Source organism: Lissotriton helveticus, chromosome 1_1, assembly GCF_964261635.1.
Source record: "Lissotriton helveticus chromosome 1_1, aLisHel1.1, whole genome shotgun sequence".
Taxonomy (NCBI): Eukaryota; Metazoa; Chordata; class Amphibia; order Caudata; family Salamandridae; genus Lissotriton; species Lissotriton helveticus.
In genome coordinates, this window is record NC_136057.1 from 60,368,781 (window position 1) to 60,512,959 (window position 144,179).

The following is a 144,179-nucleotide window of genomic DNA, read 5'->3' on the forward strand; positions in this document are numbered from 1 at the left end:
CTTCTACTGTGTGCTTATTTAATGGTACAGTATTTTCAGTGGTTTTAGGTTGCAGTGGTAGGGGCGTGAAAGCAACATCCAGATGTGCACTGAGCAAAGTCCTTTGCAAAATCTCCCCAGGATTTGAAGCAGAGGATTCAGAACGAGCTTCCAAGGGAGAATTGAGGACCAAACAAAGGCGGACCCAATGATTTTCCATGTTATTCAAGGGTATAAAACAATAAACAGAGGCCAATTGTTTTGTATAGTGTGCTCACACAAGCCAAAAGCTCCCAGGCCCTTCTATGGAATGTCTTCTTCCAGCTTCGATTTCAGACATTTTTGAAACATACAGAAGATACTTTTCACCATTTGCCCAACAAGAGGGTTTTAGACGTTACATAGCCTCATTTGCACCTACCCCTTAACACCATACTGCCTCGATCTCATACATAGATACTAAGCCCCCACAACAACCAAAGCCTTTGTCTCTCTTATAAGAATTGAGATCCCTGGAAATTACGCTTCAGTCACTAAATACACATGCGTCTACGCCTTACTGACTAGTACAGGTTCCCTTACAAATTCCAGGGTCTCAAATTATCAGTCAGAACTGGGATGCCTGGATATACTGCAACCTCAATCTCATGTATATGAATCAAAATTCCTGGACATTCCGCTGCATAATTGGACTCGGGACATTCCACCGGCTTAATCTCAACTGCTAGGAATCGAGCCCCCCCCCCATGGACGTTCCAGGCCCTAAATCCAACCTGTAAGAATTTGGGTAAAGCCTGTGATGTTTACCTGTGGGTAATCCCCTCTTAACACTTTAGAAAGGCCAATTTGTAGGGTTTTGGACGTCAAGGCTGGTTTGATAAGTACACAAGTTACAGAAATAATCACCCCTTGGGGCCTTACTGCATTAAAGGGAAGACCAGTCGTCTGGGGCTTTGTTCTTCATGGTGTTACATAATCAGAGCGTGCCATGTCGAATCCTGATGACGACACAACTAAGGAGAGTTGGATGTGGTATTATTCCCTGGCTGAGGATAATGATCAATAGTTTTGATCTGTACAGTAGTGCAGCTGCCATGCCAGTGCGTCCCCCAAGCCTACAAAGCTAAGGTCTGATTCAAATATTGGTGAAAAAAATGCCTTTACCATTTCGTTTAGGAGGATTACATTTTACTACCATTATCTCTACCAAGGCCCAGTACTGTAGCAAAACCGTTACCTAATTTCCTGGGTGCAAGCCTGTGACAAAATGTTGAGAAAGTCATCTCATCTTAGAGGAAATGCCCATGTAACTCGAATCAGACTCGACCTTCAGTATCAAAGCCTCACTCCCACCCCCCTACCTTCCCATCGATGACAGAATAGAAATAAATATGACGCCTTTAAAAAGTGCTATTATAAATATCTCATTTACATGACAATGAGACCATTTCTCATTTACATATTTCTTGAAATCATCCTCATTGAACTATGATTTCTGACATTTTTGCCTGAACCGGTTTCCCAAAGTAACTTCCCAGGCTTGGATTTTGAGAGTACTGGCAATGCCTGGAGACTTTCTAACACCTACGTAAAGCAAATATCAAAATCCACAGGAGGATTTGGGAACGGTTTTCAAAAGTATAGTTTTTTGCATAAATAAAAAATATGAACGAAAAGAAAACCGTAATGGCTCCACCTGCTTCTCTGGAGGCATGCACGTGGCATCCTCCTGGGAGGACAATCCCACAGCCATAACTGTGCAAACACTTCATCATACATATCTAGGAAATAGCAAATGTACACAGCACATACACAGGCTGCGTTAGAGGCCAACACCAGAGTCCCTGAAACCCGAGCAGACCAGGCCCTCCAGGGATGGCGACGGTTAACCACCGAAGCAGGTGCTGGGCCAAATCCGGGTTGTAATTGTATTCAAATTTGCAACTGGCGCTGGAATTCCTTTGTTCGCTTCGATTTTTGTCAATTAAGTTCACTAACCCTAAACATGGCGCACACTCCACTGAGAACAGCAATGGACAGCGAGGCATGGCACGCAAATATAACCCGAAACAGAGGCCTGGCACGCAAAACTAACACTCAAACATGCCACACACGCCACCTAGAACAGCAATGCACGGCGAGAGCGAGGCCTGGCACGCAAAACGGATTTCCGGGCGGGAGAAAGGAGAGGCGTGAAACGCACCAACTGTCTAGAAGGGACGGCGAAGCAAACAACAGAGCGGGCTGCGGAGTCTGAACACAGGGAGGAAAGACGAGAGCTGGAGCCGGAGGTGAGAGGGACGGAGGGGACACAGGGAGAGCTTGAGCCGGAGGTGGAGGGACGGAGGGGACACAGGGAGGAAAGAGGAGAGCTGGAGCCGGAGGTGAGAGGGACGGAGGGGACACAGGGAGGAAAGACGAGAGCTGGAGCCGGAGGTGAGAGGGAGGAAAGAGGAGAGCTGGAGCCGGAGGTGAGAGGGACGGAGGGGGACACAGGGAGGAAAGACGAGAGCTTGAGCCGGAGGTGAGAGGGACGGAGGGGACACAGGGAGAGCTGGAGCCGGAGGTGAGAGCGACGGAGGGGGATACAGGGAGGAAAGACGAGAGCCGGAGGTGAGAGGGATGGAGGGGGATACAGGGAGGAAAGACGAGAGCTTGAGCCCGAGGTGAGAGGGACGGAGAGGGACACAGGGAGGAAAGACGGAGAGCTGGAGCCGGAGGTGAGAGGGACGGAGGGGGACACAGGGAGGAAAGACGAGAGCTGGAGCCGGAGGTGAGAGGGATGGAGGGGGATACAGGGGGGAAAGACGAGAGCTTGAGCCGGAGGAGAGAGGGACGGAGGGGGACACAGGGAGGAAAGACGAGCGCTGGAGCCGGAGGAGAGAGGGACGGAGGGGGACACAGGGAGGAAAGACGAGCGCTGGAGCCGGAGGTGAGAGGGACGGAGGGGGATACAGGGAGGAAAGACGAGAGCTGGAGCCGGAGGTGAGAGGGACGGAGGGGGATACAGGGAGGAAAGACGAGAGCTGGAGCCGGAGGTGAGAGGGACGGAGGGGATACAGGGAGGAAAGACGAGAGCTGGAGCCGGAGGTGAGAGGGACGGAGGGGATACAGGGAGGAAAGACGAGAGCTGGAGCCGGAGGTGAGAGGGACGGAGGGGATACAGGGAGGAAAGACGAGAGCTTGAGCCAGAGGTGAGAGGGACGGAGGGGATACAGGGAGGAAAGACGAGAGCTGGAGCCAGAGGTGAGAGGGATGGAGGGGGGGGGGGATACAGGGAGGAAAGACGAGAGCTGGAGCCGGAGGTGAGAGGGACGGAGGGGGATACAGGGAGGAAAGACGAGAGCCGGAGGAGAGAGGGACGGAGGGGGACACAGGGAGGAAAGATGAGAGCTGGAGCCGGAGGTGAGAGGGACGGAGGGGGATACAGGGAGGAAAGACGAGAGCTGGAGCCGGAGGAGAGAGGGACGGAGGGGGATACAGGGAGGAAAGACGAGAGCTGGAGCCGGAGGTGAGAGGGACGGAGGGGGATACAGGGAGGAAAGACGAGAGCTGGAGCCGGAGGAGAGAGGGACGGAGGGGGATACAGGGAGGAAAGACGAGAGCTGGAGCCGGAGGTGAGAGGGACGGAGGGGACACAGGGAGGAAAGACGAGAGCTGGAGCCGGAGGTGAGAGGGACGGAGGGGACACAGGGAGGAAAGACGAGAGCTTGAGCCAGAGGTGAGAGGGACGGAGGGGACACAGGGAGGAAAGACGAGAGCTTGAGCCAGAGGTGAGAGGGACGGAGGGGACACAGGGAGGAAAGACGAGAGCTGGAGCCGGTGGTGAGAGGGATGGAGGGGGATACAGGGAGGAAAGACGAGAGCTGGAGCCAGAGGTGAGAAGGACGGAGGGGACACAGGGAGGAAAGACGAGAGCTGGAGCCGGAGGTGAGAGGGACGGAGGGGACACAGGGAGGAAAGACGAGAGCTTGAGCCAGAGGTGAGAGGGACGGAGGGGACACAGGGAGGAAAGACGAGAGCTTGAGCCGGTGGTGAGAGGGATGGAGGGGGATACAGGGAGGAAAGACGAGAGCTGGAGCCGGAGGGATGGAGGGGGACACAGGGAGGAAAGACGAGAGCTGGAGCCAGAGGTGAGAAGGACGGAGGGGACACAGGGAGGAAAGACGAGAGCTGGAGCCGGAGGTGAGAGGGACGGAGGGGACACAGGGAGAGCTGGAGCCGGAGGTGAGAGGGATGGAGGGGGACACAGGGAGGAAAGACGAGAGCCGGAGGTGAGAGGGATGGAGGGGGACACAGGGAGGAAAGACGGAGAGCTGGAGCCGGAGGTGAGAGGGACGGAGGGGGACACAGGGAGGAAAGACGAGAGCTGGAGCCGGAGGTGAGAGGGATGGAGGGGGATACAGGGAGGAAAGACGAGAGCTTGAGCCGGAGGAGAGAGGGACGGAGGGGGACACAGGGAGGAAAGACGAGCGCTGGAGCCGGAGGTGAGAGGGACGGAGGGGGATACAGGGAGGAAAGACGAGAGCTGGAGCCGGAGGTGAGAGGGACGGAGGGGGATACAGGGAGGAAAGACGAGAGCTGGAGCCGGAGGTGAGAGGGACGGAGGGGATACAGGGAGGAAAGACGAGAGCTGGAGCCGGAGGTGAGAGGGACGGAGGGGATACAGGGAGGAAAGACGAGAGCTGGAGCCGGAGGTGAGAGGGACGGAGGGGATACAGGGAGGAAAGACGAGAGCTTGAGCCAGAGGTGAGAGGGACGGAGGGGATACAGGGAGGAAAGACGAGAGCTGGAGCCGGAGGTGAGAGGGACGGAGGGGGATACAGGGAGGAAAGACGAGAGCCGGAGGAGAGAGGGACGGAGGGGGACACAGGGAGGAAAGATGAGAGCTGGAGCCGGAGGTGAGAGGGACGGAGGGGGATACAGGGAGGAAAGACGAGAGCTGGAGCCGGAGGAGAGAGGGACGGAGGGGGATACAGGGAGGAAAGACGAGAGCTGGAGCCGGAGGTGAGAGGGACGGAGGGGGATACAGGGAGGAAAGACGAGAGCTGGAGCCGGAGGAGAGAGGGACGGAGGGGGATACAGGGAGGAAAGACGAGAGCTGGAGCCGGAGGTGAGAGGGACGGAGGGGGATACAGGGGGGAAAGACGAGAGCTGGAGCCGAAGATGAAAGGGACGGAGGGGATACAGGGAGGAAAGACGAGAGCTTGAGCCAGAGGTGAGAGGGATGGAGGGGGGGGGGGATACAGGGAGGAAAGACGAGAGCTGGAGCCGGAGGTGAGAGTGATGGAGGGGACACAGGGAGGAAAGACGAGAGCTGGAGCCAGAGGAGAGAGGGATGGAGGGGGACACAGGGAGGAAAGACGAGAGCTGGAGCCAGAGGTGAGAGGGACGGAGGGGGACACAGGGAGGAAAGACGAGAGCTGGAGCCAGAGGAGAGAGGGATGGAGGGGGACACAGGGAGGAAAGACGAGAGCTTGAGCCGGAGGTGAGAGGGACGGAGGGGATACAGGGAGGAAAGACGAGAGCTTGAGCCGGAGGTGAGAGGGATGGAGGGGGACACAGGGAGGAAAGACGAGAGCTGGAGCCGGAGGTGAGAGGGATGGAGGGGGATACAGGGAGGAAAGAGGAGAGCTGGAGCCGGAGGTGAGAGGGATGGAGGGGGATACAGGGAGGAAAGATGGAGAGCTGCAGCCAGAGGTGAGAGGGACGGAGGGGGATACAGGGAGGAAAGACGAGAGCTGGGGCTGGAGGTGAGAGGGACGGAGGGGGACACAGGGAGGAAAGACGAGAGCTGGAGCCGGAGGTGAGAGGGATGGAGGGGGACACAGGGAGGAAAGACGAGAGCTGGAGCCGGAGGTGAGAGGGATGGAGGGGGAAACAGGGAGGAAAGACGAGAGCTGGAGCCAGAGGTGAGAGGGATGGAGGGGGAAACAGGGAGGAAAGACGAGAGCTGGAGCCGGAGGTGAGAGGGACGGAGGGGACACAGGGAGGAAAGACGAGCGCTTGAGCCAGAGGTGAGAGGGACGGAGGGGGATACAGGGAGGAAAGACGAGAGCTGGAGCCGGAGGAGAGAGGGACGGAGGGGGGCACAGGGAGGAAAGACGAGAGCTGGAGCCGGAGGGGAGAGGGACGGAGGGGGACACAGGGAGGAAAGACGAGAGCTGGAGCCGGAGGAGAGAGGGACGGAGGGGGGCACAGGGAGGAAAGACGAGAGCTGGAGCCGGAGGTGAGAGGGAGGAAAGAGGAGAGCTGGAGCCGGAGGTGAGAGGGACGGAGGGGGATACAGGGAGGAAAGACGAGAGCTGGAGCCGGAGGTGAGAGGGACGGAGGGGACACAGGGAGGAAAGACGAGAGCTTGAGCCGGAGGTGAGAGGGATGGGATGGAGGGGGACACAGGGAGGAAAGACGAGAGCTGGAGCCGGAGGTGAGAGGGACGGAGGGGACACAGGGAGGAAAGACGAGAGCTGGAGCCGGAGGTGAGAGGGATGGAGGGGGACACAGGGAGGAAAGACGAGAGCTTGAGCCGGAGGTGAGAGGGACGGAGGGGGATACAGGGAGGAAAGACGAGAGCTTGAGCCGGTGGTGAGAGGGATGGAGGGGGACACAGGGAGGAAAGACGAGAGCTGGAGCCGGAGGTGAGAGGGATGGAGGGGGATACAGGGAGGAAAGACGAGAGCTGGAGCCGGAGGGATGGAGGGGGACACAGGGAGGAAAGACGAGAGCTGGAGCCAGAGGTGAGAAGGACGGAGGGGGACACAGGGAGGAAAGACGAGAGCTGGAGCCGGAGGTGAGAGGGACGGAGGGGACACAGGGAGGAAAGACGAGAGCTTGAGCCAGAGGTGAGAGGGACGGAGGGGATACAGGGAGGAAAGACGAGAGCTGGAGCCGGAGGTGAGAGGGATGGAGGGGGACACAGGGAGGAAAGACGAGAGCTGGAGCCGGAGGTGAGAGGGACGGAGGGGACACAGGGAGGAAAGACGAGAGCTTGAGCCAGAGGTGAGAGGGACGGAGGGGACACAGGGAGGAAAGACGAGAGCTGGAGCCGGAGGTGAGAGGGACGGAGGGGACACAGGGAGGAAAGACGAGAGCTTGAGCCAGAGGTGAGAGGGACGGAGGGGACACAGGGAGGAAAGACGAGAGCTTGAGCCGGTGGTGAGAGGGATGGAGGGGGATACAGGGAGGAAAGACGAGAGCTGGAGCCGGAGGGATGGAGGGGGACACAGGGAGGAAAGACGAGAGCTGGAGCCAGAGGTGAGAAGGACGGAGGGGACACAGGGAGGAAAGACGAGAGCTGGAGCCGGAGGTGAGAGGGACGGAGGGGACACAGGGAGGAAAGACGAGAGCTTGAGCCAGAGGTGAGAGGGACGGAGGGGACACAGGGAGGAAAGACGAGAGCTTGAGCCGGTGGTGAGAGGGATGGAGGGGGATACAGGGAGGAAAGACGAGAGCTGGAGCCGGAGGGATGGAGGGGGACACAGGGAGGAAAGACGAGAGCTGGAGCCAGAGGTGAGAAGGACGGAGGGGACACAGGGAGGAAAGACGAGAGCTGGAGCCGGAGGTGAGAGGGACGGAGGGGACACAGGGAGGAAAGACGAGAGCTGGAGCCGGAGGTGAGAGGGACGGAGGGGGATACAGGGAGGAAAGACGAGAGCTTGAGCCGGAGGTGAGAGGGATGGGATGGAGGGGGACACAGGGAGGAAAGACGAGAGCTGGAGCCGGAGGTGAGAGGGACGGAGGGGACACAGGGAGGAAAGACGAGAGCTGGAGCCGGAGGTGAGAGGGACGGAGGGGGATACAGGGAGGAAAGACGAGAGCTGGAGCCGGAGGTGAGAGGGACGGAGGGGGATACAGGGAGGAAAGACGAGAGCTTGAGCCGGAGGTGAGAGGGATGGGATGGAGGGGGACACAGGGAGGAAAGACGAGAGCTGGAGCCGGAGGTGAGAGGGACGGAGGGGACACAGGGAGGAAAGACGAGAGCTGGAGCCGGAGGTGAGAGGGATGGAGGGGGACACAGGGAGGAAAGACGAGAGCTTGAGCCGGAGGTGAGAGGGACGGAGGGGGATACAGGGAGGAAAGACGAGAGCTTGAGCCGGTGGTGAGAGGGATGGAGGGGGACACAGGGAGGAAAGACGAGAGCTTGAGCCGGAGGTGAGAGGGATGGAGGGGGATACAGGGAGGAAAGACGAGAGCTGGAGCCGGAGGGATGGAGGGGGACACAGGGAGGAAAGACGAGAGCTGGAGCCAGAGGTGAGAAGGACGGAGGGGACACAGGGAGGAAAGACGAGAGCTGGAGCCGGAGGTGAGAGGGACGGAGGGGACACAGGGAGGAAAGACGAGAGCTTGAGCCAGAGGTGAGAGGGACGGAGGGGACACAGGGAGGAAAGACGAGAGCTTGAGCCGGTGGTGAGAGGGATGGAGGGGGATACAGGGAGGAAAGACGAGAGCTGGAGCCGGAGGGATGGAGGGGGACACAGGGAGGAAAGACGAGAGCTGGAGCCAGAGGTGAGAAGGACGGAGGGGACACAGGGAGGAAAGACGAGAGCTGGAGCCGGAGGTGAGAGGGACGGAGGGGACACTGGGAGGAAAGACGAGAGCTTGAGCTGGAGGTGAGAGGGACGGAGGGGGACACAGGGAGGAAAGACGAGAGCTTGAGCCGGAGGAGAGAGGGAGGAAAGAGGAGAGCTGGAGCCGGAGGTGAGAGGGACGGAGGGGGATACAGGGAGGAAAGACGAGAGCTTGAGCCGGAGGAGAGAGGGAAGGAGGGGGACACAGGGAGGAAAGACGAGAGCTGGAGCCGGAGGTGAGAGGGACGGAGGGGGATACAGGGAGGAAAGACGAGAGCTGGAGCCGGAGGTGAGAGGGACGGAGGGGGATACAGGGAGGAAAGACGAGAGCTGGAGCCGGAGGTGAGAGGGAGGGAGGGGGACACAGGGAGGAAAGACGGGAGCTGGAGCCGGAGGTGAGAGGGACGGAGGGGGACACAGGGGGGAAAGACGAGAGCTGGAGGTGAGAGGGACGGAGGGGACACAGGGAGGAAAGACGGAGAGCTTGAGCCAGAGGTGAGAGGGATGGAGGGGGATACAGGGAGGAAAGACGAGAGCTGGAGCCGGAGGTGAGAGGGACGGAGGGGGACACAGGGAGGAAAGACGAGCGCTTGAGCCAGAGGTGAGAGGGACGGAGGGGACACAGGGAGGAAAGACGAGAGCTGGAGCCGGAGGTGAGAGGGGTGGAGGGGGACACAGGGAGGAAAGACGGGAGCTGGAGCCGGAGGTGAGAGGGACGGAGGGGACTACAGGGAGGAAAGACGAGAGCTTGAGCCGGAGGTGAGAGGGACGGAAGGGGATACAGGGAGGAAAGACGAGAGCTGGAGCCGGAGGTGAGAGGGACGGAGGGGACACAGGGAGGAAAGACGAGAGCTTGAGCCAGAGGAGAGAGGGATGGAGGGGGATACAGAGAGGAAAGACGAGAGCTGGAGCCGGAGGTGAGAGGGACGGAGGGGGACACAGGGAGGAAAGATGAGCGCTTGAGCCAGAGGAGAGAGGGATGGAGGGGGATACAGAGAGGAAAGACGAGAGCTGGAGCCGGAGGTGAGAGGGACGAGGGGGACACAGGGAGGAAAGAGGAGAGCTGGAGCCGGAGGTGAGAGGGATGGAGGGGGACACAGGGAGGAAAGACGAGAGCTGGAGCCAGAGGAGAGAGGGATGGAGGGGGATACAGGGAGGAAAGACGAGAGCTGGAGCCGGAGGTGAGAGGGACGGAGGGGGACACAGGGAGGAAAGACGAGAGCTGGAGCCGGAGGTGAGAGGGACGAGGGGGACACAGGGAGGAAAGACGAGAGCTAGAGCCGGAGGTGAGAGGGACGGAGGGGGATACAGGGAGGAAAGACGAGAGCTGGAGCCGGAGGTGAGAGGGGTGGAGGGGACACAGGGAGGAAAGACGAGCGCTTGAGCCAGAGGTGAGAGGGATGGAGGGGGACACAGGGAGGAAAGACGAGAGCTGGAGCCGGAGGTGAGAGGGACGGAGGGGGACACAGGGAGGAAAGACGAGCGCTTGAGCCAGAGGAGAGAGGGATGGAGGGGGATACAGAGAGGAAAGACGAGAGCTGGAGCCGGAGGTGAGAGGGACGAGGGGGACACAGGGAGGAAAGAGGAGAGCTGGAGCCGGAGGTGAGAGGGATGGAGGGGGACACAGGGAGGAAAGACGAGAGCTGGAGCCAGAGGTGAGAGGGACGGAGGGGACACAGGGAGGATAGACGAGCGCTTGAGCCAGAGGTGAGAGGGATGGAGGGGGACACAGGGAGGAAAGACGAGAGCTGGAGCCGGAGGTGAGAGGGACGGAGGGGGACACAGGGAGGAAAGACGAGAGCTGGAGCCGGAGGTGAGAGGGACGGAGGGGGACACAGGGAGGAAAGACGAGCGCTTGAGCCAGAGGAGAGAGGGATGGAGGGGGATACAGAGAGGAAAGACGAGAGCTGGAGCCGGAGGTGAGAGGGACGAGGGGGACACAGGGAGGAAAGAGGAGAGCTGGAGCCGGAGGTGAGAGGGATGGAGGGGGACACAGGGAGGAAAGACGAGAGCTGGAGCCAGAGGAGAGAGGGATGGAGGGGGATACAGGGAGGAAAGACGAGAGCTGGAGCCGGAGGTGAGAGGGACGAGGGGGACACAGGGAGGAAAGAGGAGAGCTGGAGCCGGAGGTGAGAGGGATGGAGGGGGACACAGGGAGGAAAGACGAGAGCTGGAGCCGGAGGTGAGAGGGGCGGAGGGGGACACAGGGAGGAAAGACGAAAGCTGGAGCCGGAGGTGAGAGGGACGGAGGGGACACAGGGAGGAAAGACGAGCGCTTGAGCCAGAGGTGAGAGGGATGGAGGGGGACACAGGGAGGAAAGACGAGAGCTGGAGCCGGAGGTGAGAGGGACGGAGGGGGATACAGGGAGGAAAGACGAGAGCTGGAGCCAGAGGTGAGAGGGACGGAGGGGGATACAGGGAGGAAAGACGAGAGCTGGAGCCAGAGGTGAGAGGGATGGAGGGGGATACAGGGAGGAAAGATGAGAGCTTGAGCTGGAGGTGAGAGGGACGGAGGGGACACAGGGAGGAAAGACTAGAGCTTGAGCCAGAGGTGAGAGGGACGGAGGGGGATACAGGGAGGAAAGACGAGAGCTTGAACCACAGGTGAGAGGGATGGAGGGGGATACAGGGAGGAAAGACGAGAGCTTGAGCCGGAGGTGAGAGGGACGGAGGGGACACAGGGAGGAAAGACGAGAGCTGGAGCCGGAGGTGAGAGGGATGGAGGGGGACACAGGGAGGAAAGATGAGAGCTTGAGCTGGAGGTGAGAGGGACGGAGGGGACACAGGGAGGAAAGACTAGAGCTTGAGCCAGAGGTGAGAGGGACGGAGGGGGATACAGGGAGGAAAGACGAGAGCTTGAACCACAGGTGAGAGGGATGGAGGGGGATACAGGGAGGAAAGACGAGAGCTTGAGCCGGAGGTGAGAGGGATGGAGGGGGACACAGGGAGGAAAGACGAGAGCTTGAGCCGGAGAAGAGAGGGATGGAGGGGGACACAGGGAGGAAAGACGAGAGCTTGAGCCGGTGAGAGGGATGGAGGGGGACACAGGGAGGAAAGACGAGAGCTGGAGCCGGAGGTGAGAGGGACGGAGGGGGATACAGGGGGGAAAGACGAGAGCTGGAGCCAGAGGTGAGAGGGTCGGAGGGGGATACAGGGAGGAAAGACGAGAGCTTGAGCCGGAGGTGAGAGGGATGGAGGGGACACAGGGAGGAAAGACGAGAGCTTGAGCCGGAGGAGAGAGGGATGGAGGGGGACACAGGGAGGAAAGACGAGAGCTTGAGCCGGAGGAGAGAGGGATGGAGGGGGATACAGAGAGGAAAGACAAGAGCTGGAGCCGGAGGTGAGAGGGATGGAGGGGGATACAGGGAGGAAAGAAGAGAGCTTGAGCCGGAGGTGAGAGGGACGGAGGGGGATACAGGGAGGAAAGAGGAGAGCTGGAGCCGGAGGTGAGAGGGATGGAGGGGGATACAGGGAGGAAAGACGAGAGCTGGAGCCGGAGGTGAGAGGGATGGAGGGTGACACAGGGAGGAAAGACGAGAGCTGGAGCCGGAGGTGAGAGGGACGGAGGGGGATACAGGGAGGAAAGACGAGAGCTGGAGCCGGAGGTGAGAGGGACGGAGGGGGATACAGGGAGGAAAGACGAGAGCCGGAGGTGAGAGGGACGGAGGGGACACAGAGGGTAAAGACGAGAGCTGGAGCCAGAGGTGAGAGGGAAGGAGGGGGACGCAGGGGGTAAAGACGAGAGCTGGAGCCGGAGGTGAGAGGGACGGAGGGGGACACAGGGAGGAAAGACGAGAGCTTGAGCCGGAGGTGAGAGGGACGGAGGAGGATACAGGGAGGAAAGACGGAGAGCTTGAGCCGGAGGTGAGAGGGACGGAGGGGACACAGGGAGGAAAGACGAGAGCTTGAGCCGGAGGTGAGAGGGACGGAGGGGGACACAAGGAGGAAAGACGAGAGCTGGAGCCGGAGGTGAGAGGGACGGAGGGGGACACAGGGAGGAAAGACGAGAGCTGGTGCCGGAGGTGAGAGGGACGGAGGGGGATACAGGGAGGAAAGAGGAGAGCTTGACCTGGAGGTGAGAGGGACGGAGGGGGATACAGGGAGGAAAGACTGAGAACTTGACCTGGAGGTGAGAGGGACGGAGGGGGATACAGGGAGGAAAGACGAGAGCTGGAGCCGGAGGTGAGAGGGATGGAGGGGGACACAGGGGGGAAAGACGAGAGCTGGAGCCGGAGGTGAGGGGGACACAGGGAGGAAAGACGAGAGCTGGAGCCGGAGGTGAGAGGGAAGGCGGGGGATACAGGGAGGAAAGACGACAGCTTGAGCCGGAGGTGAGAGGGACGGAGGGGGACACAGGGAGGAAAGACGAGAGCTGGAGCCGGGGGTGAGAGGGATGGAGGGGGGGATACAGGGAGGAAAGACGGAGAGCTTGACCTGGAGGTGAGAGGGACGGAGAGGGATACAGGGAGGAAAGACGAGAGCCGGAGGTGAGAGGGACGGAGGGGGATACAGGGAGGAAAGACTGAGAACTTGACCTGGAGGTGAGAGGGACGGAGGGGGATACAGGGAGGAAAGACGAGAGCTGGAGCCGGAGGTGAGAGGGATGGAGGGGGACACAGGGAGGAAAGACGAGAGCTTGAGCCGGAGGTGAGAGGGACGGAGGGGACACAGGGAGGAAAGACGAGAGCTGGAGCCGGAGGTGAGAGGGATGGAGGGGGATACAGGGAGGAAAGACGAGAGCTGGAGCCGGAGGTGAGAGGGACGGAGGGGGATACAGGGAGGAAAGAGGAGAGCTGGAGCCGGAGGTGAGAGGGACGGAGGGGACACAGGGAGGAAAGACGAGAGCTGGAGCCAGAGGTGAGAGGGACGGAGGGGGATACAGGGAGGAAAGACGAGAGCTGGAGCCGGAGGTGAGAGGGACGGAGGGGGATACAGGGAGGAAAGACGAGAGCTGGAGCCGGAGGTGAGATATGAATAGATCATGTAAAGGAGAGAAAGGTCAAGATTAGCCGAGCTGTGGGCGACTGGTGAAACAAGGGTGGGGCTGCTGGGAGGGGAGGTTGAAGTGCATACATGCCATGAATAGACGTCTCAAATAGCATTTTCTACAATGGAAGTCAATGGGGAATTTTTATTCTCCCGATTTTTTTATTTTAAATCTCCCACGTCCCTGTCCTAAAATGTTGACCGGTTTGGAAGTGTGTGACGAGAAAAGTAGGGATGGAGGAGAGAATGGAGCCTGAAGGGGTTTGGGACACAGGCATAAATCCAACATTCATTCATTCATTAAAATGCACAGTGAGAGAGGCGGTGCTTTTCAGCACAAAGTGTCCGATAAAGACAATACTCCACAAAGTATTTATTTTATTTTATGCGTTTTTATACAGCGCGAACTTTACCCGAAGGTGTCAGAACGCTTCACAATAGGAGCAGAACTGATACATGAGGAGAAGATTACAAGTGAACAAATTACAAAAGCAAACGTTAAGTTACATGAGGCAAAAGTGACCATTGTGAGCAACAAAATACAAGAGGAGCAAATGGTACGTTACAAGAAGAAAAAAAGTGACGTGTGTATGTTTCAAAAGCGTACAAAGTACAAGTAGAGGTATAATACTGCAATAAATGGCAGATACTCAAAACCCTAGAACAAACGTTATGTTACGTTACATGAGGCAATGGTGGCACTTTTGCAAGTATTCAAAAGCAAACAAAATAAAATACAAGAGGTAGCAACGATACATTGCACGAGGAAAAGTGACATGGGCATGTTACAAAAGAGTAGACAATACAAGTAGAAGTATAATACTGCAAAAAATGGCAGGCAGTCAAACCACAAGAACACACTGGGAAGACACTTCTATAGTCCTGTAGAACAGAATTTCCTATAATGGAAGGTCTTCCTTCAGATAATAGAGAGGGCGTGAATTACATTTGGAAGTGTCTTTGAAGGAGGAGAGCTTTGGAGGTCAGATTTGAAGGCCTGGGAAGAGGTGGTAGTCCGGAGGCGGAAGTGAGTTCCAGATTCTCACCGCGTTTCCAGAAAAGGATTGGGCCATCGACCTTTCCTTCTTGAAAGTGGGAGGTACAAGCAATAGATTTTCCTTATTACGTGATGTTCTAGAGACTCCAGAGAGTTTCAGTTTATTCACCAGGTAGCGAGGAGAGGAGGAGTGCAAGGCTTTGTGGGTGATACAGGCAGTCTTGTAGATAGATCTTGCCTCGATGGAAAGCCAACAGAGGGTGGATAAAATGGGTGTGATGTGGTCGCTTCTTTTGGCCCCATATATGAAACGACCTGCAGAATGGAGAACACATTTCAGGGGGGACAGGTGGGATTTGAGGAGGCCAGTAAGAAGAGTTGCAGTAGTCCAGTCTGGAGAGGACCAGCGATTGGACCAGGGTTTTAAGATCATGCTCCGGGAAGAAGCGACATATCCCCCAAAGAAGGCATAGTTGGTATCAAGCAGACTTTGCAATGGAATTTATGTGGGAGAGTATATTGACTTTTGTGTCGAGTATAACACCAAGGGATTTTGCGATGTCGACAATGATGGGTTTATTGTTAAGTAGATTCATCTGACCCATCCATGATTGAACCGGGGGAGGAGAAAGTGAGAAAGGGAGGAGGTGGAATTCAGTTTTAGAGGGATTCAGAATCAGTTGATGAGTTAACATCCAGTTTTGAATGGAGTCGAGAGTAGAGCTTAGGATGGAGAGGTCGTGAATGGAGGCAACCTTGACGTACATTTGTGTCTTCCGCATAGAGATGATAGTGGATCCTGGATTTGCTTAGGAGATTTCCCAATGGTCCTAAATAGAGATTGAGCAATGTGGGTGCAAGTATAGAGCCTTGAGGAATATCTTTACCTACCGCCAAAGAGATGAAAGACTATTCGCTATTTTGATCATTTGGGATCTATCGGATAAGAAGGAAGCAAACCATTTAAGCACAGTGCCCTCCATGCCCATTCTCTGTTGAAGAGTGTTAAGGAGAGTGTTGTGATTGACAGTGTCAAAGGCTGCAGAAAGGTCAAGGAGAATAAGAAGACAAGACTCCCCAGAATCGAGTATCCTCAGCGCGTCATCACTCACTTGCAGGAGGACTGTTTCAGCGCTGCAGTTTTGAATGAAGCTGGACTGGAACATGTCAAGAATATCATTGTCTTGATATGACGAGAGAGTTGTTTCGCTACACATCTTTATGTGATTTTTGCTCGAAAAGGTAGGTGAGTGATGGGGCGGAAGTTGAGGTCGTTCGCATCAGCAGTGGGTTTGTTAAGCAGAGGGGTGACCTGCCCAGTTTTGAAGGAAACAGGAAGGGACCCTTGACAGAGGGAGATGTTAACCAAAGTGGTCTAATAGGACAGAGAATGCGTATAGAAGTCAATGGCACTAGGGACGGGGTCAAGGGAATGGTTAGAGGGCCTTGTTTCGAGGATGCATTTGAGGAGGGCATCTTCGGAGATGGGGTCAAAGTTCTGCCAAATGGCTAAGGATTTACGCTCCTCTGGAGGGGTAGGATGACTGACCTGATCCACAAGTGATTTCACTTTTTCGTCAAAGAATATAGCGAATTCCGCTGCTTTCTTTGTAGAATCCTCCAACTTGGAGGTTGGGGGTGAGCAGTTTGGATTCTTAATGAGATCGAATAGTTTTTTGGGTCTATTTTTGGCTGAGTTGAAGAGGGTTCTGAAGTGCGTCGCTTTTCCAAGGAAGATGTGCTTGCGGTACTCGGATCTTGCTGAACGAAGCGTGGCCAAATTATAGGTGGAGGGCGCTTGTCTCCATTGTTTCTCCAGGAATCTTAGGTACTTCCTTTCTTCATAGAGGGATTTGTTGAACCAAGGTGCTGAGGGAGTGGGCCTTTTCTTTTTGCTTTGGAGAGGAGCGACGTTATTGATTTCGACTGCAAGGACTGTGAGGCTTTGGGAGGCGAGTTTGTTAACATCTAGGTTCGGGTCTAGCCTTGGAAGTGATAGCAAAGCTAATTCACAGAGGGTAGCAAGGTCAATATTTTTAGTGTCACGGAACCAGGAGGTAGCCCTTTTAGGTTGGCCGACAGTTATAGAGTGTGATAGGTGAAGGGAGAATGGGGTGAGGAGGTGGTCAGACAAGTCTACATGAATAGGGGTAGCGGTAGTAAGCATGCCTGTTTATTAAATTACCCTAGTCCAGGATTGAGCCCTTAGAGTGTGTTGTTTCTGTGCAGTGTTGAATAAGATCGTTTGCAGAGAGGACGGTGGCCAGCAAATTCGCAGAAGAGTCTTGAGACGAGCCCCAGTGGAGATTGAAGTCACCCACGAAGATCTGATTGTCACTTTGCGAGTATTGGTCGCTAATGAAGTCAGTGAGTTCCCCCATAAACGAGGGGCTGCTACAAGGCGGGCGGTAAATGGCATGGAATCTGAGGGGTGAGCGGTGGTGCACTTGAAGTTCAAGGGATAGGCATTCAAAAGTGAGGAAGGAGCTGTTAGGAAAAGCCTTAAGTTGAAGGGATTTTCTAAAGATGACTGCAACACCTCCCCCAACGTTGTCAATTCTGTCATTTCTAAATATAGAATAGCGTGTGGGTACTAGGAGATCAAACATAGAGTGAGCTGTATCGTTGAACCAGGTCTCTGTGAGGAAGAGCATGTCAATATTGTGAAGTATGATGGTGTCGGAAATTTCAAGTTTGTGTTTTATTGCAGATCTGCAGTTGTGGAGTTGACAGCGCAGCTCTGTTTAGACTGTTTTGGTGACGGGGGCACTTGGGCTATGAGGGGGGATAGGGATATTGTACTTATACGAGGGTGCTCGGGAGGGTTTAGGTGGATGAGTGTTTCTGACCGAGGAGATGGTCGGAATAGTGTAGATAGTAGGACTACTTGGAGACAAAAGTGGAAGAAGGGTGGCGTTTGAGGGCTTGTGTGAGTTAGCAGTGTTTGCAGGCGACAGGTTATGCTTGGCTATTATGGGGGCGAGGTGCATCTTGTGGGAAGGAGAGTGTTTTCCAAAGGAATTGAGGTGTACGGAAAAGTGGAAATCTTGGAGCTTAGAAGTGAAATGGTAGCTTCAAGTTGGGAGATGGGGGTGATGAGAGAGCCTAGCTTATTTTCCAGAGAGAGTAGGGCAGAACACGGCATGTTGGGTGGCTCGATGGAAACAGGAGGGGGTGCAATTGGCAGTGGAAGGCAGTGGGAAGTCAGGGGACTGGAGGGGAGTTGGGGTATAGGGTTCAGAGGTGGGGAAAGGTGGTAGTTGAGAGTGGGCATTGGTGCATCAGAGTTGAAAGGAGAGTTGTCTTTGTTGGTGTTGCAGGAAGGATAGGAATTAAGGACATAATTAGGGGAAGGTAGGTGAGGAGCGAGGCGGTGGGGTGGAGGAAGAGGGGAAGAATGTGTGGAGACATAGGAATGAAGGAAGTTTGGGAGGAAGCGAGGGGAGGGGGTTGGAGAGGTCCTGTATGCTAGGTGAGGTGGCTGTGAGGGAACGGGCATCTGGCGGTGTGAGGGGGTTGGGCGATAGGGAAGTTGAAGAAAGTAAGTGGTTCTGCTAGGCCCGAGGGAGGGAAAGGGTTACCATGGGGGGAAAGGGGGTAGCACAGTATGGGGGAAAAAGAGAGATTCAATGGGTTTGTCGAGAAATCGGGGTACATAGCGAAGGGAGGAAGGGGAAGAGAAGAGGAGGGAATAATGGAGACATAAGGAAAGTTAACTAGTGGGGAAGGTTGGAGGAGAGGTAGACTAAAAAGGGGGATGGTAGGTAGGGAAAGGGGGGAGGAGATGAGGTTGGATGGTGCAGATTGGCCGAGGAGCAGATTAGCTAGAGGTCCGGCTGAGGTGATGAAAGGGCAGGGGTGGGGGGGCATGCTGTGAGAGGGGAAGAATGGGAGAGGAGGGCACAGGGGAGGGGGAGGGAAGAGGGTCGACCTGTGCTTCCCAATGGTGCAGCCTATTGGAGTGTAGGGGGGTCAGGGGCGGAGAGAGGGAGTAATGGGTGGAGCTAGATGAAGAGTCATGGGACAACCCGGTCACAGGGGAGGGGAGTAGGCAAGAGGTGGTCAAAGAAAGAGAGACGGGGGTCTTTGGCTTGAATCATGACTGTACCGTTGTTAAGAGTGAGATAGTGAGGGAGCTGTTGAAACACGCAGAGGGGGAGATTTTTAGCTGTTTCCCTTGAGGGATCGAGGAGGAGGAGGTGACGTTAAGGAAGTTATGTAAGCTGGTGGACCAAGAGGGGATGTCATGAGTGAAGAAAATGAAACAGATTTTGAGCCTCCCATAACGACCATTGTAAAATTGATTGACAAAAAGGGAATCCGGGAAACATTCCATGGTGTTATGCTTGAATCGTTTTGCTGCAGCTTTAGTCAGGTAAGGAGTATAAATGATTTTAAAGCCATTAATTCCAGACTTGAGTGGTGGCCATGTTGGGAAAATGAGGAGGAGGAGGGTGGTGGGGATAAGAGAGGGGTGTTATCAGGAAGGCGGTGGTGAGGAGAAGTATAAGGACAGAAAGGGGGCACATATTCCAGACCTCGGGTGAAGATATCTGAACTAATGTGCAGTCTGGGAAGTGAGGCGATTAGGGACAGGTTGTTACTTCCGAGCAGGAGAAGATGGGGGAACAGATTCCAGTAGTTGAGAAAGCTTTACTGCTTGGGAGTCTCTATGGTTCCGTTAGTATTATGATGGACCCTTTACCTAGGTAATCACATAATATACATGGTGCCACCTGGCACTAGATCATATTTTCAAGGGAATTGTTTACACATGACAGGGCCAACTGGACCACTGTCAAAACCATCACAGAGCGAACTTAGTAAGAGTAAAACAGATCATAAACGTACAGCCAGTAACCACTGGTAATCATTGTACCTTGCATCAGCCCGTAAAAAAAACTACATTAGGCGCCAAACGCATTGTATGCCCATAATCTTAGCAGTCTAATATTAGACCCTAATTTCCTAGGTATCACTAACATTAGGGGCATAAAGCACAGGGTGGAACATAATCTCACTACCATAAACCATAATATGCAAGATAATCTCATAATCATAAAAACCACATTTAGAGGTAACTAGGACTGGGTGCATAGATCATACTACATGAAATACATCTCATGGCACCATTTAATCACATTAGGGCCTGGCGCCCATCAAACCTCCCAGTCCCCTTGCCCAACTGGCCATCTCAAATGGGCTCCGTGGATGGTCACTGTCAGTTGAACTTCGCTGGGGGGTAGGGGGAAGCAAAGGAGACAGTAGGAGAGTAGTTACTCACGCACCGCGATGCGCTGGCTCCCCAGTGAGCCATTCCAACGGGGGAAACCTTCGGCAGGCCCACCAAGGTCTCTCCTCCAGGCCTCGTCATTAGGCTTCTGCGCACAGTTCCTCCTGCGCAGCTGTGTGAGTTCACGGGGGGATGTGATGGGAAGATGGCCCCCTTCTCTCTCTCCAGGGCCCCCCTTTCTAATCCCAGGAGTCCCTCTCACCTCAGTCTGTCGCTCCTGGTGTCTATGCTGTCTGCAGGCCTCTGTGCCCCCGCAACGCCCTCTGAAGAGGCTCCAGCGTTTGCAGAGGTCTTAGACGGTGCAGGTTTACTCGGGAGGGGGGCCAAGCCACCTCTCCCAGACCCCGACCGTGGCACTCAGATCTCCATGCCTGCTGCCAGGCACCAATGCAGCCAGGCCCTCACCAGCGGCTGTCGGTCCCGGCGCCGGACGCCTGGCCCTGGGTCGGCAGAGCTCCGCTTCTTGGCACCCAGAGTCACTCGCAGGCCTCAGCACCCATGCAGCGCTTTCCTCAGGATCTTCGCAACTCCCAGGGTTTCAATGGTGGCGCTCTACTTAGGGGGGCCAAACCGCAGTCTGTGTTACAATAGATCACCTGCAGCGCAAGCGCTGTTTAGGCTCGACCTAAAAATTCAAGAGCAGAAAAGTGGTTACAAATGTATCTATCCGATTTTGTTTAAAGCCCTATTTAGTATCATGCCCGGGCCTTTCAGACTCTTAAAACAACAACTACTGGTCGGTATTTTTCTTGTGGGAAAGGGTTATCCCTACCTGAGGTGAGAGCTTGAAAACCACAGCGGAGTAGGGCTCGAGTTGGGGTACGGCTCCCCCCCCCCCCCCCCCCCCTCCCCACACTTATTTTACCAGAGCTCGATTACTGGAGCAAATGGAGCCACACATTCCCTCTTTGGCCTCTCTGTGGCGAGATCGGAGCTCATTCAGAACGCTGCTCATTCGCTGGGTTCTCTCGTGCAATCGCATCTAAGGGGTGAGCGATGGGAGGCAATGAATCTGATGGTGTAAGCGACCTTTCGTGACGTCACTTCCTGTCGTGACGTCCGCATCCCCACCCCCCCCCACTTCTCTTTTTTAGGACTTGTACCCTGCAGCAGAGTCATAGTGGGCTATGCTCAAGCCTGCAGGATGTGGGCAGAGAGGCACCAGAGGCTAGCGCTGAGCTGTCTCCTGCTGCCATAGGCCTGAAAAGTGAGATAAGGAGGCACAGTGGTGAAATGAAAGAAGGGTGCCTTGAGCTGGCTTGAAAACCCCTGGCCTTGTGCACTTGCAGAGACCATCGTCTGCACATATCTAGTCATCAATGAAAAGTGTGTACTGGGATGTAGGCTGCCGGGCTCTGCTTGATTCAAGCAATGTAAAGACAGACACCTTTGTTTAACACGGCACGCTCTGCCCAGCACAGCACCTCTTTAATCGATCAAAGGGCTGTTTCGTGGAGCACGCCTCGTGGTGGTCCGAGGGCGCTAGAAGTGCATGACTAATCCATTTTACTGCAGTGATGCACTCACCAGCACCAAAATGTGGTAGACTTACTTCCGATAGTGGGACTTGGAAGGGCTGTAACAAAACAACAAACACAGTCTTTGGTATCAAAGCTTGGCAGAGGCCGCTATTTCAATATTTTAAAAGGCACTTGTGATCTTAAACCAGAAGCTCAACACCAGCTAATTTGGGCCTAAATTCAATGTTGTTAGAGGATTTAAAACTGTATTAAATATAAGGAACAACCCAAAAACACAGGAAGATTAGAAAAAAATCTGTTCTTTTAATTTCCGCTTTGACATGTGACTTATGCCATACTGTATTTGGTCTGGTGAATAAAATTGCATGGGATCTTTCTTTATTTAATTGCTATGTACCATGATGTGCATTTGAAAAACACGATAAAGGAAGAGTTTGAAAAAATAAAATTAAAAACAAATAAGCCGTCCAGTTTAATTACACACCTAATACATATTTTCATATATTTAATGAAATATAAACCGTCACTTCCAGTTGACCACGTTCTGTAAGTACTCTATAGCCCTCAGTATCAGTGTTTTAGAGATGCTCATGTGAAGTTGCAAATACTTTTTTGCAGCAGCCATCAAGGGTGAGACCCCTGTACGCGGCCTGTGTGTGTCTTAAAACATCCATATCTGTGACATCTAAAAATCCAGGCATTTCCCACCACAAAATGCTTGTTTGCATGTATTCACTCCTTGAGACTGGATGTGAAGGTTCTTCAAGTGGCCAGCAGAGTGCGCACCTCGTCTGCTGAGATAAATCCATTGAGCACATTTATGAATGGATAAGGGTTTCCTGTTCCAGGTCAGCGGTGGCAGAGACCGCACCAGCAACGGATGCTGACATTACTTCCTGCTTCTCCATCTGTGTCCAGTATGCTGCAGAGGAGGAAGGAAGCCATGTCTGTCTGTGCAGTTATCTTCATCTTCAGACCCTCGCAGAGCCCCCCCATCCCCCTAGACTCCAAATCTGCACCTGCCCCACCCCAGCCCTAGGGGGATGAGAGAGCCTGGAAATGTCTGCACAGGCTTCTGACTGTTGGTAGATATAGATTGAATAATCCCGCCAGGAGCCGGGCTCTTCTATCCAGAGACCTGTGGGGGGCTTTCCGTCCAGTCCTGGGGGTGTGTGTGGTGAACATATTTGTTAAAGAAGGGATCTGTACATCTTAACGAACTGTGAGAAAGTGTGCACTCTGCACTGCATTTTACTGCACTATGGAGAAATCTGTGCATGCTGCACTGCATTTTACTGCACTGTGAGAAATCTGTGTGCTGCATCTTACTCCACTATTAGGAATCCGTGCACTCTGCACTGCATCTAATGCACTGTGAGCAATCTGTGCACACTGCACTATGATGAATCTGAATCAATGCAATGCATCTATCTTTACTGAGGAATCTGCTACTGCACTGCATCTTACTGCACTGTAAAAAATCTGTTCACATTGCACTCCATCATAGTGCTGTATGAGAAATCTGTGAGCACTCTTTGCTCGGCTCTCGCTGTTAATTTGTTGACTAACCCACCTGTACCACTATGTCAAAGGCATGTCCCCCAGGCAGTTGAACGTCAAGGCTTCCCTGCTGCCCGTGCCCCTTTTCCCCTTTTTTAGGTCTCGCCTGTCGATGCGCATGCGCATCGAGCAAGCGAGACTATAGGGGCTCATCGACTCTTTATCTAACTTGCAAGGAATCGTGGCGATTCCTTGCAGTGCCCGTGACTTTTAAGCTCAATGCGCATGTGCATTGAGCTTAAAAGCGCGTGCACAGCCGCCCGCATTCCTCCGACACCTTTGAAGTGAAGCTTAGCTTCACTTCAAAGGCCCGGCTTCTTCACACCCACATGCCGCTCTGCCCCGCTCCGCCCCCTCCCCTGAGTCATCCTGCCTGCCCCTTCCCGCCGTGTCGCATTTCTCCTCCCCCCTCCCCTCTCTTCCCTCCGTCTTGTCTTTTAGGCCGGCTCGCACAACTTAATTTGCTCTTCCCCTGTGCTTCTCTTCATATGGGAATGAAGCCAGGGAGGGAGATGGCTCTCACAGTGTGCATTAATGCGTGGCAGTATCACCCAGGCAGTGTGCATTAATGCGTGGCAGTTTCGCCCGGGCAGTGTGCATTAATGCGTGGCAGTTTCACCCGGCATGAAGCAGGCGCCTCCTTTCTTTTGTTTTATACGCCGCGGCGTGCTCCTTCAAGCTCCCCTGCCCTTCGCATTGAATCCCCTCTCTTCCCCCACGCTTGGCACACATGCAATCTTTCCCTTAAGGTTGCAACGCTTCTTTAATACACACTTCCCTCTGCAGCATTTGCTGCTCTGCCCAACTTCCTCCCTCCGCTCGCGGGCGCCTCACCGCTCCACCACGCAATAAAAGTACCGGTAAGCCTGGAACATACAGACACCCGCCGGGCAATAGAAGTTGCACAGTTTGTGCCCGACGTACATGCTCGCCTGTGAAGTGAACAAGTTCCTAGCCCCATCCAGCTCTGGCGCGCCCAACTTCCCTCTCTTCTTTTATATCTTGCGTGCAAACAGCACAACAATCAGCCGCACCAGTGAATTATTCACGTCTTTAATTTGCTCACTTAATGACACCGGCGTTCTGTAATCAGAGTGCAGAGCCTGCTACCAAGCATTATGGATGACGGCCGGATTTAAATGCTGGACAATATAAAGCTCTCAGTGGTTCTGTAGTTAGTTTTTCACAAGGCAGTACTTAGATAAACTGCTGTAACGCATATTTCAAACACACTGTATGATGTAGACTAATCATGTTATCCCGTAGACAGCCCTGTTTCAATGGTTTATTTGCTTTAAAAAAAGACTGGTTAAAACTGTGTTACATGAAATAAATGCACAACTGCACAGTTAACCAGAGGTAAGTTGTTTATTCAAATAATTTTGATCAGCCTGTGTATGTAAAATTAAACAAGATCTAAAGCGCAGTTTCAGGGCAATGTGAACAAGGGCACCATGCTGAGTGAATACCTATAATGTTCTCAGCCACGCAATACCTACAGTGTGCACGGTCGCCGAATACTTTTATTTTATTAACATGATGCCCGCTTTATTCACAGCCCTGCAATACCTATAATATGCATGGCTGCTGAAAACTTTTATTTATTAACATGGCGCCCGCTTTATTAAGAGCCTTGCAATACCTATAATATTCACAGCCACGCAATACCTAGAATGTGCACGGCCGCAAATACTTTTATTTATTAACATAAAGCCCACTTCACTCGCAGCCGCACTTAAAAACTGGCACGCACTATAACAATTTGCATTAACTTGATAAATGTGCTTGTCAGGGTGGAATCTAAACGCAGAACTTTGCTTATGTCAGCTACTTTTGAACCACATGAACAGTGTAACGCGGGGACGCCAGTGGGTGCACAAAACTGCGATTTCTTCGTCGCGGAGCTGTTAGTCAGCTGGTTGGTGCTTGCGTAAAACGAATTTAGAAACGGTCGTTTTCAAGCGTCGTAACGGCAGTATGTGTGCGACTATCTTTAATTAAGTATTTGTGTAATTCCAGCAAGCATGGAGCGGTAAAATCACGGCACAGTTTCTTTCTGTGAGAAAATATGTTAATCTGTTTTTCTTCGCACTGGAAGCGCCTTGCCCTCGGATGACAGGCTGTGCCACTGGTGACTCACGTTTTGCTTTAGGCAACCCGTCTATGTTTTAAAATTCAGCAATCGTTTGCAAAAACATCTATGTATTTTTCCGCAGTGGGACCCCTCACCCCTAAAAAACAAAACAAAAAAAACACACTTTGCAGCTTTCCCCGTACTTCTTCTAATATACAAAGCACACCGCTGAATTGCATTGCTTGCCAAATGTGTTTTTCCTCATACATATCTCGCTGTCATTAATTGATTCTTTTCACCCGGAAACTGGTGCTCAAATGCCTTTAAAATCTCGGGTACGTGCTCTGTTTGACTGATGTGGCGTGCCTGTGGTGATTACCGTGAGCTGGGGATGTCATTTGTGTTGGAGAAGCACTGTTTGAGCATTAATGCACATGGAACGAGCTGTCATACATGTGATCAAGGCTACATTGTAGTTTACGCAATCCTGAGTCCAGAGTTTTACAATGTTTTCCAGCGCCATAAAAATTGTGTGATCCTGGGCAAATCGTGTTTTTGTCTTTATTCTACGAACTTCCAATAGTGCGCAGGTATTGGATAGGAAGTATCCGGCGCTAAAAAAACGCAAGGAGTCCATTCCATAGTGCATTTTTAGATGGATAATTTATTTTATTGATGCATATTTTTTCCCAGCGATTTTGACTTACGATTAATCTGTTAAATATAGCTATATAATTTCTTTTTTTTAAAACTCGATAATTGAAGTGAAAAGCGCAAAACTGAATATACGAAGCATGCGCGCGGATTTTGAGTCCTTTTTCTTTCTCAATTACCTACATCTTGTGTTTTTCCTCTCTCCTCTGGACCGACATGATGGCAGCAGCAACGGGAACCCGAGGTTACCTCACCTTTCGGCCATGAGCCAGCACCTGTACAGCCCGGCCCCTCCTCTCTCTCATTCTGGCTCGTCTGACTTTCAGCCTCCGTACTTCCCGCCCCCCTACCAGCCCCTGTCGTATTCCCAGTCGGCAGACCCCTACTCACACCTCGACCCCTTCTCCATCAACTCCCTCCACCAGTCTCACCAGCCCTCCCCCAGCCAGCAGCAGGGCTGGCCCAACAGGAACAACCCCTCACCCTCACTCACCCTCAACCCCTCACCCACCCTCAACCCCTCACCCTCAACCCCTCACCCTCAACCCCTCACCCACCCTCACTCACCCTCACCCTCAGCCTCACCCTCACTCACCCTCAACCCCTCACCCTCACTCACCCTCAACCTCATGCTAAAGATTTACAAAAAAAACCATTAACAATTCTAAAAGCACTAACTCTAATGCTGCGAGACCTATTGCATTTCTAATGCTTGTTCATATCTTAGTCTAGTTAAAACCTCAGTCATTGCAATAGTTTCCTGTGGCATAGGTTGGCTAATACCTTTTGTGTCACACATACCAATCTTCATAAATTCTGTTGGAGATGGCCATTTTTAGGGTGCTTCCCTTCAACTTTCTTTTGCTTTTGTCCCTCCAGGTTTTCTGTTGATCTATGTACTAGCCTAAGGACTTTGATAGTTTTTAGGTCTCGCCTGAGCCAGCATGCATGCGCTGCTCTGCGAGGCTTCTAGTAAGGACTTTAAACACTGACCACACGCTCCTGCATGTGGTCTCGCCTGAGCCAGCATGCATGCGCTGCTCTGCGAGGCTTCTAGTAAGGACTTTAAACTCTGACCACACGCTCCTGCATGTGGTCTCGCCTGAGCCAGCATGCATGCGCTGCTCTGCGAGGCTTCTAGTAGGGACTTTAAACTCTGACCACACGCTCCTGCATGTGGTCTCGCCTGAGCCAGCATGCATGCGCTGCTCTGCGAGGCTTCTAGTAAGGACTTTTAACTCTGACCACACGCTCCTGCATGTGGTCTCGCCTGAGCCAGCATGCATGCGCTGCTCTGCGAGGCTTCTAGTAAGGACTTTAAACTCTGACCACACGCTCCTGCATGTGGTCGGAGTTTAAAGACACATACTATTGGCCTTTGCGTGCGTCTTTCTAAGACAGAGAGCACGCAATTGGCCAAAGGCGGGTGCATGTTCCGCCTTCTCTCTCCGCTGGCCTAGGGAGCTCGGGAGTGAGCAGCAGCGCAGCCAGGTTCCAGCTGCATACCTTTTGCGTCCGCGCTTGTTTTTTTGTGTCTCCCATTTCCTGCTGGAGTGACAATCGCAAGGCGCAGGAGTGTGGGCTGATGGCAAAAAAATCATCTCTGGAAGGAAGTGAAGTGCTGAAGTCATGCTCTGGTTTCAGAAATTCCAATCAAGCATGAGTAAAACTATTTTTTTTTTTAAACACGGAATAGCGCAGTGGCAACAGCTTCACAACATTAACCAGTTTCATTTTATTCGCTGTTTAGAGGCATTTATCTGTATAATATTCCTACTGGTGGAGTGTAATTTTCCTCAAAGTTAACTCTGACAATGAATATGTTGTTTGCGCAGCAATTCTGGCCAGCTGAGTGCGAGAAAGGCACATTATAAATTGAGATCCTAGCCCGATCCTAGCCCGAAATAGTGTTTATCTAGAAGGATGGGTCTGCACATGCACCGGGCCTGTGATTTAATACAAAGCTATGCAGCACAGCATTGCAAGAGGCTGTAATTGGAGATCATAAAACCTTTTGTATGGACTTTCTTTAAAGCAACTGCCTTCTTTACTCAAAAGATCTCTGTGTAGCTTGTCAGATATAATAATATAGGCCAGATCATATTTACCACAGAAAACTTTGGCATACTGGGTGCAGAGAATGTACTGTATACATGCCCCTCATAGCTGGTTATCTAAGGCAGCAAATGATTCTCTTCCTACTCCAGCAGGAGGACCGATATGGGGTAGAGAGGACTTCCTCTTTACTGCCTCTTGGGCTCTTTGTGGTTTAGCGGCGAGAGAACAAAGATGGAACAGCAATCGCGCCATCTGGCGACCAACACGAAATCAGACGCGAATGCACAAGCACCTTAGTCCCACAATCTGGAAAAAGCCAAATTTACAGGCATGGACAAGCCCCGCGTTTGAGAATTTGGATTTCAAAACGGGTATAGTCCTAGTTATGGTGCAACTTGGCTAATCTTGGTTTACTCCACTACTGTGCAGGGATTAGATTTATCAACAACAACCGGGATAGTGTAACAGCCTGTGCACGGGCCCCATCTTGGTCTTCAGTCAATATAACATTTAGTGACAGCCTGGCGTTGCCTCCCACTAGAATAAGAGCCCTTGGTAGCATCTTTCGTAATTCTGGGGGCTGAGAGGGGGTGACTCCCTGCGACTGGCAAGACCACTGTATTCTTTCAAAAGGGCGTGGCATATGTAATTAGGTCACTTAAAATTGAAAGGTTAAAATCTGTGTTTAGAAAAGTGGCCACATACACTCCCTCTTTATTGCATCCAGATTTACAGCACAACCACTGGCATTACACCTAAAGAAAGCCGGAACTCCTGGTGGTCCACGACTTGTCACTTGGGGCTGGTTTGACCCGGCCTATCCACTCGAGCTGAGTGAGCTGGGACTACCTAAAATTCAAGCTATGATGTACGGGGGCCCATTCAATCCCAACTACCTGATGTGACATGTTCTGTATTACTGGCCTTGCGGGCCTCGCTGCGTCACACTGGCTGGACGCGTAGGTTGACCTTATGTACACCCCTTTGGCATGGGGCTTGGCTCTGGGAGGTTAATGGGCTGCAAGGGTTTCAATCTTGGGACCTCATTGGCATTTCACAGCTAGGGGACGTTTGGGCTAAAGGCCATATGCTTTCCTTCCAGGAGCTTCAAACCCGCTACTCCTTACATACATCCCAATTCTATAAGTACCTGCAGCTGCGTCACACCCTCCAAACGCACATGACACAAGGCCCCCAGAGTATAGCCCTACCAAGGCACAGACAATGCTGGGGGACCTAGGCAAGGGGGGCATCTCCCGTATATACCATTCCTTAGTCAACAAAACCCCCACCTCCCTGGATAAATTGAGGGACCAATGGGTAGAATGGGTAGGCCCCCTCGATGAGGTGGACGGGCGCGACGCCCTCATGGCATCCAGGACTGTCCTCGCCTCCGCCAAACTTAAGCTGATCCAGCTTTATTACTTACATGCAACTTACCTCACCCCCCTGCCCCTTCACTGAGCGGGCTTGTACCCGTACAAGTCATGTACGAGATGTAATCATGCTCCGGCTGATTTTTTTCCATATGGTTTGGTCCTGTCCCAGCCTGGAGCGATTTTGGGGGTGCCATTGAGGAGGAGCTCACGTAGGTTTTGGGATGGGGGTCCCCCATGATCCGCGTCATTCACTACTGGGGATCACGGACGGGCTGGACGGGTCCAGAAATGATGAGATATTTTGTAATACAACTATGATTGTGGCCAAGCGTGACATACGGTGGTATGGAAAAGTCCTGACCCGCCTGACCTTGGGAGGTGGCGAAGGAGGGTGGTTTGGTGCGTACGTGGCGAGAGGCTGTCCCAAAAAATACCGACAGGTGTGGGGGTAATGGTTGGGTACTGTGGAGTGTTCGGATTGACTTGCCTCCTTACTTTTGCCTGTGTATGTCTTATGGGGTTTGAAATTGTGGCATGCTATCTTTTCAAGAGTGTAATTGATCTACGGTCTCCTGTGTTTTTGCTGATTTGTTTTTTGTGTTGTAAAACAATACATTTGGTTATGGAAAAAAACAAGCATTTGCAATGCAATAGGTCTCGCATTAGGAAAGTTTGAGCTATTGGTATTTTAAATGACATTTTTTATTTATGTGTTGGTTTTGACTTGTATTTGCACTTGGCTCACAGTGATTGGTGTGCACTACAACCATATCGCAGACCATTACGTACCACATACTGCTTCTTTTTGGCGTATTTTTGATCTTACCAGTTTGAACTTGATACTTCATGTGGGGAGGAGGAGCGGCTGGAGCACTCCGAAGCAGACGAGGAAGAAAGAAACACCGCTTCCTGGTTGCCAAGAACACAGAAGCAGGAAGCCAACAGCCGCGGTCTAGCAGTTGCACAGCGGAAGGGGGAGGAGTCCCGTCAGCCGGCGGAACCAGAAAGGATAAGAGGGAGAGGCGTGGAACAGACGGTGTGCGAGGTCGGAGAGGAGGCAGAGGAGCACCCGGAGGCAGAGGAGATCCGAAGAGCGGAGAGCGTGAGAGCGGAGGCAGAGGAGATCCGAAGAGCGGAGAGCGTGAGAGCGGAGGCAGAGGAGATCCGGAGAGCGTGAGAGCGGAGGCAGAGGAGATCCGAAGAGCGGAGAGCGTGAGAGCGGAGGCGGCTACGGAACACCCGGAGGCAGAGGAGACTCGGAGAGAAGAGAGTGCACGGCGAGTGCTACTGAGCGACGTTCCCGACACTGCTACCATACCCGGTGGGCTGAAGGGAGAAGACGCCACGGGTCCAGCTGCTGTGGTCCGAGAGTCGGGCCACAGCCCAAGGCAAGTGCTGTTAAAAGGGGCATTCTGGTGGGGTGTTTGGGGAGGTGGGAGGTAGCAAGGTCGGGGAGGCGGGAGGCCCCGCGGTGACCCTTGCACTAAAACACAACCCCTTTTTTCTTTAATTTGGTGAAGGTAGCACTACACTTAATACTGAGAGCAGATCAGTAAAAACCCGTTTGTTTTCTCTTTTCCCTGAGGCCACAAGAACCGGGACATCGGACCAAACCCTGACGTTCCCTGCGACCAGAAGCAACCCCACGAAGGAAGGACTGTTGTTAAATCCCTACTTAAGAACAAAACTTAATAAAAACTGAACTATAGACAAACCGTGCTCTGGTCTCATTCTCTGTCCACCACTAGCCCCTGACAAATTGGTGTCAGAAGTGGGATAGACAGGTGACGCCATGACACAGCCCGTGCCTATCCCGGTGGACAACATTATCACTCAGTTAGCAGAGGGACAGAGACACCTTCAATTGGTGTTCGAACAGCAGCTGCAAACTGCCAAGACAGAAAGGGATTCCCTGCAAGAGGCTTTAAAGGACCAGGCCACCCTTCTTATCACCAACCAACAGGTACAGGATACGGCTATCCTGCGCCTTACTGATGCTATAGCCACTGCTCGCATCCATCCCAATGTACCCAGTTCTGTTCTACAAAAATTCCAGGACGGGGAGGATCCGGACTATTTTTTTACTAATTTTGAACGAGTAGCGACAACTGCGTCTTGGCCAAAGGAGAGATGGAGCCAGTATGTAGCCCCCCTTCTTGCAGGCGAGTTACAGGCGGCGTACCAAGCAGCAAATCCAGCAGGCAGAACATCATATGAGGACGTGAAGAAAGCTATCCTCGAGAGACTTTGGTGCGACCAAGAGTACTATAGGGCCAAATTCAGGAAAGAAAGGTGAAACCCAGGAGATAATCCACGAGCCCTGTATTATCGGATACAAGATTTAGGCATTAGGTGGCTGACTCCCCTTAACACAACCATAGAAGATCTGATGGCAAAGGTCTTCCTAGAACAATTCCTGGATGCCTTACCCCCTTCCACTCGATCCTGGATTAGGCAACACCCCAACCTTACCCCAACTGTAGCGGTGGACTTAACCTGTGCATATCACAGGTCGCCTGAATTCCGCACAAGCTCTAGTAAAGCACCCATTCCCAGCCCTCGACCCCTGATTCCCAGACCCCAAAGCAGACCAGAACCCAGGGTTCCCCTCCTTCCCCGCGTTCCGTTTAGGCCGGCCAACCCCGGCTCTGGGTCCAGCACACAGGGACCCCAGTGTTATCACTGTTCTGAGTGGGGACATATAGCCCGAAACTGCCCCCATAGAGCCCAACCGGCCGAACCCATGGAGATAGGGTATTCCAGAGGGCGTGTGTACGTCATAGGCAAGGGACCTTGTCAGTATAAAAGAGAAGTATTTCTCAATGGGGAAAAAACAACAAGCCCTATTGGATACCGGATGTCGTGTGTCTGTGGTCGACACCTCGCTGGTCCAATCCCAACAGCTACAAAAAGATGAGACCGTCTATGTAACCTGTGTTCATGGTAACACCAAAGGATATCCGGTGGCGGAGGTTTTGCTGGAGGTTTCCAACGACCCCCAATTACGCCGAGTGGGCGTTATACCATCCCTGCCAGAGGCCGTTATAATAGGCACTGATCACCCCAAGTTCGATCAATATATTGATGAAGCCAAGAAAGATTCCGTAAATTGGTGGAGGGAGGCCCCTTTTGGGAACAGCGATGTTGAAGGAGTAGCAGGGAGAAGACCGTAAGAGTCGAAAAGAAAAGAGAAAAGATAAAGCCGAGTATTCCCAGTTGAAAGGGCGGTTATCTGTTTTTTCTATGACCCCTGCAGATACGGTGGGACCTGCTCGTAGCTTCCGGTCAGCCCAGTTGGATGACAATACCTTGTTGCATGCCTGGGAACAAGTACAAGAACAGGACAACAACAAGGTAGGACCCTATTTTTATGTACAGCGGGGTTTGTTGTATAGGACCACCAGAAAGGGTGACACGGTAACAACCCAACTCCTTGTGCCGCTAGCATTCCGTAGACATGTGTTGGAGCTCGCCCACAATTATACTGGGGGAGGACATTACGGCAAAGAGCAAACTCTTTCTTATCTTCTAACCAGATTCTATTGGCCCGGTGTTTACAGAGATGTGGCTAAACATTGTGCTGCATGTCCTCGGTGCCAGTTCTCCAATCCCGCTGCTATCAAAAAGGCTCCCTTACATCCTCTCCCCATTATTGACGTACCATTCAAACGGGTGGGTATGGATATTGTGGGACCCCTAACTCCCTCAGCAAGAGGTCATAAATATCTGCTGGTGATTGTTGATTATGCCAGTAGATACCCCGAAGCCTTTCCTTTGTCTTCAGTGTCTACTCCGGTAATAGCCAGGGCTATGATCACTCTCTTCTCCCGAGTGGGTTTCCCAGAGGTAATCCTCACGGACCAGGGGACCCCCTTCATGTCTCGCTTAATGACCCACATATGTGATATCCTGGGCGTCAGGCAGATACGGACTGCAGCCTATCATCCTCAGACAGATGGCCTTGTGGAGCGGTACAACAAGACCATAAAGAACATGCTCCGCAAGGTCATCTCAGACACCGGAAGGAATTGGGACCATCAATTACCCCTTATACTGTTTGCCATAAGGACTCACGAACAAAAGTCTACGGGGTTTTCCCCCTTTGAGGTTTTATTCGGTCGGAGACCCCGAACCCTACTAGACATGGCCGCAGAACAGTGGGAGGAGGAAGAAGAGGAGGGCAAACCTCTACCCCAATATGCAGCTGACTTGAGAAGTTCCATTTCTCATATATGGGGTATGGTCCATGACCATTTGGAGAACGCCCAAGTGTCCCAGAAACGTCTATACGACCGCAATAGTCAGTTAAGGACATTCCAACCAGGGGATAAAGTGTTACTACTCCTTCCCTCGTCTGACAATAAATTGTTGTCCAAATGGCAAGGACCTTTCACTATAGAGAAGCCGGTAACCCCTGTCACGTATAGCGTACTTCAACCCTTACATCCAGGTGGGAAGCAAATATACCATGTTAATCTGTTAAAAAAGTGGGTAGAACCCCCTGAAGAGGTAGCAACAGGACAATCGTCTTTACTGGTGACCACACAGACACCCCTGGGCATTCCTATTATCCCCACTGCCATTTCCTCCCCGGAGAACGTCCCCATAGGAGAGGTCATAAGCCCAACCCAAAGGATCCAACTCTAGGCCACTCTCGCACAGTTCCCTGGGCTCTTTTCCTCCACACCCGGATTAACCTCAATGGTACAACATCGTCGTCCTAAACGACACCATTGTCAAACAGAAGCCCTATAGGATACCCGAAGCTAGAAGGGAGGCCGTAGAAAAGGAAGTATCTGCCATGCTAGAGGCCAATATCATAGAACCCTCCGCTAGCAACTGGTGCTCTCCCATCGTGATAGTACCGAAGCCCGATGGAAGTTTACATTTTTGTATCGACTTTAGGCAAGTGAACAGCGTCACCAAGTTCGATACATACCCGATGCCAAGGGTCGATGAGTTGCTAGAAAAGCTAGAAGCTGCAACGTACAGGACTACTCTTGATTTAACCAAGGGTTATTGGCAGATCCCTTTATCCCCACTAGCCAAAGAAAAAACTGCCTTTTCAACCCCCTCAGGACTCTACCATTTCCGAGTGTTGCCCTTCGGCCTCCATGGGGCCCCCGCTACATTTCAAAGGCTTATGGATCGCCTCCTCCAACCCCACCGAGATTATGCGGCCGCATATCTCGATGACATTGTGATTTTTAGCACATCCTGGGAGGAACACTTACGACATCTTTTTGAAGTATTCACAGCCATACAGAACGCCGGCCTGAAAATTAATCCAATGAAATCCTTGTTGGCCACTGATTCCATCCATTACTTGGGATATACCATTCAAGGGCGGCCATCTACAACCCCAGATGAGTAAAGTGGAAGCCATCAAAGCGATACCTAGCCCCAAAACAAAAAAAGACGTCAGATCGTTCCTTGGGTTTATTGGCTATTACAGGCGGTTCATTCCACACTTTTCCACTCTCGCAGAACCCCTTACTAACCTGTTAGCCAACAATCGACCTACACACATCAGGACATGGGAATCAAAACACGAAACCAGCTTCCAAAAACTTAAATCTGTGATATGCTCAAAGCCAATCCTACGGTGTCCAAACTTTCAGAAACATTTTGTGTTGCAGACGGATGCCTCAGGAGTTGGCCTAGGGGCGGTTCTTCAACAACCTGATCAGACGGGTGAACTGATACCTGTGTTGTTTATAAGCAGGAAGTTATTCCCTAGAGAAGTACATTACTCCACTATTGAAAAAGAGTGTCTGGCCATCAAATGGGCGGTGGAGGCCCTGCAGTATTATCTTTTGGGTCGCTCATTCACTTTGCTGACTGATCATGCTCCCCTCACTTGGCTTGCTCGGAATAAAGACACCAACCAACGTATACTCAGGTGGTTCCTGTCATTACAACCCTTTTCGTTTCAGGCCCTGCATGTTCCGGGATCCAAACAGATCTGTGCTGACTACCTGTCCCGTCATCCGTACCCCTATTGGCCACCCCGTCCGTTCTTGAGGGGGAGGATGTGTGGGGAGGAGGAGCGGCTGGAGCACTCCGAAGCAGACGAGGAAGAAAGAAACACCGCTTTCTGGTTGCCAAGAACACAGAACCAGGAAGCCAACAGCCGCGGTCTAGCAGTTGCACAGCGGAAGGGGGAGGAGTCCCGTCAGCCGGCGGAACCAGGAAGGATAAGAGGGAGAGGCGTGGAACGGACATTGTGCGAGGTCGGAGAGGAGGCAGAGGAGCACCCGGAGGCAGAGGAGATCCGAAGAGCGGAGAGCGTGAGAGCGGAGGCAGAGGAGATCCGAAGAGCGGAGAGCGTGAGAGCGGAGGCAGAGGAGATCCGAAGAGCGGAGAGCGTGAGAGCGGAGGCGGCTACGGAACACCCGGAGGCAGAGGAGACTCGGAGAGAAGAGCGTGCACGCGAGTGCTACTGAGCGACGTTCCCGACACTGCTACCATACCCGGTGGGCTGAAGGGAGAAGACGCCACGGGTCCAGCTGCTGTGGTCCGGGAGTCGGGCCACAGCCCAAGGCAAGTGCTGTTAAAAGGGGCATTCTGGTGGGGTGTTTGGGGAGGTGGGAGGTAGCAAGGTCGGGGAGGCGGGAGGCCCCGCGGTGACCCTTGCACTAAAACACAAACCCTTTTTTCTTTAATTTGGTGAAGGTAGCACTACACTTAATACTGAGAGCAGATCAGTAAAAACCCGTTTGTTTTCTCTTTTCCCTGAGGCCACAAGAACCGGGACATCGGACCAAACCCTGACGTTCCCTGCGACCAGAAACAACCCCACGAAGGAAGGACTGTTGTTAAATCCCTACTTAAGAACAAAACTTAATAAAAACTGAACTATAGACAAACCGTGCTCTGGTCTCATTCTCTGTCCACCACTAGCCCCTGACACTTCATCATGCCGGAATCAAGAGCATCATCTGTTGCATCCCAGGAAATTGCCTTTTAGGAGGATAGATTGGAAGCCTACAATGTTAGGGAATTGAAATCAATTTGCAAAAACCCAAAAGTCCAAGTCAGAGGCCTCACTAGTAAGGACAAGCTACAAAATGTAAATGTAAATGTAAATGTATTGGACTTGTAAAGCGCACGGCTGCCCGTAAGCGTCCCGGCGCTTGCTTAGGGAACCCGTCCTGGTATTCCCTTGTGAGAAACACCGGCAGGGTGTCCACAAGGTGAAAGCCAGGCATCCCGCCGCGAGGGGCCGTAGTGGAGATTAAGCAAGCTATTGCCCAGAGTCGCAGAGTGTGACCCCGTGAGTTGAGTAGGCACCAGAGCGAGAATTGTCGAGTCCGTGGAATTTTGAGCCCGAGACCCGCCGAGGCGGGGAATCGAACCCTGGTCCACGGTCGATCTCAGCTTCCGGGTCTGCCGCCTCTAACCACTGAGCCACGCAAAAGGCGCTGAGGGCCTGGGTAGCAGCCAAACATGCCAGCTAGCAGTCTGGTGATCTCAGTGGAGAGGCGAAGCAGCCTATTCCTAGGGTGGATGTGATTTTGGGAGGGTGGAACCCTCCAGGCCAGGCAGCTGTGGCCTGTCCCCAGAAGTGATGGAGGACAGGCGGGAAGCAAGGAGAGTTGCAGTAGAACTGGAGAAGCTTAAGTTAGCCATGGAAGAGAAAAGGATGATGCTAGATCACGTGATCAGGATAAAGGAGCTGAATCAGTGGAGAAGAGCCAACTAAGATGGTAGCAGCAACCTGTCAAGACAGGCAGACAGAATTCTGCACATCCTTAAGAATGTAGGCAAGTAAGTCAAGAAGGGGGTGAAGAAAGGCTGGGAGGCAGAAACCAAACTGCCTGCTTCAGAAAACTCACTCACTCAGGCGAACCTAGAAGCAAGCCAGGAAGAAATGTAGGAGTGTTATGACCAGAATGCCACTCTGATTGATTTTCATCCTGGACAAAAAGTGTGGCTCAGGGCCCCAGTGGAACCTTGTGCCTTACAAGACAAGTGAACTGGGCTGTTTGAGGTGGCGGAGCACAAAAGTGATGTCACCTACCTGGTGGATTTCTGGGCTCCAAGGAACCCTTTGAGGGTCCTCCACGTAAACCACCTCAAGCCTTACTTCGAGAGGTCTGAAGTGAGCAGGCTCTTGGCGACAGATGATTGGGTGGAAGAGGAGAGTGAACCTCTCCCTGACCTCCTGTCTACCAAGGAAGGCGATGGGTCAGTGGAAGGTGTGATCCTCTTCCCCTACACTGACCATAGAGCAGCAAAGCAACTGTCACCAGTTGTTAGGACAGTTTGCCCCACTGTTCTTCCTGACCCCAGGTGTTAGTCACTGGTGTACCCACGAAAATAATGACATGTTGACTGAACAGTAGTGAGGAAGGGGTCTAAAGGGGAAACATGGCGGCCGGAAGCTGAACGGCTCCTCAGACGCGCATGTACTACTGGACTCCTCTATGGAATGCAGCAAGAGTCTTAGAGCAGCCGGATGATTCTTCAAAATATATTTGGGTGACGGACTCCTACCACCCCCCCCCCCCACGTCTGCACCGTTGCCACTTAATCGAACATTGACCGCGAACTTCACCCTTTTATCTTTTTATCTTTTGAGCGCCTCGCGGAGGCTAACAACGGTAACACTTACGTTTTGCTACTTTAATTCTTTTCTTTTTTTCTCCTCTCCCTCTGTGTGGCATCCTTGCCCTTGAAGGCAGTCTTTTGGTGTGAATGGTGTTTGAGGCCCAGGGCCGCCGGACCTCTCACCGTTGCGGGTTGCCGGTGCTGCGTGGGAGTGGAGGCGGCGCCGGATCCTCTGCCTACAGTTCCGGGCTCATAGTGGCAGAGTCAGCACAGGCGAGCACGCTAGGGCCGCAGGCAGTGGGCTGACTGAATGGAGCACATCTAGGACCCGAGGTGAGCCAGGAGACCGTTTTCTCTCCGACTTGGCCCCAAATAGAGGTAAAACTTTGGTGGCAATTCAGAGGGGGAGCTTGTTGTGCCTCTCAGTGCCTGTCCTGGAGTCGTGTGGCGAGGCCTGCGGGACCCGCGCTGCTCAAGAGAGTTCAGAAAAGGTTGCCCGGACTACTCAGCAGGTGGGTCTTCAAAGTTGTATGGAGAATAGTGAGTGCAGTCCCACGCGTAGTGCCCCCTGCAGTGCCAGAGTTCAACAGAGCTCAAAACCAGTGTGTGCGGGTATACTTTGCGTAATAGGACCGCAAAATTTGATACTGGTATCAATTCCATCATTCATACTCGTGTCTCACCTCCAGTTGCCGAGGTAAGGGCCACTGCTAGGCTGTGCAAAAGGGAAGCTACCACGGAGAATATCTCTCCAGGTGGCGGAAGAGGGAAGGGCAGGGCTAAGAAAGTCCTATCGTCTAAAGTTAGAGTAAACCCCTCTGATATCTCTAACAGATATTCAGCCCTTGTAAATCAAGTAAACCAAGATAATGGACCGGGTCCTTCTCAATCTATGGCGATTGTCGACGTGGCGGCGGCGCTACCATTTTCAGACTCTGATTTACTTGGTCCTCCAGACATATCAGACCTACATAAAAAGGAATCCTCTAACATTGTGGGGGCTGCATCATTAGCGGACATTTTGATGGCTCTAAGGGAGGATATAGGGAGAAGATTTACCATCTCTGAAACCAACCAAGTCGCAATTAAATCCTCATGTGAGGTGTTATCTCAAAAAATGGAAGAAGTTTCACAAAGAGCCGATGCTTTGGAACTCGAAATTCCCAAAATAAAGGAAGCGTTGCATAGTTCTTCAGTGGAAATGGACAAACTAGCACTCCAAAACAGAGACCTGAAAGACGATATAGAGTGCCTTGAGAACCATGCTTGGAAAACTTACTTAAAAATATAACATTTTCCTTAAGACCTGGAGGAAGGAGATATTAAAAATTTTGTGATTTCTCTTCTAAAAGACATCATTCTTAAAGACTCCCCGGAATTAGATCTGACTCAGGACATTCAGCGTGCCCATCGAGATCCATATAAGAGGAATCCTGCAAATTCAAAGCCAAGGAAAATCTTAGTGACCTTTTTAACATACTCCCTAAAGGAGAAAATCCTATCCCTCGCATTGAGAGCAGGCGTGGTCAAATGTAATTCCTTTTCTAGCCCATTCTCTTTCTCGATCAGGTCTGATGTATCCCACATTACCGCAACAAAACAGTGGGAGCTGGGTAAAAGAACGACAATCTTGAATTCATTGGGTGCTAAGGTACAATTAAGGTTCCCGACATCGCTTCGAATTATGTGGAATAACCACATGTATAACATGCAACAGATTGAGGAGGTAGATATCCTCATTGACAAAATTAAGTGCGGCGGTGGGGTATATGTTGGATGGGTGGGTGAGTCCTAAGGTAGCAATCCTCGTAGAATAACCTGGCTGGTTTGTTTAGAGGGGTCTGGCTTATCATATGTATAATTGTCTTTTTTTTAAACCTTCTAGGGGACATTGCCCACAGGGCATTCGCCCGGAGTAATAGCGGGGTTTCCCAGGGTAGCAAGGGGGGGGGTCACAGTATCAGGGATGGGTGGCAGGAGCCACGGGTGGGGCTGCAACGGGAGAACATCAATAAAAATATCCTCAATCTCAAACCTGTTTTAGAATCGAAGCCATCCTTAGAATGTTTGAATGTTGCACTGTTAATCGGCAGAAATAGGCCGCCTCAATGAGTAGTAAAATTAAATATATCTCTTGGAATATTAACGGGCTCAGATGTCCACGTAGGCATGGGCTGGTTATGAAGTATCTTGAACAGTCCTCTGCTCAGGTTTGCCTCCTTCAAGAGATGCACCCGAGTCATTCGGAGTATAGGACCATCTTTGGTAAATATCTTTGGATCGAGTCTTTTTGTTCCTCTGAGCAGGTCACACATAATAAGGGGGTTGCGATCATAATTAGATACGGGGCAAATGGCACTATTAAATCAGTTACCTCGGACCAATCTGGGAGATGGATTATAGCACAGACTGAAATAGGGGGGACCGAGTTAACTATAGTTTCATTCTATTCAACATGATTCACAATCTCTGGCTAGCAGACCTTTGGAGGGCTAAGATGGGAGATAAAACTGGTTTTACTTTTTTTTAGTAAAAAATATGGTAATTCTTCGCGGATTGTCCCATCTTACCCTTTCTTTTCGATCTATATATAGAGCCCCTTGCCCAAGCTATAAGACTCGATGAATCAATTGCCCCTTTCACTGTTCACCAACATAGCAGCAAGTTAGCCCTCTATGCGGACGACATGCTGCTGTATACAGATAATCCAGCCGAGGTTCTCCCTAGAGTGGAAACCCTATTGGAGGAATTCATTTCATATTCTGGATATCTTGCCAATTCCTCCAGACAGAGATAATGTGTTGGCACGTCGATAATTGGTGTGGTAAATTAAGCAACAAATTCAGATATCTTGGGATAATTATAGTTAACAACATAGTGGATATCCCCAAGATGAATTTAAAGAAGGTATCTAAAAAGATCGACCGTCTCTTTCTAAGATGGAAAAACCTGCCCCTGACAATATACGGCAGAGTTAATTTGGTCAAAATGGTCATCTTACCAAAACTGATCTACCTTTTCAGTGCTATTCCTATTGACTTTCCATGTAGAGATTTAAGTATAATCCAAGATAAAATAGGCTGTTTTATCTGGTCTAATAAAACCGCAAGGCTCTCATGGAAGAAATTAAGGCGTATGCTTCTGAAAGGAGGTCTTGCATTCCCGGATATACTTTGATATTCTTTTGCTTTTCAGTTTAAAAACATTCGAGCACGACGGGGGGATCTAATTGGGGGAAGCTGTTAAACGAGTTGGTTATCTTTGAGGGCGGAGGACTGGGCTTCCTATATAAGTTCGGCGCCACGAGGTTCTTCAAAAAGGTTCATCTAAAAGTTTTTAAAATCAGCATTAAATGTATGGTACAGGGTCAGGAAACAATGGGTGATTGGTTACTATTCTGACTTCGCACCCATTTGGGATTCCCCTGGGCTACCTGTCTGTCTGGAGGATAGCCTCGCGTTGCCTATCAAAAACGCCGGTATTCTGATCTGGTCCGATCTTTTATCTACAAATAGAATACTCTCCTGGGAGGTTTTAAGATCAAAAATAGGAAACGCTTTCTCAAGATTTAAATATTTACAATTGGCCTCCTGGTTTATAGCAGAGAAAGATTCTATTGGCGGAAACTGGGAAATTGAGTTTCGATGTCAGAGCACAAATCTCATAAAAAGGAGGTTGGGTTTTGGTATAGGAAGCTTCTGGATGCCGAGGATATAGACCTTCCCCTACAGCATGCAGTCTGAACACGTCAGCCTTGGATGCTGCTGCTGTAGACTTGTATGAATCCTCTCTCCAGACTATATAAGTCAGTCAAACCTGCCTCGTTAAAAAAGAACCATTTGTTTGTTAACAGATTATACTACACCCCCATGAAAATAGCTACATTTGCCCCCTCTCCTCTTCAAAATGCCCAAGATGCGATTTTTTCCACGGCCGATGATATAGATATATTTTATAAATGTGTCATGTTAAAGGAGTTTTGGCAGAATGTGGAATGCACTCTTGGTGCTATTTTGAAACTCCAGTTTAATTTGAATTTGCCAATAGTAATATTTGGCATTGATAACAACCTGATGAACTCATTGTTGGCAACACAAAGAGGCTTGCTTATGTATCTGATTCTTATTGCTAGGAGGGTGATTTGCAAGCTATGGAAGGATCCACGGCCTCCGCTGTACGAGAATTGGCTGAGGGCCTCATTGGACTTGGGGCATGTGAATGATAATGGTTGTAATATCTGGTCACAGCTTTTAGTATGGGGCAGAGAAATTAGACTGATTCAGTGCCCCTAAGTCCTATGATCACACCAAGCTTCACACGAAGAAGCTGGCCTGGCTAGGCCTACAGCCAAAGCAATCGCAGAAGCCATGGGCGCCCAGGTCGAAAGGATGGTTTCTAGTTTATATTTGCAGTCGCTATATGGTGAGATGAGGGCAAAAAAAATAATTACAGGTTGACTGACCAGGCCAAGGCCAGCATTCTATTTCTATTTAAATCATTTATAGAGCGCGACAGCTGCCCCAGCCAAGATGCTTCCCGGCGCTAACAGCAAAATAGGCAGCATCAGCACAGGAAGCAGTCTATACAGTGGGAAAGAGAGTGGTTTTAACAGCTTTCCTAAATTCAGACAATTTGTCAAGACCTCGACTATAGGGTGGCAAAGAGTTCCAAAAAATTGCTGCTCTGTCACGGAAGGAGCCGCCTCCGGCCCGGGTTCTCCTAACCCGAGGGACCACCAGCAGGTGTTGGCCCATGGACCGAAGCTGACGGGGAGGAACATAAAAAGAGAGCAAATCTGTCAGGATATTAGGGGAGGCCAGTTTCAAGACCTTGCAGGCTTTACAAAGAGCCTTGAACTAAATTTGTTGAGCCACAGGCAACCAATGAAGGCGATAAATTGAGCTGGTCACCGAACAGACTTTAAGCAGGCCCGGAAGAGCTCTTGCTGCGGCGTTCTGTTCTCTCTGTAACCTATGAATTTCAGCTTTGTTAGCCCCTAGGTACAGAGTGTTTGCATAATCAAGTCTGGATATAATCAAGGCTTGAATAATGATCTGTCTGGTCGGGGCATCAAAGAAACCTAAGTTACGTTTCAGCCCGCGTAATAAACCAAAATAGCTGCCCGCCACCTTCGTCGATTGAATCTGGAAACTAAGAGAGGAGCCCATCCAAACCCCTAAGTTCTTTACAACCTGTTTAGGAGGAGGGGGGTGCCTAGATTCATGGGCCACCAGTATTCATTCCATAACCCATGATCCCTTCCCACCAGCAACACCTCCGACTTGCTGACTTTCTGCTGGAGGCAGTTAGCTGTCATCCTCTCTGCAACTAGCGCAAGATCACCTTAAAACATAGCGGCGTCGTACCTGGTGTTGCTCAAAAGGGCTACCACCAGCTGAGTGTCGTCGGCGTAGGAGGCCACCGTCAGTCCTCTGCTCCTGGCAATTGCAGCCAGAGGTTGTACGTACAAATTAAAGAGCAGAGGGCTGAGAGGAACCCTGTGGTTCTCCGTGCTTGATGGGAAAGGTAGATGAGGAGAACGGGGGGGTGCAATCACCTGATAGGTTCTATCAGAGACGATTGACGCCAGCCACTTCAATGCAAGGCCAGCGATACCAGCCTCTTCCAGACGGTGCAGCAGGACGGCATGGGACACAGTATGGAACGCGGCACTGAGATCCAATAGGATCAGTGCCGATGTCTGTCCTGCGTCCAACGCTGTCCAAAGGTCTTCTGTCACCGCCAGAAGCGTGGACTCAGTGCCATTGCCGAGGCGAAAGCCGTTTTGCGAGGGATCTAGCATGTTGTTAATGGTCAGGTGCTCTGAAAGGATGGAGTTAATATATGCCTCCGCGATCTTAACAGGCCAAGAGAGCAATGAAATTGGACTGAAGTTCTCAGTTTTTTTTGCATCCAAAGATGTTGTTTTGAGCAATGGTAACACAATGGCTTGTTTCCATGCTATGGGCAAAATAGCTGAACTGACCGATTTATTGATCACCTGACCAAGAAGAGGAGAGGTAGTTTGTAGAATTTTCCTGAATTGGTCAGGTTCCAGTGAGTCCGGCGGTGAGCCTGACTTGATTTTAACACAGAGGGCAAGTAAGCGGTCCTGTTGGATCTGAGGAAAAACCTCTAAGGTGGCCATTGTACCATTATTGATTGGCTCAAGGAAGTCTGTTTTGGCCGTAGGAAAGCTTTTGTAAATGTCTTCCACCTTTTTGAAAAGAACAAGGCAAGCTTCTCGCATTGCTTACTTGAAGTAATCAATGGACCAGCAACCCCCTTCTGATTTTTGAGGCCTGAGGCAATGGAGAAGATACTCTTCGCGGGATTAGTGCTGTTACTAAATTCCTTGGCGTAAAAAGCAGCGCGTTCAGTATGAATAGCTTTGTGGTAGATCCTTACTGCCTCCTGATAGCGATCTCTAAGCAAAGGATCAAAGTCTCTTCTTGCATTTTTTACAAATTTTTCTTAGCAGCGCTAATTTTTCGTTGTACCATGGATTTGATTTAGACATACTATTTGGGGACCACTTAGCTGGGATCAGCTTATCTAACGGCAGATTAATCCAATCTGAAAAGGCAGAATTGGCCTCATCCGGGTCCGACGGAACGGAGGCTGAAAGATGGTCTAGGAATTTATCTCGGTTTAGCTTATGCCATGGGCGTTTAAAAGAGTGGGGGTTGTTCAATTTACTCAAAGGTGCAATGCCCTGACTAGAGAAAAGGACCAAAAAGTGGTCAGACCAAGCCATCGGGACCAGCGGTTGGACCGTGAGAGACAAAATGTTAGTAAAAAGAGGGTCCAACAAGTGACCAACCAAGTGTGTGGGGCCAGAGACACGCTGATCAAGCTGACAAGCCGCCAAATCTGCCATAAAATTGGCCACATCTAGGTGGTTATCAAAATGTAGATTAAGATCTCCCAGAACCGTAAAGTTAGAAGTATTAACCACCAAAGTACAGACGGTTTCAACAAGCGCTTCCCTGAAAGCTTTGGATGGGCCTGGTGGCCGGTATACCAGTAAACAGTCATAGTGTAGCTAGAATTAAAAGTAATTTTAAAACAAGCACCATCACAGCCCAGAATGGGCTGTTTAGTGAAGGTGCAGGAGTAGCCGGTTTTAACAATAGCCACAATACCCCCACCTCTCGTGTCCCTATTCAGGGTATAAATAACATAACCCTCCGGCAGTGCCAGCTTTGGAATCGCCACCGAGTCTTTAGAGAGCCAAGTCTTAGTTAAAAATGAAGAATCTGGAGATTCGGTTTCAAGAAGGTCATAGACATCAGAGCAATGTTTGACCAAAGAACGACAATTCAGATAGAAAATAGTCAAACTTTTGCCTGGGGAAGGAGTACAATCTTGAGAGACTACAGGAGTGACAGATGAAAAACCACAGCATCTGCAGCTAAAGGAGCCCTCTAGACCCCCCAACTTGTGGACTAAGTACCTCCAGGACACCGTCCTGATTGCTAGCATCTCATTCTGGGTAGAAGTGTGATATGATTTCCCAAAATTGGCAGCATGTCTGGCGTCTGGCGACGGCCTGGCGCAGACTGGCTTGCCTTTGGCGTGCCGCCGGCGCACCCGCTGCGCGATCGATGAAGCATGCCGACTAAATATGCCCCGGTAGCAGAAATGGGGAGACGGGGCGGAGCCACGTCCCTCCACAGAAACAGCACACACTGCGGTGGACTGGGGACTGGCTAATTTGGTGCGAGGAGCAACACACAAGGTGCAGGTATTAAAAAAACAAGTCACACAGATATCACACTATTTAAATTATGTAAAATATGCTGAGCACAATACTGGCGCAGACTGGCAAGCGTACTGTTACCCAAATAAAGAGGAGGTCTTTAAGATGTTGGCGTTAGGGGGGGATCGAGCCTTCCAACAGTCCTTGGGCCAGCCCAGTGGTCTTGGTCCCAAAGGCTGCTGCACCGGTGCCACTCTAGAACTGCGGTTTTGTGTGGATTGCTGTGGGCTCAGTGCTGTCACCAGGACTGACGCATACCTAATCCCCAGAGCTGATGAGCTCATTGATTGGTTGAGAGCTGCCAAGTTTCTCCGCACATTTGATTTAATGTCTGGGTACTGGCAAATTGCCTTAACCGGTGGGGCCAAGGAGAGGTCAGCATTTTCAACCCCAGAAGGACATTACCAGTTCTGGGTGATGCCCTTTGGGTTGAAAAATGCCCCTGCCACCTTTCAGAGGTTGGTGAACCAGGTGTTGGCTCGGCTGAAGGATTTCAGTGACGCCTACCTGGATGACATCGCAGTGTTCAGTTCCAGCTAGGAAGAACACTTCAAAAACCTTGGTGAAGTGTTGAAGGCGCTGCAGAGGGCCGTAAGTGACAGATCGGGCAGGGTTCGGTGGTGTACTTGGGACACCAGGTAGGAAGCGGCCAGGTGGTGCCCCTACAACCCAAGATTGACACCATTCTGGCTTGGGAGCCCCCCAAGACCCAGACAGAGGTGAGGGCTTTCTTAAGCCTCTCCGAGTACTACAGGAGGTTTGTTAAGAGGTATGGCGCCATTGTTGCCCCCTTAACGGAGCTGACTTCCAGGAAGAGCCCAAGAAAGTGATCTGGACTGGCTTTTGATGCCCTGAAGGCCGCCATGTGCACGGCACCCGTGCTCAAGCCATCCGACTTCTCCAAGGAATAGTGCAGACTGACGCTCCAGAGCAAGGAGTGGGAGCGGTCCTCTCACAACTGAATGAAGAGGGCCTAGACCAGCCTGTAGTATTCCTTAACCAGAAACTACTCCATAGAGAACAGAGGTGGAGTGCCATAGAAAGGGAAGCTTTCACTGTGGTCTGGCCCCTGAAGACGCTGAGGCCATACCTTTTTGGAACTCACTTCCAGGTTCAGACAGACCACTGGCCCCTCAGATGGTGGATGTAAATAAGGGGTGAGCTGCTGAGGTGGTCCATCTCCCTACAAGGAATATACTTTACGGTGGAACACCCTCCTTGCCAGGACACACCAATGCAGATGGTCTGTCCAGATTCTGCCTCAGTGAAGACAACTCTCAGGAGGGTGGGTAGTTCTTCCTACTTTCAGCTGGAGGGGACATGCGTTAGACTTGGCATCTTTTGGCGTGTTTTCATTGAGTTTTTGCTTTCTGACCTCCAAGTTTTTACTCTGTTTTTGCTGGCGTAGCGTTTTTGTACACTTTTCGCACTGCTGAGCAGTGGTAAAGTGCAAGTGCTCCTGTGGTGAAGTGTGTTATGTTATGTTATGTTAAATTTAGCTTATAAAGCGCACGTACGCCCGTAGGCTTCATGGCGCTGTAGGAAGTTTTCAGAGCATAACACAACAACAGGAGGACAACTTAGAACGTCTAAGGATAAGCTTCTCTAAAAAGCCAGGTCTTAAAGGCTAGTCTAAAGGCTAGAATATCCTCGTGTGACCTTAAAGAAGCTGACAAGGAGTTCCAGAGGGAGGCAGCAAGAAAATGAAAAGAGCTGCCGCCCTGACGTTGTTTCCTAACAACCGGCACCGTGAGCAAGTTTTTGTGACCAGAGCGGAGGTTGCGGGAGGGGGTGTATCTGGCAAGCAGATTGATGATAAATTTGGGGCCTTTACTTTGTAATGCCCTAAAGATAATGCAGCCGGTTTTAAAAGCCACCCTCTGGGCTACCGGCAGCCAGTGCAGGTCTGCCAGGCCTGGCCTGATGGACTGCCATTTAGGAAGCCCACAGATCAGCCTGGCCGCCTGATTTTGAACCAGCTGCAGCCTCTTGAGCTGCCCGGCTGGAAGGCCCAAATATAAACTATTTGAGTAGTCCAGCCTAGACAGCACAAGGGCGATGGTCACCTGTATCAGGGCAGAATGGGTTAGGAAATGGGCAATCTTTCTAATCTTGCACAGCTGAAAGAAGCAAGCGGAAACCACTGACCCTACCTGACTTTTCAGGGAGAGGTCTTCACTAAAGGTGACTCCAAGGCTCTTAACTGTGCGGGATTTGGAGGGGGTGTTTCCCATCTCCGGAGGCCAAAATTGAGGTCCCCAGCTGAGTTCGCTCTTCCCAGGCAAGATCAATTCAGTCTTGCCTGGGTTAAGTTTTAGGTGGTTAAGGCCCATCCATCTCTGGATATGAGCCATGACCTCCCTAAACTCAGTGACAGCATCCGGCGACCCCAGGGGGAAAACCAATTGCAGATCATCTGCGTAGTTAAAGATCCACACTTTGAATTTCCTCAAGGTGTACAAAAGGGGGCGCAAGTATAAATTAAATAAAAGGGGGGACAGAGATGAGCCTTGAGGGACCCCGCAATCGTTCTTAATTCTAGGGGCTGTGAAGGTGCCCAATCTCACTGCTTGAGTCCGGTCGGACAAAAATGATTCCACCCAGCTCAGGGCGGCACCTCTGAGGCCTGCCTGCTCGACACGGCCGACCAAAATAGTGTGGTCGACCGTGTCGAATGCAGCAGACAGGTCAAGAAGCACCAGTGCCTGGTGGACATCCCTGTCTGCGTTACACCGAAGTGTATTCTGGACTGCCAGGGTTACCGTCTCGGTCGAATGGCCTGGACGGAACCCAGCTTGATTTGGCTCCAGAAATCCAGTGGCTTCCACAAAGTTGGAAAGGCAATTGGAGACGTGAGCCTCCAATATCTTGGATAGGAACGGCAGCAGGGATATAGGACGATAATTTGATGAGTCCTGAGGGTTCAGACCTGGTTTTTTAATTAGAGGGATTAGCAGAGCGTGTTTAAAGCCGGTAGGTACCCTGCCCTGGGTCAGTGATTTATTTAGTAGGGGTAGAATACCCTGAGGGATAGTCTGACCGATTTCCGAGAAGATGTGGGGGGGGCAGATGTCGTTAGGGGATCCGGACTTTACCCTTGTCAAAAGTGAAGAAAAGGTTTTACCATCAATGACCGGGAAGGTATCTAATACAGAGGGATTGTAAAAGACGTCATCCAAAGGAAGTGACGTTGGGGAACTAGCAATGCTCGCTTTGATAGTGACAATTTTTTCTCTGAAAAAATTATTCAGGGAATCACATAGCTTCTGCGTAGGGGCTATTGAAGGGGCTGTCCTGTCGTTGTCACAGAGTTCATTAACTATATTAAAAATATCTTTGGACTTGTTAGATGACGATAAAATTTTTGAGGAGAAGAAATTAAGTTTGTTTTGTTTTAAAAAATTTTTATAATTTTTCCTAGTGACGCAGAAGGTTTCCCTATCCTGTGAAGAGTAGGTGGCTCTCCACTGTCTTTCTTTCTGTCGTACCCCTAATTTAAGTGCTCTAAGTTCTTGAGTGAACCATTTGTGGGCATCATTACCTCTAATGTTAGGTAGATATACAGAGGGGGCGAACAGATCTGCTGCATGGAGAAGCCAGGAGGACAGTGCCCTCTCGTCAACCTCCAGATCTTCGTCTAATGGGGGAAGGGTGTTGTTCAACGTGTCCATGAACCCAGAGCGGTCCATGGATTTCCATTTGCGGAACTCTTTACCCATGGGAGGTTTGGCCTTGTGCTGCCCTTGAATTTCTAGCGGGAACTGGATAAGATAATGGTCTGACCAGATGCAAGGGCTTATAATAGGAGAGAATGGTGGTACATTGTATGTCCAGATTTGGTCCAAGCTGTGACCCTTCTGGTGAGTGGGAGAGTGAATGTGTTGGACCAGGTTTAGATCTGTAAGCAGATCCCTCAGTTCTCCAGCTTGGGTGTCTGTGTCTGTTCTATCGAACCAATAATTTAAATCCCCCACTAGGACAGTTTTAGAGTGCTTTATTACATGGGAGGCCAGTTGTTCTGCCAACAGTACTGGATAATTGGCCATGTATTGGGGAGGACGGTATAACAGAATTACAGTAAGAGCCCCGCTCTCTGAGTCTAGTGTGATTACCAAATTCTCTGTGTTGGGGAGAGTGAGAGAGGGTAATTCCCGGAAATGAAAGGATTTCGAAATAGTTGCTGCTACCCCACCTCCAACCTTCCCTTGTGCACGGTTAGCAGTCAGAATGTAATAGTCTGAGGGAAGTGATGCCAGAATGTCCGGCAAGGAATGAGGGTTGGTCCATGTTTCGGTCAACAACAAAAGATCTGGTTTTTCTTCCGTCAGAAAAAGGAAAATGTTGACCTGGTTCTTTATTAGGGACCTTGTGTTGAGGTAGTAGCATCTCATATTATGTAGTAGTAGAGGAGCCGATCTTGGTTCATTCGGCAATGATGAAGTAGACTGAGTCTCATCAGCCAGCAGGGGAAGGCGGGAGAGCCCCAATGTTTGTATACGTGTGCAAGTGTGCAAGGGGAGTGAAGGGAGGGCTATTCCTGAGGGGGAGCTAGGTTGTAGTGATAATAGAATACCTCACAAAATGGCCAGGGGGGGGTAGGCCCGGGTCCCAATCGGCCGCGGACGGGCGCAGACGGGCTTAACTCAGGCGCAACTCCGGCGCGCCTTCGTCGCGCCCGCTGCGCTCGTCCGCTGCGCTGACACATTTGGACCGTTTAAGTAGGGGCGGGACTCGGGGGTGTGGCGGTGATGTCACTGGCCTCGCCTCCCACCTCACCCGAGCAACCCGGCCCAAGATGGCGGCCCCTGCCGCTGCGAGCCCGCTGAAGCGGTCAACGCTCAGCCGAGCACCGGTGCACTCAGGAGGAGTGATCAGGTAGGTGTCCTGGAGTCCGGGGGAGAGACTGGGATCACAGGATAGTTTCCAGAGTTAAAAGCGCTCCTCTGCGCTTAATGCGGCGATGTGTAAAAAAATTAAAATACTGATCCAGCAATGTCTTTCCGCGTTGTGGATACTGCTGCTAACCTCCTTAGCCACAGGCGGAGACCCCCTGCCACAGGGTCATCAGCCTGCAAATGCCAAGGGTAGGTTCCAGTCCGCCCACCTAAGTAGGGGCGGGACTCGGGGGTGTGGCGGTGATGTCACTGGCCTCGCCTCCCACCTCACCCGAGCAACCCGGCCCAAGATGGCGGTGTATGGATTGGTGTTTCCATGATTGGATATTTGATTTACTTGTCAGTCCTTAGTAAAGTGCACTGAGTGTGCCAGGGCCTGTGAAACAAATGGCACTTGTGGGACTGCAGCACTGACTGTGCCACCCATGTGAGTAGCCCTGAAAAGGTACCATAGACCTGCCATTGCAGAGTCTGCGCGCAGTTTGTAACTGCCATGTCGACTTGGCCAGTGCACACACTGTCCGGTCCCTAAACTTCCCTTTTCTTACATGTCAGGCACCCCTAAGGTAGGCCCAAGGTACCCCTGTGGGCAGGGTGCAGAGTATATGAAAGTTAGGACATGCCCTGGTGTGTGTGGCGTGTCCTGATAGTGAATTACAGCCAATTTCCTTTTTCACTATTGCAAGGCTACCTGTTCCCCCAATAGGACAGATGAGAAGTTTGTTTATAACTGACTGACTGACTGAAGATATTTGTAGAGCGCACTATTGCTGAGGCGTCTTGGCGCTGGATAATGTGGAACCAAGACAGCCTAAAAAGATTAGATTTGTGTGAAGAGCCAAGTTTTTATACTTTTCCTAAAAAGCGTGCGGCAAGACTGGATTCTCATTTGGACAGGGAGGGAGTTACTTAATTTAGCTGCTTGGAATGAAAAACGTTTTCCTCCCCATCTTACTCTTTTTATCCTCGGAAGAAGTACTAGTACAGTGTCAGTGGATCTCAGGCAACGCAGTGGGACGTAACTGGGCATTATGCACTAGGCAAAGGGCTTTAAACTCCACCCGCCATCTTTATAAGATAACATCTTATAAACATAAATGGCCCGGTGAATTAGGTAGGAAAATAAAGTTTAGCATGCCTGAACTCTGAATATAAAGTGCATCTTTTACTGAAGGTGATTTTTACATTCTTTGTTTGAAAATACCACTTTTAGAAAGTGGGTATTTTCTTGCTCAGTCTTCCTGTGTGCATATGCTGGAATGTGGATTGCCTGTCTGGGTTTTAGATGACAGAAGACTGGGGAGCAGGATTGGTTGCAGATGACTGAAGACTGGGCGAGCAGGATTGGTTGCAGATCGTCTAGATGGGTCAGGAAAGGGTTGAATAGACCTGGGCTGCAATGAGGGAAGAGGGAGGAGATTTCCTTGCACCTCAAAGGGCCTGGTCTGCCTCTGACAATGCCTTCTAAACCTCCTGCCAGGAAATCACACCAGAAAATGCAGAACTGGTTCTGCCTGGGCACACTCTCTGCCTAAGAAATCAAAGGATTTTGGGATATAAATATTGGGGCCTAGAACCCTGAACTTAAGAACTCTTTTGGATCAAGAAGACTACCAAGAGGAAGAGCCGGAGAAGCTGTGAAGATGAACTGCCACTTTGTTGTGTGCTTTTCTGTGTTGGCCTGCAGTGGCTGCTTCTGTCTTGGGGTGTGAAAGGACTGGACTGAAATTTCTGCAATCTACTTTGTGAGTCTTTCCAAGGGCTGGAGGTAGAGCCTCTGCCCTCCGCACTGGGGACTGTGTGTTTTGTGCTGCAACTGAAGAAAAACAACTTGACGACATCTAGGATGCCGCTGCCGACTCCGTGTCCTGAAGGCACCGCAGAGGGCAACACAGCAACGCCGCACTGCGACCCTGGTCTCACCAACGACGCCTGCTGAGGCCACCACCGAGCCGCTGCTCGCACCGCGAGCTGTGGGCACCGCACTCTGCCCCGCTTCGCTTCACGATGATGCCTTGGCACCGCATAGGGCACCACCGCAACGCCGCACCGCATCCCTGGTCTCACTGAAGACGCCTGCTGACGCCGCCACCGAGCTGTTGCTTGCACCGCGACCTGTGGGCACAGCGCTCCGCACCACCTCGCTTCAACACCTTGGTATTCTGGACGACACCGCTCCACGCCAAAATTGACGCCACTGCTTGCACCGTGATTCAAGGGCACCATTCGTAAAGTTACACGACGCACTGCAGCCTTGGCTTACCGACGCCATCGACTCCAGTTCGTCAGCCGACTACAGCGCTTCAGCAGTGACGACTCAACTGCTTGCACCATGACCTGCCAGCACCATGACAAGCACTGCCTTCATCTCGTACCTCAACACTGGTCTCACCAACGACCCCTTCTGACCCCGCCACCGAGCCGCTGCTTGCCCCGCGACCTGAGGCTAACGCGCGCCGCACCCCAGCACTTCGTACCGCAGCACATGATACCTGGCGACGCCAGCGCTCCTGACTCAAACAGAGAGGAGATCTACCTGCAATGCGTGTGACTTCAAGGGGCCCGACAAATCCTAAACCGACCTCCGGAACCGGCGCCTGCAGACGCCGTGTTTTCGGAAGCTCAACAAGAGGTCAACGATGCCCTACATTTCTCAAAGGTACTGTTTACACTTGTTCCTGACACTGTAGCTGGCCCGCGATGACGCGGTCAGCCAGAACTGTTTGGTTTTGTATGCTCATAGCGCCATGAAAGCCCCGGACGAAGCTATTGACATCAAGGAACTATTTTTAAAGCGTATTTTGATAACTGTAGATTTTTACTGTATTGTGGATTTTTATAGTTTTAGGTCTTGTCTTAAATATATAAAAGTACTAGCTTGCCCGTCGCGCGTTGCTGCGATCTCAGAAGAAAGGAAATTCAAGGAAACTCGTTATGATAACATTCAATTTACATTGTCATTTTTATTGAAAAGTATTCATTTTAATATGGAAAACGTTTCAAAGTGTCGTTTTAATTCTATTTATTTATTTGAGTGCTTGTGGATACAGGTTTTTTTGTTTTTCCGTCTTGTGCGTACATCAGTATTCGAAAGATTATGAGGGCCCTGGGGGGCCGATATTTTAAAAAAATGTATGCCAGAAACCTTCGCGAGAGTGTACTCAACAACTTCCCAAAGTTTCCTAGCGATCGGATGAATGGTGTTTTAATTCTATTTATTTATTCGAGTGCTTGTGGATACGCAATTTTTTGTTTTTCTGTTGCATACATCAGTATTCGAAAGATTATGAGGGCCCGGGGGGGGGCGATATTTAAACAATTATAATGCCAGAAACCTTCGCGGAGTGTACTCAACAACTTCCCAAAGTTTCATGGCGATCGGATGAATGGTGTAGTAATGCATAAAGGACAAACAGACAGACAGACATTCGTTTTTATATATATCTATATATTTATATATATATATAGATTGGATATTTTTCTAAACTGGTGTGGCATCCTTTTTTAGTGCTTACACTGTATTACTGTTGGTTATGAGCAAATACGTTACACACTGCCTCTAAGATAAGCCTGACTGCTCGTGCCAAGCTACCAAGGGGTTGAGCAGGGGTTATTTTAGGAGTGTAACTCCCTTATCCTGACTAGGAAGAAGGGTCCCTATTTGGAAAAGGTGCAAGCCCTTGCCAACTAGATACCCCTATTTCTAACAGTGTGCATCTGACTTGTTTCTTCAGGTATTAGATCCTGAGGCAACATGTAATTTTTCCTGTTGCAATCTTCCTGGTGTGTTTGAGGCTTGTTCCATGTCTGATGTTTCCATCACAGTAAGTGCTAGGGATGAACAGAGGCAACTGTGTTGTGTTGATCTGATAAAGGGTTACTCTGGAACGGTAACAAGTGTTTTATGGTGATTTAGGTAGTGCAGGCAACAGTTGTTCTCTGGTGTGCTGGACTCCAAAGAGCTGGCCCTTTCTATAAATTAATCCAAATCTAACATTCCCCCTCCCTAATTGAGTTATCTACCACCCTGGCTGTTTGTGGCTGTGTCTTGAGCATGGATGGTTTCTGTTTCTGGCTTGTGGTGTGAGTGTTTCCCTTGGCATTGTGTGTCCTAATCAGGTGTATTCTCCCTATTTTCAGGGTAACCTTCTTCATGCAGCCCCATATTAGTTGCAGGGTGCTGCACAGCAAGAGCAAGATTGTAACCACTGGTAAAGAGGCCTTGCTTAAACCTGCGATCCACTTTGGTAGCCAGGTATACAAACCTGTAAACCATTCTATGTTTGGGGCAAATTATTATTTTTTTTAATCATGATCCACTGTAGGTTGTATAGTGTTTGGAAGGCGATTGACAGTGTGTCCTTGTCCAGGTCTTTCATGGGAATGAAGGTACAGCACACTGTACATATCTTGACGCATACGTCCCCTTCCATTGTGGTATTAAGTCCAAGACATACCGGTGCTACATTACAATGAGGCAGATGGTACACATTTCTTCTTTGCATTTAGGCCAGTTTCAGTGGTGTTCATCATTTTGAGCAGTTCTCACCTGATGATCTGCAGCCACCAACCTGCCCCTTTTCTGATATCCACAATCTGGTCCTGGATTACAAGCTCAGCGTCTTATTCCTCATCGAAACATGGCTCACTCAATCTACATATGGTGAACCTGTTTGGACTCCCCCTCTTTGATATCTCATTCAAAGATGCGATAGACCCTGTGGCAGAGAGTTTGGCATCACAATCATACACAGAACCTATATTAAGGGCATTCTGTCCCCTGGCCTTATTTAGGACTGTGAAAGCATGCCATTTAAATTGCATTTTAGCAAAACTATTACATTTGCATGCTTTCTGATTTATAGACCACCAGGCACCTCTAAACAGTACAGGGAATCTCTAATAGAGTGCCCTACCTTGCACTCAATTAATCAAATAAGTTTATTTGCATTTGGCGAAAGCATAAAAGTACAAAGAAATATCACAATGCAAATTGATTGAAAAGCATTTAAAATCAGTAGTTATTTTTAAAATAAAAATATTTCCAAGCATCCTCGCCACTAAAACTAACAACAATTCATTATGGATGTATAAGCGTAATAAGAACAAATTATTATGGCAAGCAATTTAAAATGACGCCAACCGTACACAAACTTCCTAATCCTGTGTCGAATTCTAGTTAACATGTTTAAAACCTTACAACAATTCATTATCAGTAATTAAGCAATTAATGACAGGAAAATGATCAAATAAAACAACCCCATTCTCCAATGAACTTTTCCTAGTCCGAATGACTGAGTATAACACATTTGCTTTCATAAAACAGATGAAAGGGGTTTCCAGGGAATTAAGGAAGGCCTGAAGCGTAAGAAAATAGACTCAGAGCTGTTAACATTGGGAGAATTCTTTTTTCTTTCCATTTTATAAAAACAACATAAGAATAAAATATGAGACAACGTTTGAGTAGACACGCCATCACAAGGGAATAGCAATAGATTTTTTAGTGAATGTTCAGCGGAAGGAGTCCAACTTGATGGCATTTCGTAAACTCCTGAAAACGTAACTTTTTATCATCCCTTTCTAACATCTGCTCGTTGCCTGCTTGATCTATCCACAGCGCTGGGATGCCTCAGGGTAGCCATGTGCTATATAAGTCTCATTTCATTTTATTCAAGCTGGATATCCTACCATCAGGGAAAAATTCAATCTCATCCTTGTTAAAAGATATCGATGCATGTTAGAGATAAGGGAGAGATATGAATCGTATCCTCTGGGCACTCTAGGAAGTGTCTGGTCGAATAGAACTGTGACTTTACTTTGATTACATTGCCATCTTTCTAACTCACATTTATGTACTAAAGCCCCTCTTAACTCAATTTTGGAGAAAGATATGCATTTAGAGGGTGTTGTGTACAGAAAAGCCAGGCCCAAATCTGTGAAAGACTACTTGACGTATGCTAGCCAAGGAATACTAATGGCTTGTTCATGGTTGATTATATCTTTATTACAGCTTGATTCAACATAACCAAGTTTCTAGCCATAAGAGGCGCGGGCCATTTTGATCAAGTCAGTAATAAAAGGGAGGTCAAGTTCTTTGTGGGCTATCAGATTCAAGCAACCAAAGTAAATGAAAGCAGCTTGTTAACCCACTTATCCTCCACTTTCTGCAGAGCACCCACTTCAGCTGTGCCCCATATTTCTGCTCTGTAAGGGGCTATGGCTAAGGAGTTTGCCAAATAAACTTATACCATTTCCCTAATGTATTTCTTACCCAGTTTAGAGGCAAATTTCCACAGAGCAGCTATGCTTCTTTGCAATAAATAATTCTGTTTTCTACCATAGCAGACCAGTCAAGTTTTGAATCGAAGAAAAGGACTAGAACACAAGCATTTGCAATGCAATAGGTTTTGCATTCATGCAAGTTTAAGCTATTGGCACTGTAAATGACAATGCCTTTTATTTATGTATTGAGTTATAAAACCTAAATAAAAGGCATTGTCATTTACAATACTAATAGCTTAAGCTCTAGCAAGACCTTTCGCATTGCAATAAAGGGCCTTTTCAACCGCTTGTTAGATTGTAAATATCGGAGGATGTGACCGGCCTGCGACATCTTCAAAGTAGTGATAAATAGTGCAGTGAAGAAGATGTGTAAATGTTGTAAATTACACACACAAAGTTTGAAGGGAGAGTTACATATGGTCCGAGCTATAAACACTAACAAAGCACTCCCAACGCCTTTCGCTCTATGATTACACTGTTGTGCCTCAGGAGGAAGAGCAGGGGCTGGGCTATTTCCTGACCTCTCCGCGAGTGTGCTGTGTGATATTGCGTAATGTCATTGCTATCTTTGGCCTAAAAAAAAACACTCCAGCTGTTATACGGCCCTGGCTTCACCTCCTGGTGCAGGGCAGGCTGTGCTTTATGGCAGGCATGGAGGGAGGGAGGGAAGGAATCTGCTGCAGCTCCGGCCACGTACAGAGCCCTTGCTATTACTAGTGAGCGAGAGGCACTGAAGTGGTGGTATTGGTACTGGTGGTGGTGGTGGTGGTATTATTGGTGGTGGTGTTGTTAATAAAACCGGCTTTTGAAAACAAATGGTCATGTGGCTTTAATACAGATGACTTGTAACACAAATTTACTATTTTCAGCTTCCTGCACTGAATATGGAGGGTGGGGCATTTTTTTCAAGGTTAAGAAGCAGAAAAAGTATATTGTTAGATTAATGGAAGAGCTCTTGGACTTACTGGGAAAGGCACTGCCAACTCCATATTATTTGTGGTCAATAACACATTCCTATCCAGAAGTTGAACCAAATGCAGAAGATTAGTCTATGCTTATATATTGGCTCAATGCATGTTCAGGCCCAGTATTCAGTTTACATACAAACATATCACGTTGAAAGTTACCAGATTTCCCAACTGAATACGAATTTAAATAAATAAAACAAATTTTGTTGCGCCAAATGCGATGAAGCGCGCTAAAAAAATGTGTGTTTATTTATATGTTTACTTACCTGTAATCGACCGTAATCCGCGGTTTGCTACCCCCTCCCCCCCCCCCCCCCCCCGCCCTGTCCTTCCCTCGGCACACGTCAGCGCCCGGCAGCACTCCCACCACCGGCCGCTACTGATCAACAGGAAATTATAACAGCATATTCCACAAGGCAAGCCATGGGTGTTTGCTAAGCATTTTGATACACACTGTTATTCTTAAACAAGTATGGACATTTTGAGGAAACAGAAAACAAAATCCAGCAGAAATGCAGGTGCAGGAAGACTAACAAACTCTCCAAAAATTAAATTAACAAAAAACACTATTTGTGAATTCCTTTATTCTTCTAGAGTGGGTATGGTGCCAGAAAACTGTGATTCAAATCCATTGGTACACTGGAGTAATAACATGAAATCTACCCCAATGGGACAATATTTTTGTAAACTATATTTAGGACAAAATGTTTGTCAGACATCATTTTTCATTACGATATTCAGACATAGAGACCAGAGTGGGGTGTACGAACTTATAATTATATTATTTGCAGTTTTATATAAAATACCGCCAAGATTGAAAAGGATTAAGAGTGTTTGCTTCTTAACCCCTTCGCTGCTGCCGTCGGCCGTTGTGCGAGCTAACTCCCTGATGCTGCGCACGTCCCACGGCCGACGCGGCCGCACCCGTTTCTTCAAACGTTCAGTACTGGCGCTGAACGTTCGAAACAGCAAAGGGGTTAAATACAAATTTTTCAAGAAGAAAGTTGTTTTTGAAAGTCTGTAGCCCACGTAAAATATCCAATTTCTAGAACAGATAGTTGCGGGTTCTCAAAAATATGCCTGATTACTTTTTGGGGGGAGTTCAATATAGCTCAAACTAGACCTGAAGGTATCAGAGCCCTTTACATGAGCACCAGTTGCTTACAGAGACCTTAATTTTTGTTGTTTTTGTTATGCATGGGGAGATCAAGTGATTTGCTCAGAATCATAGGATGTTGAGCATCCCTGCTGAGACTCGAACCCAGCATTGAGCCTTCACTCTAAATGTATTTAAAGATGCCATCCAGTGTAGAGATAAAAAAAGGTACACTTTGCCCAATTCTGCATCTTCATCAATAGGCCTTCCAGAAGGTTCCTTTGTTCGAAGAAATCAGTTTGGGTGTGGATATCCAGTGTAACATAATTCACCGAATGGCCCATTTAATGCTTAACCACACCTTACAGATTTTTGTATCCAAGCTCTTCGACAGCAGAGAACCGACAGAAACAAGAGTGCTGCAAGGCGGCACCAGGATACAGCATAACACTTACTGCAAAAACCAAGTAACCGATATTACAAATTAGCAAAAGAATATTCACCAGGAGAAAACAGAATATAATACTGATTTATTGACTCGAGACAGATTTTTAATCACAGCTGCTAGTACAGAATCACAAAACAATAATCACTTCAGATGAAGGAGCCATTTAATTAGACGTGGTGGAAACTGGAAGACAAATTATGCCACCTTGGCATTATATGTAAAACACAACAAGTTTTTGAAAGGATAAAGCAAACACCCAATTTATATAGCATTGCTAGTCAGTCAGTCAGAAATACTTTATTTCGACTCTAAAAGAGCCATAAAAGTTTGTACACACAATTTCATTTTATAATAAAACAATATTTCAACACGATCAATAATTACAGTTTTAAAAACAATTAGAATCTGCTTCGAATTTTAAAAGCAATAAAAAGATAATTTAAAATACAGTGCATTAGCTCAACTGTACCTAGCAAAATAAAAACTCTATTGCCATATTATGATTCGCAATCCCTGCAGCAAGTAATAATGGACAAATAAACTGCTTCCTCTGAGGGAAATAAAATCTACAGAAAAGAATAAAGTGCATATTGCTTTGCAATAAGAAGTTCTCACATGGACAAACTGGGAGTGAGGGAAACCACAAGCCTTGAATAGGGAAGGCAACTAAGAAGTGTATTATTTTTAGCCCCAGCCTTGTCAACAAAAATTTCCTTATATTTAGATCGATTTGAAGGTACAAGGCAGGTTCTCTTCGTGGTTGCGCATGACACGCTAACTGATTGGTCTCTCTACTTGTGAGGCCAGCCTGGGTGTAGCTTTTGAGAAAGAGTGACTTTATAGTAGCAGAGGATACATTTTGTAATGTGTCGGGGTTTGTATAATATTCTGGAACACCCATTTTGGAAAAACACACTTATGACATACTTAAGCCAAGGTATGTCTAAACTATTGTCCAAATTCATGCAGTCTGTCAATATTGTTCTACAAAGGGCAGCCTCAGGGTTTTTCCAAATTGTTTGTCAGAGCAACACTGGTTGAATCGCAAAACAGTCTTTCAGATAATTCAGACTTACTTCCTCGTGACCGAATAAAATAGAAACTTATTCTCTACTATTTGCAATGATTTACAATTTACATATCCCCAGCCCTAAAAGTCGCCACCGAAAGCCTTTTGCTCTTGTAGATACATAAATCTCCTGAGGTGGTTAACTTCCTAGCCTTTTAGCAAATCTAAAGATTGCATCAATTGACTTTTGACTTCCTAATATCTAAGGCATGTTTCCAATTAAAGTTAGCATTGAATGGTATCCCTAAGTAGGTAAAGCAAGTAACTTTACTAATTACTTCTCCCCCAATAAAAAAGTTCTGGTTTTAGCGTTTTTAGGTGCACATTTCATGAAAAATGATTTAGTACGATTCACTTTTAACCCCAGGTTGTTCGGAATCTAGCAGTATTTGTAGTGCATTTGCTATCAGGACAGCATCGTCCTCATATAAGGGAATGGGAATTGGACCCTTATTACATCTTGAGATATCCTTTCCCACCTTACACAGTTGATCTCCCAGCCCTTTATATATAATAAAAAGAGAAATGGGGACAAGGCACACCCCTGCCTTATACCCATTTCAGAGGGAAAGCCCTCTGGGGGGAGGTGTGGCGCCGCGGCCAGGGCGACTGACGCTGGAATCTGGGGACCACGGTTCGATCCCCGGCTCCGGCGGCAGGTTAGCCCAGCACCATGTGACTCTGGGCAATAGCTCGCTTAATCTTCCCGACGGCCCCCAGCGCCTAGAGACCCTTACGGGTGATTGTGCGCTTTACAAATTTGGACTTTACTTTACTTCTGTCAGATCTCCCTCACAGCTGTAACGGACTGTGGCTGTGGTGTGTTCATGAAGTCTGCTAAGCAACATAATAATTGGTTTGTCAATCCCCATTTCTGACATTATGGACCACAATTGACTACGTTTAACTGTGTCAAAAGTCCAGGTTAGGTCCATAAAAGCTAGGTGAACACAGCCCTTCTGTGCCTTAGTATACTTTTGAAAAATTAATGATGAATTAAGAGATTGTTCCACAGTTCCAAGCCCAGGTTGGATTCAAACAGGTAAATTGAGAGTGCCCGACATTTCGATGCCCAGAATTTCAATTTCGCCAGAGTTACCCTGCCAAATATTTTTACTGAGCTATCAAGAAGGGAGATTGGGGATAGCAGCTGGTTTGCGTATTACCTTTTTTAAGAATCAGCACTATAATTCCCTCCTGGCAGGTCTTGACTAATGGGCCTACTATTACAGCTTTTAAGACATTTGTAATCAGTGGTGCCCAGAAGTCTGGTAAGTGCTCGTATAGATCCACGGGGATTCTCTCTGGACCAGGAGCTTTCTCTGGGTGGCTTTGTTCTATGACTAAAAGTACCTCACTCACCTCTATGGAGTTACTTAAGCCCTGGGCTAAACCCAGATCAAAAGGAGTTTCCATTACAAAGGGTAAATTTACTGTCCTAGGCTGCGGGGAGAAAAGTTTTGAGAAATGGGTAACCCACGCTTCAGCTGTAACTACTGTATCAATTTTGGGCACCTCGGCGCCAGACGTAGAAACTGAATTAACCACCTCCCAGAAATCCCGAGTCTTTCCGAGCTGACGCAGCTTTTAAATCTTCCCAGGCCTTTACCTTCTTATAGTCTTTTCTTACTCTAGTTATTTCATCCTTGTTCCTCGGGTTCCTTTAAGTACCACCCATAGCTTCTTATGGGCTTCAGAACTACTCCATCTCGGGTTTACAGACATATCCTATGGCATTTCGTTAATTTGTCTGCCATAAGGGCATTTACATTTGAGAAGGCAGATATAATGTCAACTGGGGGGGCAGTATCTGAGAGAACTGTGACTATCTCCAGCTAATTGTTTGTCATAAGACCTACCAGGAATGCAAACTTATCGATCTTTACCCATTTGATATTAATACCCTTGTTCCTATTATACACAACTTTACTCTGTTTTTTTATCCCGTATTTTTGCCAAAGGCAAATGTAGAGGTATGACAATAGGATTGTGGTCACTCATGCAACTTGCCCTCACTACATAGCTCTTAAAGAATTGCTCTAGATCTTTACAAATTAAAATATGATCTATAATTGAGGGCACACATGTTGGAATCTGGGAAGAAGTAACCGCATTTACGTTTTGGGCATATTTCATATCTTTAGCTATAATAACTCTATTCAGTGAATCCCCATACGGCGTGTGTTTAAAATGGTTCACGGACTGCTCTCTCTCATCACATGATTCAGAAAAGGGGGTGGTGATGAACAGAGTGTCTGAATTAAGCAGACCACTCTTACCCAGTCCAAAGATCAGGGCTTGATCCATCACCGTTATTTATCTCACTGCCCCATCCCAGCTCAGAACCTGGCTATATGCAAATTAGTCTGTCCCTGGCCCAGTGCATCATGGGAACAGGGCAGACCAAACTACCAAGCCAATTCTTCACCAGAAAGGAGACAAGCTACCGGGGACCGGTTTCTGGCATTTCAGCCTCTTCGGCCCGGCTTGCTTGAATCCTGATGGAGCAGTGAGAAAGGGACTCATGTCTGAGTATACCCTGCCACACCTATAGTGGCCAAAAACGATTCAGAAAAGGGGGTGGTGATGAACAGAGTGTCTGAATTAAGCAGACCACTCTTACCCAGTCCAAAGATCAGGGCTTGATCCATCACCGTTATTTATCTCACTGCCCCATCCCAGCTCAGAACCTGGCTATATGCAAATTAGTCTGTCCCTGGCCCAGTGCATCATGGGAACAGGGCAGACCAAACTACCAAGCCAATTCTTCACCAGAAAGGAGACAAGCTACCGGGGACCGGTTTCTGGCATTTCAGCCTCTTCGGCCCGGCTTGCTTGAATCCTGATGGAGCAGTGAGAAAGGGACTCATGCCTGAGTATACCCTGCCACACCTATAGTGGCCAAAAACGATTCAGAAAAGGGGGTGGTGATGAACAGAGTGTCTGAATTAAGCAGACCACTCTTACCCAGTCCAAAGATCAGGGCTTGATCCATCACCGTTATTTATCTCACTGCCCCATCCCAGCTCAGAACCTGGCTATATGCAAATTAGTCTGTCCCTGGCCCAGTGCATCATGGGAACAGGGCAGACCAAACTACCAAACTCTCATCACATGGGCAGTCATATGGTGCCTACTTTGTTTACAACAGATGGTGACTACAGTAATGAATTCATAGTATGGATCGATTTTACCCCACAAAGCAAAAGATTTTTTGGACAGCCCTCGGATTTGTGTATTGATTGTGTGTGTGTGTGTGTGTGTGTGTGGGTGTGTGCACAGAAGAGCAACTATATTGTGAAATGTTTTGAGAAGGGCATGTTTTTTCTGTGGTTTTACAGAAAACATTTACGCGCCCCCTCCTCTCTCCCCCTAATCTCCCCCCCCCATCCCCCCCCCGCCGCCACCCCGTCTTCTGACTTTGGATCCGGGTGTGGCTGGTTGATCTGCATAGGTCTGGGTAGGGGTGGGATGTGTGCACTGCGGACAGGAATGTGCAGCAGGGGCTGACAGACACCGTCTCATCCACAGGATTTTCAGCCCAAGCTGAAGTAATATCTGCAAGGCTTGCCCTCACGCCCCCATCCATCCACAGACACACTGCCCCTCCTTCAGTGTTTTCTGGCTGTTCAGATCAAGGCATTACTTGTCTTTCATGACTGCTTCGAAATCCTCAGCAGGTACAGATGTCCTGAAAGTCCTGCTGCTGGTTGGGCTTCTGTTGTTTTTGCAGCTATCTATCATGTTGACAGCCCTTCGGAACAGTACGGGAGAGAGGGAGGCCAGATTGCAAATCGACCAGTTCTCCGGAATCCACGAGCCCCAGGGTCCAGAGCTGTTACTGTTATGTGTCGGCGCAATAGGAGGCAGCCATTACCTTCACGTTCCCAGCATGACCTGCACATGTGGAACGAGCAACACGATTGCTGGTTGCAGGACAACAATCTCCTTGCTGATTGGCCAAAATAGCTTCAGAGGTAGGGGGAGATTAACAAGGTTGGTTGCAAGAGAGCTCTTGCCCATTGTTTTCCACAACCTTTATTGAAAACGGAAGCTTTATAATTAGGCTTTTATGTCTAACTTGGAAGCGTTTTAGTTAGGATGCATTTCGGAGAACTAACGTGTACACGCAGTGTAGATGGCATAAGTGTACCATTTGCAAATCTATGCTAGGAAGTAAGCTGATATTTTACATTAACAAAATCAGTACTGTCGTGCATTGCGTTCCTTGCAGCCACATGGGCTGCTGGTCAGCTGTTGCAGGGGAGGTGGGGAGGCGGGCCTTTCTGAGCCCAGCTCAGTGGCTGATCACTATGGCCGGAACAGGCTTTTGCCGCTGATGAATATGTGGGTGGGGCTTGGAAAATCGGCTACGCCATTGTCCCGGCTGGGTACGTCGTCGTGCCTGCTGTAGGAAAGACTCATTACAGAAAATAGAGCACGCACCATTTAACACCTAAGAAAAGGTGCTAGTAGCCACGGCAGAATATAAATGGGGATATGCCCTTTCTAAGGAAGGACTAATAAGCCTCATAATGAATCAGACGCCAGTATTTAGGAAGGACAAAGACACAAGCCAATCAAAAATAAGGTCGGGGGAGTGAGCAAAGCTTTTCTCCGTACCGTACTGAACTACCACAGATCTCCACAGAGCAGTGCCCTCATGCTGGCTCAGGCTCGACCTAATAAAGGACTGTGCCCGTTCCAGAGAAAACCTATCTAGATGGAACGAAGTAGACTTTTTCATTCCCAGTCCCGCTATCATAACGAAGGTTGTTGATTTGTTAACAAGCAGACCCAGTTCAGCCTTGAAAGTTGAATGAGACCCAATCACGCAGTGTAGGGCCAGGGGTGTCCTGGCCATCAAAACTGCATCAACTGCATAGAAGAGAGCAGGCAGTGATTGTCGCAGGGATTCTGCTCCTACACAGAACTGTGCATAGAGACTTGGAACCTCAGTGAATTAGGGTGTGCCAAAACTCACCTTAGTACCCAAAATCCCCTACTAGACTAGCAATCAGTGTCTCATTGGTTCTTACAAACTCCCAATGTTTAGACAACCCAGAACATGGACTTAGAAAACCTCAGGTAACGTGGAACACATGAACACTCTTTCGTTATACAATCATATCAATCCAGAACGAGGAGTAAATGAGGACGCGTGCACATTTGAAATGTTTATTTTCGAATGCAGTGTTCTCAAGCGCAGTCTCTTAGCTAATACAAGTAAACATATTATAAGAAACAAAGTAATCCGCATAGTTACTAGTCCATAGAATACAAAGAGTGAAAGCATGTTAAAATGCTAGAGGGAAGAAGGCTAAAAGACAACTAATTCTCACCCTCCCATGCTAGTATATTATATTATATCTAAGAAGATCTCTTTGGGTTTTAGCAGGGCAGCCCCATACCTCTGATCTTAGTGGTAAGGGATCACATCATCTTCCACCAGCTCTCTGCATGCGAAGCATCATCAAGTGTGTGTTAATGCTCTGTGTAGTGCAATATTAAACGTGCCTAAAGCTAGAATTTCACCGCAGCTGCATGTATGTTATGTCTAGTACGTGCGAAGATCAAACCTCACAACAACCACTGTGTTGAACTAACCTTGAAGGCCTCGGCACTCACTGTACAGACATAGCTTACCAAGCAAAGCTGATACTAATAGAAAAACATATTATTCTCGTGTGAAGCAAAATACTCTACTAGGATAAAGGCTCTAATAAAAATATGTGCCGTGTGCAGAAGCAGCAGAAAGGTAAAATGGCGTTTAAACTCCTAATAAGCTCATGCTAACTTAACACAGTGCGAAAGCAAAGCATATCAATATGGCACGATATGCCACCTGCTGATCTCTGCACTGTGCGGTCAAAACTTCATTACATTTATTGGTGTACAAGGAAAAAAGAAAGAGGGCAAGGACGCACCCCTGTCACACCCTCTTTTTAATTTAAAATATTTCCGAACATTCCCCCTGTTTACCAAACCTGACTACTGCCCCTGTCTCTCTATACATCTCCCTAATAAAAAGAATTATGGAGTTGTCTGAGTGGTTTACGCAGTCAAAGGCCACGGACAAGTCCACAAAAGGCATATAAAAACTGCCCTTTTTTGCACAAACATATTTTGCTGCAAGTAAGGGTGAATTTTGTCCGTGGTCGATCGTACTCTTCCCCTTTCTAAACCCGTATTGTGTCTCAGCTAAAACATTATTAACAAATGCCCACTCCTCCAGTCTATTTAGGAGCAATCTCCCCATTCGTTTGGCAGCGCTATCCAGCAGGGAGAATGGGCTGTAATTTGCCGGATTCGAGGGATCCCCCTTCTTATATATGGCGATAATCATGGATTGTTTCCACGATACCGGGGGTGCCACTTTGGAAAACAGTATTAAAAACATGGGTCAAGAATGAAGCCCATAAATGTTTATGTACAAAGAAAAACTCCAGAGGAATCCCATCCGAACCTGCTGTCATTAGGGCAGGTGATTGAGAGAGTGCAAGCTCAATTTCCTCACATGAGAATTCCATGCCCAAATGGGCAGTCATCAAGTCCTAACGTTTTTTTGTAGCGCTATCCATCTCTACAATAAAAATGCGTAGGAAGTCAGACAGCCAGGTGGATTGATCTATATGAATATCAAGAGCGGGGCTGCCCTGATCCTGCAGAAGAAGGGCATTTACCACCCTCCAAAATGCCTTGCTATCTTTACTCCTCGAAGCCTCACACAAATTTACCTATACTTCATTCCGTAACTCCTTTTTTCTCACCCCCCTAGCTGTCTTATAGTCAGCTCGTATCTTCCTTATCAAATCTTTGTTTCTGGGACTTGTTTTAAGAGCAGTGTAAAGATCTTTGGATGCCTTCGAGCAATTTGTCTCAAACCCCCTTATCGTCGATGGAGTGTTTCTTGTACCTGGATATAAAAGATTAGAATTTATAGATGTTAAAATTTTACTAAATGCTATTACTACTTGATGACTATCAGTGTTGGAGTCTAAGCAGGATTCAGTGTCAGGTAACACCTCTTTTACAACTTTTGGGAGGAAGGTAATAGGGTTAATTTTCTCCCATTTAAGAGTAGATCCATTTTTCCTAATCGGTTTTGGGGCATTTATAGAGCTTGACTTAGCAGAAGAGGCCAAACAAAACAAAAAAAGAAGGAAAGCATGATCACGGAACTCTGTCAACTTGGCTATGGAGGACTTAATACATCTCTTCAAATTGGTCTGAAAAGTTTTTAAAATCAGTTGTCGAGCTAACTCCAGTACGTTGAAAGCTGGGGAGGGTTTGACCAGTCGTGGAATGACACAGATTTATTATAACTAGGTCCCAAGTTAATGGAAAAACTGTTTTAAATGTTTCCGTAGTTATGATGCATAAAAATGGACTAGTAACGAATCATTCGTGTCAGTTACCCCACTAATACGTTTGTCCGAATTGGGGCTAGAGTACACATGAAAATCCCCAGCTCAGATAAAAAAACTTGAACATGTGTGGTATGTTAACAGAACTCCCAAATATTCCCGCCAACTCATCTATCACCTGTGTAGGAATCTTAAAATTATTATTCTAAAACTGAATCCGTAACAAATCAATTTCCCCAGAACCTTCAGTCGTGATAACATGAAAATGGGGCACGTTATTGATAAAGGTCACATTACCTAGGGTAATCCTGTTTGCTATAATTCTGAGTAGATCTACCTGCTGCTGATGGAACTGCTGGCATAACAAAGGAGCTGTAGCCATTTACATAGACCGACTCCTCTGTCCAATTTTCCTTAAAGCAGATAGTATCAGAATTCGTAAACACTTTATGCGAATTTTGATTATCCTTTTTGTTTTCATAGCCCACTATATTACTGGAGAGAAACTTTATATCACTTAGGGACTCCTGCGACCGAATCGCTGTCGGTACTGGTAAGAAGGATGATGTAGGGTCAATTGGTAAGGATGTAATACTGCTCAGTGAATCTTAAACAACCAACTGAATCCTCTCCATGGGTACTAAACCAGAAACCGTTTGATAATCGTTATAAAGTACAGACTGAGGAGGCAAATGATTTAGTGGAGAGATCAGTCAAACACATGCTTCCATATCTTCCAACAAAGAGTACCTATTTGATAGAGCAAGGGCATTAAAAGCCACCTGGGCAGGCTTATGACCAGTTCTCACTAAAGAAAGGCCCTGAGTGAGTACGGTGGAACTACGTACTGGTGCGACCTATAGGAAAAGCCCAACGAGACTGCATACATCTGAGAATGGAGTGAAGGGGCAACCGGTAAACTCCCTAACCGCTCCCTCACAAGCCATTCATTATCAAAATTTAAAATAACCAGTCAATATTGGTTGTTTTTCATCAGACCTAATTCACTGCGTTCTTCTCGTCTTGATCAAATGATTTTGGATGAGATGACCTTTATTTTAGTTTTGAGTCATTCAGTATCGAGCCTTGGCCATCAGCTGAAGTGAAGATTTTGTAAGATTGGGATGTAGCAAAGGGACGTTGACTAAAAGTTTAACACTGTGACAAGCTGCAGGAGTCCATGTATTGGTGATTTGGTCTGCTATGGGCCTGAGTAGATGGGGGATTTACCTTAACCTGTGGTCTTCATAAGTCATGTGATTGCCCCTTACCCATAGAATCATGTATGGTCACCTGCGGTAGGCAACACCTAGAGACCAGATCTACATGGTCTGGACCTTTAGGATCCCTGCTGGGTGCCACTGATTTTCAACACAAGGATGACCAATAGAATTAGAGGGCGATTTAACTAACTCACGACCAAGGATCATGTTTTCACAATTAGTGCACAAATTATGACTTTCACCCAACATAGTTTTAAGGATTTTTACAGACATCATAGGGGATGACCTTAGTTGGTGGTAAGAGGATAGAATTAGCTAAACTACCACTGGAATCTACCGTCACTTGTTGTGCTATCCTTGTAAGGTGCAAGCTATAGAATCTAGATAGGTCGCAAAAGTTGTTTAAAGTTATCAAGAGGATCACACCAATGAGGGAAATGTAGTCTCTGAATGTTGGTGCCCATTCATACATGTGGTACTCGCTGGCAATGCGACCTTTCTGATCTTCTCGGCAGGACACTTGGAGGGCAGTGTCGCATGGCCTCGTTTTCATTTACCATTTATGGAGGTAGCGTTGTTAGGTTTCCCACTAAATGTAGAGGCACGCTGTGAATGTTCGGGAGTTGGTACAGAGACTGCTGGCAATTCTGGAAGAGAAACCCCATCTAGTTTTGTTACTCCCCCCTTGGTTGTAGAAACAACTAGATGACTGCCCTGCCCCTGACCCCAACCAAAGTCTCTTTTCTATAAGTGGGATTTATTTTTCTAAAGCCGATGTTGCCTTGGCCAGAAAGGTATCTAAAGAAGTAATAGTTACCTCCTCTGTTGCTCTCAGATTTTTCTTGCCCATGGTGGGCGTGTAACAGGGGAGTGTAGAGGTTAAAGGGGGGGCCCCAGCCTAGCCTCCGCCGACGAGCGTGGATGGCCCCGTGCAGGGGTACAGGCATCTGCCTTGCAGCATGTCCTGGTGCAGGAAGAGTGATGTGGCGTGCGGTGGAGCCTGGGGGTTGTAGTCAGTGCCCCGTCTCTGCTCAGATGCTTCCCCAGGGAATCTCTAATAGAGGGCTCTACCTTGCACTCACTTCAATTGTCCAACTTGAGCATAATTGGAGACTTGAATTTTCATCTTGATCTAATCAACAATAAAGAAATCCATGACTTTACTAATGTCATGGCCACTTTCCAATTAGCTCAGTTATTAAAAACATTCAGCTACTAGGCTGGCCATCTGCTGAAACCTGAGTTTTACAACCTGGCCACCCTTCAAACTGCTCCCCCTATTCCAGTGACCTGGTCAAACTATTATTTGGTGCCTATGACAATTGATACACCTAGCGTTGAAAAACACATTACTGGTAACCCCACAATGAGAAGGTAGTGGCATAAACTGGACCCATCTGTCTTTTCAAGGTTAATTGAAAGGAGTGTGCCTCTATTAGACTCCAATATAGAACGGGAGGAGACTTCCACCAAAGCATGGCTCAACTCTGCCTTGGATCATTTTTTTCCTGCCAAGCTCTATAAAAGTAGGAAGCAGCCCCCCAGTTGCTTGGTTCTATAAAGCATTGCTCATAAAAGAAGCAATTCAAACAACTAGTGTGCGCTTGCTACAAATCCTATGATGCTGCAGCATCATGCTGAATGCAATACTTGAGAGCGATTAAATGCTACAAGAAACTGATTAAAACAGCCCGTGTCAAAAAATGTTGCCGACCAATCAAAAGCAGCAGCAAGCTTTCAAAAGTAATCTTCTTTGTTGTGAACATCCTGATTAAACCCACCTCCACTCCTGGATTAGCGGAAGCTTCTAACAGCCACTGTAGCAAGCTTGGTCAGTTATCTTTACTTTAACAGGGGTGAGAAAACAGTCTAACCTGTCTCTCTTGATACAGGGACCTACCACTCACAATGGGCTACCTTGGACCAATTGGCTCGACTTAACACAGATTCTATCACCACCTTAATGCGTCAAGTGAAATCTGGATCTCCAGATAACCCATTTAAACCTGATATTATTTTAACATTTCAGGAGAGCGTCACACCCATATTTCTAGAATTAGCCAAACTCTTGCTGAGCACTGAAGAAGTATCAATATCATGGAAACATGCCAAGGTTATACTTCTTCTAAAAAGCCTTCGCTAAATGCCACTCAGCCAGAAAACTATCGACTTATTTCTCTTCTGTCGTTTCTGTCCAAGGATGGGGAGAAACATGGTAACAATCTCCTAACTAAAATATTAGAACAATATAAACTATTAGATTGTTCCCAAAATAGAATTCGATCAAACAGCACCAAAATTGCTATTTTAACAGTTACTGAATCCCTTTGCAGTACTGCAGAGGCTGGCAAATCCCAGGCTCTGATACTCCTAGATTTAAGTGCGACCTTCGACACTGTCTCACATGCAATAATATTAACTCGCCTTGTTTACCTTCTTTTTAAAGGAGTGGTGTTATGATGGTTCTCTCTCTTTCCTCATTGACCTGCCGCACGAGGTTGACTGGTCATCCTTGGAACTCTAGTTTGTTCCAGGTCTTCCGATCACTCTAGGAGTGGTGGTTGCTGAGGCAGGTGTGTGGCATCTCTGTCTGATGAAAGAAGCTACAATAAAACGTATCTATACCTTCATATTTGACTTCTGGTTGTCCCCTACTTGAACAAGTGGTCTTTTAAAGTTAAACCCTCCCCTTTCGCCTCATCACAAAGAGGACTGGCTCCTGGTGTCCCTCGGGATTTGGAGCTCATTCCTACCCTTTTTAGGTCTTGCCTAGCGTTGCAGCGTGAACGCTCTACCCTCGCTTTGCGAGGCATGCAGTACACACTCTAGTGTGGAAGCTTCATGGAAGCTCCGCCCACTCTCTGCCCATTGGCTTTGGTCTTAAATGCTGCCTTCAGATTGGTTTGAGGCTTGTTTGTCCCTCCTCATTCATCATTTGTATTCTTCCACAGCTATTGGCCCCTTTACTGCTAACACTATTTTCTTCTCTGTCTCCCCACCCCACCAGCCCCGTCCCTCAGTCTGTGACTTTACACCCTCCCCCACTGCCGTTCGTGTTTTCTTGCCTGCTTGCACTTCCGTTTTCATCTTTATTATTGCCACTTTGAAATATGCAAGTTCATGATGCATGCTGTACAAAAACTTCTTGTGTTTAATCAACTCGATTTCGATGTTACTCTAAATATATTATGACTCTAGGCAACATTCGGGGTATGCATGACAACTGATTCCCCTTAGTTCCCAATTGGCATTGTTGTCAGGCCGGAGGAGCGGCAGTGTTTTAACTCCTGCTTAAAACAAGCACTTTTAATAACTTCCTCTCAATTCAGCTCTATAATCTTGTGTACTGAAGTGGCACGCTAACGAAATGCACTTTTTTTTTATTCTGAAGAGACGTTGTGGCACATTTATACATTTGCATCATGTTTACTGTATGATTAACATGCCGATCATTTTCACGGTTCGCCCACTGGCTCGTATACGCTTTGGCTTGTCTCGGGCTGGCTCTACCTGCTAATTAATATATTGGCTCACACACCTCCAACAAAGAGATGAATGGATACATGACCGTGAGCCCCGTAGATGGTAGAGAAATAGACTGGTGCAGACAAACTGACAGTCAGACTCCTTTGCCTCCCGTTAGAATCATCACTTTCAATAACCTGGAAACCTGCACGAAACTCCTGCATGCTCCAACCTCATCCCCCTCACCTATTCGTAGCAGAAGCAGCAGATTCTGAGCTGTGCCCTTCTGTTGCAGAGGAGCACGGCAGAGTCTGTAGAAGCGCAGGGATCCTTAGTCTCTCAGGGCGGGCAACTAAACCTTCCGGGTGCCTTCACACTCAGGATAAATGAATACATTTTGTTCTGTGCTTCAGTCGCCCCTCTGTGAGCAATGTCTGGTAGATGGAGCTCTGTGTTATTAAACACATTCAGAGAGGTAGTTGTGTACAAACAAACAACAGCCACAATACCGTACATTTTGAGCATTTTGAACTTGTCGTTAAATACCTGCTCATCGAGTACCTCATTGGCTGATCATTTTATGGCACTACCAAAATTACATTTGGACACATTTGCTCAACTGTAAAACACTCCCTACTATGGGTCATTTAACAACTCTGGGCTGTGGGGTTAGGTAACCTACTTAGGATGTTATGTAAAAGATTAAATACAAAAATTAATGCAATCAAACTAATCAACCAGCACTGTGAAAACTGACGCATTCTGGCATTTTGTATAAATAATCTTGATTTTCTCATAGATGCGAGTAAAGTAATCTTAATGATATCTGCACACTTTTAACTAATAGCACCGGGCTAACTTTGACAACTAAGCAATGAATACGTTTTCATGTACCCCCAAAACCCCCCCTGCCCCAATCCCCTTGGCAAACTTCATTGCCTCCAAGTGTTTGGGGGATAACCAAGACGCAGAATGAGTCAAATAGTCTAGAAAATGAAAGAGAAGCCGGGAAAACGGATTCACGTGCTACAATCACGTTGGTTAGTCTGTAAGCACTACTTTTATTAATGAGATTCTCATTAGTAAAGCACCACGGTGTACATGTGTGGCGACACTTCACCCATGAGGTACTTGCCAAGCAATTGTTGACACAATCCACACCTTGTGTCTTTTTCAATATATTTATTACGAAGTGCGGGACCTTTCCAAGGGATTTTGCACACTACGTACATTCACTCTAAAAATAAAACTTGTAGGTAAAAAATAATTGGCATTCACAATGTCAATAGCTCTAACTCACAAATGCGAGACCTATTTGCATTGCAGATGCTTGTTAATATTTACATCAGACCTCTGGCAGAGGTAGTGAAATATTTTGGAATATCTCACTAGTGTTGTATGCTGATGACACTCAGCTAATTATTTCCCTGTTGGCAGAGTCGACTGGCTTTTGTGTCAAATCTAAAAACTGTGTATCAGCGTTGGCCAAATGTATGCACGACAACTGTTTAAAACTTAATTAAACAAACAGAGCTCTAAGGAGCAACCAGCCTAGCTGCCTGGATGCAACTTTACATGCCCTCCAGAACGCTACGCTCCATCCAATCTAAACCTGGCCCACATCCCTCGTCAGGAGAGCCAGAACAAAAGGTTTCTCCTTCCATGTCTTCGCTCCAACCCAGATGAAATTCTATGCCTCCTAACCTAAGAAAGATTCAATATCACTTATTGTCCCGGAAACAGTGGAGGACCCAGCTCTTCTCCATCTAGGCTGACTATTTCGCCTCTCTGGGGCTGTGTTTTTAGGATCCTTTTATGTCCCTTGCTGATATTTTCTGACACCCGGACCCTCACCTTCCCCTCAGGGCAGGCAGCTTCAGGTGTTGTGATTTCTAAGGCTCGGCTCCCCTCTTGTAAAGGGTCAAAGTGGTAACAGCCTTGCAGCAAGTGCCTTTATCAGCCACAGGATTAAGATGCAGTGCACACCAATACCCAGCTCAGTAAAAGCCTGAAACAGACCCAAAATGGAGCATGTTCCTACATGTTCGCCTCCCCTGTTAGTACCTCATAAGTAGCTACCTGTGCACTTCCTCAGTTTTTATGTCCCCAGCGAGCTTCTCTAAAGATGCTTTTGATCCTTCCACGCTATTATGGCGTGTGTCTATTAGTTCATTACCTGATGTCTGCTGTGTTCATTGTATCACTCCCCTGCTTTAGCTGTCAATGAACCCTGCTGAGCGAGTATGCAGCCATAAGGGAGCTGAATGTAAGAAATATCCAGAGGTGTAAGTGCTGCACTCCCCCTCAAGCAATGGACATCTTGTCTTATTCTTCCAATGCTCCATCCACTGACCGAGGAGCATGCTGGCACCAAACGCAAGACATTTAGCTAGATACCCCGGTAAAGGCAGAAAAAGATCAAAAACAGACACGTACTGGCAGCAGAGATATCGCAGGTATATTATTAGTTGTGATGGAATGACTATAATAAATGGTGCAATCTTCCAACAAGTGCTTTAACCCTTCCCTAGGAATGTGGCAAAAATAACTTAACAAACAGAAACGTAAAGACAGGAGTTAGAACTTCAGCTCCTCCAGTGTAACCTGTGAAGTACTGTCAAGAAGAGTGTGAATGGAGCTACATTTGTTATATACTTCCTGAAGCGTTACATTTATTATATACTTCCTGGAGCATTAGCTTTATTATATACTTCCTGGAGCGTTACCTTTATTATATACTTCCTGGAGCGTTAGCTTTGTTATATACTTCCTGGAGAGTTACGTTTATTATATACTTCCTGGAGCATTCGCTTTATTATATACTTCCTGGAGCGTTCCGTTTATTATATACTTCCTGGAGCATTAGCTTTATTATATACTTCCTGGAGCGTTACCTTTATTATATACTTCCTGAAGTGTTAAATTTATTATAAACTTCATGAAGAGTTTTCTTTGTCATTTAGTCTTGAAAGCCTTACTGTTGTCATACACTTCCTGAAACTGAAGTGACAGCAACACATCCTGATCCATCTCTTTTTACACAATACCTTCTTGTTTAAATGAAATCTTACCCATGTGTGTCTTCGTAAAGCTGTACTTCTAGCAAGTGGGCGCTCCATGTGTGCTCTTTCTGTACTTAGTTACTCTGTGAACACTGAAAAATCACCTCCTTTTCTGAATTAAGTAAGATTTATGTGTTCAGTAGAACATTTAGTTAAATATCTGTGCATGGTGAAATATCTCTTGGTAACGTTCATAAATGGTCATGACGAGATGTATTTTACAACTAGTTAAATATTGTGTATTCACATACTCTTACATTTCCATTTAGTGATTTTAAATCTCTTTGCATCCAATAGGAAACCAGCCTTGAATGCACAAATGATCGTGAATAAAGACAGTAATCGTGCAAATCTGAAAAAAGTGGTAAAAAAATGAGCTCCAATATTCAGGAAAAGATCTGCACAGTCAGAGACTGAGAAACCTGAACATAAACTGATAGATCCTCGAAGAGGCAGTGAAGAGCAATTCAGTGGATGTAAGAGTCTGAGCTGCACCTCCACGGAACAGGACTAAGAAATGACCTCTAGAAAATTAAGGCAACAACACTAACAAACCACTTCCTGTATTAACAGGCCTCCACCACCAGCTTTGATAATGTGTTCGGTATGAGGTGGATACAGCATTGCTCTGCTTCCTGTGATGATGACAGACCACCATTGAGCACGCTAGGTATATTGTAAACTCTTCCTGGCCAAACCACAGGAGCAAGAGAAAAGCCCATGGGAGTGGGGCCAGACAACTAAGGGCAAAGGAAAGAGAGGGTCTCTGATCTAAAACAGACTGTCCCAATTTGCTTCGACCAGAAGGAAGACTAATCTTTACTCATAAACATGCAAAACCATTCCTCAATCTAAAGACATAACCACCTACAAAGAAGCTTTACTTTCCACAATTATAATGTGTAGTTGGTGAGTCTTGTATTTCATTGTGAAATCTGAAATCAACCATCCAAAATACCACACACATACAAGGAATGTGAGAGGAACACAAGTGCTTTATCAACCATGTTAGCTCCTCAGGAAACCCAGTCACGGGATGCAGATAATTATAAACCTGACCCAGAGACACTAACCAAGAAAGAGAAATCATACACAAGCAGCAAGAGCTTTGGTTTGTCATCACTACTAAAGCGCCATCAGCACACACACACAGGAGAAGCAACGTGCAATTGCAATGAATGTTTGAAGAACTTTAGTCAGTTAACACTCCTAAAAGATCATCAGCGAACACACAAGGGGGGAAAACCATACCATTGCACTGAATGTGTGAAGGGCTTCAGTCGCTTATCACTACTCCAAATACATCAGCGAACACACACAGGGGAAAAACCATACCATTGCACTGACTGTGTGAAGAGCTTCAGTCAGTTACCAAACCTCAAAAGACATCAGCGAACACACACAGGGGAAAAACCGTACCATTGCACTGAATGTGTGAAGAGCTTCAGTCTGTTAGCACACCTCAAAATACATCAGCGAACACACACTGGGGAAAAACCATACCATTGCAATGAATGTGGAAGTATTTTTTGTGATTCCTCAACTCTCAGGAATCATCAGCGAACACACACAGGAGAAAAACCATACCATTGCAGTGAATGTGTGAAGAGCTTCAGTCGGTTATCACACCTCAAAATACATATGAGAACACACACAGGGGAGAAACCATATCATTGCACTGAATGTGTGAAGAGCTTCAGTCAGTTTTCAAACTTCACAATACATCAGCTAACACACTCAGAAGAAAAACCATAGCATTGCAGAGAATGTGTGAAGCGCTTTAGTGGGTCATCAGACATACAAAAACATATTCGAACACACACTGGGGAAAAACCATACCATTGCAATGAATGTGGAAGCAGTTTTAGTGATTCCTCAAATCTCAGAAATCATCAGCGAACACACATAGGGGAAACGCCATTACAGTGCCAGGAATGTATGAAGAGCTTTAGTATGTTATCAATTCTGCGGAGACATCAGTGAACACACACTAGATCGTAGCATTCTGAATGATCTGTAAGGTGCTTTTGTGTTGCTGGAGCTGCCAAATAAACAGTGTTCTCATAGACCAGCCTTGCCCAGAGGAAGGAGTTCTTCGATATAATATGTACATCAGAAGAAAGGCTACATCTTCAGTAGCCAAAGATAGTAGAAACTAATGCTTTCCACCGAGTTCATTTTAACAAAGTGCTGAGTCCGGGAAGTTCTTCCTGCTGCCGATCATCATCACCACGACCACCACCCAACCACACTGCCAGTCAGGAAGAGGAACGAGACTGCTCTTCAGCACACCCATCCTTCTACATAACACACTACAGGGGCTTGCTTCAGGGTCAAACTCACTTTCCTTACACGTTATCAGCAACACGTTCAAAACTGAACAAATTATATTTAGGAACAAGTGGTTTGTATGGCCATCGGTGGCATAATACATTTGAAACCCAATACTTTAAAAATCTGTATGAATGATACATAACCAAACATCCAAACACCACCCATGTATGGACATCCAAGAGCCTTTAAAAACCACACTACAGACGTGTGTACCAGGATCAAACTCAATTTACTTTAACATTAACATGAACTAAATTATGATACAGCAGAAACAATCATGAGGCTATGAAATGTACACAATGATGACTAGATTTTACATATTAATATGAAATGTATGTTTTTAGATATGTAATAAAACAACAAATGTATTTGAATTCATGGTATTTGACTGCTGATTGTATAGGAGATCTTAAATGTGATTTATTCCCTAAATTGTAAAGATAATTTGTGATGTCAGCAAGGAGCCTAGTTTATTTGGCAATAGAGGGGTCAAATCTCAATAACGTGACTGCTTTCAGCTGGGATTCTGGCGCAGGTGGAATCAGAGTGGACTTTTCTCGCCAGTGTGCCTTCTCTCAGAGTGAGAGGCGGTTCTTTGCTTGAGATGGTACTACCTCTCCTTCTGTGTTAATGAAGAGAGAAGTGCTACCTGTAATACTGAGATCTGGGCTTCACTCCTGTTTTGGTAACATAATTCAGTTCTACCCAATCCATACCTGATTTGTTTAGGAAAGCTAAAAACATGTCTGTATCCTGGCACTACTCTTGTTAATAATCCATGAAAATACCACAGAAGGTTGAGCACTTGAAAGCAGTGTGCAACATCAGGGATTGAAACATGAATTTGTCAAATACAAAATGTACTTTTTTTTAGGTTCTTATATAGCTCTGCTATATCTAATAATGTCTGATGGGTTTTCTTCGAGAGCCCTTTCTCCTTCGAAGAAGTTTTCCATGAACAGACCCAGTGGGAATTCCTATGAAAGGCTGACAATCTCTCCAACTATAAACAGGACCGGTGGGAGGACCGTTGGTGTGGCTGGTATAATGTTTTGTTGCATTTTTGATAGAGTGCCCTGTCCACCATACCCTGAATCCAGCCCGTCTTTCTTTAGTGATTTTTCTATTTTGGGTTACATTTGAAGACTGTTCCTTTCCTTTATAGTTTGACAGATGGTTCACGGTCTGTCAGAGGAGCAGGCGTAACAGCTTCCACTACCCCGTTGGACTACCGTGCACCATATTTTGCGATCTCTACCAACCTGGCTCTCCCTGTGTCTTCAGAGGAGCAACAGGAGCTCCTCCAAAAGCACCTAAAGTGTGCTAAGTGCCATATTTCACACTGGTGACCCACAGACTTTTTTGTTTTACTCCTAAAGTGAGAGCTTGCTTTTGCTTTTTGTAAAATCAATAATAATGTATTTGATACACTGAGAGCTTTCTACAAGGGAGACTGGGTCATGTTTTCCTAGTTTTTTTCTGTTTCAGACAGTTAGTCTTTACATAATGTTCCTGAAGAAAAGCAAGTAGGTCAGAATGCCTACCATAAGTAGGACGAATGGTCTGATGTACGTACACCAACTGCCCCAGCTATGTCGGTTATTGTTGAGAGGGTTCCTGAGGTTCTGACCTCAGTTCAAACAGAGGGGAATAGTGACGGATTCTTCTCACCAACTTCCAAAATTCTCCAATTTATTTTTATAATGCATTCTTCCTTAGAAACCTTGGTTGGAAGTTTGCAACTTTGTGTCTGATGTTGTGTAAAACAAGTGTGGCGTTCTCCAAGGCTGTACTGTGCATCAAATGTTGTATAAAAGCAGTTTGCCACCCTCGGTGGCTGTGCTGTTGAATCAGATTATGTGTAGAAATAGTGTGCAGCCTTCTTCGGCTGCATAAAGACGTATGTAAAACCATTGTGTCTCTATAAGCTTGCTTCCGACTGCAAGCGTCATAGTGTCCACCTTCTACCATGGATTCTCTCTGCTTGTCGCCATCATTATGAGACGCAGGAGCTGCATACAGAGGTGCTGGAACATTCTCTAATCATGTGGTATTAAAATGTTACAGGTCACAATGACAAGTTAAATTAAATGCTGTGGCTCTGTCGCTATTGTGGCAATTATCTTAAGCTACCTAGCGTCTTCATGTACATCTTGCAGAACAGTGAACAAATGTAGATTGACCATTCTATGCACCTCGCTTTGTTGATGGGAAACCTGTGGGGGAGCATCCCTTAATTTGACTATTAAAAAAGGAATAAGGATAAGTAGCCCTCCTTTGTCGAATTATCAAATGTTATGATATAGTAACATAGTCTTTATTGGGTTAAAAGCCTGTCCTGAGAATACCGATCTCTCTCTGATATGTCTATTAGCAACAATGTCCATGATTTTGTGTTTCAGACCGCAATCTTATGTATGTTTCAGCTAGGCAGTGTTCTCCTAGAATTCTGTTCTCAATTTCCAGCTCTACAAAACATTTTAAAAAGCAGTGGATTATCCTGCCTTTCCTGAGTGGCCAAATCTCTATGTAGCTAGATGTCTAAAAGAATAGGAAGCTTGAACATCTGTCTCAGAACACTTGATCCTCAAATCCTTATTTACTTTAGGAAACCTCATTGTCCTGTATCCTCTGCTTCTGTTTCCAATGGGTTACGTGGTCCATGAAACCATCTAGAATTGATAGAACCTGTTTCATGAGGTCATTCCTCTAGGCCTGCCATGGCTTCCTAAGCGTTTGCAATAACAGAACATTCTGAGAGCTGCTAATTGCTTTCAGTTTCCACTTTCAATTTTCCATTGCAAACCAATTGTTCATGCTTCTTCTGATATTAAGCAGCTTTAAAATAATAGCACAATGATAGTCTCCAGTCTTGCAAAATCCAGATGTTCCCAGTGTCAATGATGGAAAGTCATGATTTCATTAACTACACTTAGTCTACTATCTTTAATTTTGTGGATAGTGGTTCAAATCTCTTTTATATGTATTGTCTAACCCTGGACGGGTAACTCCACTCCGCCAGCGGAGTTTGCAGAGATTTGCCTACTCCGTGCTCCATGTTGAACGCATAATAGGCATGAAATCTGCCTCCTTGGCAGAGCGGAGTTAGCGTCACCCTCCGCCCTCCCAAATGCGGTAAAAGGATTAAAAAAGAGACACCTGTGTTTCTGCTGCCTCCCCTGCCTGGCCGCTCTCCTTCCTGCTCCTCTTCTTGAGTCCCCCATTGAAATAAACTCGCAAGACTTCCAACGTAGTGTTTTTTTCAATGGAGAAGGATTCAGGAGGACACGAGACGGCGAGGAGCAGGGAGGAAAAGCGCAGCCAGGCATGGGAGGGGATTAATGGAAAGTCCTGAAATGTAGAGTAAAAGTCAGTGGTTAATGCTATATGTACCTCATGATTTGACCACTGAATTAGAGAGGTCTTCGCCCCAGTTTATCGCAGGAGCTCCTGCCAGACGGCTGCAGCATCCGTTCCTATGCTGAGAGCTGGTCAGAGAGGAGCAGAGCTAAGCCCGCTTATGTGTGTTTTCCTTCCAAGGGAACACTCTGTCTCAACTTAAGTCTGATAGTCACAGCTTCTCCAATGTAAACAGGTATGCAGTGTGCCGAGTCCCAAGAAACTCTAGAGGCAAGTTAGCTACTCCAAACTCTCATAGCGTAGCACATAGAAGTAGTCTTCCAGTTGCTAAGCTCCTAGGAACATCCTACTCTTGTTTCAAGTGTTCATATTATTCTTGCTGCTCGTAACATACATGAGTGCTGTTCGAATTATATTCTGTGTGGTTATTACTCATGTACTAAGCAACAGGATTAGACGGTTGAAATAAACACTTTTAAACATATATGGTGTCTTTTTCTTGTATTTGTGAGTGTTATTCTAACACATTTTGGGGTTGAATTACCACTGCATCCCTGACCCCTTCTCAGAACTGTTAGTAACCCAGAAAGCAAGGACGCCACACCGGCACGTATGCCCAGTGGGGTTGTGTGGGGGTACAATAACTTGGAATTCTGTTTAAGCGATAGAGCACTGAACTTAGTCCTGGCACCCGTGGGTGGGAAAGCCAAAGCCTATTGAGCTTGGCCAGAGCCCTAGTTTATGCGATACAACAATATTGTTTACATGATTATTGGGTTATCATAAGCAATATCTTCAATCCAAAAAAAGATAGATAGACCAACACTTACCATATGTTTCACCTTGCTTTACATAAGACCGTATCTTCAAGACCATAATAAATACAGAAACAAAACATTTTATAATCAAAATGTCAATTATCACTCAAAAAAGAACATGAAAATCATTCAAGATATCAAAACAATTGTAAATAAAAATGACATCGCAAATATATGGTATAAATTCACAATACATTTCCACAAGATTATATTGCTCACTTACTTACTTTCTTTTAAACCTGTGCACATTTAATTAAATTATTTTCTTAGTAAAATATGACTCTAAAAGTTATGTCACAGGATTTGTCTTGGTTAAATATATAGCCATTCATATTTAATAATATTCCATAAAGCAATTGACTTAAACAATAATATATATTTACCCGATCCCTAAATATCCACTAACTGTAGAGTAGAGATACTAGTTCTACTAAACGGAACTGTTTAATTTTGTTAATTTATCTCAGAAAATAAAGAGATCTTTGGGTCTTAAAAATGAATTCCTACTCCTAACTTCTAGATAAACATTTTTAACTCTGCTAAAAGAGAAATCCTATACCTGTTTGTAATAGATTAATTTAATTGACAATGTGTGTGCTGAATCAATGAGAGAGTCTCAATATTGTGTATCATTAAATATTGCATTGAGTTCTCAGCCTACCATTAGTGTAGATAAGTATACCTTTATTTAATGTACACGTTTGTTTTCAGGATAATGTCCTCAGTCTTCCAACGAACACAATATTATTATCAAGTCTTTATTTCTGAACAACAAGGACAGCATTATCACTATACGTCACATTAGTGGAGGAGTAATGCAGTCTCTAATATAATTGAGGCTTTTAGTTTCTGAAAAGACACTTAGGTGGGTATTATGTGGGTACATTAGAGAACCAGCATGACAGAAAGGAGGCCTGGAGGCAGCTGTAGTACTAAAGGTGCGGGAAAAGGCATCTGCGTTGAGAGAGTGGACTTATAGCAAATTAACCCTTGGACCAGTGGTGGGAATGCCCCCGAAGTAAAGTGTTTCTTAATAGGCATGTATTTCCTGTGCTTGACGCCTTAGCCTGGCTATCGCCCCTAGGGACTGTGCTCTCTGTGGCTCTGCTCTCCTATGGAAAAGGGCTAAAGTAGTAACAACCAAGTCAGTACGTGTCCATGCAAGAGTATGGAATCAGAGGAGACAGGAAAGCACAGGATCGGAGCTATGACTGACCACACGATAAGCCCCGTTCAGCCTGGCCAGGAGAGCACACTGTTGTGCAAAGCATTGATTATCAACAAAGAGCTACTTGCACTGTCAACAGGCTGTCTGCTAAAAGGACTACTAATCCAAGGATATCTGTTTGTCTGCTGGTGGAGGAAGAGGGGCTGCATGATCTACACGCTGTATAGCACTGGACTTTGATCCGAAGTGCTGGACGCCAAACCACTGCAGCTGCCTGGTAAAGGAACTATAAGTCCCAGAGTATTGGTTTGTCTGCTGGTGGAGGGGCCGCATCTTCAATGCGCTATTTGGGTTTTCGCACCACGCTTAACAATCACATACTTATGGCTAGGGTGGTCAACTGGATTGGATCTTCCCCCAAAGTATTGCCCTGTGATTGCACTGTTGTGAACTTAAGGATCCAAGTATTGTGGGCCATCTTCTGGCCCGACCAGCTTTTCCACCTCTGGGCGCTCTCAAATACTCCCCCACCAACTTAGTATGATAAACCCTCTCCCAGCGTATCCTCTTTTATTGCAGACACTGTATTTTCCCCCACCTCCAGGCCTACAACACATCCCTTGTCTGCTTGTGCTGGGTTGCCTTTTGCTGATAGATTTGCTGCTTTGAAAGGTGTGTCTGGATGTGAATGACTACCAGATCAATGAGGGGCTAGGCATATGCCCAGTAGGGGCGCTCAGGAAGTTAGCTCATTGGAGGGTGTTATTGCAGGTGAAACATTTTGTAGGATTACATCCGTTGATCTAGATGTATTGACTGGTAGCAAATGTTCCTCTATTGAAAATGAGCAGGTATATAACATGTAACCCATTAGGGGTGTGGTAAACCTGATGTATCACGTTATATTGCAGCACTTCAAATCGCGTGTTAGGTGACATGGATTTCACTCCCTGATGTATTCTTCTCAATCTTTAGTCGAGAGGGGCGCCTCCAGAATCTCTTGCCATTTGTGCTGTACTGAGAGCTCAGCCAAAATGAGCGTCCTCCCTCAGAGCCCTGCATATTTGGGAGATCAGCCTCCTACCACCTGCCGTAGCCAACAGATTTTCTAAGGAGTGGTAAGTCTGTGGGATCTCAGGAAAAGACGGCCAAATCCTGTGTGCAGGCGCCTCTATTGTAGCGGACTGAAGGAATTGTCCTGTTCCAAGCTGAAACATATCCGTGGTATCTGCAACGGTAGTATACCTGTCATTTGGCTAGTAGTCTCCACTGCTAGCCCGCCATTTCTGTTTGGACATCGATTGTTTAATACATTTAAAGGGATTCTCTGCCCAGATGCTCATTTCGGGTGCAAAGAGAGCTCTTTCACCACTATCCTGACTGCCCTCTCCCAGCCCCACACACCTACTTGCCCACATAAGGTAGGGTTGCTGGGGCTCTCGCCCCATCATCAGTAACTCCAACAAGGGAACCCCAGTACAGGTAGCCCTTGGCAGTAGGCTTTTCCAGTTTTCTTGGCCATTCAACCATTGGACCGTGTGCTGCAGTTGTGCAGCAAAATAGTAAAGCCCTCCCTTACGCCAGGGGTGCTTCAGAGTGGGCAAGCTAACTCTTTGTCTCCCATTGACCCATAGTAATTCCATTATCAACCTGTCACGGTCCAGAAAGAACTTCCTGGGGATTTTAAAAAGGGTTCCTTGGAAAATATACAGGGAGCAGGTAGCAGTATCCTCTTTACCAATGCCAGCTTCCCCATCAAGGAGAGGTCAGTGAGTGAGTGAGTGAGTGATGGTATTTATAAAGCGCACTAATGCCGAGGCGTCTTGGCGCTATGCAGGGTAACAAGCTGAGAGTACTGACCACTATCCTATCCAGTGAAAAGCCATGTTTTAATTTCCTTCCTGAACTGCAAGTGGTTGGGGATTTGCCTGAGCTGTTGAGGTAATGCGTTCCAAAGCCTTGATGCCAAATGGGAGAAGCTCTTCCCTCCCCAACGGTGTCTATTGATCTTAGAAACCAAAGCCAGCCCGCGAGAGGCAGACCTCAGCGGGCGGGTAGGCATGTACCTGGAGAATAGGTGTTGAAGATCGAAGGCCCCCATTCCCGCCAGTGCTTTATGAGCTAGACACAGCGCCTTGAAATCAATCCGCCTCTGAACTGTGAGCCAGTGCAGCTTTCTGATAGCCTGTGAGGTGGAATGGTATTTGGGCAGATCGAGTAGCAATCCGGCAGAAGCGTTCTGGATAGATTGCAATTTGGCCAGTTGTGCACACCCTGCTCCCAAATAAAGGGCATTGCCATAATCTATTCTAGAAAAGATGGTGGCAATTATGACCGTTTTCCTGAGGTGGTAAGGAATAAACGGCAAGATCTTTCTCAGCCCCTTAAGCACAAAGAAGCAGCAGGTGAAGTGTATTCTAAAATGTTACTGTGGGCTTTAATCCATCTATCACTCTACCTATATTTGCTGCTTCAAACTCCCGAGCCCCATGTGTAACCCATATCCCCATGTATCTTACCATATCGGTCTCTCAATGGAGGTCCTGCTGCAGCAAGTCCTGCACTGGCCTTCCCGCCAGCCTCCCCAATGGGAAGAGTTTGGATTTAGTGTGATTCACATGTAGCCCGGTGAGTTCGCCAAACTCAACCAGGACCGCCAACATGATATGGCCTGAATAGAGTGGAGTAGTGTGGCTCACTGGTTAGAGGCGGCAGGCCTGAGAGCAGAAGTCAGCCCGGGACCAGGGTTCAATTCCCGACGCGGCAGGGTCGTGGACCTTGGTCAGCGGACTCGATAATTCTCGCTTCGGTGCTTACTCTAATCAGGGGTTACACTCGGCAACTCTGGGCATTAGCTTGCCTAATCTCCACAACGGCCCCACCAATTCCGGGGATGCCTGGCTCCACCTTGGGGACTCCCAGCAAGGGACCATCCCACAGGGAAAGCCAGGACGGGTTCCCCAGAGTTATACAGCGCCGGGACGCCCCGTTGCTGGGGCAGCTGTGCGCTTTACAAGTATACTACATTTACATTTACATTTACATTTACATATGATGGACTGCACAAGTATAGCAAAGCATCATAGGCATTTAAAGAAACCACTTGTGTGGTCCCCGATCCGTATCCCTGCAACACAGCCTGCAATCAGCAAGCCAAGGGCTCCATTGGCAGGACGAAGAGCAGGAGAGACAGGGGGCACACCTTTTGGGTTCCCCGACTCAGAGCAAAGCTCGTCAACCCCATACGCCCCACCCATCGTCGAGGAGGTACAATATAACAGCTGCACCCATTTAATGCAGGTCCCTCCAATGCCAGCCTTGCACAGCATCTCCCATCAAAATTCCCATGACAGGGAATCAAATGCTTGCTCAATGTCCAGCAGTGTGAGCGCAAACTGGTCATCCTGTAGGAACGGTGAGTGCATCACCAACAATAGTATCCAAAAGTTAGAAAAGGGTATTCCTGCGTGGGATGAACCCACATTGATCTTCTGCAATCAATTGAGGCAGGTACTCTAATAATCCTGGGGTTAAAATGTACTTAAAATTTTCACATCTACATTGAGCATCGACAAAGGCCAGTAAAAGGTCACCACTGTACTATCCCTGTCAGGCTTGGGGAGCCTAACTATAAGCACCTCCCTCATGGAGGCTGGGAGTATCTCCTTTCCATAGGCTTCGTTCTAAACCTCCAGTAGCCAATCGGTGTAGGGAGGTGAAATCTGACTACATGGTTACCCCTACTTTTTTCCTGGTGTGTTGCTTGTTTTCGACTAGTCTGACTAGGATCCTGCTATACAGGACCCCAGTCTATCTGCTTTCTCCCTAAATTGGTTGTTTAATGTAATTAGCTACACTCCAGATTGGATACTGGGGTACGTTTATAAGTCCCTAGTATATGGTACACTATGTACCAAGCGCATAGGTACCCCAGAGGCCTCCCAGGGGCTGAAACTTGTATTGTGCCACCCCTGAGAGGCCATTCAAAATGACACACCAGGTCTGCCGCTGCAGCCTGTGTAAGGTGGTGCTTGCACCCCTTACTTCAGATATAGGTTCACTATATTTGTTCTAATTCACTGCACATATAAACCTATCAGTCACCCCTATAGTAGGACTTATCAATTCTGAAGGCAGGGTGCTGGGTTTTATGTGCAAGGGTGCTCCTGCATACTTTAGGCCCCTCTGCAGCCTTCGGAATCCATTCTCTGGGGTTGTCTGTGATGCAGCCAAACCATATATACTTAAGTGCATTATAACCCACGGTAAATGCTAACTTTAAAATGGCTGCTTAGAAACATGTCCTGATTGGTGTCAAACACCATGGAATCATACCTCCCCACCAGTACTGGCGGCGGCGGTATGATTCCACCCTTGTAGAACTACCTACAATGGGTCACCAGTCTACCCTGTACCACCTTTCTCAACCTGGGCAGCACAAAATGGATGCTGCCAGCCACAGACACTAGTCTGCCCTCCTGCTGCTGAGCCAAGTTGAGCAGAGGAAGGCCGGACAATAGGTTTCCTGCCACAGGGGGGTATGACCACCTCCCAGACAGGCTTTAGTGTATTGGGGCGGCTGGGTGGGTGCACTCGTAGAGTGCCAGAAAGTCTGCACTGGGGGCACATTTGGTGTCCCCCTGCATAGTCCAGCTAGAACCAGTACTGGGAGCCGTTGGCTCCTGCACTGGTGAAAAACTGGACAAAGAACATAGGTGTAGCCCCCTTCTGTCCTCCACCTCCCCATGGAGGGTCCCCAGGGCCGTCCAACCCTTTCCCATGGGTATAAAGTGGGAAACCTGGGCTTTAGATTATACCCGGATAAGACTCTGCTCAGAAACCAAGTACTTTGACGGTATACACTTCGCTGGATGACAGAAGAATCTCCCTAAGCGCAACTGACCAGCTTGCATCTCCAGTGTTCCTGTGGACTCCGATGATTCCTGCAACACAGGAGGTAGGTTCCCTAATGTCCTCGAGGTAGATCTGCCCTCTCAGAGAGTCTGAGACCAGTATCCCTCGTGGGCGCCATGCAACCTATACCCCTGTCCACTGCGTCTATTTGCAAGTGAATCAGCTTCACAATGTTTCTTGAGGCTGTGCATTGGACCATGTGTGGTCCCCACTCCGAGCAATATTTGCACCAAAGATCTCCGGCCTCCACTCAACAAGTGCTCTCGGCTGGTACTTCGTGATTTCGCTCAACGTCCCTTTGCAATACCTGGTCCGTTGACCTGTGGTTCCCAACGAGGGTCACTTTGTTCATTGTTGGGCTTCCCTGGTTGCTCCAGACGTGCCCTGACTCTCCATTGCTTGGAGCGTCCCCAAGACCTTGCTGTTCCTCATCGTAACCTGCTTCCTCTGCCTGCGTGGGTTGCCGTTGCCAAGGCATGTGGTGCTCCAGCCGTACACTGACCCCTCAGTCATCGACATCCTTTGTGGGACAGCTCACCTCCAGACCCTGTTTGTCGTTGATGTCTCCTGGTTCCCGTGGATGCAGAGACAAGCATCTTTACTTTTTACCTGAAGCATTCGACATTGGTGGGCATTCAACCGCCGAGCCCCTGGTCACGTGAAGTGACCCAGACTCTGTCCCCTCTGCTTTTCACCTCAGATCCAGGCTTGGATTCCACCGGACACTCTTCGCCTTCCTGGTAGCAGTACTTCTTTGCAACACGCCATTGAAAACTACAGAGGTTTCCGACACCACTTGACCCCTATGCACTCGGCTCCTCTGGGATAGGTAACAAGGGTAACATGGGTGCCTCGGTACTCACAAGGGTGCTGGCATTAGAACCTTCTATGTTCGAAAGGGGTTGCTTGAAGTCTTCTTAGATGTGTCCTTAAACCATAATTTCCCAACCGCGACTTTCCAATAGAGTTGCATGGAGCACGCAGTCATGTTTCCTCACTGCACCCGTCCTCTGTGGGCGCCCTGTGTTACTGCCTTGGGTGGTTCCTTGGTGTCACAGAGATTCTACGTGCTCTAGGCACTGTGGGCCCGATTCACAGAATGAACTTAAGACTCAATCCTAAACTTACTACTATTTTTGTATTCACAGAATGAACTTACTACTTTTGGTATTCACAGAAGTTAGGATTTTTTTTGTCTTAAAACAAATTTAAGAAAAAATCCTAACTTCTGTGAATACCAAAAGTAGTAAGTTCATTCTGTGAATGCCAAAAGTAGTAAGTGCATTCTGTGAATACCAAAATAGTAGTAAGTTTAGGATTGAGTCTTAAGTTCATTCTGTGAATCGGGCCCTGTGTCTATTGAAGCCATGGTTCTTATACTTAAATATTGTATGCTATATGTTTTAATCTCGTGTCGAGATTAGTAGAGAGTGTTTTAGTAATAAATACATATTTTTACATATATACTGTGTGGTTCTCCTTTCATTTCATCATTCAGGAGGTTATCAATTGGTAAAACAAGCTGCTTTATATTCCTTCAAGATTAAGCCTGAAGGCTGCTCTCCATAGCTGCCACTAGGATAGCTTTCATAAAGGTTATCTTTAACTTAGTCACCATAAGGGTCGTTTAGACTGGTGCAAGGTGCCCACTTTAATTAGTGGACAGCATATACCAGCCCAACTACTCACAATTGGCTATTCCCCCCCACCCTACTTTGATAAAATTATTTCTTAGTGATGTCCCTCTCCTCCCGGGATAGAGTGATCATTTGTATATTGGCTAAGTAATTAACCCTTGCCCGAGTGCCACCATCCAGCAGTGCTCTATACACCCTCTGCAGATGTGATGCAAATGCTTCTCTGAAGCCCTGTTGTGCATTCTCCATTTGCCACTGAGGGTTGCATACTCCCAGTATGGGCGAGCAGTGAGTTTTGCTTCAAATGAGTGTGGCAAGCATCCTGCTAGATTTGTTCCCTTCCACATGGAGACGCTGTCTGTAATTGGAGCGTACAAATGTATCCAACCTGTGCCTGGCTCCCGTTTTCACTCCTTCCATTCTGGCAATCGAAGGGGTCACTCAACTACCTCCCATTCCTGGATACTAAGGTGCCGCTCAAGCTCATCCAAGGACCTGGTTAGTTGTTGCTTGATAACATATGTGACCTTCATACATTCCCCACCTTCATTGCTTCCATTCCAAAGCTCTTGTGGTCACGCTACCCCAGTTTTCAGCAAAATAGTGATCAATGACTTCTGACACCACTTCCGCAAACAACTGGTCTGACAGCGCGTCCACATTCATCCTTCAAAACGGCACCCAAGGTGCCTCCTTATTCATTCAGAACAAAACTAGCATTGGTAAATGATCCGGCAGATAGCGTGCCAAATAGGGAGCCTTTTCCACACACTGCATCAAAGGACCCCCTTAATAAACAGTAGTCAATACAGCTTTGCGTCCTGGCAGCAGGTACATAGCAGTGGTAAGTTCTGGTCTGTAGGTAATGCACCCTCCATACATCGTGCAGTGCCTGTCCCCCCATCAATTCCCAAAGAGCGCTCATCATTGCAGGCTTAGGGGCAGATTTAAAAGCCCCTTGCGCCACATTTGCATCACTTTTCCCATGTTAAAAGTGACGCAAAAGTGGCGCAACGGGCTTGTAAATCTGCCCCTTAGTGTCTACCTTTGTGGGAGACGATCTCTCTCGCCATTAAAACACAATGAAGGTTGCCAGCCAGAATTATTGCTGGATCCACATGCTCCATGACCTCACTCAATACAGCCCAGAGAAAATCGGAATTATCAATGTTGGGAGCATATACATTCACCAAAGACCTTGAGCATCCAGTATCCCGGATACTATCACATAGCGACCCTCGGGATCTATTTTCACCTCCTTCGCCACAGAAGGAACACTAGGCGCGAATCAAATCAAAGTCCACCTCAGATAGCTTGAGTGTGATGGGGAAAAGACTTGCCTCAGCCACCTGCGTTACAGGTATGGAATACCAGTTCCCCATGTGTGGGCTTCCTGAAGGAAGGCCACGGAGACCAATTATCGAAGGCGATAGGAGTAGACCCTATGATGTTTGCTATGTTGGCCCAGTCCTCGGACATTCCAGGTCACAAATTTCCATCCAGAAGTCATATGGAGCTAAAATCTGTTGCACCAATGTCCCAACACACTCACCTCCCCCACCCCTTCAAACATACACGGTGACGTATATGTTTGGGTATTATTGTAGAGCCGGACTCCCTCAATCCCCCAACCAACGCTTGAGCCCATAAGGACGGGCAACTCCCCCCACTCACAGGGGCCTAACCCACCATGGATAAAACTTAGGCCCCATCCCCCTATAGAGGCAACCGCGTCAACTGAGTAAAACTCTTGGAGCAAAGGACCAAGCATCCCACCAGGCCGGCGAGGCCGGAGGCTCTCATCTCGCCCGATAGGACCGTGGCCGACCGTGACCTCCTGCTAGCACATTTACAATGTACCCGATCGTTAGCTTCTGGCATATTGTGAAAAGAAAATGAAAACTACATCACACCCCTAACCATAGAATGGCAGGAGCAATTTCCACGCCAGTGCACTCCAGGTCAGGTATGAATGTTGTGGAGATACTGGGAAATTACAACAACACATATGCTCAATCAACTGGAGAACCCATGTGCATGCACGTGCACAATGCCCACGCCATCATCCCCGCTCCTGATCTAAGGCATCACTTCAGCAATCTCTTTTGTCTCTGTGTGATGAATAAGGACTCTTAAACTATACTGCCTACCAGTATGAATGACATGTTTCTTCTAAACTACACCTTGCACTATTGTCTGATGTAACATTTCCTATACACTGGCACACACATATGATTGTCTCTATGCAACGTGTGTGTGGTGTAAAGTGCTCTGACACCTTACATTGGTATGAGTGGTGCTATAAAACTAAATGAATCCGAGAGACAGTGGTTATGGAGACTTAAGGGGCACTGTTAAAGGGTGCTAGTGAGGGAATCCGTGGCGGAGGTGGTCATTAGGGGGGTCAAAAGACATTGTCGCACAGGGCACCACCAGTGTTAAGGACGGCCCTGGGTGGGGGCCGGTCTGGGGGTCCTTGCGAACAGTGGCGTTGGTAGTTAAGGATATTGGAGGATTTTTGAGTGTCAAGGAAGCTCCGGGGAAACCCATTTAGGCAGCCATCTTTCCTGGCCACGCCCTCTCTGACTGATCAGTTTAATGTGGAATTTTGTTTGTGCTACATAATACTTTATAAATAAATGAAGAAAATTGTGCTACTGCCCCACTTGGGTATAATGGCTACTCTTGTCACTCAATCTTACTTCTGGGCAGCATAAAGGAAGTTTAGCCTTCCGGAGGAGGCAAGGGGTCAAAGTGAAAGTAAGTTTCCCTGTATTTCAATAGTCCTGAGTTTCAAGTAGTGCACCTGGGTTGTTCACACAGTTTGATGCAGTTTATTATTCATTGTTATAATAATAAATGTTACTGTTCCACTAATAGGATTTTTTTTCTCTTATTTAGGATAATTGACAACTCATGACAAGGCAGAATTCCTCACTTCTATGGTGTAATATTCTACTTTGAGGATATTTTAATGCTAAACGGAATTTACCTATCTCATTTTTATACATTTTGTATATATTCTCTGATTGTAGAGGTGTTGAACTAGGTCACTATCTCTCTGCTCTTGATCTCATTAATATCCATGAGTTTAGTAATGACATTGAGCCTCGAATTCCTACGTTTCATGGCAGACGGTGTGCTCCTAGAATTGATTATATGTTTGTAACCTGTGATCTGTCTCAGTATTGGGTAAAGTGTGACATACTGGTTACAAGGTTTAGGGGGGGCGTGGCTAAGCTGGCCAAGATGGCGGACGGGCTCCCTTAGAGCTCCGGTCGGCTACCCGCCACGCCGACGATGAAAGCTACCGCCACGCAACTTTATCGCTTCCAGCTGCGGTAGGGGACTCCCGGGACCACCTGGGGAGCCTCGGAGAGTAACGGTGTGTCCGGGGCGCGCCCACACTGGCCCCTGACGACCCCGGCAGACCCTCCCCCCAAAATGGTGGCGCCCAGGGACTGACACGAGAGGTCCCGGGTGGCCGGCGCGGTCCTTGCCGTCGCCGGGATCCGGAGCGCCCAGCACGCCTTGCCGGTCATCCGTCGCATCAGGAGTGCGCTGCCACACGCAAGGCGCAGCGGTATCCAGAGGGGAATCGTGGACCCCGGACCCACCGCGGAAACATGGCGGACTGAGGGCTGTGTGTGATCCCACCGTCGCGGGGAGCCTGGACGGGTGCGGCCCCTGGTGACCCATCGCGGCAAACGCACGCGGAGACCGGTGCGGACCCGGCCGCTCAGCGCTGGACGCCGGAGAGACCACCCGCAGATGATCCCGGGAATTCCCCAACCCAAAATGGCACCACCGGAGTGATTCTGCGAGGGAGAGGTGCGGAACGGCACTCGCGACCTGCGGAGACCCTTGAATCTGGTGCCCAAGAGCCAACACCATAGAGTGCCGCCTTGGAGCCACGCGACGGAGGGTGCCAGGGAGAAATAACACGTGCGCCCCCGAGGTGAGCTCCAATGCCCGACTCGGGCCCCCCGGCGTCAGATCCGAGGCCCTCTGGGGAACACTGACCTACTGTAGCTGCACCCGGCGGAGGGACCGGGAGTGGCGGGTGGCGGTGGGGGAGCGCCCCGGCCGCCCCAGCAGCACAATAAAGAAGCAGTAAGTGTGGGGTGAGTCCACACGGAGAGCCTCCCGCCTCCCCTATCGAGGACACACCACAGACCCTCCGCGGCCGGACGTCGGGGGGCCAGACTGGAAGAGCAACACTAAACGGAGGAGACCCCGGAGGCCCGGTTTGCCCAGCGTCGCTACAGACAGGGGTTTGAATCACTCCTGGCAGGCCGGATCGGACCGATAGGTCACCCACGCCACCCATGGGGCGAACACAGCGGACAGTGCCCGTGACGCCGGCGCCAGCTCAGAGAAGATCACCCTCCCCGGGCCCCTCACGCGGATCGAAGACCGGAGGTCCTCCGCAGGAATCGGACATGTCCACGAAGCTAGACAAAGTCCTGGCGGCCATCGAGCACTCACGAGTCTCCATGGAAACTAAATTCGGGGAACTGGCCTCGGACATCACCCTACTACGCGACGATCATAGGAAGCTGGCAGATAAGGTGAAGCAAGAGAGTCACACGCTCCATGAACTGAAACCTCAGGTCCAGCTCAATCAAAAAGCCATCAAGGACCTACAAGAGAAGGTCAATTTCCTGGAACGCAAGACGGACGATTTAGAGGGACGCTCCCGCCTGAGCAACATACGTCTGATCAACCTGCCGGAGGGAGTGGAGAAAGAAGACCCTATCCGATATATAGAGACCTGGATAAAAACGTTCACCCGGACCCAAGACCTAACGCCATTCTTCTCAGTAGAAAGGGCACACAGGGTCCCGACTGGACGACCTCGAGCTGGCCTCCCGCCCAGACCATTCCTTCTGAAGCTTCTGCACTATCAGGACAGGGACACGATCCTACGGGCGGCCAGGCAAGCGAAAGTCCTTAGAGTGGAGGACAAAAACGTGATGGTGTTCCCGGACTATTCTCAAGCAGTACAACGCCAACGCGCCACATTCCTGGCAGTAAAGCAAGCCCTGCGCCAACATAAGATACAATATGCCCTCCTGTTCCCGGCCCGACTCAAGATCATCTATGAAGATACAACACACTTCTTCACGGACCCCGCGGAGGCAAGACACTGGTTGGATCATCGCAGTCAGCCTCGATCAGACCGCGAAGATACACCGTTGAGCTCTGCGTCCAACAAACGGCGGCGACTCCGTGCCAGAAAGGTCACTCTCACACAGATGAATCGACCACCGTCACCCAGCGTCAGACGCGTCCCGGACTTGGAACAAATCATAGCAGACCGACGGAAAGCCATTCAGGCAGCGGCGGAGGTCAGGCAACTGGACGCCGAACAGGAGATGGATCGAGGCCCCCACATCTTTACATCCGAGGACGAGGGTCATAGTGACGTCCGCACCTCCAGAGATGGTTCCGCCTCCCCGCCACTGGTGACCCCACAGACGGCGGATACACTCATCTGATGGCGACTGACACATCCAGCGGTAAGATTGAAACGACGGAGCAACCAACCGACGAGGGACGCCGGGAAGACACGCCTAAGGTATGGGTGGTAGCATACACACACGCAGAGACACAATGCGGCGGGTAGCCTTGACCCGAGATCGGGGCTCCACCGCTTCACCACCCCCTCACACCAAACGAACTAGAGACAGTACGAGATGTACAGTTTGGGCTCATCGTGTCTTGCAATGGGCCCCTTCAGTTGGGACTGTTTCCCATATGTTGTTTCCATGTTACGTCCCTTCCCTTTTAACCCTGATACCTACACGGGAGATGGTAATCTGGTCACGGTGGAACCATATATGGAGGGAGGTCATGCGAGCGAGAGTGGCTCTGGGTATAGCCGAGGGGTGACGGGTGCATCGCCCAACACGACTGACATCCTCACATGACAAATCCCCCTAACACGGACTTTACCTTTATCACACTAAACGTCAGGGGGCTGCACACGGCAAGCAAACGGTATGCAGTCTATGCCTATCTAAAGAGACAGCAGGCGCATATAGCTCTCTTACAAGAGACTCACTTGACGACAGCGGAAGTCAGCAAGTTACAGAGGAAGTGGAGGGGTATGATCTGTGCCACGGGGTACTCCGCATTTGGGTCAGACCGGGAGTACCCTTCCGTGAACAATCCAGGGTGGTAGATAAGGAGGGACGCTATGTATTACTGGAAGGACAATTGGATGGACAGTCTATCCTGATAGGCAGTATCTATGCCCCCAATGTGGAACAGAACGCCTTTTGGTCTCGCCTCACGAATACACTGGCACACCACACTCACACCCCTTGGCTACTGGGAGGGGATTATAACAGTATCTTAGACACGACCCTCGACCGGCCCCGCCCCCCGCCACCACGGTCACCAATATACAGACGGACGGAACTCTTCAATGAGTGGGTTCGACACTGGACACTGACGGACACGTGGAGAGCACTGAACCCCACGACGAAACTATACTCGTTTCACTCCATTCCACACGACCTTCGCGTGCGACTTGATCGATTTCTCTGCTCACCTGCTACACACGCCAAAGCTAGACACACAGACTACCTAGGCAGAGTGCTATCGGATCATGACGCCCATACCCTGACCCTCCGATGGAAACCGCCCCACCCCCCAGTACCGACCTGGAAGCTCCCTCGGGAGTGCCTCACAGACCAGGCATTCACACATGATCACGGGGAACACCTGCAGGAACACTTCAGACTCAATGCGGGCTCGGCGTCCTCTAGTCTCGTGGAGTGGGATGCACACAAAGTGGCGGCGAGGGGACACTGCATTCAGCAAGTGCTAGGAGTGCGAAAGGTACTAGAACGCGCATTACACACTACAGAACAGGAGCTAGCAACCATGCTGCAAGCGGAAGACCGCGGCGAGGTGACCCAGCTGCAAATAGCAGAGGCTAAGACAAAATACGCTGAGACACTGCGGGACCTACGTAAATACAACTTCAGAAAATACGCCAGTAAGGTACACCGGGAGGGCAACAGGGGTGGCACACTCTTAGCATGGTTAGCTCGACAGGACCCCGACTTGAAACCATTCACGGAAATCACAGACCAGGCCGGTCACCTCCAAACTTCCCAGGTAGCGATCATGCAGATTTTCTACACATATTACTCGCACATATACCAGACTTCCAGCCAAGGCGACACCCTCATGGTGTCCAACTTCCTACTTCCGTTTCCAATCCCCCAAATCTCGCCAGCGCTCCGGAAGGACCTGGACAGGAAATTAACACAGACCGAGATTAAGGCAGCGATAGGGACGCTTGCCAGAAACAAGGCCCCAGGCATGGACGGCTTCCCCCTCGAGTATTACTAGACTTTCTTAGCTCACCTTGCCCCACGTCTAACGACTATGTTCGAAGACGCACTCAAAGCGGGAGTCCTCCCACGCTCCCTCAGAGAATCATTAATAGTGTCGTTCTTAAAACCACACAGGGACCCCCAGCTCCCATCATCCTACAGGCCGATCACATTACTTAACTCAGACTGTAAAATCCTAGGTAAACTGTTAGCGACGAGGTATGCCCAGGTCGTACCCCAATTGGTCCATCCCGACCAAAACGGATTCGTACCAAACCGCAACACATCCCAAAATCTCCGTCGGCTCTTCCACGTCAAAGACATAACTCGAACCCAGTTCCCGAATGCAGCTTGCCTCATACTAGACCTAGAGAAGGCATTTGACACCCTCCTATGGCCATATTTGTTCGAAGTCATCACCAAGAACAACTTTGGCTCCCGCCTAATCGCTTACACCAAGCTCCTGTACACACAAATCAAGTCCAGGGTCCGGATCGGCACCTATATCTCCTCGGAATTCACCGTAGACAGAGGGACTAGACAGGGATGCCCGTTGTCACCCCTCTTGTTCGCCATGGCGGTTGAACCTCTGGCGATACGCCTAAGACGAGAGGGTGAAGACTGGGGTATCCCCCTAGCGCACTCGTGGCACTGCGTATCTCTATACGCAGATGACCTCCTGATTTATGTTAGGGATGCCACGAGCGACCTGACGTGCATCTGGAGGACGCTAGAGGAGTTTGCGACAGTGTCGGGCCTAAGGGTCAACTGGGGAAAATCGAATGGGTACCCAATCACTCGCCTGAAATGCTGACGCCCCCCGATACCTGGGAGTACGGTTGTACCACACCCTGGAAGACTTATACACAGGGAATCATCGTAGGACGCAAGCTGGTCTTCGATCAGCGGTCAACTTCTGGAAGACACTCCCACTGGCGCCTATAGGCCGAGTGGCACTGGCAAAAATGATTATGGTCCCCCCCCTGCTGTATAGCTTCGCGAATATCCCGGTGATCCCACCTCGATCATTCTTCGGAGAACTGAACACTCTTCTGATAGATCTGATATGGGGAGGGGGTCGAAAACGGGTGGAGCTCTCCACACTCTACCTGCCTACCACGGAGGGGGGACTGGGAGCGCCGGCCTTTGAGGCATACTTTCTAGCGGCCCAGCTCCAGTGGCTGTCCTACTGGACGGCGGGACGCCACACAGGGGAAACCATCACAGCTACTGGTCCTCTCTCGCAGGCCGCGATCGTCAGACTTTTGTTGCGAGGCACTAACCCCTGCGGACTCGACCCCTGCAGGTGTCAGTTGCCCGAACGTGCATGATGCGAATACACCGCATGTCCAAAACACAGCCACCGTATTCGCCTTTGTTGCCATTGGTGGGTTTCCCTCGCAGGGATTTGTATTATTCCCTGGGCACGCTTCGGGTCTGGACAGAGCTGGCGATCACGGAGGTCGGATCTCTGTTCGAAGACAGACAGTTGCAGACGTTTGAGCAGATGATGGACCGATACGACCTACCCCCGGGACAGTTTTTGCTCCATAGGCAATTAGTAGATAGCAGCGGTACGCACTGGAATCCAGAGGCCGGCGAACCCACGACACATCCAGTGATTCACGCGATCATGCACATGGGGGTGAGGAGACACTTAGTAACATGGCTCTACAGGGCAGTGCGCTCGTTACTCCTCCCATCCCTCCAGTCTCTACGCCAGAAGTGGGAGACAGACTTTGGTAGAGTGGTCCATGACGGGGAATGGAGGTCAGCCATGGAATTTCCCAAAAAAGTCTCCAGAAACGCAAGGTTCCGCAACATACAATTCAACGTCCTCCACAGGGCCTATCTCACACCGAGCCGCCTTCAACGATTCTTCCCGGACACTCACTTCGAATGTCCCCGATGTCGAACCCCGGGAGCAGACTTCAGACACATGTTCTGGGATTGCCCCACTCTCCGCCGGTACTGGGACACGATCCACCGAACCCTAGAAGAGGTCACGACCATTGCCACCATGAACACATGGGAGGCATGCGCACTCGGAATTTTCCGCAAACGGAAAACTGAGAAAACGCAATACCGATTCCTATCACTAGCAATCCTCCTGGCGAAACGCGGTATCGCCATGCACTGGAGGGCCCCTACGGGACCACTAGAGGCAGCATGGATCGGCGCGGTACATAAATGGGGTAAGGCGGAGGAAGAGATACTCCGGGAGGAGGAGGTACGGGGACACCGCAAACATTCCATATCCCTGGAGTGGGCTCAACTACTATATACCTTCACACAGGCGACACGCCCTCAGGAGTCACCTACAGCCTCACAATCCCAGGTACGACCGACGACACCGACCCCCATGCTTCCATAAACATATCACGGATTCTACATACCTGTCGTGAGTGACCACAATCAGCGACCCTCCGACACCCAGACACGAATCACCGACGCTCGCTATAGGCCTACACCTAACGCCCTGAGAATATGCACTCTGTGCTTGGACACGGAGACCTAGAAACCCCCCCTCCCGTCCTTCCCTCACTTCCACCCCTCCCCCAAGTTAATCGGTTCACCCCCATAGTTCCTGGGTAAGAAGGCAAGCTTGATTTAGACAGAGTGCTACTCGTACATATTATTCGCTGATTGACTTCACGCATAGAGACACCACGGTGCCACATGTTATTGCGAATCACACCCACATACCTGATGCCCATAGCACCACCCCCACAGTACCTGACACAACACGAGTTCACCCCCCCACGGGTGCAGTTGACAGACTAACATGTTCGAGACGATCCCGCCCATGGGGGACGCATACGCTATGGTGGGATGCCACGTGATACGTGCTACCAAAGCACACAGATAGGGACGATAGACAGACAATGACCCCGAACTGTGAAATGCCTAACAGAATCCACGTCTACAATTGTATCTCTATGACTTTAACTTTTGTAATGCTCGTTTACCTTGATTGATCGCTGTCGTATTGTTCATGTAAATGCAACCTAAAACCCAATAAACACATTTAAACAAAAAAAATACTGGTTACAAGGTTTAGAGATCATAACCCTTTAGTAGCCCCTTTTTCTCTACCTATGGATTTTGTGAGAGGACCGGGTCAAGCTACTGTACAGCCACTGCCCCAGCACAACCTGCGTAGGCTGGCTCAAGACCTGCCGGAAACTACTAAACATCTGGACTGTTTAAGTCAAATTAGGATATCTTCATGGCATTTTTATTTGAGCATCTCTTGGGTAGGAATTTATGTGGTCTATTTAAAGAATTATGCAATTCAATACATAGATCTTTACTTAAACCCGTTCACAGATCTACTCCCCCGGTTATTCGTTGGTTTGACAGCTCTTGCTTCCATGCCAATAGGAACATATTGGCAGTCTTGTAAATTAAATTATCTTTACTGGGGCAGTCCTGCTAGGAATTGAAAAATGAAGGATAGGCATGGGACGGAGGCAGGCATTGTCTCCAATTTCCTTGAAGGGAATGGGGAGGCTTATTCATTTCACTCTGTTCCAACTCAATCTGGCCATACATGTGAATAAATGGTGGGCTGCATAAGTCAGACACAAAATATATAATACTCTTCTGGGTAGATCCATTTATTTTTTTTGCAAAGTAGTTTGCCTATAATCGAATATTTCTAGGGTGGCCCACTCAATCAGGGGGTTCACCCAGAAGTTGGTCACCTAACTCACTTGATCTGACCAAGCACCCTCATCCTCCTCCACATGTGGTGTTTCAAGAGCAGTGTAATTGGGTGGGATGAACTGTTGGCTCATTTTAATCATGATCAATTGCTCTATGTTTTGAGGAGAGAGACTGGTCCTTCAGACTGTGACAACTGTTCCAGCTGCACTGAACACACACTTCACAGATACACAGGTTACCAGACAAGACAGAAACGGTATGGTCAGCCTGCTGATCTCTGGCCATTGGTGCATCGTCTCATGTCTGTAGACCAATTTGTTTCAGTCCATGTAGACTTCTTTTGGGTCACCCAGATAGTCTTTGGACTATCATCTGCGAGGTCATTGGTGCTGCTACTTGCTCAACCTCTGTTGCCTTTGCCTCTGAACTCAACTGACTTAAGCCCTGCTACTTAAACCAAGCCAGTGCAAAGCTTGGGTCCAAATCTTCTGTTGTTGGTATTGCTGTTGCCTGTGTTGTTGGTGTTGGCTGATATGCAACAACAGCACTGCTCTCGCTGGACTTAGGGGTTAAAGGCTGCATACCAGAACTTCTGCCCAGGACTCTAATGTTCAGCCATTCTTCTTCCAGGTCTCTCGATTGCTGAACAATCCATCTCTTGTAGATTAACACATTCACTTCAAAAATAGGGACAAAGTGGGCAATCGTTTTGTGTATCGTGGATCAAGTATTGTGGCACAGATGTACACTTTGGAGGACACGATCTCTCTTGGATCAACAGACAAGTGATGGATTAAGCTATCAACCAACCAATACGCTTCTTAGTTCACACAGGCGAGCCTTTGTAACATATTTTGTAACTGGTCTTGTAGGAAATGCAACAACAGATTAGTTTGTCCCACCGTACATCCTCCTTGCTGCCTTCCAATGTGAAAACCTCAAATGGAAGTAGCATTTGTGTCAGGCATTTGACTACCCCCATTTGTCCACCTGCATGGGTATGCTTTTCGCAGGTGCATCCCCACCTCTTTGAAGAACACAGTCATTGATCGGTGTGTGCTGCTCAAACATACGTTGCAACAAGTAGTCAGTCAAGTTCCCAAATGTTAGCACCTCCTGTATGAGGGCTTTAACTAGTTCTCAATTAGCACACTGAATGATCCTAAAATGTTTCTGGGCTTTAAAATAATGACTGAAATGAGTGCATATTCTTCTGCAGGTGACCAGTATGTTGCTGACTACATCAACTTTTTTTTAAAAGTCCTGCACAATCAGGTTGATTCAATGCGTCAAACAAAGAACCTGAAATATCTACTATCAGCCATTGCCTTGACTATATTACTCCCATTTTCCATGCCAACAAATCCAATAATGAAGCCTCTGGGTCACAGCCATTCAAACACCTTGCTGTTAAAGTCCTACAAGATGTTTGCAGTGGTAAGGGATTTCTCCATGGCGAACATAGCTACTGTTGCATGCCGCCAAATGCCCTTAAAACGTTCTTCAGTGCTGAGACCTGCAGACAACTGTTGTCTAACCCCCACAAAAGAGATCAAGTGTGCAGTAATACACATGTTATCACTTGCTTGACAAGTGCTCCACATGTCTCTCATCAAGTGCATAGTGTGAAAAGCACTCTGCTGCAAATTGCAGCACGTCGGGATGGAGCCCTGGAACAGCAACTCTAGCAAAATAGAGGAGGCAAGGAACCTTCCATTTCAGGCAGATGGCAGCTGCCACCGCACACTATGCACATGCCTCCACGATGCCGGGATCCAAGAGAAGGCCCTGGACTGGACCACATCCTTCCTCTCCGGCCGAACACAGAGCGTCCGCCTCCCTCCTTCAGCTCCGGTCATCTGCGGCGGACCCCATTGCTCATCCTTCAGCCCAACGCTGTTTAACATCTACATGGCACCACTTGCCCATGTCGCCAGACTGCACGACCTCAACATCATCCCCTGCACCGACGACACCCAGCTGATCCTCTCCCTCGCCAAGGACCCCCACAACGCCAAAACCAACCTCCACGAAGGAATGAAGGGCGTCGCCGAATGAATGAGGAACAGCCGACTGAAGCTGAACTCAGACAAGATGGAGGTCCTCATCCTCAAATCCACCCCCTCGGCCTGGGACAACTCCTGGTGGCCGACCGTACTGGGAACAGCCCCAACACCCACCGATCACACACACAACCTAGGGGCCATCCTCGACTCCAACCTCTACATGACTAAGCAGGTCAACGTCGTCTCCTCCTCCTGCTTCAATACCCTCTGCATGCTCCGCAAGATCTACAAGTGGATTCCCACCGAAACGAGAAGAGCAGTCACCCAGGCCCTCGTCAGCAGCAGGTTGGACTACGCAAACGCCCTCCACGCAGGAGCTTCAGCCAAACTCCTGAAACAACTTCAACGCATCCAGAACGCCTCTGCACGTCTGATCCTCGACATCCCCCGCCACAGCCTCATCACACCCCACCTGAGAGACCTGCACTGGCTCCCCGTCAACAAGAAGATAACCTTCAAGCTCCTCACCCACACACACAAGGCACTCCATAACACCGGACCAGCGTACCTCAACAGACGACTCAGCTTCTACACCCCCACCCGCCAGTTCCACTTCGCCAACCTCGCCCTCGCCACAGTCCCCCAAATCAGAAGAGCGACCTCCAGCGGCAGATCTTTCTCCCACCTCACCACCAAGACCTGGAACACCCTCCCCATCCACCTACGGCAGACCCAAGACCTGCTGACCTTCAGTAGACTCCTCAAGACGTGGCTTTTCGGGCAGTAGCAGCATTCCCCCACTTCCCCCCAGCGCCTTGAGACCCTCACAGGTAAGTAGTGTGCTTTACATATGCTATGATTGATTGACTGATTGAATGTCTAAAAATCAAACTCCTTCCACAAAAGTAAGAGAGAGAGGAGCTCCAGCATCCAGTATCCAATATCAAAATAATTCTACAAAGAGCTGCAGTTAAACTGGTGGTTACTAGATGTTCCTCACGACACGAGTAAAATGCAAATGCTTGATGAAAGGGTTTCAATGGTTTTGCATTTGACTCGTGAGGGACATCTAGGGACGACCAGTGGGACTGCAGCTTGATGTAAGAATAATTTCAATGCTTTGCATTTGACTCGTGAGGAACATCTAGTAACGACTAGGTGAACTGCAGCTCTTTGTAGAATTATTTTGATATTGGATACTATAATATTCACTGCCTACTGCTAATCTCGTCCCATAATGCTTTGCAGGGCCTTTGGTTGGGATTGTTTTTTTGCCAATAACTGTGCTTGGAGTGGTCTTAAGAGGATGGGACCACCACTGAAGTTCAACAAAATGTGCTTTTTGTTTATGCTCTTTGTATTTAAGGCATCCGCTTGGTCCTCCCCCTAGCTTAGGGCGCCCCCAAAATCATCAGCTCTCTCATTGCCTTATGTTTTAATTGCAACGGTTTACTCTTGTGAATTGGCTATATGCTTTTAAGCATGTAAAATTGATTTTTCAAAGCACCTGAGGATGTTGGTAATTTAGGTGCTACGCTGCGTGATTAAGCACAGTTTTGGTACTGTACTAGGTGCAATTTGCAAAGTGTAAATTAGTACAAACTTTGCATGTTCCGTTAGCGTAGCATAGAATTATGCCCAGGGTTAATCCTAATGAATTCCAGGCACGACAAAGCAACGTGCAAGTAAAAGGCTCTGCCACTGGGGAAGTGAAATCAGCAACGGCAATACCTGCCTGGATCCCAAAAGTCAGAGATCTGGTCAGAGAAAAGATTATAGACAAGAAAGAATTTGATCCCTCTTATAGAAAGCCTGTACCTGTCCTGACTGTTGAAGGAACAATAACAGTACTTCTTTCGCCTCTTGCTGGCAAGAAAGAAAAGAGATTCATCTCAATTGATCTGATCAAACAACATTATGTGGCGATCCTGAATAGCAGGCCATGTGGGCTCCTGGGTAGCTTCCGCTCACCTCTCACTACCATACAGGAAGTTCAGACAGAAAGACTTACAATGTTCAAAGAGTCTACAATTCAAAGTAATGGAGTTTCCAAGAATGAAATGGAACTATTTCCTATTGAAAATGTACAACAACAAAATACAAATGAAACCCAGATATCAATTCGGCCTACCACCGACATTTACATCAATACGCCTCTACAGGAGACTTCTGCCAGTTCAAAAAAACCTGCTGAGCTATCAAAGATAGATTGAACTGCTTCTGGCTACTTCATTGATTTAGACACGATTTCTCTGGGTCGAAGTGAACCTGAGTCACTGCCAACTCCATGTTCCCACAAAAGACAACTTCATGATTTGTAAACATTTTCTAAAAAAGACATACCTATTTTCACCATGGCTACAACTCTGGATAATAACTGGAATACTGGCCATACCCTTCTGGATAGGTTTGGTGACTGTCCTTTTCTGCTTGTGAATGGATACTATCTCCCAGAACGCTCTGCAGTATCAAATGTGAACTTGGTGAAACCTCATATGTCATCTCTTCGTGAACAAAGAGACCTGTCCTATGTGAACATTACAGCAATTCCAGATGTAATAGTTTGGGGTACGGTTTCATATGATGCATTGGTCCCACTGAACTTTTAAAAATACCACATGTATTAAAAATTTCTTTAAATGATATTTTCACCTCAAGTACATATTCTGACGATTGGGATTTTTAAACTTTTAATAATATGTTGTCTGAATTAGAACTGTCTGTAGCATTTTCAACAAATGAAATGTTGCTGTGGGATGATTCCGGGCATCATGTACCTTGTCACTATAAGTTCCAGGGATACTTGTTGTATGCAAGTATTGTTTCCAGCGACCCACACAGTCAGGGAGGCACCGTTATGGCCTTCGTTGAATGTTTCTTTTATAAGGTTTGATACTTTGAGACAAATGAAAGCCATGCTTTTACAGAAAGATGTGCCCTTTACCTCAGCCTGAGAGACTTTTGATCTCCAGGGTTCAAAGTCCTCAGCTGAGAAACAAGCACTGGTACTAACAAATTGCCCTTTTCTATTCCGGAGAAATGGTACAACTTTTCTTTTTTTTATAGAATTTTTTTCCAGTTTCACATTTGTTGAATACATATCAAGTGTAATGTTATATAACCTTTACAAACATACAACAAACTTTATAGCTATTCCATCCATCGCCCAGTGCGGTTTCCAATCATACATTCCCATTTTCAGAAGGTCCCCAATGGTACAAATCTGTGTGCTGTAAAAGGTCAGAAAAGGAGGTTCCTTCATTCCTAATATTGAGACTTTTATGGGCAGGCACATAATTCCTAATCAGAGCCTGATGTCCCTGAATTCTGCCCTCAGTGTTGCTTTAAACTCCTCTATGGACTCCCTCCATGTCACCAAATCTTCAGCTGAATGTTCATCTACCCTACTAACCTACCCCCTTGTAGCCTGACCTCTTCTGCCACAGCCCATTCTTTCATTTCTTTACCCCATCTTTGTAGGTTCGGTCCCCCAGTGCCCATCCAAGACATAGCTGCTTGTCTTTTCACTTGTATTAGCGCCAGTTTTGTGAATTGCCAATACATTTTTCCTCCCTTGCGTTGTTTAAGTATACCCAGTAAACAAACAGTAGGTTCTGGCCTTATTATCAAACCCCCAGTTTCTGTAACTCTCAACCACCCAGCCCCAGTAAATGATCACTGCGTGACATTCCCAAGCCAGGTGTAAAAATGTTGCTGGAGCTGTTTGGCACTGTTGACATGCATTCGATTTTGTGGGGTCTATACGGTGCAGCAGCACCGGGGTGACATATGTGCGTTGTAGAAAATTTAAGTGGGCTAGTTTAAATCGCGCATTATATGAGCTCTTTTTTACTAGTTTCCAAGCTTCTTTCCAGCCTGTAGCCATCGTTGGCGCTCCCAGGTCTTCCACCCATGCCACTCTCGCTCTTAGTCGCGGTCTGGGTATGTCCATAATCGGGGCATTATACAAGTGGGATGTCAAGTGTCTTCCTCCTACCACACTCCAGTAGTGTCCTGAACAGGGCTGAGGATTCTGGGGCAGCTTGGCACGTAGGCCAAATGTCCCAGACTATATTGCATAGAGAAAGAATGGACCCCATCCTACCCCGAAACGTTCCTGCGCCGCCTCAAAGGAGATCAGCATGTCATTTGGGAAAAGATCTGCTAACGTCAGGCATCCCCCCTCGATCCAGGCAGTGACATCTACCTTTGAAGCCAGGGGAAGAAACGCTGGGAGGTCCCAGAAAAGGAATTCTCTATTAAAGGAGGCGTGTTTCAGAACCACCCGCACCGCTCTTTCCCAGAATACCGCTGTATATTTAATTAAATAAGCGCCCTGACCCATCCCTCCCCCATGTAATATCTAGGGCAAGGTTCTTTCCCTTGGATCATCCATCAGGAGTTCTTTCTCCCAAATGTTCTCCTCCATCAGCCTGTGTGCTGCATGCTGGAGCTGGGGTACTATGTAAGAGAGTTCCATATTGAGACGCGCCAACCTTCCCTCCTCCTGTGGCAAGTGCAGCACCTCTCAGCTTACTTTGTTTCTGCTGTCAGCCCACACCAAATTAATTATCAGGGAATGAAGCCTTTTAAACACTGACCATTGGAGCACCTCCGGTGAATACTGAAGGGCATAAAGGCATTGGGCAGAAACACCATTTTAGCCACTGCTACCCACCCCATAAGGGACAAGGGGAATGCGTTCCAGAAGGTGATTGACCGGGCCAATCCCTCGATCACGCAGTCAATATTGCATTGCTTCCGTGTCTGAGCAGTGTGCGTGACTGTGTTACCTAAGTATCTGAACGACCCGTTTCCCAACGTAATAGCATTGGGGGAAGCTCACAGGAGCCCCGATGGCCAGCGGTTCCAATGCCAGCACAAATAGCAGAGGCAATAATGGGCACCCCTCTCTGGTGCCTCTATTTACCTCAAAGGGTGCAGAGATTAATCTCCCTAGCCTGATTCTGGCGGAAGGTTTGGTGTAAATTAGCTTTACCCTCGTCAGAACTGCCTAGAGACAACACCAATTTACTGTGTCAAATGCCTTAGCTTTGTCTATGGATACCAAGGCGAGATCTTGATCACTGTCCTCCACTTCGTGAATGACATGCAAGAGCCTCCTGATGTTCATGCTCGTGTCAACCTTAAACCACAGCAAACAGTGCGCCTCTGAGCACAAGCGCAACATAGGAATACCGTGCTCGTGTATGCAACACGTCTTCTCCCTTCACACATCTTTAAATCTAACAAGAAGACGCCTTGATCCTAAATCCCTCGAGTAGCCCTTGGACACTTCCATATTACCCTGAAAAGATGCATCACAGCATGAATTTCCCAAACCTTAATTTCCTCGTACATCAAAAAAGACATTTGTCGCATAGTTCAGATGATGTGATTTATTTCCTAAATAAACAGTCTCCTGACATTCCATACAGTACCACCCTCAACATGTACTGCATTCCTAAAGACCTGAATCACACATACAGGATCCAACCATTTTGCAAATCCCTTACCCACTATCACCCCTTTCCTTAACAGTACCATGTCACCCAGTTACATACGTTGTTTCCCAGGCACACCCCCCCATTCTTTCATTGAGATCCTTTTTCATGTTTATTTTATACACTTCAATTTTCTCACGAATATCTTTCAAATCTACTTCAGCCAGATCACAATGCAATGATTTCTTGCCTCTTAGCCACCATGGAACCAAATTAGTGCTAGGTTTATGTCCCCATAATAATTCAAAAGGACTTGCCAAAGTAACAGATTTAGGCGAGGTTCTGTAAGACAACAACATAAACTGCAAACCATTCTTACAGCTTAAACTACCTTTTACAGCCAATTGGATGGCTTCTTTAACCACACGTTAAACCTTTCCACTTGGCCATTGGCCTCTAGGTGGAAGACCTCAATTCTCTTATGAATCACTCCACCTTTTGCAAATACTTCTGCATCTGTTTACTGACAAGCTGGGGCCCAGTGTCAGGCACAAGTTCCTGGGGAATGCCCTCTCTACAGAATATCTCCTCCAAAAACTCTATGACCACTTCAGAAGTAACATCCTTCCCCATTTCGATCTCTGACCACTTAGAGAAGTAATCTATCAGAACAATGCCAAAGGCCTCTTGTCTAGGAAGACAGAATATGGACCAATGATATCCAACACTAACTTGCACCAAGCTGCTTTGGGCAACTCTGCAGGTTTGGGATCAGAAATTAAGGCTTTGACCTTTTTTGTTACTATTAGTACTTTTATAACATCATCTCACTTGATGCTCCACAAATTAGTCCATGCCTGGCCACCAGATGTTAACTTTGATACATCTTCTTGTGGCTGAAATACCAAACGCCCCTCATCAGCAATATCAACAATAGCTCTCCTTAAACTAAAAGGAGGTACAAACTTATCACCCCGTACAATAATATAATTTTTCACTGCCAGTTCCCCGCGTACCTTAAAAAAACTCATAAATTCATTGCAATTTATCTCCCCTTAGGCCTACCCTCCAAAATAAATTGTTTCACTTTGATAAGTCTTTTCTCATTTCTCCATGCCACCTGTTCTCCTCTACAACTTCAAAATCAGAACCAAGAAAATGAATATTATCAAAAGTGAACTCCACATCACAATCATCTGCCTCATACTTATCATGGTATTAAATGGGTAAAGGTAATCTGGACATGCAGTCAGTTTGTTCATTGTTTTTATCAGGAAAGTATCCTATCTAGTAATGAAAATGTTGTAACCTTGAAGCCAATCTGGCTAATCTAGCAGACATGATACGACCTCCACCCAGTGCTAACATGTGCACAAGAGGTTTGTGATCAGTTTTAATAGTGAACCTTGTACCCCACAAAAAGGACCTAAAATTTTCAGTGCCCCACACACAAGCTAATGGTTCTCTTTCAATCACTGAGCCATTTTTCTCTTCCTCACCCAACTCTCTAGATGCATATGCCACAATCCATTCATGTCCATGTTCCTCTTGCATCAGTACTCCACCTGAGACACAATTGCTGGCATCAACTGTTATATTGCACTGCTTCCCAATTGGAAAAGGATTTAAAACATGGGGAATTCATAATTAGGTTTTTTCAAGTGTCAAACACAGTAGACACTTGGTGGACTTGGTCCATTCAAATGTAGTATTTTATTGTAGTAAACATCTAAGCGGATCCACCACAGCACCATCATTTGGGATAAACTTTGCATAGAACTCTGTTAATCTTAGAAAAGCCGTGTAGGTTCTGGAACCTTGCTAATGTTTTCTACATGACTTTTTTTGGTTTAATACATGTTCCACTGAGGCAATGTCACAAATATTCTACCTCCTTTTTCCCAAAATCTACATCTATCTGAATGTACAGTCAACCCCTTGGATCTTAAAGCGGCCAAAACATTCTCTAAATTATGGTCATGTTCTTCTGCATCTTTCCCAAATACCAATATATCATCCTGGAAAGCCACTGCTCCAGTATTCAGGGTTTCTTTCATTAACCTTTGGAATACTGAAGCAGCGCTTGTTAAACCAAAAGGCATTCTGCGTAGCCGAAATAAACATTCAGGGATGATAACGCAGTTAAATTTTTAGCTTCCTCATGCAATAACACCGGATTATATGCACTGGCTAAATCAAGACGTGAAAACACCTGTGCCCCAGCCAGCGTAGATACCATTTCATGTAGATTAGAAGGGGGAAGGATCAACCCAATTTGCATCTTTGAGACTGCGTAGGTAAATGCAGAGCTGAAGTTCCCCTTTGGATTTAACTCAAATAACTGGAAAAACCCAAAGAGAAGATTCCACAGGCTCAACAATCTTCCTCTAATGTTTCATTCAGTTAAATTCTGCACGACAAACGAACATTCCTTACTCTATGGTGGGCAGAAATGGCTCTGTCCTGTAAGCTAATACGATGTGTGAACCATTTATACATTCCCAGTTCATTGGCAAAATGCTCAGGAAACTTGTGTTTCAATTTCTTTAAGAATTCCGCCTCACCACTAGATTGTCCACTACATGTAACTTCCTAAGAAATCCATAAAGCATACTTGAGAATCTGCTCTTGGATCCAGTTTGATGCCAAGTTCCTTCTGATGTGGCCACCCCAATAAACACTGACCATCCCTTGCAACATAAACCTTCCCACACATTTTGCGACCATGAAATTCTATATCTGAACAAAAATACCCCATCAATTGAATCTTGTGACCCGTATAACCACCAGAAGAAACATCAGAACGCAACAAGATTCTACTGGGCCACTTCGCCTTGACACTGTTATGTGCAATTATGTTATACCAGGCGCAAGAATCGACCAACACACGTGTGCTTATATCATCAATGCTAACAGTGCAAGAAGGACATTTTGTAACAACCTGTTAGAATCGGGGGTCTCTGGTTGGCACAGGTAGGTACTTTAGACAAGCAGGGACCCTCTCCTCTCGTCAGGGAAAGAGAATGACCCTCTTAAAATAACCCCTGTTCACCCTCTAGGTTGTGTGGCGCGAGCAGTCAAGGCTTATTTCAGAGGCGATGTAAGTTAAGCAGTTGTGACCACATACAGTAACCCAGTGACAACACTACAAATGGACACCACACAAGGTTTTATATCAAAAATACGTATAATTTATATAGAGTTACCACAAGACCAATAAACGACAAAAAGAATCCACAGTATTATGTAACCTCAAGATTTCTGGTTAAAAAGTTGTAAATCAAAGTTCTGTGCGAGTCGGTAGCCTCATCCGGCTACAGCATGCTGAAAGAACAGAGTCTAACAAATCCAGCGGACTGCGGCGGTCCGGGCCCACTCAAATGTCGACAGACTCAAACACAGTACCTTTTCTATGGGGCGGCCAGCACGGATGTGCAAGCCGGTTCCGGGGATCGTCGCGGTGTACAAAAATAAAGCGTTGCAGGTCACCGTGTCCCTTCCGTCACGGTGCAAGCTACGGCTCGTTGATGACATCGCTGAGCTCAGAGCTTGCGTTATTCGGGGCGCACGTTGCTCGTTGCGGTGCTTGCAGCTTTTACAGTGCGGCGTTCGAGCCGGAGTTCGGGAGCTGGCTTCGATCAGTCTGGACAGCGGTGCGAGTTGGGCGGTGCATCGCAAAGCGTGAGAGGCGATGCCCAACTCCGGTGCAGTCACAGGAATTAAAGTCAGCAGCAGTGACGCGTCGGTCAGACCAGTTCGATTCGGTGTAATGAGGCGTTGCATGTTGCGGTGTCCTTTCAGTCGCGGTGCAAGCTACGGCTCGTTGACGGCGTCGGTGAGCGCAGAGCTTGCGTTGTTTGAGGCAGACGTTGCTCAGTGCGCTGCCAACAGGACACCGGCCAGTCGGGAGAGTCGGTCACAGCTCCCTACCTCTGTAGCCACTTGGTTCCAGCAGCAATTCACAAAGGCTGGTGAAGTCCACTGGTACTGGGACTTAGGTCAGGGGGCAAGCTCTCTTCCAAGCCCTTGGAGATGTTTATGCACAAGTTGAAAATAAAGGTAAAGTCCACAAAGTCTTTCCTCCTCGCTCGGCAGTTCAGGTAACCACTGCAGGCCAATCCCCCAACCAGCACTTCAGCTTGGGAATAGTCTCTCCTCAGTTTCTTCCGGTTCCTTCTCCTCAGCAGCGGTTTCGTCTTGTCAGTTCCAGGAGTGATCTAATTTCATGGGATCAGGGTCCTAATACTTATACCCCAAAATCCTTTGTTCTCTCAGGGGAGAGGGGCCTGTACCCAGTCCAAACCAGTTCCTTAGCACTCTGTTTACCAGACTGCTCCTTTCCTTTCACCATGCATGGCAGGAATATCAGACCCCCCACAGGAGGTGGAGCCAAGATTGTGGAAAGCAAGTACAGTCCAGGAGTACTCTGTTGACAGTCTTCCTTCTCTTCTTTCAGTGTGCAGGGCATACACATCAGACACACCACAGGGGGTGGAGACGGCATTGTAGAAGGAAGGCCCAGCCCTATTCGGGTCCCAGGTGCAACTCCTCCCTCCCATCTAGTTGCTGATCTCGCTATTCACCACCGGGTGGCCCCAGCCTGTCTCCTGGAAATCCCCAGTCCTGTCATACACAAACCCAGACAAGGAATACACATCTTAGCAGAGGCGGGCTGAAATGGTTAGGCAAGCAAATACCTACTTTCTAAAAGTGGTATTTGCAAACACAGAATATTAAAATAAACTTTACTAAAATATGTATTGTATCATTCTGATTCCAGGCATACTAAACTCGAATTTCTACCATGTTCTCTGAGTCTGTTAGAATTATAGAATGTAATAATTCTAGCAGCCCATTCTGGCCTATGGAGAATAGGTAGCCTTGCAATAGTTAAAAACAAAGATGGCTGTAATTCACTATCAGGACATGCAGCACACATCAGAGCTTGTCCTACCATATACTTACAATGCACCCTGCCCGTGGGCCTACCATAGGGGAGACTAATATGAAGAAAAGGGAAGGTTTAGGGACTGGCAAGTGGGTGCACTTGCCCAGTCAGCATGACAGTACGAGACTGCACGCAGGCTCTGCAATGGCACACACACATTTTACAAGGCCGCTTCTGTGGGTTGCACAACCAGTGCTGCAAGCCCACTAGCGGCATTTGGATTTACACGGCCTGGGCACACTCAGTGCACAGTACTAGGGTCTGACAAGTAAACCAAATATCCAATCATGGAACCACTAATCAATCCATCAATTTACCGTAGGGAGAACTCGCACTGGACAGCAGTGGCACAGTGCCCAAAGCATCTAACACCAGAAAAACAGATGAGGCAACAGCAAAAATGGAAGGGAGACCCACGTCAATGGTTCCAGATCTAACACAACCCATTCACTAAAGAGGAAAAAGAGGCGATTTTCTCATTAAAAAATGATACCGCATTAGTGATAAAACAGGCGGATAAAGGTGGAGCAGTAGTCTTATGGGACATAAATAACTATAAAAAGGAAGTCAGACGCCAACTGGATGACCCCAGCTGTTACCGGCTGATTAAGAAAAATCCTACGGACAAATTACAAAAAGAGCTTTTCGCCATTCTTCAAATAGGATTTGACCAAGGTATTCTAGGTCCTAAAGAGTTCTCTTTTCTTCAAAACAAGCACCCTAGAACACCTATGTTCTACGTCCTCCCTAAAATCCATAAGGACGAAAACAATCCCCCAGGCCGCCCGATAGTCTCGGATGTGCCTCCTTGACTGAACCAGTTTCAAAATATATAGATTTTTTTCTAAAGCCTTTTGTGGAAGAGATCCCTGCACATTTAAAAGATACCACTGCTTTTCTGAACCAAATAACATGATGAGACCAAACAATTACTGGTGACTATGGATGTGGTGTCACTTTGCACACAAATACCACAGGAAGAAGCTCTTGAAACTCTTACATTCTTCCTTGACCAAAGAGAACGTCCCACACGAGTCCCGACAGCATTCATTGTACAATTGGCCAAGTTTGCATTGCAGAAGAATTACTTCATGTTTGACACAGACTTCTACTTCCAGATCAAGGGGGTAGCCATGGGCTGCCCCTTTGCTCCGGAATTAGCAGTTCTGTTCATGGGTTTATATGAAAATAAATTCATCTACAATAACAACCCATATGCCGAGTACATCACAAAGTACATGCGATACATCGATGATGTATTCATGATCTGGTCCGGCACACAACAGAAATTAGATGAATTTATTAATTGGATCAACCAAAGGATGGAGGATATTAAATTCAGTTTTAATTCCTCCAATAAAACTATCACTTTTCTTGATGTGAGAGTTTGTGCCTCGGATGGCATGTTGGGCACAACACTGTTCCGCAAATCAACTGACCGGAATAAGGGACTTCACTACACAAGCCATCATCCCAGAAGCTTAAAACTAAATCTGCCCTACGGGCAGTTCCTTCGAATCAGAAGAAACTGTTCAAACAAGGAGGAATATTTTTGCCATGCAAATGAGCTAGCCCAGCGATTGGTGGCTAGAGATTACCCCAATAAATTACTCAAACACACACTAAAACGTGCGTGGTGGGTACAGCGTGAAACGTTACTCCAAAAGAAAGTACGCATGGAGCAAAAAAGGATTGTGTGTGTCACTACGTTCGGGTCAAATGCTAACCAGCTACGAAAGATGGTAACGCAAAACTGGCACCTTGTGAAAAATTTACATAATGACTTCAAGGAATTGCCCCTTTTCGCCTTCAAAAAAGAAAAAAGCGTGGCACAACACATTGTTAGGGCAGCCTTACCCTCAGCCACCAAAACAACGTAAAGAGGAATGTTAGGATACCTCCAGTAGTAGGTCACCACAAGTGTGGCAATTGCTCTTGTTGTGCGCAGACAAATGAAGGGTCGATCTTCACGTTCAATGGCATCCATTGGAAGCATGAGGCTTTTACAAATTGATGTCTAACCAAGAATGTGGTATATGGGATCACAAGCCCGTGCCCGAAACTCTATATAGGAAAGACCACACAGGAGGTCCGACATAGAATAACGCAACATAAGTCCAGGATACGAAAAGAGACACCCAATGCCCCTCTGGTGCAGCATTGGGTCACAAACAAACACAAAGAGGATGAACTACGTTGGACCATTATTTCTAAAATTGAAAAGGACCCACGTGGAGGTGACATTGAAGGTAAATTAAATCAGCGTGAAGCTTTGCTTATAATGAAATACAATACGGGAATAACTGGATTGAACGAGATTTCAGAAATCTTTAAAACGAACATATGAAGGCGCAGCCCTATCATGCATGTTTCAACTATGTGGTTCAATGACCCACTTGCCATTAGGCAGCCACAGGCATTGCCCGTCCAGAAATGTTCTGGTTCCAGTTTAATAATATTCGAGAAACAATAATGTTTGGGACGCATGTACAAACCAATATGTTGGGACGACCACCTTATGATTTTCCAACCCACCCTGCTGCGCAAGAATCTTTCGCAAAATATCAATGTGGCACTCCAGGGGTCCATCTTTGGTGTCATTAGGTCGATTTCATCACCCGCAAATGTATGAACAAAGATTTGTGTACAAAAAGTCGTTCTCAATAAAATTTCATTTTGGAAGACGCAGCACTGAGGTACTGCCACTTTAAATCCTTTGAACCGAGAGACCAGTCGGACCACGTGACCGCGATATGCGCCAATAGCATAAAGAGTAACTAAACTGCAGCAGCTTCAGTGCCATCGGGACTGTGAGAGACGCGAACACATTTCCATTGAGGTATTTTGCCCCACGCCGCCGAATAAAATGCACCGCTGTCAGGCAATACCGAGCTTTCGACTTAGTATCCCTTCCGTTTCTGTTTTCAGAATTCATCTAAGAAAACTAAGAAGTACCTGATTCTTTGAAGCACACTGGAGCTCGTGGACTTAACCCCACGCGGTAAGCGAACTTTAAGTGGTGGATCCACCACACCACCTTTCGCCCTCCAGCACCGATGTAGTATTTACACAGTACTGTGACTCACAAGCGTTTTTTATCTACATCCCCAGATCATGCAGCTGCACAATTAATTTAGGTGAGTGTTTTTTTAATGCGGTCCATCCAATCCAGCTATTGGACAATGTTGTGTGTTAAGACACTGTTTATGTTTTTTTTGTCTAGAGTGCCTTACTTCATTTAATCACCTGGATTAAGAGTGAATTTCACGTTATTAAGGTAGGATTTAGGCATTGATAGGTGGTGGCATTTGTAGTAAATCAATTGGTTTTTGGACGTCACACTTATATGAATATTTGTTTGTCTTTTAGAAAGTGTTGGTCCTGAGGAGAACCTCTGGGGCGTTCGAAACGCGTCGACCTGTTCTTGTGCCTTTTGTCAATTGTAAATATATAGTGCAAATTATATGGAAAAGGCAGGGTTTAGTACCTTAACTATTTCTTTGAGAATATATTGAAATTGTTGAAGTTATATCATTTACATGTACAGAGAATCCACCATTGACATTAGGTCTTAAGTGTATATTTTGTATGCAAGGAAGGATGAATGTTTTGGCCAGTGTGCGAGTTGGATGTGTTGTAAATTTGTAAATTGTAATGTGTATTGACATTGTTATGTGTTGTATTAAATGTATTATATTTGTACATATGCAAACAAATTGTTGATTTGATGATAAAAGTAATTTCCCACTAGTGAAAAATTAATTAATAAACTAGTGACGTGAGTTAACAGACGGACCGGTATGCCTTTTTTTTCATACAGGTCAGCTTTAATAAGTTGAAGTGACGCCCAGTACTGGCATTTGTGTTGTTCTTTAGCAAGCCCACTAGCGGCATTTGGATTTACACGCCCTGGGCACACTCAGTACACTGTACTAGGGTCTGACAAGTAAACCAAATATCCAATCATGGAACCACTAATCAATACATCAATTTACAGTAGGGAGCACTCGCACTGTGGCACTGGACAGCAGTGGCACAGTGCCCAAAACATCTAACACCAGAAAAACACATGAGGCAACAGCAACAATGGATGGGAGACCCACGCCAATGGTGCCAGGTCTAACAAAATCCATTTGTAATTATTGTTTAACACAGTGTTTACCTACTAACCACTGTTTTCCAAACCTGACTCCAATTCCTCTTGGCTTTGAATAACATTCACCCTCCGATGATTTGATCTGATACTTTCTATGCGCGCTGCAACAAGCTGATGTGTAAGGCAGAACGCGTTATTTTAAAATATCATCCCCGTTTTTTGCATCTTTGTTAAATATACTTTTTTAAACCCTGATTTTAATTGCTTTGCTTACCGCATACTTGCACTTTAAAGTGGAGAAGTGTGGCTCACTGGTTAGAGGAGGCAGACCTGGAAGCAGAGGTCAGCCCGGGACCACGGTTCAATTCCCGGCTCGGCCGGGTCTTGAGTCATAAAATGTCCATGTACTCGACAATTCTCGCTCCGGTGCCTACTCGATTCACGGGTTCACACTCTGCGACTCTGGGCAATAGCTTGCTTAATCTCCACAACGGCCCCTCGCGGCGGGATGCCTGGCTTTCACCTTGCGGATACCCTGCCGGGGTTATCTCACAGGGGAATTCCAGGACGGGTTCCCTAAGCAAGCGCTTAGAAACCGCTCGGTGATTTGCGCTATATAAATTCCTGTACATTTACATTTACATTTACATTTAAACTGTGCCCCCCACCGCTGCTTTGGCGGGCCGACGTGTAGCTCTTGTGGCGCTTTCCGAGTCCGCCATCTTGGGGGTAGCTGGGGAGGTGTGGTGGCGCCATTGTGTGGAGCGCTCTAGTGCCCAGTAGTACAGGTGAGCTGAGCTCCCTATTTAAACCTCACATGCAGACGCGCAGCGGTGACGCGCAGCGGGCTCGCCTGACTCTCGCCGGAGTCAAGCCAGAGTCCTGCCCGTCTGCGCCCGTCAGCGCTAAGGAAGCATGAGAGGCAGGGAATCCTGAGGCGCATCATGTCCTTTGCGATGCCACTGACATGGCAGGTACGTCTGGAGACTTACTTAATATACACATCACCCCTCGTATACATTGTCAGGATTTTCTACATATCGTGAATGGTCACGGACCCGTGTGCTGCTGTCACTGTGAGTCCACGCTAACTTTATATTCTTCCTCGGACCCGTTTTCACAATCATCTATGTTACCCGGAGGACTGATTAACGCTCGCTCTCTTTGCAGAAACGCTCAAAGTATAAATGATTTGATCATGCATACAAATTTAGATTGGTTATTGGTTACCGAAACCTGGCTGAAACCCTGGTGTAACCCCGACCTAGCTGTAGCCCTTCCTCATAACTACCTGGTACAGCGGTTAGATAGGAATGAACAACGAGGAGGAGGTCTGGCCATTATTTACCACAACACACTTAAGTACTCCGTCCAGGAACTGCCAGACATTAGGGGGCCCGAGGCTTTGGCCTTTTGTTTAGGTATTAATGACTCCTATTCTTTTTCAGGGGCCCTTATCTATCGCCCCCCTGGGTCTCCCATCGAGTTTCTGGAAAGCATAGGTGATGTTTTGAGCAACTTAGTGCTCAGATCTTCCAATTTTACTTTATTGGGGGATCTGAACTTGCAACTGGACTCTCCCAAAGAGTCAGGAGTAGGTACTTTCATGGATATTATTAACACCCTCGGGCTCACTCTCCTTAACCAATAACCCACCCATACTGCAGGACACCTATTGGATTGTATCTGCTCTAATTCAAATGAACTAATAGTGAAATCCCCCCGTCCTTTAATTTGGTCCGATAATTTTTTTGTCCCATTTGACGTTGCACTGAAATATAAAACCTCGGTAAATGGGACAAAGAATAGAAGGCCTGACAAAAATCACAAACCTCACTGGAAAAAACTCACCAGTAGACCTGATCTTATAGACAGGTTATAAGAGAGCACTCCCGTGCTTACGGGTGACACTTCTACTGATAATCAAATTTTCTGCAATTGGCTAGCAACCACTGGTGCCTTATTAGGTTCAAATGGCAAAAATACCTTCACCAAGAGCAAAAGGAATGCTCCATGGTTCTCGCCAGACTTGAAATTAAAACTAGGGGAGGTGAGAACACTGGAACGAAAGTGGCGCAGGAACTACGATGCCGACGCCGTAATGTCTATAAATCAGTCAGTAGGCAATATCATGCAGGGATCAAGCTAGCCAAAAAGGCCCACTATCTACAAGCCATATCTAATGCAGGCACTGGACAAAAAGACATTTTCAAAATAGTAAATGAGTATATCAATCCACCAGCAGGAGATTCCTCCGTCTCAGGACTTCTGCAATACGATTGCAGACTATTTTGAACAGATGATTTCGGATATCGTGAAGATTTTTCCACCGGTATCCCCTAATCTAGAGAACTTAAAACAGACAGAGGTGGAGAAGGCACCTATTGGGTCCCCCTGTTTGGATTCATTTGACCCTGTCCCCCTTGATGACACCCTTAGAGCCATTTTGGCCAGTAAATCTGGATCTCCTTTCGATCCCTGCCCACCCTCAGTTCTGTAGACACTAGTAGAGGTGGTTAACCCTATTATTAATAACATCATAAACTCATTGTTAGCCACAGCACAAATTCCTAATGAATGGAAGCTGGCTGCAGTTAAGCCCCTCCAGAAAAAGGCCCTATCGGATGTGACTACTCTCTCCAATCTGCACCCTATTTCCCTGCTCCCATTGGTATCTAAACTGGCGGAAAAATTTGTAAATATCCAACTTACAAATTTCCTAGAGGAGAACAACATCTTGCATCCTAACCAGTCAGGGTTTCGGTCGAAACATTCCACCGAGTCGGCCCTGCTGTTTACAGCAGAGACCCTCCGAACCGCCATGGACCAGGGAAAGAAGGCTGTCCTGATTTTACTCGACCTGTCGGCAGCCTTCGATACGGTCTCACATGCCATCTTAGTGGACCGGATGGTTCAGGCAGGAATAGGAGGGGTAGCTCTGGCTTGGCTCAAAAACTTTCTCCATAATAGACGCCAAGTCACAGTCCTGGGCCAATTTCAATCAGAAGCTAAAGTCATCAGCTCTGGGGTCCCTCAGGGCTCTAGCTTAAGCCCGATACTTTTCAACTTGTATATGGTGCCCCTGATTAAGCTAATTATGTCATTCCAGATTAGCACAATATCATATGCTGATGACACACAGCTCATTCTGGTGTTGGATAAGGAACTGCCTGGTGCAGAGTAGTTTGAGTGGATGACTAACAATCACCTCAAATGTAATTCCGGCAAGACGGAAATCTTGCCGTTTGGAAATGAAAATCTGTTTTCCCCGAAACACTGGTGGCCTGAGGATGCTGAAGTTCCCCCTACTACCATCTCGTCTGCTCGAAACTTGGGCATCAAATTTGACGACCAATTGTCCTTCAAACAGCAAGCAGTAGCCGTAGCTGGCATGTGTTTTCACCTAATTAAATCCTTGAGGAAATTCTTTGATCTCCTCCCTCTGCCAGCCAGGAAAACGGTAGCAGTTGCGTTAATAGCTTCGAGGATGGACTACTGTAACAGCCTATACGCTGGAGTTAATAAGTCCATACTCCATAGGCTGCAGATGGTCCAACACGCAACTGTCCGATTGGTATTACGGTGCCCCCGTAAATCATCTGCCTCCGCCGCACTTAGTGCACTGCATTGGCTTCCAATTGGCAAAAGGATCTTATTTAAGATCCTTCTGATCACATTTAGAGCCTTCCAACAGCAGGGACCGAAATATTTGTCCAGTGGCTTCAAGCGGTATCATCCCACCCGCTGTTTGAGATCTGCGAGCCAAAATCTGTTAATAGTTCCCAGGTTCAAATTGTCAACTAAAGGAGGGAAATCTCTGTTTGTCCTGGGAGCTAAGGCATGGAACAAGCTTCCGCTCTGCCTTCGGTCATTGTCCCATGAAAGTCATTTTAGGAAATCCCTGAAAACCTGGGTGTTCTTCCTTACAGATGCTGCTTGTAGGGCACTAGTGTAATGGACGCGTTCACTGAATGGCTTTTTTCCTCCAACCTAATTCATCTGGGTTGGTAGAGCGCCAAGATACTCCTTGGAGTGGTAGGAGCGCTATATAAGTGACTATTACATTACATTACATTACATTACATCTGCATACCTTTGCAAAATTATCCTTTTTGTTACACCTGGAACAATTTTTTTCTAAAGCAGTACACATTTTCGAATTTATGAATCAAAAAATAGGGGAGAGGAGTTGGCCTAATGGCTATGGTGGTTGACCTCGAATCTGGGGAACTGGGTTCGAGTCTCGGCAGTGACGCTGAACATCCTGGGATTCTGCGCAAATCACTTAATCTCCTGTGCCAAACAAAAATGAATGTGTCCTGTTGTAACGCAAATGGTGCTATGTAAAGTGCTCTGATACCGGGTCAAGTTTGTGCTATATAAAACGCTGTAAAAAAAAAATTCCCCTTAGGTCTTTGCCACTTAGTCTGCCATGTAGGCTTTGGTTTTACCAAATTTTTCTGATGAAAAATGTTCTTGACTTCATCTCTCTCTTTTGCAACAATGTGTACCTCACTCTTCACACTCCCTCTGCTGTCGTGTACAAACTTTTCAGAATGTCCAATAAGTTTAGCTATTTAAATGGCATTGTTTAATGACATATCTGCAGTGGCCCACAATCTCTCCTGGATTTTCTTGTTGTTAGTTTGCATAAGTATTTGGTCTCCTAAGACTGGAAAATATGTAATATGATCGAAATCAGGTGTGCACTCGCGACCCCTCATATATTTGCTTTGCTATTTTACGTCCAACCGCGAAGCTGCACCCCACAAGAGAACAAATGGATGAACTAAAGTAAAAGAATCACTCTGAATAATGACAGCACGAAAGCATAACAACATAGATGGACCTATGGAGGTGTTATTCAGTTTTGACAACATGATATATCCGTACATTTTCATTATTTAATCTGAATGATTTATTTAGCATATCTTTTTCTATGAACACTGATGACTTTGCTCACGTCTATCATTATTTCTTGTTTGTGTAAGATCCAATACGTTATTGAGGTAGAGGAACGCATATTGTTTTTTGGTATGATGGGTGGTGCACTGTGGGAATGGTAGGCACCGGACTATGAGTCTCTATTCAAATTATGACACAGGGTGGGTCACGTGGTTAGACTGATTGGGCTAATGTGCGAAGGGTGGGTTTAAGAAAGACACGACGACGGGAAATGAGCCGTTACTTTGCAAGCAAACTGAGAAACGCACTGCTGGTTTGGTGGAACGAGGTAAAGAGCGTAAGGCTGTTTAGACGGGTTAATAGAAAGGGAGGTTGTCACAGATAGTCAATACGGTGGGTGGAATGAAAAGCAAGAGAATGTTGGGGAAATTAACGTTTACCAAAGGTTTTTGTTTATGAAGTACGCACATAAAGGGTTTTTAGTTGGGCGCGGAGGGTTAAAAGGGGATGTCACTTTTAACGGTGTTGATGTAACATCGAGTACAGAGTATTGTTTATTCATGTGGTTTTTTCTGACTTACTTACAGTACCCCTGACGAAGAACTTTTGTTCGAAATGCATTGGGTTGTTTTAATAACACCGGACTATGGAATGTTTCAAGCACATGTCTTTGTTTAAGCTTATGGCAACAAATGACATTTGAAAATGCGAAATAAAATGAAAACATTCTCTATCATTTGTGCTGTCACCAGAGTGAGTACTATAAAAATGGATGAACTATGGATTAATATTATGGACAAATGGAGATTACTGTGGATTACATGGTTTAACATGAGTGAATCAGGTTGATGTTGTGAGGTCAGTACCCTCATCTACAGCAGTGCAGCAGCACGGTGTGAAGAGGTCACCCGTCATTTGGAGCTATATATCTTATCAATAACTGTTTGGATGCATATTGATGCACATCAATATTCCCAGGATTTACCAACATAGACAGATTCCCGAATTCCTTTAGTCCACCGGCGCCCAAACAATGCTTTAATGGAGACACTTTCCTCTCTGGTTCGCAGTCTTCATCTTCCAACACCTCCAAATAAGCTAAAATACCCTTCGCCATGTTTCCCAATCCATCGGTGGCTCACCAGGACGGAGGTGGCAAAATACCTGCCATTATGTTACTAGATCCTAACAAATCACCAGAAACAAAGCAGAAAACAATAAAGTGGTCACCGCTGTCTCATGCACCAATTTCCACAACCTCTGATATTTGTGAAGAGAAGTACTGTAATGTATAAATGTGTAGTGTGCCTGCAGCTTGGTTTACTTCACTTTGCAGCGACAGGCACGTGGTTGTTATTCATCTCTCTCTCAAGTCTTGTTTATGTTTGGAGTTGTATACTCTTAAGCACCATTCGTGTTCTGCAAGCAGTTGGCCCTGAAGTTCCAAGCAGTTGACTTGGGTACTGTTGAGATCTCTGCCGGCTGGTCGAAGTACGCCGTAGGCTTCTTCACTTCCAATAAACTACAGTTTTATACCTGGAACTTCTCCTGAGTCCTTTACTATATTTTGGAGACGATTTAGACTGAAAACTCCATAACGTAGAACTGACAAGTAAAAACGCTGTCAAAACACGTATCTTCTTCCTCAGCAATGTGTGCTCTTCAACAGGATCCCATTCTTGTTGTCAGTTTTATATGAAAGGAATCAGAAGGTAACATTAATTAGAGCTTTATTCAGCAGGTTACAATGAAGCCGGCGCCTCCCTGATCTCTGGCCGATGACAACTGTCTCCTTCAGAGATTCTTAGAATCCACACACACCAGAATCCAGAAGTGGAATCATCTATGTTGTGGGGAAACAGCACCACAGTACCAGGGTGAAAATATACAATAGAGAACATAACAGTCTGCTCAGTGTGGGCGTAGAGGCTTGCCAAATCTGCACAGCACCATCAAGAAGCAGGTGGCTGTTAACAGTGCAGGGAACTATCGTAAAGAAGCTAAAAGGAAATATGCTTATTTATTGTTACCCGTGATATTGCATAACAGCATAGACGGTGACAGCTACACCTATGTGAAATGCTTGTACAGAGCTGAGACGTGACTTCAAACTTGTGACAGGCACAACTTTATTTTACATTGTAGCCTGAGGTAGCTGGTCTCTTGGTGAAAGGCGCAGCTTTTATTTGGAATTCTAGTTTTCCACACTGTGCTGTTTGGACACTCGGTGATAGGCCCACTATCAGGCTGTGCCACATACATTGTGTAGTACTCGGGGTTCATGGTCTTGATAATGTCATGATGCAATATCATGTCGGAATGTTATCAGTGCGGGATTCTACCCGAGTAAGTTGCTCTGTGGCTGGGGAGGGGTCAATTACCCTACATTATTGGTGCCTGTTACTAGAGGTATTCTACCTTTACAATTAGTGTGGTGCAGTCACTTCAACATTTTGGCAACAATCGCCAGCCATGTGTTGTGAGTGACACTAGACTGTGGTGTGAGTGGAGTCGGTGCTGGGTGTGTGTCACATCTAAAGGAATTTTAAGGCATGGGTAGCACTGGAAAAGGAGTTTTAAGTCGGTGCTTCCAGTCAAGATTTATGTCAGGTGGCCGAAATGAGCAATGGGCATGTTTACTTTTCGCATGCTGTGTCTGCCTGCTGTGTCTGCAGTGTAACATTGCCTCAAGCACCGAGGCCTCTGCTGAACTGCCGTGCCAGGAGGGCTACACTACTGGCCTTATACTGTGTGAAGACTGCGTCTGTCAAGGTGTGCGGTTGGAGGCCGAAGTGTGACCGGGAATCGCTGTGAGTAACGGGTGCATCAGACTGTCTCGCTTGTGGTGTCTGCCCGTCGTAGCTGCTGAGATATGTTTCCTCACAAGGCTTCTGCTAAAGAAGGGGCATAACAAACACCCCGCAGCCTCCGTGGTGCGGGGTGCCCTCTCAGCTCATCTCTAGAGAGCTTTGCGAGGTTTGCTCTAAAGCAGCTGCAGTGTGCAGCCTGCTCTGAGCTCCTCGTGCTGACCCAGGACCGAAGAGAAACAACGTTACAAGTTACATTGTTTCCCTTCAGTCACAGCTGGGCCCTGAAAAAGGATGGGGGTGGGGCCCTCAGAGAGATCTCTCTCTCCACAGGGCACTGCTCCTCTGAGAAGGGACGAGGCAGCTCAGGGCTGACAGTGTCAGGAGAACGTTTGCCGCTCAGGAACAGGATCTGCTGGGACACATCGGAAGGTGAAAGAGCTAGATGTCATCAAGATTATTTTTGTGCTTCAGACAGACTGTATTTAAAATGACGCAGTTTTGGTGAAAGTGGAAAACACATGGCACATGATACATGAAATGAGGCCTAGTCATTCTGAAATGCTTGTGCTGAATTAACATGTGCTATTACAGTGTAGAGAAAACTCCTCATTAGCTTTGAAGATAAAATAGAATGTGTGTTCTCTCCTCCCAGCTTCTATCCCTTGTAAATTACACTCCCTGTTTCCATTACAAGAGACTTTGGCTTTGTTGCATATTTAGACAAAAACATATTCAGTTCATAACACATCTTTTTAGGTCTCGGCCTGATCCAGCGCATGCGCTGTTCTGGCCGAGACTTTTGTAGGTGCTCTGAGAAATGCTTCTTTCGTGGCGATCGGCTCACTATCACGCGCACAAGCGCGCGCTGTTGCTGAGCCCTTGATCGCAATCACTTTCACTTTCGCTGTCGCCCGGCCGTGTGCCTTTCACGGCCACGCGGCAAATGCTTGTTTTACTTGCCAGCATTGTGCACAAAAAAACACACTTTGCTCAAAGACGGAGATTGTATCCCAAGACTTAATGAGGCATGCCTGGGTCTCCTCTCAGTTACAAAAAAAACAAATTCCACAATATTTACACTTTTGTTCTTTCTTTGCTACTGCTGTAACTTGTTTTAAATGGTATCCTAAAAGCTGCCACTGAATATTGTTCTACTGTCACCGAGGGATGTAAGTAAAGACACGATCGCAGATAGGCACCTTGCAACATCTAGGTACTTGAAGTAAGAACCAGAGGTGGGCGATAAATGAAGAAGTATATTGGTCCTAATACATTGTGTTTTGTGGACTCTCTTTGTGAAATGTTGGCCGTTCCTAAGTAATGCTTGCACAATTTCACTTGCATACTGATGGCAATTCTTGACATATCGTATTCAGTTTTAGCATACCTGGGCGTTGTTTTCACTGGTCCAATAGTGGTCATTTTCACTGTGAGCATTCATGTCAAAATGGTGCCTAGCCCTTGGATAAAACTTCAAATGGATAATTATGGGTGTTCTGGGCATTTTTATAGTCATCGCTATTGCTCTCTGAGGCTATTTGAAGTCTGAGACTGCTGCTATATCCTTTCTCCATCCATCCATGCAGGCCCTTGCTTATTCCATGTATGCATTCATTTATTCTCCCCTTCGTCCACGCATGTACTCAGTCTTTCGTTCATTCACCAATATATTCAATCATCCATTGAGTGGTTTCCACATTCACTTACCGAACCACACAGCCAAACTTAACAATCAACAAATAAACACTTTCATTCCTAAAGTAGCCAAGTCTGGCTCTCTCACCGCTTTTCTTAATTGTTACAGATTTAAAAGTTACCGGACTAAATAACTTCTTAAAATACGTATACAGTCACCACATAGGTCTATTGGAGTGATTTGAACGCACGCCTGTTTCAATAAGATGGTTTGCATATGCTTTTGTGAAAAGGTTAAAGTGACCTTTTCTGCTTTTAACAATATGTAGAAGAGTTTCAATATTTTCTTGCTATTATTACGGAATTCAGCCCCATAACTGGGCGTCACCCGTGTAATATGTAGATTAATTATTTGAGGGCATATCTTTGACTTGCTAAAATTAGTCGTACATAATTATGAAAGCAGTGTACTTTAGTACTGTCTAATGATTAAGCCAAATTCTCTTTCTGTTAACAGTTTTTGTCTGTATATTTTAAAATGCTATTAATATCTGTACTAATGATACTCGGTCTTCATTAAACTAGAATATAGAATGCACTCTATACGTCATACTCCCGTTACTGGTGGCTTCAAAACAAATCTTTCGGTCCATATGAGAAGCCTGAAAAAAAGCTCTACAAGGCCACAATGGCACACACCTCGTTAGTTTATGACAAGCCGAAAAGAACACAGCTAACCTATAGGAGCAGAGCATCAGGCATCCTTACTGTAGTCATGGTTTCTTGCCCTGTAGCACGCATGCCTAGTGCCTCCGCTGTAACACGTGTGGTTGCCTTGTGCCTCCGCTGTAACAAGTGTGGTTGCCTCGTGGCTCCACTGTAACACGCGTGGTTGTCTTGAGGCTCCGCTATAACACGTGTGGTTGCCTAGCGGCTCTACTGTAACACACGTAGTTGCCTTGTTATTATTCTGTATCCTTGGTTCAATTCTGGGGTGCTTTTTCAACTTGTTGCTAGTTCCTTGCGAATCTTAGCGTTACTAATTCAATTTGTGTTACCTTTGGCTTATATGCAATGCAAACTTTATCTCAATAAGTTGCTGTAACAAGCTGCAAGTCCGCTATGTAAGCCCATTCATTTGCTTTTTATTGTCCACATAAGGTTGCAAGATAATAAAGTGGAGTTTTCAGAATTCTGAATAGTTTCTTGTTTGAAGATACTCTCTCCTGCGCCACCCACTCCTGTACTAAGGTGACGAGTGACTTAGCACCCGTCTTTCAGAGGTTCTTGCATCCACCCAAGTCTGGCCTGGCACTGGTGCGTCCCAGCCTAGCACACACCGGGAGATCTCCGCACCTCCTTCTAGACCCCCAGCTCACTACTGTTTGCAGTCTGTCACTCACCCTTCACCTCCCTGGCACTCACCCTTCACCTCTCAGGCCTGGCAGTCACTCCTCACACCTGGCACTCACCCTTCTCCCTCTCTGGCACTCAGCATTGACTCTCAGTGACACTCAACTGTCACCTCCCTGACACTCACCCTCAACCCTCCTGGTACTCATACTTCCCCTCCCTGGCACATATCCTTCACCTCCCTGAATCTCACCCATGTCCCTGCTGCCATTCACTACTTGCCCCCTTGGCACTCACCCTTCACCTCCATGGCACTAACCCTTCACCCCCCTGGCCTGGCAGCTACCCTTCTCCCCTTGCACTCACCCTTCCCCGCCGGTTTCTCGTGCTCTCTCACTTGCCCCATGTTTCTCTTAGCTCTTCTGCAGCCAGATGGTTTGCTTATTCTCTCATTTTCTTTACTCATAAGGGATTGTACCCCCTGTTGTTTTCCTTATTATCTTTTAATACTTTGCCGCCTCTCACTGCCCCCTCTACCATCATCTTTCTAGTGCCTATTTCTGCCTTTTCGTTATTTTCGTCTCTGTCTCAGTTGGTATTGCTAATAATAATGCAACACTAGCACCTGACTGCCTCAAACTAACTACACAACATAAAACAGACCAGAGTTCTTCAAATCAGCCACATTACCTGAAACTGATCACAGAACGTGGAACTAACTGCAGTATGATATCTGAAACTGACCACAACCCTTGAAACAAGCATATGTGGTACTGAGTGGTATTATGTTGAGTGTAGTAATGGTGTATTGAGTAGAGTGTAAATATGTGTTGTAAATATTTGTTGTGTAAATATGTGGTATTGAGTGTTATGATGTCGAGAGTATTTATGTTGCATTGATTAGTGTGTAAATGTGTGGTTTGTAATTGTATGGTACTGAGTGGCATGAGGGGTGTATTTATGTTGCATTGAGTAGTACATACCTACAGTCAACATAATACCACTCAGTACCACATAAGTACACTGTATTCAATACAACATAAATACCCTCCCCATACCACTCAGTACTACATAATTGCACGTAACATACTCTCTACTTAATGCAAGATAAATTTACTCCACACAATACCACTCTGTGCCACAGAACATATAATTACACTGTACTGAATGCAACATAAATACTCACCTTTCACTCAAGTTTGTGCTATAAAAAAATAACAATTGCAATACAATAGGTCTCACTTGACTGAATCTTTGAGCTGCTAGTGTTGCATTATTATTAGCAATGCCAACAACTAAAATTTTTATAATGCAAGACCTATTGCATTGTAAATGCTTGTTATAATGTGTATTAATTAATGCACCAACACTACACGTGGGGCTAAAGCATTTTGCATGAAAAAGCTATCTAAAACATTAGAGTATGTTGCTATAAGTATGAGTCAACTGCTTGTGCTTTGAAAATTTACACTGGTTCATGTTTTATGCGATGTTGTACATTGCACACTTTTGCATGTTGTGCAAAAATAATAGAAAAGCTGCTTTAAAATTATTAACTTTTTGCTAGGTAATGAATAATACAAGGTATTAGTATGGGGAGGTAAACATAATGGATTTTATGTCATGAATTAACGCTCTTCCATGTTTGGTTTGTTGTTTGGGCCTATCATAAAATGGCTGCCTGGGAATCCAGCAAGGCTGAGAATGTTGCTGAATTTTAGAGCATGTTCAGATTATACCAGCTTGCCTCATGTGAAGACCTGGTCAAGGCCACTGTGAACCGTAAATTCTTGATATTCTGTCAACGTACCAGTGCTTGTGGAATGTGTCCTTCCTGCGTGCAATGTCACAGGAAGGAGGAAACTGGACTGAAACATTTTTTCCTATTAAATGTTGCTGAAATATATGATTGTATTTAGCATTAACGTTTTCTTTGTTAAAACCGGTATCGGTTGGATTTGCCAATGTGAACAGGATGGTGAGACCCTCATGTAATCTATGGTAACCAATCACAGTGCGCGTTTCTCTGAATCTGAAACAATTATTAGTGTAGTCTGCCAAGAATTAGAGTGTACCTAATGACCCCATAGAGGGCGTGTTTGCCTTAAGCCTTAGCTTTAAGGGAGAGGAGAGGCAGCAGATGAGGCCAGACATCATATGGGTTAAGTACGTGATTGTCATGGGTGCAGATTGCGTCCGAGGAGAGTCAGAGGGAGGTGGGTTTTTTTTTTTTTCAGAGAGTCCTTGCACGTCATATTTTTGGCAAGGCAGATCACATTCTTCTGTGGTCTGTGAAGGAGGGGCTGTCTTGCTCCTTGTGTAGCTCAGAGTGGCAGAGAGGAACAGACCAGGGCAAAAGGTAGATTTAGAATGCTAAAACATTTTATGCTTTGACTAATTACCTTGTTTTATAAAGGATTTATTTGTCTTAAGCATGTATTTCTCTTTATGGGAGATTTTTGCCATTATTAATTATTGATTAGCCTTGCAAACTCACTCTTGAATGATATTTTCCTCAACTCTTTAAAGAATTCTGACTGCCATTTGATGCCCTATTCCTTTCCTTTATGGAATGCTTTGTATGCAACCTATAATATGTTCTGTATTCATTTAATTTTTCCTGTTTTAAAAATTCTGTAACCTGATGGATATTTGACTAATGAATAAAGGGTAAGACAAACTTCACTTTTAACTAAGAAAATAAAACCCTTTAAAATACTCACTAAGGGCCAGATGTAGGTAAATCTCATTTACCGATTCATAAATACCGAATTTTACCGATTCGGTATTTATGAATCTGTAAATGAGATGTAGGTAAAAATTCGGTATTTTTTACCGAATCGGTAAGATTCGGTATTTACCGATTCGGTAAATACCAACTCGGTATTTGCTATTGAATCCTATGGGCCTTGAAGCCCATAGGATTCAATAGCAAATACCGATTCGGTATTTACCGAATCGGTAAAAATACCGAATTGCTAAGGGGGACAGGGTGTCACTTTGACACCCTGTTGCACCCCTGTAACTGGCTTTTGCGCCATGTGGCACACATACATGCCCTTAGGGCATGTCTGTGTGCCACATGGCACAGGTGTTCATGCACAGATGTGCATGTACACAGGAATTCGTAATTTACCATGCAATTGTATTGCATGGTAAATACCGAATTCTAAAGGCCCTGTAGCACTGTTAGAAGTGCTACCTACATCTCAAAATACATTTTCGGTATTTTTACCAAATGGTAAATTTACCGAATCGGTAAAATGTACAGAATCGGTAAATTTACCGATTCTGTAATTTTACCGATTCGGTAAAATTACCGATTCGGTAAAATTACCGAAAATGTACGTTTTTTTAGCCCCTACATCTCCATAGCCCTTTACCGGTCGGAAACGGCCGAAAATCGGTATTTTCGGCCGTTTCTGACCGGTAAAGGGCTACCTACATCTGGCCCTAACTCTCTTTATTGGCTTAAATATTCATTGCATTTTTGATTTTTCATGTTTATGTAAAGTCTCCTGAAGGTAATATAGAGTGGCAAGGGTCCAGTACCTTTACAGTGGTAAATTAGAGGTAAATGAGGTTTTGCATTGAGAACTTACCGGGAAATTACCGCTGGTTCAAAGGTAAACAAGCATTTGCAATGCCATTGAATTTGAATTTGAATTTGTAGAGCGCGAATTGCTGCCCTGAGGCGTCCAAGCGCTAGTGATAACCAGAAACCTACCGGAGAAACACAGGAGGGGGACGAGGTTAAAGGGGTGAGTTAAAAAGGAAGGTTTTAAGCTGTTTGCGAAATGAGGTGAGGTTAGGGTTGGCTCTGAGGTGAAGTGGAAGGGCATTCCACGTCCTGGAGGCATTGTGGGCGAAGGTCCTGCCGCCACACCTGGATCTTTTTATTCTAGGAGTCACTGCTAGAAAGGTCTGGCTGGAGCAGAGACTTCTATTGGGCGTGTAGTGAGTGACTAGGTTACGAGTAATACTTGGACCAGTGTCCCAGAAGGCTTGATGGGCAATGCACATTGCCTTAAAAAGAATTCTTTGGCGAACTGGTAGCCAATGAAGGCTGGCCAGCCCGGCCCTTACTGAATGTCTGCGAGGAATCTCCAGCAGTAAGCGGGCTGCGCAGTTCTGCACTGTCTGCAGCCTGCGCAGAATGTAGTCTGGGGCGCCGAGATAGAGCACATTGTTAAAATCAAGGCGTGATTGTATAAGCCCTTGTATAGCCACCTGTTTGGCTTCCATGGGGAGGAGGGGGAAGATTTTCTTTAGCATCCTCATGATGCCAAAACAGGTAGCTGACAGTTTCGTGGCCTGTGTATTGAATGACAGGGATCTGTCCAACCAGACTCCGAGGCTCTTAATATTGTCTTTGGGAGATGGTGGGCGACCCAGACACGGGGGCCATATGGCATCGGGGAGGCGGAGATCTGGGGGGCCTAGGAGCATCAGCTCCGTCTTGTCCCCGTTCAACTTGAGGGATGAAGAGGACATTCAAGTCTTCACCTCTTCTAGGCACTCTCTGAGCCCGCCTGACGCCGGTAGGTTATCATCCTGCGTCAGTGAGACCACCAGCTGCGTGTCGTCCGCATACGAGATGATCTTAATCCCGAAAGGGCGGACGACCTCAGCCAGTGGCCTCATTGGTCTCGCATTTGTGAGAGTTAGAGCTATTGACGTTGTAAAGGACAATGTATTTTACCTATGCGTTTTCTCTTTGGAGTGGAGTGAATGTGTGTGGTGTCAAGTGAACATATGTGGTTTGGATTGGAATTGTTAGTTGTGGATTTGTTCTGTGTAGTGAAATAATGTGCAGTGTAATTATGTGGACAGTAATTGTGTGGTATTGCATGTACTTGAATTATGTGGGTTGGGATTGTGTGTCATGGAGTGGGATTGTGTGTCTGGAGTGAGATTATCTGAAATGGTATTTTGTGTTGTGGAGTGGTATGCAGTGGAGTTTACTTATGTGGTGAGGCGTGAGGAGTAAGCTCTTTGTTGCCTCTTGCCCTGCACCTCTGTTGTTAATCTAATGAAGTGCTTTTGATGATATTTGCTGCTTTTTAGCTTCATTTGGTGCTATTTCGCGCCATTTGTTTAATGTTTTTACCTGATTTTGTGCAGTGTTTCTTACTTACTTTGCTGCTGTGTAGTTATCTGTTTCTTTACTTTCCCTGACTCTTCGGTCCGCCGTGGGGTTCCCCGTTTGTGCGGAAAAAGCCTGGGAAAGAGTTGCTTTTGATGCTCTCTGTCCCTTAACACAACTTTGTCTAGACGCCATTCTTGCGTTGTCAGTCTAGTTTTTCTCTGCCCTTACCCCCTTCCAGTTCCGGTGAAGGGGGCATTTTTATCGGATGCTTCCCAGAGCGCGCAGCGGGCGCGCCAAAGGCAAGTCAAAGGCAAGCCCGTCTGCGCCCGTCCGCGCCTGTCCAGGTCCTGGGGCTGGGCATGCTGTAAATTCCTCTAAATATAGTATCTATCAGGGAATTAGGCACACGGGGGCCCAATTACTTGCACTTCGACCCAAATCTCTACCTAGGAGGTGTGAACCCAGTATTAAATTTACTAATGGGGAGGCTGACCATTGCCGTTTGTGCAATTTAAATTCATTAAAGAAATTTCTGTACCCCCAGGAGCTCCACTCCTTAATCCTACTCAAGACTTCTGCGATGACATAGCTCTTTACTTTCAGCAGAAAGTCCTGAAAATTGTTCACAAATTCCCCTCCTCTTAGGAAATTAAGCCTGCAACGGGTGGCACTCTGGCAGTCCTGCCTACTGCGTCTAACTTGGCACTGTTCCCAGCTATTACAGCTCAGCGTATTATGGAACTCCTTCCTGGTCTTAAATCTGGGTCACCTACTGATCCTTGTAGAGTTTCCACACTTAAGCTGGTGCCCCATCTTATAGTAGAGTCCTTGTGTAAAATGTACAATAACATTCTTTTATCCGGACATTATCCAGTGATTTGGAAGGAAGCCTCTGTCTCACCCCTTCTTAAGAAACCTAATGTTGACCCCCTAGAATTGAAGAACTGTAGGCCTATTTCTCTTCTTCCCTCAACTGCCAAAATGTTGGAAAAATTAATACATTCAGAACTCATGAAATTTATCGAAACACATGACATTCTGGACTGCTCCCAGAATGGGTTCCAGGCAGGACACAGCACCGAGTCCGCCTTGGTTGCAGTTTCTGACTGTATCCGCACGCAGGTCGATCAGGGCGGGTCAGCGGTGCTGGTCCTGCTCGACCTTTCGGTAGCATTTGACACCATATCCCCACTTTGCATGATTCAGCGGTGCGGGATGTTGGTGTCACAGGGCTGGCCTTACAGTTCCTTCAATTTTCATGCACGATAGGACTAAACTAGTCAGCTACGGCGGGTTCAAAGCCAAATCCTTCAGTCTTCCTTGTGGGGTCCCCAAGGGCTCTTTGCTTAGCCCTACACTTTTTAATCTTTATGTGACCCCCTGGCTTCTCCGGTGAGATCTTTTGGCTTCCAAGTCCTTTCTTATGTGGACGATACACAAATCATTATTTCAATCTCTGATGTTCTGCAGCTTGTTGCGCAAAGGTTTAACACCTGCATGACCAGCATAATACACTGGATGCAGGAAACTCTCTTAAAATCAACATGGAGAAAACTTAAGTTCTGGTTTTTGGTACTCGGCTCTTAATCTGCTCTGATGTCTGGTGGTCTTTTACCTGTGGCCCTCTTCCTGTTCCGGTTACAACTGCCAATAACCTAGGTGGTATTTTTGACAAGAGGCTAGCCTTTGACGCCCAGGTGAATCGTACGGTTAGCACCTGTTTTTACACCCTTAAAATGCTTAAGACAGTGTTGCCTTGCATTCCCCAAGAGCTTCATCGAGCCACCATCATTGCTCTAGTCACCTCACGGCTTGACTACTGCAATGTCTTATATCTTAACATCAGTAAAGGCTCACTGAACAAACTGCAGGTTGTTCAAAACGCCGCGGCAAGACTTATTCTGAATATTCCCAAATATCATTCCATTAGCGAAGGTATTCGAAACTTACATTGGCTTCCGATTAGGAAGCGCATCACCTTTAAGGCACTGAATTTGGTGTACAAGGCTATGCATGGTATTCAATCATCACACCTTGCAACCTTTTTCCATTGGTACACCCCAGGCAGTTCCTTGAGGTCCTCCACCCAGAAAAATCTTGTCTTACCTAGATTCAATCGTTCTAAATGGGGGGGTCGTTCCTTTTCTATTGCGGCCGCCAAACTCTGAAATACTTTACCTCTCTCTATCACCTCGGCTGACTCACTTGCCTCTTTTAAAAAGATGTTGAAGACCTGGCTTTTTGCATCATAGTCGGTGACTGTTTGCCTCCCTATTGTTCCGCTTAGCGCCTCAATACCTTTTTGGTTCAGTGCGCTTTATACATTTTTATCCTATTCTATCCTATCCTGGTGTGCTGTTAAATATTGTAGCATGATGTGGAATTTTGTGGATTGGATGTATGTGGTGTGCTGTGTAATTGTGTTATTGGTTTGAATTATGTAGTTTATTGTTGAATTTTGTGGTGTGGAATGGAAATGTGTAGAGTTGAATTTGTGTGACGTGGAAGTGTGCGCTGTTCAGTGAAAATTGTGTTAACTGGTATTATGAGGCATGGTGTGAAGTGTAGTTGGCTAAGCCAGCAATGGGAGCGGACGTGCTTGAGTAGTGTGCAGTGGCGAAGTGTGGCTCAATGGTTAGAGCGGCAGACCCTGATGCAGAGGTCTAGCCCGGGACCAGGGTTCAATTCCCCGCCTCGGCGGGTCTTGGGCTCAAAAATTCCATGGACCTGATAATTCTCGCCTCGGTGCCTATTCCAATCATGGAGTCCCACTCTGCAACTCTGGGCAATAGCTTGCTTAATCTCCACAATGGCCCCTACAACGCTAAGGATGCCTGGCCTCACCTTGGGGGTGCCCAGGAGTGGACGCCTCACAGGGAAAGCCAGGATGGGTTCCAAAGCGGTATTCGTACAAGCGCCTTGAGACCCTTGCGGGTGAGTAGTGAGCTATACAAGTATCAATTTACATTTACATTTTGTAGAGCTCCGTCCGGGGCTCCCCATCCCAGCATAATTTCTCCTTCACTACAGCGCTGCTGGAGCTAAGGTTTGCTCTAGCCACACCTGCCAGGGTTCTGAAGCCCTGACATCAACCTGGAAGGAAGTGAGCCACTACATCCGCCCCGGGACACTAGCTTCTGAGGCCGCTGCGCTGGTTTCAACTGGGCCCGCGAGTTCTGCAACCTTAGCCCGGGCGTTGGCCCCGCCCACAGGGTCGCGGAAGATGGCGGCGTGCACACAGCGCTAATCGGAATGCCGCGGGTCAGTCGGAGACCAGCAATGGTGGCCCTGCATCATGGAGCGGCTCTGCATTTGTGGCCGAGTGTACCGAGAATCACCCTGCCAGCTTTCCTGTGAGGAGATTCCGAGAGGGTGGCGCTGTCCCGACAGGAGGAGGCAACTGAGCGATGCCTGCTTTGACTGCCAGGACATAGTGTGTGAATGCCCAATCGCTTCCTGTATGTAGAGGGGATGGGGCTCCGGACGCGATCACTGAGGTGCCCCGACTGCGGTGTTGCTCAAGGAGTGGACTTGCCCTGTAGGCTGCAAGGTACGTGCAGAGATGTCCTGACATCGGCCCCCTGACGGGGTAGGACTGCCTGTGCCTTGCTTTGGCCTTTGTTCTGTGGGGGATTTACCTGCACTTTGCCGGCCTGTTGGCCCCACACGCGTGACCCTTTGGACATCTCTCACCAGCCCATAAAAAACGGAGGGCACGCAACATTGTGTATCGGGTGTTGGCTCTGAAGCTGTGTCCTGCTCTCGGTGTCACCCGGAGTTAGCCTCACACCAACCCATGCGAGTGGGCCGCCTGGGGCAGCAGAGGTGCACTGATTAGAAGAAGATCGGACTGACCCAATACCTCACTTGAGCATCTGGTGTGGGGCAGCTCTCTCTGCACCAGGGAACTATAAACTTTGTCGCACCCAGTGGGAACGCCCCAAGCTTGATTAACCTTAGGAGCAGTCTTTGACATTTGCTTTATCGCCGAGGCCCAGGGGTGTAAGCTGTGAGACATACGAGGTGTTGGGCCGACACGTGAACAAGCGGGGGCCCAGAACTAGGCAAAATACCTGCTGGCCTGATAAGTAAATCTGTGTCTGGGCGCTAGAGCGGACATTCTAAAGCTTTCTGGGTGCGTTAAGTGAACGGACTGCTGTAAGGAAGAGCACAACAATGAAAACCTATCTGCTGCACGCAATAGTGCTATGAACGTGCTATGCTTGCTGCCTAAGCAGTTCACACATGGGTCCGTCTGCAGGCACAGTCACACTCTCGAAGCCTGTTTCGTACGCTGAAGACAGAGTGCACGTACCTCAACTCAATGTTGCACGGCACTCGAGCAAAAACTGGACCAAAACTGTCACAACCACGCAACTCCCCTCATCCAAAACCAAACAGGCCAAGATGGCTGAACAGAACCCACTTAACCCTACTTCCGCCAAACTGGACGCCGTGCTCGCAGCAGTAGAGAAATTAGGTGAGGCACTTAATCAAACGCGGGCCTCACTGGAAAACAACATAGATAAAGTGGCAATCGGTCGCACACACCTCCGATCAGACCAACGAAAGCTGGCAGACCTTACCACCACAGTGGAAAATTATGTTGCAGATATTACACCGAAAGTAACGGCAGCAGACAAACATGTGCAAAATCTACCGAACAGAGTGGAGTTTCTGGAAGATAGAGTTGAGGATGCTGAAGGTGTTGCTCGGTGCAACAACTGCATGGTGGGCCTGCCGGAGGGCAAGGAAAGAAGACACCCAACTGAGTACGCTGAGTCCTGGCCCGAGCCTTTTTGCCAGATGGATCCCTCTCGCCCCACTTTGTTATTGAACGTGCGCATAGGGTGCCTGCACGACTCCCCATTCCAAATACACCTGCTCAACTATAGAGATCGGGATGTGATATTACAGGAAACCAGAAATATGCAAGATGTCCAAATAGACAACAACAAGATAATGTTCTTTCCTGACTATACCTTGCAAGTGCAGAAGCAAAGACACTCATTCAAGGTAGTGAAGAAGCGCTTGCTACAACACAACGTCAAATACTCACTGTTGTTTCCAGCGCACTTAAGGGTAGCCGCAAATGGGAAGATGCATTTCTTCAATACTTCCGAAGAAGCAGAAGAATGGGTGGACACATACGCCCCACCGGGACCTGAGACTGCCACCTCCGGAGTGAGCAAATCGCTATCTGATGCCTCATCACGCCGCCGCCGAGTGAATCGTAGACGGAAGCAGCCGCAGCTTTCCCAATCCGTTGGACCAGACCCAGACCAGGCAATAACTGAACAGCGAGCAGCCCTCTAGGCCACACCAGACATCAGTGGACTACAGATTGACGACACTGCTTCCATCTCCAACCGACAGGACCAGGCTAGCAATGACGACTTATCGGACGACCTTCAGGACTCACAGCACTCTTGTGAACTGCCTAAAGTTACCCCACAAACTTCGGACAATATAGTTTAAATGGACCAAATGCGGTTAGGCTAGAGAGATGTAGCAGCAGACTCACTGTGAGGCACGCAAGTATAACCTGTTTGTACTTGAACTGTTTGGAAGGTCAGCGAATAGATAAACGTGATCAGGATTTAGTATTTGTAATGTGCGCGGTGGATTGGGGGGTGCGCAGGGATTGGGGATACACTCAGTTACTACTCAGCATACTTACATAAATGAGGGGACGATCTGGGAGACTTCACTACTGCTGGCTATGCCCTCTCTCTTTTCACTCTTTACCTCCAGACGATACCGATTCATATTGAGGGCGGCAGAGCTCTGGCTCGAATAGCACTAGCTGGTAGCTTGTGGAACTCAATTATATTGTTTCAAAACTTGATACAAGAACAGTGCTGTGCGCAGAATTACCTCCATAGTCCTCGTTTAGATGTTGCGTCAAGGCATGGTTTGGACAGCTGCTAGTTGTATGCTCGACCACTTGGTATTATCTATTTGTGTGTTTTTGTTGATGTTGTTATTTATGGGGTGTCGGAACGTGCCATCTGAGAAGACAGCAGGAAGTTCATTGCAATTGCTAACATGGGTACACCATCGCTGCTCATTATGTATGCCTCATTGGCTTGCCTGTTGCATATACGATTGTACTAACTAAACGTCATGGCTTTGATTAAGATTAGTACCTGGAATGTGAGAGGAATACATACCCCATCACGCAGATATCTCATATACTCTTATCTTAAACGCCACTGAGTACAAATAGCTTTCCTGCAGAGACTCTCCTCCCTAAAACAGAGATAGTACTTTTGCAACATTGCTGGAGGGGACAAATCTATGCCACGAGCTATTCGGCGTTTGCTTGGTAGTCCTAATATGGGTCATGTCAGGAGTCCCTTTTAACGTAACAGATTCATTAATAGACGCAGAGGGAAGATATGTCATAATCAATGGCATATTGGATGGTAGACAAATAGTTATTGCCTCGCTCTATGCACCCAACTTAGATATGGGAGTTTTCTTTGATAATCTTTCAAGTGTCTTAGCGCCCTGGCATGGTATCCCAATGATACTGGGAGGTGACTGTAATAGTGTTCTAGATGTCTCACTGGACCGCTCATTTCCTCCTCTTACAGGGACAAGTACATATGTTGCCATGAAGGTGCTGTCTAACTGAACGGCGCAATGGCATTTAAGTAATATATGGCGCCAGAGAAACCCCTCCGACAAACAATATTCTTATTATTCAGGAGCGTATGATCTGTATGTGCGCCTTGACCGGTTCCTGTTGACTGATGACCTACTCTCAAGCGTATCCTTCCCTCTTCACGTCTTATGGAGCACGCCGCCAGGACGCGCCAAAGGCAAGCCCATCTGCGCCCGTCCGTGCCTGGACCGCGCCCAGCGCCAAAACCCCTGGACCTCGCCGGACTCAACCCAAACGACTGCGATACGACAGTGCCGCCCTCATCGCACTCAACACCGGACGTCCGCCCGCCTGCTACCAAGCCACCCACAGACGCACCCACTGACCCTTCACCTGTCAAACCTGCAAATTCACCCGTCTCAGACCCAGCACTCCGCCCGCCAAAGCGAACAGCAACAATAACCACCTCAAGTGCATCCTCCTCAACACCCGCTCCGTTCACAAGCACGCCATCGAACTCTGGGACCTCCTCGACACAACAGCACCAGACGTCGCCTTCCTCACGGAAACCTGGATGAACGCCTCCTCAGCCCCCGACATCGCCACAGCTATCCCGGACGGCTACAAAATCACTCGGAAGGACCGAGCCAACAAAACAGGAGGAGGGACCGCCATCATCTACAAAGACACCATCAGCATCACAACCAACGCCGAAGACAACAGCCGCCTCTCGTTCTACACCCCCACCCGCCAGCTCCGCTCTGCCAGCCTCGCCCTTGCCATCGTCCCTCGAATTCGCAGAACCAACTCCGGAGAAAGATCTTTCTCCTACCTGGCAGCGAAGACCTGGAACTCCCTCCCCACACACCTACGACTGACCCATGACCATCTCAGCTTCAGGAAGCACCTCAAGACCTGGCTCAGTAGCAGCACCAACTCCCCCCCCCCCCCCCCCCCCCCCCCCATCGCCTTGAGACCCTCACGGGTGAGTAGCGCGCTTTTTAAATGTCCATGATTGATTGATTGATTGATCTGGGGAGGACACATTCAGATCACAATCCACACGTGCTGGAGTTGGCCTCGGGAGCATGTGAGACCACGAATCCCCCTCTGGCGGCTACAACCAGACACCTTACTTGAGGCACCGTTCCGTAATTTACTAGATACTACCATTACGCAGTACTTCGATGAAAATGCAGGCACGGCCTCTACACCGCAGTTAGAATGGGACGCTTTTAAGGTGGTCATACGGGGGCACTTTTTAGGGGCACAAGCTGGGATGCGTAAGCAATTAGAGACAGAACTCATTGCCGTAGAGAAGGGGCTGGAGCTGAGCGAGCGTGAGGCTCCAGAAAGCTCTACTCGAGCTCTTAACAAGGAAGCGAGAGGAACACACTAGATTGATAGAGTGGCTGCGATGCCTAAATTATGCAGCACACTCAGCGTAAACACATCAAACAGGGGACAAGGCTGGCAGATTGCTATCTTGGTTGATTCGCCAAGACACAGTGACTTTGCAAGGTAACATCCATAACTCCCCAGGGCATCACAGTCTACACAAAAAGAGACATACATGCTGCGTTTACGGCTCACTATGCCCAGCTATATAAATCTCAGCTCCACACTACATCAGATGATATTCAGTCCTACTTCACTAACTTGACGTTGCCACAGCTAACGCCAGCACAGAGTGCGAAACTCAACGACCCTATACTATCAGAGGAAGTTAGGGACAACATTTCCTCTTTATCTAACGGCAGATCGCTGGGCCCAGATGGCCTGCCAGCCGAATTTTATAAGGCTAACTCACAGGTTCTCATACCATAATTGATAAAAACATTTGAAGCTGCCATTAAAGACTCAGCCTTAACAGGCACGCAAAATGAAGCAACATTGGTTTCATTCCTTAAACCTGGTAGAGATCCAGAATCTCTTGGCTCGTATTGTTCATTAGCTTTATTAAACACTGATTACAAAATATTCGCATCCCTCCTGGCTAAGCGCCTAGCCCCCTTGGTGTGAACGATGATCCATCCTGACCAGAATGGCTTTGTCCCCACCAGGAACACATCCCTGAATATCTGCCGGCTTTTCAAACTCCAGAAATTTGCCTTAGATAAGTGGCCGCGCTCTGGCTGTCTGGTGCTTGATCTGGGAAAGGCCTTTGACTCCCTAGAGTGGCCCTGCCTTGCAGCGGTCTTATGCAAATATGATTTGGGTGATCAATATATGCAGAAGATACAGTTGCTTTCTCAGCGCCCCACCATTCAACTCCGCCTCAGATACAATAAGGGTCAGACGTGGGAGAAGGCAGGGATGTCCTCTGTCGCCGCTGCTCTTTTCCCTTGCAATGGAGCCCCTAGCTGTGCTACTCCGAGCCAACTGCATAGATTGGGGAATACCGATGGCAGATGGGCGACACACAGTCTCTTTATATGCAGATGATCTGTTATTATATGTGCGAGACTTGTACAATGTTCGCCCCCGTGATAGCAGCCATCTTCCAGCAATTTGAAAAAATGTCCGGGCTTCGAGTAAATTGGACCAAGTCAGGAGTATATGCATTCAACGAAAACTTGAATGTGACCACCATATCTATCAATGTGACCGATCTGCCCTGGTACTTAACCACATTTCTATACCTAGGCATGTACCTGTACATATCCCCAGCTGATATATTGGAGGGAAATCTTATAAGAGCCAGTTCTGCGGTCAAAGCACAGATGCAATTTCGGAAGTCTTTGCCATTAAATGTAATGGTTTACAATTTCGGAAGTCCACCATTAAATGTAATGGGTCGCGTTGCTTTAATGAAAATAATAATCCTGCTGAGACTGCTATAATATTTCTCAAACCTTCCAATATATGTCCCAGTGAATATACTTCAGAAACTGGAAAGCCAGATGCGGGATTTGACTTGGAATAAAGGGAGGCCTAGAGTGGCACTTCGGAAGCTATACGACCCTACCAGCAGAGGCGGACTGGCAGTTCTAAATATGGAGTTATATTATCTAGCATCTCAATTGCAGTGGGTGACAAAATGGTTAAGCGGTAAAAACTTAGAAGATACTGCGACAACGCTTCCTCAGTGGTCTCAGCCACAAGTCTGCCATTTGTTTCACCCTGTGGCATCACTCCCCTGTCCTCCTAAAATGTACTTTGAACTTGCGCACAGATGTTATCGCAGAAGTTTGTACCTCACCCGAGATACGACTCCCTATGTTCCATCGTTACCACTGATGGGGATGCCCAGAGGCTGGGACAGAGTGCCAGATTCGGCCTTTATATGTTGGCAAGAAGGCGGGACTGGAAACGATGGGGGACCTATATGCAGAAGGAACGTTGGTCACATTCGAAACTCTAAGGAATGACAACGGTATCCCTGCGGAACAATTCCTTCTGTACAATGCAATAGTCAGATCTTTAACGGCTGCATGGGGAGACATTGCAGAGGAATTACCCACACATTTACTCCTACAATATCTCCATGTCATGGGAGAGGACTCCCATATAGTGCATTGGTTAGCGGAGGCCCTCTCCACGCACACATTGAAACCAGCAACTGCGCTCTGTGTGTGAGGGGCATTAGATAGGGGGCAGCCGTGGACGGAAGGGCAATGGGACAGAATCCTGGCAGGCTCCACTCACATACCCGGAAGCTCTAAATTTAAATTGATTCAACCATATATAATACACAGCATACCTTTCCCCAGACAAAACACATTGGTACTTTAATACTGCCCCCTCCGCCTGCCCTAGATGCCTACTCGCAGACGCCAGTCTTTTACACATGCTATGGTCCTGCACTGAGCTCCAAACATATTGGTGTGCGGTCGTTGAGACGCTTGAGAGATGCACTGAGTCCTCCCAAGCCTACACTTGGGAGGCCTGCATACTGGGACTCTATGCACGAACGAAACGGAACAAGGTTGTCACTAGATTTAAAGATTTGGGCCTAATAGCAGCAAAGCATCACTAAAAGATGGAAGCATAAAGATCCTCCAGCGATAACTAGTTGGGAGAAATCTATAGCGGTGTGGGTGCAAGCTGAAAGCACCACATTGCATAAAGAAGAAACTGCAGGACTGCATAAGTATTGTATTGCACAGTCCTGGGGTGCCATCCTACGTACTTGTGCATCCAGATGGTGAAGAGGAAGGCATATCCCCGCAAGTGGCCAGTGGCGATGAAGCAGCTGCCACCTGGTAGCTGACTACGTGTGACATCTGACAGCCTAGCCCAGCATACTCACTCTAACATGTCTCCTTTACTGTCAGTTTGTACAGTGTCCAGGTATAGCTACTGCGATCATTTTTGCACTCACCTCTCTGGCAGCACATTAAGTAAATCATTGAGCTACGCGCACTGCACTCATAGCTATATGCGCACTACAATCCAACCACAGTCACTATTAATTGGCAGTCTTATCACCCCCTTTTTATTAGTAACATGTTCCCCTTTTGTTGTTTTTTTTTTTAGGCATTTATCATTTATTTGTTGTTTTAATCAGTTCATGATTTTTATAAAGAAATATCTCTGTCGGATTGAGAATTGCCATTAGTATATTGTCACATAAATATTCATAAAGGATCGCTTTATAGCACCTGAAGAGTCGCATTGTCCCCCAGTTAAATATAAGAGATAAGCAGTATTGCAGGTGTCGATCGCATGAATAATACATGAAAACAGTGTTAATGTCTAGGGGCAACAAGAAGGAAATGTAGGGGCATGTCACTGACTTTCATTTCACTAAAATAATGCATATGGTGTAATTGCTTTTGCTACACTGTCTCCTAAGAAGTCGTACAAGTAT

The 144,179-nt window shown here is 47.6% G+C and overlaps 1 protein-coding gene across 3 annotated transcripts; it reads left to right on the forward strand.

The window, feature by feature from the left end:
- Positions 1-2,136: 2,136 nt before the first annotated feature.
- Positions 2,137-77,926, forward strand: LOC144823617 (uncharacterized). Of its 3 annotated transcripts, XM_078682397.1 has the most exons (3): positions 2,189-2,270; positions 13,934-14,089; positions 75,516-77,926. In XM_078682397.1, the coding sequence occupies exon 3, from the start codon at positions 76,224-76,226 to the stop codon at positions 76,971-76,973; it is 750 nt and encodes a 249-aa protein (XP_078538523.1). In that variant the 5' UTR covers positions 2,189-2,270; positions 13,934-14,089; positions 75,516-76,223; the 3' UTR covers positions 76,974-77,926. The 3 variants fall into 3 exon arrangements, with proteins under 3 accessions (XP_078538446.1, XP_078538523.1, XP_078538608.1); XM_078682320.1 differs by lacking the exon at positions 13,934-14,089 and having other exon boundaries at positions 2,137-2,270; XM_078682482.1 differs by lacking the exons at positions 2,189-2,270; positions 13,934-14,089 and adding an exon at positions 4,442-4,466.
- The last annotated feature ends 66,253 nt before the right edge of the window (positions 77,927-144,179 follow it).

What these genes read in the sequence shown, in the direction of transcription:
- LOC144823617 (XM_078682320.1), top strand. Translation starts at nt 76,224, where the DNA reads ATGTTAGCTCCTCAGGAAACCCAGTCACGGGATGCAGATAATTATAAA.